This window comes from Ipomoea nil, unplaced genomic scaffold (assembly GCF_001879475.1).
Source record: "Ipomoea nil cultivar Tokyo-kokei standard unplaced genomic scaffold, Asagao_1.1 scaffold2014, whole genome shotgun sequence".
NCBI classification, from domain to species: Eukaryota; Viridiplantae; Streptophyta; class Magnoliopsida; order Solanales; family Convolvulaceae; genus Ipomoea; species Ipomoea nil.
Genome location: NW_017618442.1, coordinates 1,142,629 through 1,286,807, shown reverse-complemented (window position 1 = coordinate 1,286,807; position 144,179 = coordinate 1,142,629). Strand labels below are relative to the sequence as shown.

The window sequence follows — 144,179 nt, the reverse complement described above, 5'->3', positions numbered from 1 at the left end:
AGCACACTTTGTTGGCGCCACAGGACCAATCGCATGCCCATACATGAGGGTCAGCGCATATAGCTCTGACACGGCCCCGCAGCACCCTGCCCCGTATCGCAGCACGGAGGGGTCGATCGCAACCGACCGATGAACCGCAGCTCATAAGAATGTGTAATCTGACTGTAGCCAGGAATTCCCATCTGACTACAGCCAGCCTCCGAACCGCAGCTCGGGAAAATGTCATCTGATTGCAGCCAGGAATTCCCATCTGACTACAACCAGCTTCTGGACCGCAGCCCAGGATACCGTCATCCGACTGCAGCCAGGAATTCCCATCTGACTGTAGCCGGCTTCTGAACCGCAGCTCAGGAATAACCAATCCGATCGCAACCGAATTGGGGCAACACGCACACATAACACATAGCAAGCACATACAACCCACATTACACGTTGGGAAGGGGAATAAACGTATAAATAAACCTATGCGTGAACCATCACCAACTAAGAATAGTCCTAAGGGGTTCATACTTCTTCCACCTAGGTCAACGGGATACCAATTCAACTAGCATGCAATATAATCGACTCATAAACCTACGAACGGTACCCGAAATACCAAACTAGACATAGGCACGACAAACGGGGTCCGTTGGGACACCACGGGGATCGGGGAAACATCAAACGGGGAAGCCGGGGTCCCGAGGGGGGGAGAAAATCCCAGCGGGTAGCCGGTGGGTGGGGGTCCACCCGCCGGCTGCCCGCCGGACACTACTGTTCCGGGCAGCGGGTCGCCGGCGGGCAGCTGCCCGCTGCCGGAACAGTGTTCTCGGCCGTGGGTAGGTGGCGGGTCCCCTACCCCCCACTGACTCTTTTCATCCACTTTTCGCCCCGGGAACCGTTGTGGAACCCGAAACCATGCTTAGACACTTTACAACGCAATTAACGACAACACGTAAACAATTAACGGATCAAATACGAGGAACGAACGGCACCTAACCCATCATGCTTTTCTAAACATAATCAACACCCAAACATGCGATTTCCCCACCCGATAATCCAAGAATAATATCATACGATACAACCTAGGGTTCTAATCACTTTTATATCAACAAGGATACAATTCGTCTTCTAATTGCAAGATTCGGTAGGAACAACACATAATCATCAAGGATACCAATTAATCATCAAAAACATCATAATCATCAAGAACGACACATAATCATCAAAACCCCAATTAATCATCAAGAACATCATAATTATCAAGAAACTCCCAATATCAAGATGATCAAGATTCCTCATGGAATCATTATATCGACATCAATAATAATCATCATCAATCGCCATTTACAACAATATGGGGGAAACCCTATGGGGAAATCATAGCTATGAAAATAGGTTTTGTTGAGACATGGGTTACCTCTTAGCCTTAATTAATTCCTTGGCTATGAAGGATCTTTCTTTAAGCTTTCTTGATTTCTTGATTTCTCCTAGGGGAATTCTTGGAACTCTTTGGGTGGTGAGAGATTAATGTGGTGGGGATTCTAGGTGCCTCCTAAGTTCCCTATTTATATTTTTAAGACTCCTAGTTAGGGCCTGAATGGTATGGGTTTACTAATTCTATTCCTTATAGGGCTAGGGCTTGTTTTAGGGATAAGGGTCCATGGTCCATAGTGGGCCATATTAATTAAAGAGAATCCTAATCCTAATCTGAATAGTAAAAGGCCTACTTCCTTTATTCCTAATAGGCTTAAGACTCTTATTCGGGCAAGGGTCCACGGTTCATGGTGGACCTCACTAATTAATTAAAGGTAACCCTAACATAATTAAATCATATTTAATTATTATTAACGGGATTAATTAAATAATTAATCCGGGATTGAAGGCCGTAACACGGGGTGTTACACATGCAGATTAACAACAAAACACTAGCACAGCGGAAGATAAAAAGATAACTGGATAAAAGGAATCCAAAATGGGGTGTTATGCCACCTATACCACACTTGGTATACGCTAAGGCGACAATCTGCAGTGTATCAGTATCCCAAAAACAACAAACTAGAACAATCTAAAGACATGGGTGTAAACAAAGAAAATTGAATAATATATTTAGAAATTCAAAATTCTGGTTTACATATCAAGTATCAAGGGGGTGTGGGTACAAGTCTCTGGATGGTCCTCTGATTCTTCAATTTGATGCCTTGAACACTCCACCATTGAAGGGCCTCCGCGTTTCAAGTGGCTTGATCTTCAAAGAAGGGCTTGTATATATAGCTTGTTCTTCTTGAAGGGCCTCCGGATTCAAATGGCTTGATCTTCAATGGAGGTTTGGATCAATAGGCATAGGCATGATCATTGAGGAGGAGGGACTTCTACTTTCAGTATCACATTTTTATGTGATCCTGAATAATATTTTTCTAGATGTTTACATCACTTTTCCTAGGATGTGTGTGATTACATAGAAATGAAAGACTCTATTTATAGTTGTAGGATAGAGAGTTTTGATAAGCTCAAACTCTTTTGATATTATCTAATTAACAAATTAGATAATATCAATATTATCCAAAATATATTCAAATATATTCAAATATTCTAATATTGATAAATAATCAATATTTATCAAAATTTAAGTGTCTACAAATGCCCCCTCGAGACTTGCTTGTACACCATTTGAGAGCATATAACACACGAAAGTATATAGTGCAAGAAAGTCTCGACACTACAACTTAAAGATATAAGGCCGTTTCAACTCGTGCCAAGGAGCCTTGAAAGATATGAGCCCGTTTTTACTCGTGAGCCCGTTTTTACTCGTGCCAAGGAGTATTGTCTAGCTTCCTCCATTTCAAATTTCATACAGGGTTTGCCCCCATATCAATTGAAAGTGCCTATGAAGAGATGAGAGGCAGAGCTGTCCTACTAGGTGTGCCAATTTGTAAACAAAGAAAATTGAATAATATATTTAGAAATTCAAAGTTCTGGTTTACATATCAAGTATCAATGCGGTGAGGGTACATGTCTCTGGATATCCCCTGATTCTTCAATTGGTGCCTTGAACACTCCACCATTGAAGGGCCTCCGGGTTTCAAGTGGCTTGATCTTCAAAGAAGGGCTTGTATATATAGCTTGTTTTTCTTGAGGGGCCTCCGGGTTCAAATGGCTTGATCTTCAATGGAGGTTTGGATCAATAGGCATAGGCATGATCATTATGGAGGAGAGACTTCTACTTTCAGTATCACATTTTTATTGTGATCCTGAATAATATTTTTCTAGATGTTTACATCACTTTTCCTAGGATGTGTGTGATTACATAGAAATGAGAGCTCATATTTATAGCTGTAGGATAGAGAGTTTTGATAAGCTCAAACTCTTTTGATATTATCTAATTAACAAATTAGATAATATCAATATTATCCAAAATATTTCAAATATATTCAAATATACTAATATTGATAAATAATCAATATTTATCAAAATTTAGGTGTCTACAATGGGCACACAGGCCTCAACAACACTGTCTAAAGATACATGTGCTAAGCTACCGGCTCTAGACATCGCCCTCGACTACGCATCACCTGAAAGATACAGAGATAAACATCGGGGCGACGCCCGGTCAGCGAAAGATGCTGGTAACCCACCAATACTGTTAAGTATCATAAATAGGTAGATATATAATATGAAAACCATTTTCGAAACGGAATACATATATATAAGTCAAAAGACAACACAAGACTCACCACTCACAAGGATAAAACCGGGAAACACATCCCAACCACAAAGGTTAACCACACACAAAGATAAAGACTCACACAACGCCAACACATGCCAAAACACCACAAGCCTCCGTGACTACACACGTCACGAGAGAAGAGAACTCACCACAACACCAGCTTCACAAGCCCTCGTGACATCACACATCACGAGTTGATATGCCTTCCTTATGCCCTGTTCCAACCTTATGGCTACCCCCAACCTTGTACATTCGGTGCCAACCATTACCCCCAGAAAACCCCTGTACAGCCAAGTCCAACCTTATTCCGCCGGGACCGTCGTCCCCCACCTACAGACCACCAATGAAAACCCACCAATTCACGGCAACACATGCCCGGATAACACAATGTTATCCCCCAATCACGTGGACTCAGCCACAACTCCATAAAATCACGTCACGGCCACCACGAGGACCGCTGCAATACCTTGGTGACTAGTGTCCCATACCACTAATCGTGCAATCCAGGTAGAGCCACACACGCACCACCACTCACACGAAACGAACAACGGATTGCAAGAGAAGGTATGAAACACACTCAATAAAGAGACGGGTCACCACCCAACAACAACAACGACGCTAGCATTAAGATAATAACTAGCAAGCTCAACAATGGGGAAACTCAAGATAGTTCCGAGGAACACACAAGACACCACACGGTTCAACGAAACACAATGTTGAACACTTAGCACGATCCACAACACCAAAGATCCTACATGGATACCTACCATAAAGCTCTAGACCTACGAAATATCAAGAAGACGCTCAAATAGTTCCACAAAAGAACAACGGGAGGCCAAAAGATCAAAGACCGAGACAAACGAAACACGGGGAACAAATCCCACTCCAACTTCACTGTGTTCCCCACGGGTGGACCCACGGGTAGGCCCCTACCCGTGGTTCTGCCCGCGGGTACAACACCCACGTTCATGCGTACCGGCGGGTGGGCGGCGGGTAGGGCTCTCCCCGCCGTTCCGCCCGCGGGTACACGCTCCTGTGTCAAACAATCCCTTCGGGGATTTTCTCCTTCAAACACAAATTCAAGTCCAAAACATGCCAAATCTCACCAAACACAACAAAATGACTTGAACCAAGGAAAATGCCAAGCAATGGCACAAAGGAATCCTAAACACAAGCTCTAGATATGCAATATCACAAGATAAATGCATAAACTCTCACATTTCATATCAAAGAACAAGTAGAAGCCAAGAAATCATATATAGGTAAGCAAAATAGGTTTTGTAGAGCATGGGTTACCTCTTGAAGACCAAAAGACTCTTCTTACACCACAACAAGCTCTCCACTAAGCTCACTAGCCAAACCCACTTCAAGATCAAACCAAAAGATCATAAAGATCCAACCTTTAAGAAAAAGACAACCAAGATGGAACCAAAAAGACTAGACAAGCTTAGATCTTACCCTTCTAGATGCCAAAATAGAGGAAAGATTGAATCTTGGAAGCAAAACTTGGAATCTTGACAAAGGCTTCTTTTGGCTTGAAGAACAAGCTACTCTTGTTTTCTAGAGAGAAGGTAGAGATATTTTCTAGGAAATGTAAGGGAATGAAATGAAGAAGTCTTCTAGGTTTAGGTTACAAAACTAACTCTTGGTGAAAAGACAAGGATACCCTTACTAACTCTTAGAAAGTGTAAAGAACAAGGGAACTCTTCTCAAAGCACAAGGTACAACACAACTTAAAGATTGACTAGTCAAATACTAGTCCTTGAGTATCAAAAATCGGGATTTTAGGAATCAATTCCTCAAAAGAAATAGAATTAATTACTCAATTAATTCATGGTTTGGAGTATGGATTTTTGGGGTGTCACATCCTCTCCCCCTTCAAAGAAGTTTCGTCCCCGAAACTTGGGTACAACGAATTAAAACGAAAGGTAACAAGGAAACAAAATTGTGACAAGAAGTTTCAAGAATATCCCTTTTGGTCAAAAACTCCAAAAGTTCTCACAAGGGTTCCAAAACAAAGAAAAAGGCATTACGAATCCAAGGATAGGCAAGAGATCAACAAACGGATAGATTGGCATCAAGAACTCTAACCTCAACACAACAACCAACTTCTAGACAACAACCAAGAACTCAACAACTAACCCAAACACCAACCAACAAACTAGCTAAACAACAAGGCAACAAACAAAGCAAGCAAGCACACAAAGCACACAACAACCTAAGAAGACGAGATACCTTCCACAAACAACTCAGGGTACCGCTCCCGCATCGATGCCTCCAGCTCCCAAGTAGCTTCTTCAACCCCATGATGAGACCACCAAACCTTTACCACTTGGTTGACATAGGCTTGAGCCAACTGTGTCATCGTCCAGGTCTCCTTCATTGCACTGAGGCGAGCAGTCTTGGTCAAACGATCAACTATTACCCAGATTTTGTCCTTACCCGAACGGGTCGTCGGTAATCCTCCCACGAAATCCATAGATATAGAATCTCATTTCCCTTGTGGAACTTCTAACGGCTGTACCAACCCTTTTACCTTGCAAAGCTCAGCTTTTACCTTCTGACAGTTAAGGCATTTCCCAACAAACTCTGCAACTTCCTTCTTCATGTTAGGCCACCAAAAGAAGCCCTTCACATCCTTGTATAACTTGTCTCCTCCGGGGTGAACCGAATAGGGTGTATTATGGCCTTCCTCCAAAATCCGTTGCTTCCACTGATCACATGACACGGGTATGCACACACGGTTTTTGTACCTCAACACTCCATCCGCGGATAACTCAAACGGTCCTCCTTTTCCTCTAGCTAGGTCATCCCTTACCTTGGTCAAGAACACATCCTTTTGCTGCTCTTCCTTGATCTCTCCCAGAAACGTAGGTACAATCCTTAAGTTATAACAACGAACTTCTGCCTCCACATCTCCTTGTTCCACCACTTCCAAACTCATCCGTTGAAGCTCCTTGCAAAGCTCATCCGCCACCACCCAAATAGAACTAGCGGTGTGCTTCGATTTCCGACTTAGGGCGTCCGCCACTACATTAGCTTTTCCTTCATGATACTGAATATCTAACTCATAGTCCTTCATGAGTTCTAACCACCTTCGTTGCCGCATATTGAGATCCTTTTGGGTAAAGATATATTTGAGACTCTTGTGATCCGTGAAGATCTTGCAGCGCACCCCATATAGATAATGCCTCCAAATTTTCAAAGCAAACACCATGGCAGCCAATTCCAAGTCGTGTGTAGGGTAGTTATCTTCGTGAACCTTAAGCTGACGTGAGGCGTAAGCAATCACTCTCCCGTTTTGCATCAACACACAACCTAGTCCCTCTTGGACGTGTCACTGTATACCTCAAAACCTTCCGTCCCTGACGGCAAAATTAAGACTGGTGCAGACGTGAGTCTCTCCTTCAAATCTCGAAATGCTAACTCACAAGCTTGATCCCAAACGAAAGGCACTTCTTTCCTTAGTAACTTAGTCAACGGTTGAGCCACCTTGGCAAAATCCAAAATAAACCTTCGATAATAACCTGCTAACCCAAGAAAACTTCTTACTTCCAACACTGTTGAAGGTGCAGTCCATTCCTTTACTGCCCGTATCTTGTCCGGGTCCACAGAAATCCCTCTTCTATCAATCACATGGCCTAGAAACATCACACTGTCTTTCCAAAACTCGCACTTAGAAAACTTGGCATACAACTGCTTTTCCCGCAAGATTTGAAGTACCGTCCGAAGGTGTCCAACATGTTCCTCCTTATCTTTTGAATAAACCAAGATATCGTCGATGAATACAATCACAAAATCATCGAGGTGAGATTTGAATACTCTGTTCATCAGGTCCATGAAAACTGCAGGGGCATTAGTCAAACCGAAGGGCATAACCGTAAACTCGTAGTGACCGTACCGAGTCCGAAACGCAGTCTTAGGGATATCCTTGTCTGCTACTCTTATCTGATGGTATCCTGACCTCAAGTCAACTTTGGAGAACACTCCTGCGCCACGAAGTTGATCAAACAAATCATCAATTCTTGGAAGGGGGTATTTGTTCTTAATGGTAACTTGATTCAGCTCCCGGTAGTCGATACACAACCTCATACTTCCGTCCTTCTTCTTTACAAACAACACCGGAGCTCCCCAAGGCGATGCACTTGGCCGGATATAACCCTTGTCAAGGAGTTCTTGCAACTGAGCCTTCAATTCTTGCATTTCAGGCGGAGCCAAACGATATGGGGCTTTAGAGATGGGTGCAGTGCCCGGCATGAGATCCACTAAAAACTCCACTTTCCTAGCAGGCGGCATACCCAGTATTTCTTCAGGAAAAACGTCAAGAAACTCACGGGCTACAGGTATCGTGTGAGCCACTTCCTCCCTTGCCTCCAAGTTCTCGACGGAACACAAGTACACATCATTGCCCTTGTTCATATACCTCTTCATCTTTACCATGGACACTAGCTTAATTCCGGGTTCTTCCATCTTCCCACGGTATGACACTCTCTTCCCGCTGGGTCCTCGTAGCACTACCTTCTGATCTTTACACAAGATTTAGGCTCTAAACCTCCCCAACCAGTCCATACCTAGGACCACATCCATCCCGTCCAAGTCGTACTGGATTAGATCACTCGAAAACTCTTCACCTTTGATGCAAATCTTGATGCCCTCAAAAAGACGGTCACACACCCTAACTTCTCCTGACGCTACCTTCACATTAAACCTCACTCCAGCGCCCCCAGATAAGCCAACTTCTTCACAAGGCCGGGTGATATAAACGATTTAGATGCCCTTGAATCAAACAAGACTGTTGCTGGCACGGATTGCACGAGGAAGGTTCCCACTACTACGTCACTGTCACTTGTTCGGACTTCGTTTAAGGTGAGCACCTTCTCTTGAGATGACCCTACCGTCGGATGATGAACCTCTATCCTTCCATACTCTCTTACATCACAGAGTACCGGCACAGAAGCTGCACTAGAACTTACTCTTGTGGACGTACCACTCCGGATCCACCGTTCAACTACCCCAGAAGCACTGCTAGATTCGGCCAACCGAGATCTCTTAACCACTTCACTCACATCTTCAAACACTGCGGTTCGCTGGCGAGGAGGCATCACAGACTTATGCTACAACAACGAGGTTACAAAAAGAGCAAGCAAGCAAGCAAGACAGAAAACAACACACATCTCACCGCGCAACCTAGGGTCCTAAGCCTAACACTTAGCTCCTTAAGGTCGCTTAGAGGTCTCAAAACACACTTAAACACTTAGAAAGTCTAGACTCAACTCTTCCTAGGCTCTAAACCTAGGCTCTGATACCAACTGTAACACCCCCCAAAAACGCGACTTAAAACAAGTCTTAACACATGCAGATTAACAACAAAACACTAGCACCGCGGAAGATAAAAAGATAACTGGATAAAAGGAATCCAAAACGGGGTGTTATGCCACATATACCACACTTGGTATACGCTAATGTAACACCCCGTGTTACGATCCCTAAAATCAATTAAATCATTTAACCAATTACCCAAAAGAAAGAATTAAATCACAATAATTAATTAGGAAAGGCCCACCATAGTCCACGGGCCCTTATCCCTAAACCCAATCCTTAGTCCCAAAAGAAATAGAATTAGCAAGCCTATAATATTAGTTCCAAATTAGGACTCTTAAATATATATATAGGGGACTTAAGAGGCACCTAGAACCCCCACCCCCCCCACCACAAGAACGTCTCACCACCCAAAGAGCTCCAAGAACCCCCTTAGAAGAAATCAAGAAAGCAAGAAAGCTTAAAGAAAGACCCTTCATAGCCAAGGAATTAATTAAGGATAAAAGGTAACCCATGTCTCAACAAAACCTATTTTCATAGCTATGATTCCCCCTTAGGATCCCCCATATTATTGTGTGTTGATAATTCGTTATATTGATAATTGGTGTTATGATTCCATTAATGTTCTTGATGATCTTGACGATGATGGGTTCTTGATAGTTATGGTGTTCTTGATGAATATGTGGCGTTCCTGATGATTACATGATATTCTTGTTAATGGCATGATGTTCTTGATGTTAATGAGATATTCCTACCGAATCTTGATATTAGGAGAAGAATTGTGTTCTTGTCGATTTAAAAGTAATTAGAACCCTAGGTTGTATCGTGAAACTCGTATGATGGTATTCTTGATGTATTGGGCGGGAACTCGCATGATTGGGTGTTAATTGTGTTTAGAAAAGCATGTTAGGATATGTGCCGTATGTTTCTTGATTTCGATCCGTTAATTGTCTACGTGTTGTTGTCAATTGCGTTTGAAAGTGTCTAAGCATGGTTCCGGGTTCCACAAAGGTTCCCGGGGCGTTCTTGGTGAAAAAGAGTCAGTGGGGGTAGGTGGGGGTAGGGGACCCGCCACCTACCCGCGGCCAAAAAGAGCAGCTCCGGCAGCGGGCAGCTGGCCGCCGGGCACCCGCTACCCGGAACAATAACGCCGGCGGGTGAACCCTCACCCACCGGCTACCCGCTAGAAAGTATCCCAACCCGGGATTCTGGCTTCCCCGTTTGATGTTTCCCCGACCCCCGTGGTGTCCCAACGGACCCCTCCTATCGTGCCTATGTCTAGTTTGATGTTCGGGTACCGTTCGTAGGTCGAATGAGTCTTGTATATTGCATACTAGTTGAATTGGTATCCCGTTGACCTAAGTATAAGGAGTATGAACCCCTTAGGAGTATTCTTAGTTGTGGATGACCACGCATAGGTTTCGTTATACGTTTCCCACCCCCCCCCCCCCCTTCCCAATGTGTTAATATGGGTTGCATGTGCTTGCTACGTGTTATGTGTGCATGTTACCCCGATTTGGTTGAGATCAATCGGGCTATACGGGCAGTCGGGTGGGCTGAGAACCATACCGCTGTTAACCAGGCTGGTAAAGACTGGTCAGGTATATAAATATTATATAGGACAAAGGTCCACTATACGGGCAGTCGAATGGGCTGAGAACCATACCGGCTGTTAACCAGGCTGGTAAAGACCGGTCATGTATATAAATATTATATAGGACAAAGGTCCACTATACGGGCAGTTGAATGGGTTGAGAACCATCCCAACTGTTAACCAGGCTGGTAAAGACCGGTCAGTTATATAAATATCATATAGAGCTGCGGTTCATCAGTCGGTTGCGATCGATTCCTCCGTATTGTGAGACGGGGCAGGGTGCTGCGGGGCCGTGTCAGAGCTATATGCACTGACCCTCATGTATGGGCATGCGATTGGTCCTGTGGCGCCAACAAAGTGTGCTATGTTATGAGATGAGAAGAATTGACGATATGGCTGTTATGGAAACGTGACCATACGGCTCTTACTAGTAATGCTTAATTGTGATTATTGGTTGTGCTTTCTATAACTGTTCCCTATGTGAGAATTGTATATGCTCGATTATGACTGTTGATTGTGTGTACCCCTATTTGTCGAGTCGGTTCCCTGATTTGAAAGCTATAGTCTCTTAGGATATATCTTCATGCTTCGAAATGACTTTTCATATATCTATGTATATATATATATATATATATATATATATATATATATATATATATATATATATATATATATATATATATATATATATATATATATATATATATATATATATATATATATATATATATATATGTATGTATTGTATTTCAACGCATTGAAGTGGGTTACCAGCATCTCTCGCTGAACAGATATATATGGCTTTCAGGCACAGAAGAATAAGTCACTGGAGCGCGCTAGAACATGGAACGTAGAAGTAGATAGTTTCCCTCTCGGCCTGCGTGACATGTTTATGCATTTACATTATTGAGGATATTAGTTAGTTAGCCTGTGCACCTGAGTTCTCTAGCTCAGGTATGGCATAGCACCCCGTACTCTTGTATTATGTTTTGGGATTTAATGTGATTTCACCTTTATTTTATAAGCTTTAAATATCTTGAAAATCTGGGGTGTTACAGTTAAGGCGACAATCTGCAGTGTATCCACTATCCCAAAAACAACAAACTAGAACAATCTAAAGACATGGGCACACAGGCCTCAACAACACTGTCTAAAGATACAGGTACTAAGCTACCGGCTCTAGACATCGCGCTCGACTACGCATCACCTGAAAGATACAAAGATAAACATCGGGGCGACGCCCGGTCAGCGAATGATGCTGGTAACCCACCAATACCGTTAAGTATCATAAATAGGTAGATATATAATATGAAAACCATTTTCGAAACGAAATACATATATATAAGTCAAAAGCCAAGATCAAAAGACAACACAAGACTCACCACTCACAAGGATAAAACCGGGAAACACATCCCAACCACAAAGGTTAAAAACACACAAGGATAAAGACTCACACAACGGTAACACATGCCAAAACACCACAAGCCTTCGTGACTACACACGTCACGAGAGAAGAGAACTCACCACAACACCGGCTTCACAAACCCTCGTGACATCACACATCACGTGTTGATATGCCTTCCTTATGCCCTGTTCCAACCTTATGGCTACCCCCAACCTTGTACCTTCGGTTCCAACGATTACCTCCAGAAAACCCCTGTACAGCCAAGTCCAACCTTATTCCGCCGGGACCGTCGTCCCCCACCTACAGACCACCAACGAAAACCCACCAATTCACGGCAACACATGCCCGGATAAAACAATGTTATCCCCCAATCACATGGACTCAGCCACAACTCCATAAAATCACGTCACGGCCACCACGAGGACCGCTGCAATACCTTGGTGACTAGTGTCCCATACCACTAATCGTGTAATCCAGGTAGAGCCACACACGCACCACCACTCACACGAAACGAACAACGGATTGCAAGAGAAGGTATGAAACACACTCAATCAAGAGACGGGTCACCACCCAACAACAACAACGACGCTAGCATTAAGATAATAACTAGCAAGCTCAACAACGGGGAAACTCAAGATAGTTCCGAGGAACACACAAGACACCACACGGTTCAACGAAACACAATGTTGAACACTTAGCACGATTCACAACACCAAAGATCCTACATGGATACCTACCATAAAGCTCTAGACCTACGAAACATCAAGAAGACGCTCAAATAGTTCCACAAAAGAACAACGGGAGGCCAAAAGATCAAACACCGAGACAAACGAAACACGGGGAACAAATCCCACTCCAACTTCACTGTGTTCCCCACGGGTGGACCCACGGGTAGGCCCCTACCCATGGTTCTGCCCGCGGGTACAACACCCACGTTCACGCGTACCGGCGGGTGGGCGGCGGGTAGGGCTCTCCCCACCGTTCCGCCCGCGAGTACATGCTCCTGTGTCAAACAATCCCTTCGGGGATTTTCTCCTTCAAACACAAATTCAAGTCCAAAACATGCCAAATCTCACCAAACACAACAAAATGACTTGAACCAAGGAAAATGCCAAGCAATGGCACAAAGGAATCCTAAACACAAGCTCTAGATATGCAATATCACAAGATAAATGCATAAACTCTCACATTTCATATCAAAGAACAAGTAGAAGCCAAGAAATCATATATAGGTAAGCAAAATAGGTTTTGTAGAGCATGGGTTACCTCTTGAAGACCAAAAGACTCTTCTTACACCACAACAAGCTCTCCACTAAGCTCACTAGCTAAACTCACTTTAAGATCAAACCAAAAGATCATAAAGATCCAACCTTTAAGAAAAAGACAACCAAGATGGAACCAAAAAAACTAGACAAGCTTAGATCTTACCCTTCTAGATGCCAAAATAGAGGAATGATTGAATCTTGGAAGCAAAACTTGGAATCTTGACAAAGGCTTCTTTTGGCTTGAAGAACAAGTTACTCTTGTTTTCTAGAGAGAAGGTAGAGATATTTTCTAGGAAATGTAAGGGAATGAAATGAAGAAGTCTTCTAGGTTTAGGTTACAAAACTAACTCTTGGTGAAAAGACAAGGATACCCTTGCTAACTCTTAGAAAGTGTAAGGAACAAGGGAACTCCTCTCAAAGCACAAGGTACAACACAACTTAAAGATTGACTAGTCAAATACTAGTCCTTGAGTATCAAAAATCAGGATTTTAGGAATCAATTCCTCAAAAGAAATAGAATTAATTACTCAATTAATTCATGGTTTTGGAGTATGATTTATGTTGGGTCTTGGTATGTTTAGGAATCGTGTTAGAACGTACTTGGTGTGATTCTTGGTTTAATTCCATTAATTGAATACGTGGTGTTATCATTATGTGTTTAAATGTGTTTGGGCATGGTTTCGGGTTCCACGAGAGATCCCGGGACCGAAATTTGCCAGTGTATCAGTGGGGGGTAGGTGGGGGGACTGACCACCCGCCACCTACCCACTGCCCGTGTCACTGTTCCAGCGGGCAGCCAGCGGGCGGTGGTCTGCCCGCCGGCCACCCGCTGGAATGGCGAGTGACCGCCGGTGGGTGGTTGGCGGGTGGTCACCCAGCCGCCACCCCCCCGCTGGAAACCGGTTGAGGTTCGTGATATTTTCCCCCGTTTATTGTTTCCCTATTTCCCGTTGTACCCCGTTTGTCATGTATGGGTCTCGTTTGGCGTTTTAGGTATCGTTCTAGGAATTTATGTGCATTATGTGTCGTCATTGTTGTGTCTTGATTGTTATTTGATTATGTGCTAATTGATTGAATGGTGATGAGTATCGTGGTCATTGCGCAATGGCCGGTGTGATTAATAATGATGATGATGATGATGATGATGATGAGATTATGATTGGTGGAAAAGAATTGTTGGCGGTTGGCACCACTTGTGGCCGGTCATTGTACTAAAGGTACAGGCCATAGCGGTGACTGTGCTAAAGGCACACACCCACCTTAGACTAGCTTGCCGTTGAGCATGGGTCAGGTTATAAGTGTTGCGGTGTCATGTTAGAGCTATATGCGCTAACCCCTTGATAGTGGCACTAGAGGTGCGGATCATTGAATGGCACTGCGGCACCATCTTGATATGTTGGTGGTTGATAGGTGGTTTGTCGATGGGGGCATGTAGTTTCCCGGAGGCATAAGGGGTGGTGATATAAGGGTGGCCTGGAGGTATAGGTTGGAACTGGTATAAAGACGGAGGGGAGCTACAAGGTTGGAATTTGGTATAAGGTTGGAGGATGAATTGTGTGCTTTGATGACTACTTGCTAATTGAGTGTATTGAATGCCTTCGTTGCCTCTACTTGTTATTTGTATGATTATCTACCTTTCGTGTCTTGTATTGCGTACTTAGGATGCATGTTAGTTCTTATGATTATTGTATGATGTGGAGTCTGTTATTATGTCTTGAGTCTTGATCTTGGATTTAAACTAGAGTCTCGTAAGTATATATGTATTCTAGTTTCAAAATGAGTTTCTTATATCTACCTATATTGTACTTAATGCATTGGAGTGGGTTACCAGCATTATTCGCTGACGGTTGTTGTACCGAATGTTTTTCAGGTGATGATCATTAGCTTCGGAGCGCGCTAGTCAGAGCCTTGGATTTAGTTTAATTACCCTTAGCTCAGTAGTTGGCCTGCGTGCCTTGGGATTGCATTTGAATTTGAATTAAGGTTTTATTATGCTTAGTTAACTTAGCCTGTGCACCTAGGTTCTCAAACCTAGGTGTGGCATAGCACCCTGACACTTATGATTAGCTATATGCTCTGTTTGGGATTCAATCAATGGATTTGCCTTTATTTTACAAGTTTTAAATATCTCGAAATTTAGGGGTGTTACAAGGTACTTCAACCACCACAGACAACCATCACAAAAATACTCCCCCTGAGTATAGTATTCCCCTTTTTGCAAATGATAGGCAAAGGCGTCGTTAAGCATTAGAGGGACCTCCACTTTCAAACTTTAAGGCTTCACCAGCAGCAGGCTCAGAAAGACTCATCCGGAGTAAGACAATCGCCAGCTCTGTGCGAGCATGATGGACAATTTTAATAGTCCTCGCAAGTGCACGAGTCAGTGTAGTAATAAGGTGCAAAGCAAGGGTCGATCCGACAAGGAATTGATACAATGCAAATTAATTACTTAAAAAATGGAAAGAGAAAATAAAAATTTGAATTGCAGTAAAATTAAATCGAAAGAGAACACTTAAAGAAAATATAATAATCTGAAGTCAAGGAAACTGAATTGATAATCAGAATGCAAAATGAGTAAAATTCGATAAGCTAGACAAATGAATAATTGAATCAAAACTTAAAAGGTGAACAAGTAAATTACCAGAAACCAAACTATCAATTTATTCATTGGCTAATTAAACATAACTCAATGCAAGAATTCCATGGCAATTTCTATCATATTCCTAAAATAAAAATTTAGCAATATATAATAACCATATTTGAGATCGGCATATTCGACTTCATTCTAATTACACTCTTAATCCAACTATTGTAACAAATACGCAGCAGATTACAACCAAGATTCATATCATGTGATTTGTAATCTAAACCATTTAACGAATGAATAGTTTGAGAAGCAAAATCAAAATCAAAGATATAATAATAACTAAAACGAAGCAATGTAATTAGCAAATTGTTCAAACCTTAATCATTTCGACACAATTCGAGGTTTTGCAATTAAAAGAAATTCAATCAAATAAAATGCAGAGAAAGAGAAAAATAATAAAAAGGAACCAGAGAGTATGCTGCTAATCGCAGTACTTAGCATTATAATTAAAGAATTGCAATACAGTGCTCAAATCTAAATTGATATTGAAGGAACATATATGGATAGCTACGCAAATTAAGAAAGGGAAAAACGAGAATGTTCTGATCTGTTCTTGAACCCAAGAGCTGCCACCGCCAGGAAGAAATTGATGCGCTCAGCTGCCAGAAAATCGTACAGCGGAACACTGGAAAATCACCTCCGGCCGGAATTGATCCGGAGTGAACTGATCCATCCTCCCTTCGACTCTTGCCCTCCATTTATACTTCTCAACATCAACCTTTCTTCAGACAGAACCTTTCTTCCGCTCTTCGCTATTCAACAGGATCACCCATTCACCCATCGCCGCTCGCTTCAATTGGATCGTTGACAGAGTTTATTAAACAATGTCGTCCGGACGTCTGGTTCACGATCCCCTTATGTCTTAATAATAATAATAATAATAATAATAATAATAATAATAATAATAATAATCTTATTAGAGACCACTAGTATTTGCGTCCGTGCGTTGCACGGATTGGATTTGTTATAATATTTTAAAAATATTTAGATCGATATACAATTGTATAAATTATAACATCGAATATTATATAATATAATTAAAGAGTTGAGTTGCAATGATTATGTTTTCTGATGTTATCAATGCTTGAATTCGAGTAAATAATTGCTCAATTAATAGCTAACGTGTAGATATACGCATTCGATATTGCAACTTTAGAGATTTTATATATCAGTGTTTAGAATTTGTATTAATTGAGCTAATTAGCTCGTTGTCTAGCAACTCAGTTATAGAAATTATTTATACGGAATATATGTTTTCTATGTAGATATATAGCAATTTTGTCATCTTTGTATAGATAAATAAAAAATAAAAAATAAAAATAAAAATAAAAATAACATAATATCAATGGCTTGAATAATACATTATTGAAAATCTCTTTGTAGATGCCATTGGTAGTAGTAACGTAATTTTATCCTTCCTCGTCTAGAGTTAAAACCATCAGACCATCAGGATGGGTGACTCGGGAAAAAGTCACATATAATTAACCGTGATTAAAGACTGGGTTTTTCAGTAATAACTCAACATGAGTTAGTGTTTGACCATGACTTTTGTTGATAGTCATGGCATATGCGAGCATCAACGTGAATTGTTTTCGTTAGAACTTGAAAGGAAATCTTGTATCAGAAGGGTGAAAGACATTTTAATTGAAGATTTTACTTTTATTAATAGTATAGATATAGATTGGTGTAAATAATAATTAATAAATTATTATTTTCTCATAGAATTTCAAATGAATTTTCTCATTTATTAAGCAGAATTTGTTTCCGTTATTCTCACAATTATAATGGTTTAATTATTCTCAAAATTTGATAACTATTTTCCATTTTTAAGTACATATTAACTTTAATTTGTGATAAAAATTCATTAGATATTAGTTAACTTTCATATAAAAAAATTTTACCAATTAAGCTTTATTAATTTTTTTTACCAATTGATATATATTCATATTACTTTGGGTAGGAATGTGAAAGATGAGGATTTTACGTTTATTAATACTTTGCGTAGGAATGTGAAAGATGAGGATTTTACGTTTATTAATAGTATAAATTAGTGTAAATAATAATTAATAAATTATTATTTCTTTATAAAATTACGCAGAATTTCAAACGAATTTGCTCATTTGTTATGCAGAATTTGTATCCATTATTTTCACAACTATAATAATTTAATTGTTCACAGAATTTGGTAACCATTTTCTATTTTTATGTATATATTGACTTTAATCTGTGGTAACAATTCATTAGATATTAGTTAATTTTCATATAAAATTTTATTACCAATTAAACTTTATTAATTTTTACTTATTATTTAATATTCATATTAATTTGGGTTGGAATGTTGTAAAGGAGGATTTTAATTTTATTAAAGTCATTTTACTAAGAAAATTAAAACTAATTAAAGTAAATCTAATCATGTTATATTTATTTGTAACTGTATATTAATTTGATTTTGAAAGCATTGGTTCACATATTTGAATTATTTATTTTTTCTTTAATTATCCTCATTGTAAACATAAATGATATTGCAATAATTAATTTATGATATGTATCAAATTGTATTTTTTAAATATAAAATTTTCATATGTTTAGAGATTAAAAAGTATTTTAAAATAATTTTTTATTAGTAAGTCTTTTTTATTTTTAAAATATTTTTCAGCAACCCAAACACTCGCTTAGTTTCTAATAAAAACTGAAAAATAAAAGTCATTTCATTCAGAAAATTAAAACTAATTAAAGTAAATATAATCATGCTATATTTATTTGTAACTGTATATTAATATCATAAACAGAAATTATGATATTTATCAAATTGTATTTTTAAAAAATATAACATTTACACATGTTATGAGGGGTTAAAAAATATTTTAAAATTATTTTTATTAGTATGTATTTTTATTTTAAAATATTTTCCAGCAATACAAACACTCGCTTAGCCTCCCATAAAAAAAAATAAAAATAAAATAAAAATAAAAAACTGATAAAGAAAAGTCATTTCATTAAGGAAATTAAAATTAATTAAAGTAAATCTAATTATGCTATATTTATTTTAACTGTATATTGATTCATTTTGAAATCATTTGTTCACATATTTGAATTTTTTTTAATTATTATAATTTATAAACAGAAATAATATTTTACTAATTAATTTATGATATTTATCGAATTGTATTTTTTAAAAAATGTAAGATTTACACATGTTATGTGGGGTTAAAAAATATTTTAAAATTATTTTTTATTAGTAAGTATTAAAAAAATTCCAACAACTCAATAATAATTTCATTAATTATATTAATTATATTAATTATAACATTTGTTCTCTTCCAATATTCAAATACATTACCATAAAATTACCATAATAATTACACAAAAGAAGGAAACAAAAATTATGAGAATAATTACCTTTAATAAAAATTAGGAAATTATATTTAAAAATAATCTATATATTAAGGTAAGTATAACTTATTTTGTGCCAATAATATTATACATTAAGTATAAAAATATATATTTATATAAATTACAATAATAATTACACCAAAAAAATGTGACAATACATAATTATTAGGAAATAATATTAATAATTAATTATTAGGGCAAGTATAATTAATTTTGTACTAATAGTATTATACATTAAGTGTGTGTGTGTGTTTGTGTGTGTGTGTGTGTGTGTGTGTGTGTGTGTGTGTATATACACTTTTAATTATATATTGATAAGCATAGTTCGTGTATATACTTTAAGAAAATATTCATTATTAAAAAGGGATATAATTTAAAAAGTAAATTATTAATTAGATTACCAATTGTCATACTAATTGATTCCATGCTACTATGTATAATTCATATATTTGAAATTTTTTTAAAACTAAATATCTATTAATTGCCTTAATAATTGAGATAATTTTTAGTCAATCAATATTCAATAGTACTAAAAGTATTATTTCAAATTTTTATAAATAAGATATAATATTATTAAACTGAAATAATTAAAAATAATGTGTACATATTACCAAATATTATATAATAGTAATTTTTATTGCCTAATAGAATTTGTCAATTATTAAACATCATTTATGGTAATTATTGTATGACATTTAATACTAAAATCATTATGTAGAATTTTTATAATTAAGGTATAATATTATTAAATCAAATTTATTAATAAAAATAATGTGTCTTCAATATAAATAAATTATATTTGTCTTAATAATTATTTATTAATATAAATATTCAATTATAAATTTGTATAAGAAAAACATAGAAACTTCTGGTTAAAAAAAAAAAAAAAAAAAAAACTCTCTCTAGAAAAAGGCAAAGTAGGATTAGAAAAGGTCTTCATCTACAACGTCCTCACCCCTCAATTCGATTTAACTTTTGTTTAATTGTTGTTTTGACTGGTGAACCATGTAAACCCTTAAAGCTACTTGTTTAAAAAAAAAAACATAAAAACTTGAATGTCATGTACAAATCTCGAAGTCAACATACTAACTCTAAGTTTCAGAAAATTTTACAAAATTATCAAAATTACTGTCGTTATTATTCTCGATCGCATCTCTACAATCTTCCAAACTAAACGATTAGGCATAGAAACTTGAATGGCATGTAACACCCCCATTTTTCATAACCAAATTTTATTACAATATTTTTCTTTCTCAATTGAAATTTAACTAAAATCATAGCGAAAACATTAACTAACGAAAAGAAAATGGGTGTTACCGCCACACTTAGGCAACCAACAACCTAAGTGCTAAGGCTAAATTTTACAACTAACATCAAATAATATATCAAAATCAACTTAATACATAAAACTGAAATCACTATACAACAATATTTTCCTCAAAATAGCAAATTATTCCATCTCAACTTGAATCCATCCCGATTTACTATCCATGTTCACCTGTATAAATAATTTGACACAAACAAAGTGTAGACAAAAATTAGCATAAGCATAAGTAAGTTTCACTTCACCCCGTAAAATAATGGCCTGGATTTTTATATTTTCAAAACTCATATAATTTTATACTATTCCAAAATACATGTGGAGTTACACTTTTGCTTCTATGGAGAATAAATATTTATTTATGGAGAAGTAACCATCTTTTTGAAATTCACTTAGAAACTGGACTAAAACATATGTGCACACCCCAGGAATTCCAAGCCCAATGAGTAGTAATCAGCTCAAGTGAACAGTACTCACCTTACCAAACACCACACAATATATTGTTTTCTCAAAATTTCATTATTTACCACAAATAAATACTCTCTCCACAAAAATACAATTTTCTCCCGAATATATAATTTTCTCCAAATACATTTTTCTCAAAAATACAATTTTCTCCACATGATTTGTCCAAAATATAATTATAATCCATAATCCAGTAGTAATACAAATTTCACCATACATCACACCAAAAATTTACCAAGCCAAGTTTTCACACACACAGGGCTCGACACGTCGAATCTCGATAGCTCGAGAATCACTACTCACAACATTACCATTTATTGATAAATGTACTTGTGTTCACATGAATAACATATATCACATATAATATCAATACATATAATATCCATACATACAATACTCAAAGAAAAATAATAGTTTTGATGAACATGAAATCTTGCCATTGAAGCCAAAACTTTATCAATACTTGATAGCATCTTAGTCACCATAAAAGAGATCCTGTTAATCAAACAATTCTAATATAATTAAAAATGTTATTATAATTATTCAATAATTTGGAATCATTATCATCTACTAATCACCTCCTGACCATCCAAAATTACCTCTGCCTCAACATAATCATAATATATATTATCATCGCTTCAACAACATCCAGCAACACCATTTCGCCATTTTCATCATCAACTCATTATTGTTATAAAATTATCAATAACACTTGCTACCAATTTACGAAGAACATCATCATCAGTTATTAAACTTCTTCATCATAGTCCATAATTAACCCAATAATAATTCAGCATCATAATCACTATAAGCTCATAATTATCACCAACTAACCAACAGACTTAATCATCAATCCAACAATCCATAATCCATAATAATCATCATCATCAGTAAGCCATTATGATCATGCTAACCCACATATTATATTATTAACCATTATCCTAAGCTTACCATAATCATCTTCAATTTTCAGTCAGCAACCCCATCTCTACACCAATTCCTTCTTCATTCTTACACTAAAACCAACAACACCGCCGGCCACCAATCACTACCGGAAAAGCTCGCCCGCGAGAGAGAAGTTCTGGAAGTTTTATATATAAAGGTACGTATAATAACAATAGAGAGAGGTGAAAATTGGTGGTGGTGGCGGGTTTCGTCTTGTATTTATAGCTATAAAGAGAGAGACGTGAGTGGTGGTATGAGGGTATTATAGAATTAGGTAATTAGAAATATGGAAATAAATATAGATGTATATGAGCGTATGGTGATTAGAAAAACGTAACAAAATATTAACGGATACCTAAAATATAAAAATAAAATCGTGTAGAGATATTAGGATTAATGTTATGCATTTTTTTTTTTTTTTGAAGGTGGATTATTGTTATGCATGTAATACATATATTTGATTTGGAATTGTGTGCACCAAGGCTCAATATAATAAAATGGGTTAGGAAGATATCATGTCAAACTTGTAGCTTAAATAATATAATATAAATTAGGCAAAATAATTTATTTAAATTAGGAAAAATAATATAATATAAATTAAGCAAAATAATTTATTTATTTAAGGTAGAAAATACTAATTTGTATTTATAGGTAGAAAATATTAATTCAAAAGGAAAGAATAATAATTTATTTATTTAAGGTAATAACATTATTATTATTATTATTATTATTATTATTATTATTATTATTATTATTATTATTATTATTATATTTATACTATATATAATAACAAAATCCTAGAATTTTAACTTCCCGTCCAATTCCTAAAAAATCTCTCTTCCCAATAAAATATATTGATTTCTACTTCCTATTCGTACAATAATTCTGGGTAAAAATTCTATTCTAACATTTTAAAATAGTGTAATACAATTCCATTTGTACATCTATCTATATCTATACTATATATAATTGTAGACACAGAAAATTTGAACCCAACAAATGGACCGATAAATGGTTATTGGACCGACATCGGAATTGATTATTGGGCCAATTTAATTAATTGGATCATATAAATTAATTAATTTAATTTGATTAGTCCAATTGAATTTGATTTGGGCTATTGAATTAGTTAATTAATTGGTCCAAGCCCATGTCATATTTGAATTTAAATTATAATTATAATTTAAATATAATATTAATTTTATTATATTTGAATTAGATAATTATAATTTAATTTGAATTTGAATTAGATTATACAATAATGAACCTGGACTTGATCTTGGGCAAGGTTCATTTTCATAATTAGTTAATTAATTAATTAGTTAACTAAAAAGGGGATTTGGTTGAGGAATTTTGGTTAAGCTTTTAGTATAAATAGGGCCTTCATTTTCGTTCCAAAACACACTTGAAAGTTTGAAGAACTTGAATGCTTAGAGCTTGAAGGCATTGAACAACTTGAAGACTTAAGGAGTTGAGAGCATTTGAAGAACGCTTGAAGGCTTGGAGGCATCTTTTGAATATTTTGCAGGCAATTTGAATCCATTGCAGGTACTTTGGAGCTTTGCAGAATTGATTGTCTCGAAGATCTTGAAGTCTTTTGAAGGCATTTGAGGACCTTAAGGCGGCTTGAATCCATTGCATGTGTTTTTGAAATTTTGCAGGATTGATTACTTCTAAATCCTTGACGCTCGTTGTTGGGAGTCACGCCAATTAAATCCCGAAAGCTACGCCAATTGAATCCCGGAGGCACACGCCACTTAAATCCCGGAGGCTACGCTACTTGAATCCCGGAGGCACTTCCATAGATAACGTCAGTGAAGAATCAGAGGACTAGACAGAGATTTTGTACCTGCATTGAATTATACACGCTGTACACGGAATTTTGTGAATATATACAAAGTTTACTTTTTTGTGTTTACAGATTTTGGCACGCCCAGTGGGACCACTCTGCCTCTCATCTCTTCGCTGTTGATTCGCGAGCTCTACAAGGAAGGAATCTAAATGGCGTCAAGAAATCCCTCCTCCAAGATGACATATGCTCAGGCTACCCGCTCCAGGGCACCATCAGCGGCCGGTTCCGGTGATAGCCAAGACGCGGGAGGAGCAATGACTCGAAGCCGAGTGAGGAACCTAGGGGTGCAACTCCACGAGGCCCAGGACATTGCCCGCCACATCGTCCGAATGATTGACAGAAACTCCACTATGTCACGGAGAGCTGCACATGACAAAGGATCATCCTCTACAAAAGAAACTGTTGCTGACTAGAATCCTACAAGTGAGGGAGCTCCAAGTAACAAGAGTCCTGCGAGCCCTATTCCCTTGAATAAAACTCCAAGCAGTGGAAGTTCATCACAGTCATCACTTCTGCAGAGAACCTCACCAGAATGGAATCACATATACACGATCATGCCCGCTATGACAACGAACGCGGCTTCGGTGGAGGAACAACTCGCAAACATCACTAAATCTCTCGAGGGGATAGCTGCACTCATGCATAACCAAGAAAGGCGGATCAATGAGCTCAGCGAAAAGGTTGAAAGCAGAAGGAACGGCGAAACAAGTCGGGCTTCCGGGAAGTAGCCTCAAACCCAAGGAGATGAGATTGATGTCGAGTCCCCGCGCCATCAAAGTAGGCCAGGAATGGAAGAGACAATCTCCCGTCCACCACCCGCCGAGAAGAGTATCCCAATTTCTGAGGGCATGATACCCGTTGAGCAGTTGAATGAGTACATCATGGGAGCGATCAAGGGGAAGCTCGAGGGAGGACAATCTTCATATACTTACACTAAGCCATATACTCAGAGAATTGAAGAAATGAAAATGCCGCTGGGCTATCAACCTCCCAAGTTCCAGCAGTTTGATGGAAAAGGCAACCCGAGGCAGCACATCGCCCACTTCGTTGAAACCTGTAATGATGCAGGAACATACGGAGATCTCCTCGTCAAGCAGTTCGTCCGCTCTCTGAAGGGCACTGCCTTTGATTGGTACACTGACCTGGAGCATGGTTGCATTGATAGCTGGAATGATATGGAGCGCGAGTTTTTGACCCGCTTCTACAGCACCAGGAGAACTGTCAGCTTCTTGGAACTCACCACTACCCACCAATGGAAGGGTGAGCGTGCGGGCACTTACATCGAGAGATGGAGGGAGTTGTGCCTTAACTGTAAAGAGAGGATATCACAAAGCTCCACAATTGAAATGTGCATCCAAGGGATGCACTTCGAGCTCTCTTATATCTTGCAGGGAATCAAGCCTAGAACATTTGAAGAACTATCCAGTCGTGCTCACGACATGGAATTGAGTATTGAAGCCAATGGAGGGCTCGGCATGTCAAGTATCCCTAGCTCATCCAAGGCGCCTGTAAAACAAGAATTCAAGAAAGGGGGCAAACCCTTCCCGAAACAAGAAAAGAAGGAGGCCATGAACGTAAAAACAGCACCAATGCGGGTTTTTGCCAAAGTAACTGAAAATCCCAGGCTAAGGTCATTTTCCCGCCCATCTCGGGGTACTAGAATCATTGAAGAGATGCAGCAAAAACAGTATCCGTTCTTGGACTCCGATGTGTCACCCATGTTTGATGAATTGTTAAAGCTTAAGTTGATTGAATTACCGGAGATGAAGCGTCCCGAAGAAGCTTCTAAGGTAGACGACCCCAACTATTGCAAGTATCATCGTCTCCTCGGACACTCGATTGAAAAATGTTTCGTCTTTAAAGATAAGGTGATGAGACTTTCTCGTGATGGAAAGATTGAGCTGGCCGATGCAACTGCCAGCACCAATCAAATTTCATGCGGAAGGTTCGCTCCGTTAGTTGAGGAGAGTGATGAAGAGGATGGGGGCAAGCAATACAAACGCCCGCTTCCATTTATTGTGAAACATGCTACTAGGCAACAGCCGGAATTACCACAGGTCAATCCGGTATGCGAGAAGGATTGGGTAATTGTTACCCGCAAAAAACAAAGGAACAATGCTGAACATGTTAGATCTTTGAAGAGAATAACGAAGCAATGGGTTGAGAGAAAGCCAGAAAGAGACCTCGCCTATGGCACAAAGATGAGAGGACGTCCCGGCACGTCTCGAACACCAGTTGCCCTGGTTCAATACATGCCGAAGATGCTTCCTCCGCATGGGACAAATATTCCTGGAACTCGCTTGAGTATTAAAGAGAGACATGTTGAAGAGGAGGAATGTTCATTCCCCGTGATTGAGGGAGGTGACGAGGTTCAAGTCCACAAAGTCGCGTCTTATATCGCCGAGATAACTTTTAGGGATGAGGATCTATTGCTTGGTGGTACACCACATAATCGTCCGTTGTTTGTTGAAGGTTATGCTCGTGAGCAAAAGATTAAAAGGATTTTGATTGATCAAGGGTCGGCTGTGAACATTCTGTCACTCCGAGCTATGAAAGAACTTGGTATCTCCACCGATGAGCTCTCTCAAAGCCGCTTAATGATCCAAGGATTTAATCAAGGCGGACAAAGAGCACTGGGTACCATCAGACTCGACCTCAGGATCGGAACACTAAACTCAAGTACACTATGTTATGTGATAGATGCAAGGACGTCGTACAACTTGCTGCTGGGCCGGCCTTGGATACATGAGAATGGAGTAGTTCCCTCATCCTGACACCAATGCCTCATGTTTGAAAAAGGCGGGGTGATAGAAAAGGTAGTCGCTGATCAAACTCCCTTCATTGAAGCAGAATCATACTTTGCAGATGCAAAGTTTTACTTGAAGAAACAAGTTGTAGAGGAAGCCGAGCGAAGCAATGTTGACACACCTCTTGATCCAAAGTGGAAAGGCAAGAAAGTTGTAGACCAAGCTCATTGCGACAAGGAACTTGTTTTCCCACTCGCAAGGATTGAGACATTAAAAACAGCAGCTCCAGTTAAATCGCTTGAAGATGAAGCTCAAGTTGGGGCAAGTCAAACAGTGCCCGCTAAGCGCACTGGCGGCTTCGACCCTAATGCATATAAACTTCTATTCAAAGCTGGATATGATCCCAAAGAGCCACAAAAGCTGGGGAAACTCATCCCAGAAGCTGGTGGTAAAGGCAAGTCCAATCAGCAGGAGCCACATGAACGGAAAGGATTGGGTTACGTTCCCCCTAAGCCCGTGCGAATATTCATAAACAGAGCCACAAGTAATTGCATCACTTCTACAGATGAAGAGGAAGGTGACAAGAAACAGTCTGTTTTTGATAGAATCGGAGATGTAGAATCACGACAATCAGTCTTCCGCAGACTTGGGCCGAATCCCAAACCGGCTAAGAGAAAATCAGTACATGACAGAATTGGGCCTACTCAGAGTTCGAAAGAGCAGACCAACCCTCCTACTGAAATGGAACCCTCAAAAAGGCTCAGGAGTGCCGTTCCATCTCGCATGAGAAGGGAAGTTAATATCCATGTCTCGTGTGGTGAAGTTTTGAAGGTCCAACCAAGAACCATTGTACACACCCAAGTGCAAGAAAGAAGTCAAGAAAATATTGATTCAAGTTGTGAGGCAACACCAAGTCAAGATGAGATGGCATCGTCATTTCATATAACATTATACGATGAGATTCCAACCGAGGGTGAAGATGCAGAGGATGCACCTCAAGAGCTAGAAGAAGGGGTACAAGCCGCAGTGGACGAACTAAAAGAGGTGGATCTAGGAACTCCTGAAAGTCCTCGACCTATCTTCATTAGTTCACTCCTTTCCAACGAAGATGAAGAAATATATGTCACACTTTTGAAAGAATATATCGATGTATTTGCATGGACATATAAGGAGATGCCAGGGTTGGACTCAAAGGTAGCCGTGCACCGCTTGGCAGTGAAAAAGGGGTGTCGCCCGGTTAAGCAAGCTCAACGACGCTTCCGCCCCGAGCTCATTCCCTCAATCGAAGCAGAAGTCAACAAGCTTATAGAGGCTGGTTTCATTCGCGAAGTTAAATACCCAACTTGGATATCCAGCATTGTGCCTGTGCGCAAGAAGAATGGCCAGATCCGCGTGTGCGTAGACTTTCGAGATCTTAATGTTGCATGCCCGAAAGATGACTTCCCGCTCCCTATCACAGAGTTAAAGATAGATGCTGTAACTGGACACGAGATCATGTCATTCATGGATGGCTCATCCGGTTACAATCAAATCCGCATGGCGCCAGAAGATGAGAAGTTTACAGCGTTTCGTACGCCAAAAGGTATGTACTGCTACAAAGTGATGCCCTTTGGTCTGAAAAATGCAGGTGCTACATACCAAAGGGCCATGCAGACTATATTTGACGACATGCTGCATAAAATGGTGGAATGTTACGTAGACGACTTGGTTGTGAAGTCGAAACTTCGCACAGATCACATGATGCATCTAAGACAAGTATTTGACCGCTTGCGGAAGTTTCAACTCAAAATGAACCCCCTGAAATGTGCTTTTGGGGTTGCTGCTGGCAAATTCCTTGGGTTTACTGTTCGACATAGGGGCATTGAGATCGAACAAGCAAAGATCGACGCTATAATGAAGATGCCTGAGCCAAAGAACCTTCATGAGCTTAAAAGCTTGCAAGGGAAGTTGGCTTATATAAGAAGATTCATATCAAACCTAGCAGGAAGAGTCAGCCCTTTAGCCGATTAATGAAGAAGGGTGTCTCGTTTGTATGGGATGAGGCCTGCAAGAATGCATTCCAAAGCATCAAGTCCTATTTAATGAAGCCTCCTGTGCTGACCGCTCCAATTCCAGGACGCTCGTTGATCCTTTACATCTCTGCCCAAGAAAGCTCAGTGGGTGCTTTACTTGCACAAGAGAATGATAACGGGAAAGAAAATGCCCTTTATTATTTAAGTAGAATGATGATGCCAAATGAGCTCAAATATCTGCCAATTGAGAAGTTGTGTCTGGCCCTTGTATTCGCCATCAGGAAGCTCAAGCATTATTTCGAAGCGCATACAATTTGACTAGTTTCCAGGGCAAACCCAGTGAAGTATGTCATGTCAAAGGTTGTTCTTTCCGATCGACTTGCTAGGTGGTACTTATTATTTCAACAGTTTGAGATCACTTATGTACCACAGAAGTCTATCAAGGGGCAAGCCTTAGCAGATTTCCTAGCTGATCATCCAATTCCTGCCGAATGGGAGTTGTCCAGTGACCTACCTGATGAGGATGTGCTTGTGGTTGAAGTTTTACCTCCATGGAAGATGTACTTTGATGGTGCGGCACACAAAGAGGGGGCAGGCGCTGGAGTTTTCTTTGTTACGCCTGAAGGGGAAGTGCTTCCTTATTCATTTACCTTGACGGAACGCTGCTCGAACAATGTTGCCGAGTATCAGGCACTCATTTTGGGACTTGAAATTGCAGCCGATATGAAGCAACTAAGGGTTAACATATACGGGGACTCCAAACTAATTATCAACCAAGTACTTGGGGTTTACGAAGTAAAAAAACCTGAGTTGATCCCATACAACAGTTATGCAAAGACACTCCTGCATTGGCTAGGGGATGCTACGATGGAGCATATTCCAAGGAAACATAATAAGCAAGCCGATGCCTTAGCTGCTTTGGCTTCAACTATATCACATCCTATAGATGAGGCTCGGCTACGAGTATGCCAAAAATGGGTCATCCCTCCAATCTTCGAGGACGATGGCTCTCTTGACGACATTGTTGAACTCCCGACTGCTTCTGTCTATGAGGTAGATAAAGAGGATTGGAGGCAATCATTGATTGACTACCTTGTTGATGGGAAGTTACCCCAAGACCCTCGTAAGAGGGTAGATGTAAGACGTCGAGCTCCTCGCTTCATATATTTCAAGGATGCGCTATACCGGCGCTCGTTTGATGGTGTGTTTCTTCGATGTTTAGGCGAAGAGGAAGCTTTAAAAGCGATGGAGGAGGCTCACTCTGGAGTGTGCGGTGCTCATCAGTCTGGTCCTAAGTTACATTTTCACATCAAAAGAATGGGTTACTACTGGCCTACGATGGTGAAGGATTGCATAGACTATGCACGGAGATGTCAAGCATGTCAATTTCATGCGAACTTTATCCATCAACCTCCTGAACCGCTACATCCGACGGTAGCATCGTGGCCATTTGATGCATGGGGGCTCGATGTGGTTGGTCCTATTACACCCAAGTCATCAGCAGGGCATTCGTATATATTAGCAGCCACCGATTATTTCTCAAAGTGGGCTGAAGCAGTGGCTTTAAAGGAAGTGAAGAAGGAAAATGTTGCAGATTTCATCCGAGTTCACATTATCTATCGTTTTGGCATCCCTCGGTATATCCTAACCGACAACGGGAAACCATTCGATAATAAATTGATGGATAAAATCTGCAAACTTTTTGAGTTCGAGCAAAGAAATTCATCAACTTATTATGCAGCTGCAAATGGACTTGCCGAGGCTTTTAACAAAACTCTATGCAATCTACTAAAAAAGGTGGTGTCGAAGTCAAAACGTGATTGGCAAGAAAAGATGGTAGAAGCACTGTGGGCATACAGAACTACATACCGTACACCAACACAAAGCACTCCATACTCACTGGTTTACGGGGTTGAAGCAGTCTTGCCTCTTGAACGCCAAATACCTTCTCTAAGGTTAGCTATCCAAGAAGGCCTTACAGACGAGGATAATGTAAAGTTGCGGTTGGCAGAGTTAGAAGCTCTCGATGAGAAGAGATTGCAGGCCCAACAAAGTTTAGAATGCTATCAAGCTCGAATTTCTAGAGCTTTCAACAAGAGGGTAAGGATTCGCTCATTTCAGGTTGGTGACAAGGTGTTGGCGGTTCGTAGACCTATCATTATTACAAGGAAAACTGGGCACAAGTTTACTCCAAAATGGGATGGACCTTACGTGGTACAAGAAGCATACTCAGGAAGCGCTTACAAGCTAATTGATGAAGATGGTGTGCGAGTTGGCCCTATTAACGGGAAATTCTTAAAGATCTATCATCCCTAAGCACACGGACTACGTAATGAATGATATCCACCAAAAATGCAACACGTGGTTAAACTGCTAATGCATCTCACTTGTCTATGGGTGGGCCCAAGTCATAGACGCTCCTGACCTGCACGAGCTTAAACTGTGTACGGTAAACTCCTGGCCCGCATGAGTTTAAACTGTGAACGGCCCTACCTATTCAAATGGTCCTTTGAACTACGTTTGACTTGATCTCCTTCGCAGGAGTACGTAGGCAGCTTAGAAACACCTCCTCTTCTAAGTTCAGTCATAACTAAAATAAACCCCTTTGTGTCCCTTTTATGTCACGTTTGTTCGAATAATGTAGATGTATTGGAGATGGGTCATCTCTGTTCACGTTGTAATTACGGGTGAATTCTTTTGTCAGATTTCTATTAGAGTGACTCGTTTGGGTTTAGACTTAGTTGCTTCTGTTCATGCTGAAGTTCAATTGTTCGCAAGTATTGTTGAAAAGATAAGAGAAATCAAGTCGTATTCAAGTCTTGTTTCCAAGTATAAAACTCATGCGTTATACAAAAAAAAAAAAAAAAAAAAAAAAAAAAAAAAAAAAACTCTAAGCAAAAAAAAATATATAAATAAATCTAAAGTATTCTAAAGCTCATGAGATCTTCCTTATACGCTTCCAGCTCTCTTTTGATTGAAGTAAGCTTTTCTTCATCTTCATCTGTCAACGTGGGGCAGTCTCGAATACGTTTAACTTCATCCTCAGCGGTGGTCACGGCATTTTGCGATGCGTTATGTTGTTCTTGAGCCTTCATCACACGGTCTTGGAGTTCCGGGTTCTTGGCTTCAATCTCCTTCAACTCTTCCTGTGCATCCTTTATCGTTTTCTCCAGGAGGGCTTTTCGATCGGCGGCGTCTTCGAGGGTTTTCTGTTCGTCAAGAAGAAGCGTTTCGGTTTGAAAACACTTCCGTTGAGCTTCTACAAGGATACCTTGCGTTAGAACTAGCTTCGCGGCTTGGGTTTCAACGGGCAGTGCATTCGAGAGCTGCGACCGCACCCGATCGTAATCTTTAGCTTTGTTAAAGAACTCGGCCACTCGTCGCTTCAATATTAATAGGTCCACCCCGTCCCGTCCCATTTCTTGGAGTTGTCTTTCAACGCTTCCTTGGAAGGAAGAAATTCTTTCAGCTGGAATCTCATTAAGCTTCCTGCAGATACTACTCCAAACTCCCGCAATGAAAGCCATGTATTGTGATATAAACGACTCCTCGCCGGGGAAGATAGAGGCTTGGGACGGCTCTGGCTGCGTCTCCTGAGGAGTTGTGTTTAAGGGCAACGTCGACTGGTGGGATTCTACCTCAAGGTCAAGGGTATTAGAGCGTCCGCCACTTTGTCCCATTGAAGACTGGTGATTTGATGACTGGACATCGTTGCTAACATGTGGCTCGGCAGGATCCTGTAAGAAGTAATGCATGTACATTAACAAAGGCCAAAGTCCAACGATATACGAAACGGAAGAATTTGGGGAAGTATCTTAACCTGGTTCAATGGTCTCCCTCTAGGCCGTTTCCAACAGCGGTCTTGGTCGTCATCACTACCAGCGTCTTCGTCCGAGCTTCGCTGCCTCGCTCGCTCCTCCCTGCTCCTTCGAACGGCATGTCCTGAGGCCCTATCCCGAGATGACATGTCCTCTTGTGCAGGTGTTTTTTTGTTCCTTGAGGTGGTCAATCGGTCTCTTTGTTCTTGAGTTCCTTCCTCGCCAACAGGTACGTTTGGGTTTCCGTTAACGGCTATGTCTGTGAAATGATTCTCGAGAAGGTTTGCACTCAAATCGATCAACCAGGCCTTGTACTCATTCGAAAAATGCTTCTTTGGAGCAGCCGGGCTCATGGGAAATGTCGCCCTGGATTGGGAGTTGATATTATCATATTGGCGATGAAGCCGGAATCCTTCGGTGAGTGAAGCATAACGGACATCCTTCGCCAACAGGCCGGGGGCATATGCTTGATAGAATCCAAATTGACGACTGAAGCGATGCGGTATGTAAGGCTCAGCTTTGCATTGAGACCCTTGGCGCAAAACGAGGAAGCTGGGGCGCAAACATATGAAGTACTCAAAGTCTTCCCTACTCCCTCTACGATCGTCGTAAAAGATAAAATCTCTACTATCCTTGCGGGAGTTGCAGAGCCAAGAAACGTCCGCTTTGAATATCTTCTTGCGGGCATCCATCTCGGTGTAATACCTTGCACCACCTTCTCCAGAATTAGTGACCATCTTTGGGTTTGCTAACGTGAGGCTGGGGGTCTTAAAGTGGGTTTGGTAGTAAGTTGCTAGCCAGCTGTACACGTAATGGATTGGAAAAGGATCTCCTATTTGACCAGGAGAGCGGGATTCCGAGATTGAGTTTAAACCAGAATAAATACTAGCAAGTACTGGAGCCGCAAGACATATCTTATCCCCTTTAGCCATCATACATGCTATCTTGAAAGTCTCTGGGCGAATGGTTCTTGTTGGTGTACCTGGCAGGACAAACACGCAAAGCCAACAAGATAAAAACGCGGCCAAGTAAGCTTCCTTTTCGAAACGCTGAGAGATGCCTAGTTCAAGAAAGGGCGTCCTGCTCACATCTAACCACCTGAGGGATTTGTTAAGTTCTCCGCTTGGGTTGTGGGTATTCTTTGGCCGTGATTTCCTGTCCTTTTGAGATGGAGGTGGAGGAGCTGGATGTGTTCGCGATTTTCTGCACCAGAAGTCAATCCATCGCGATGCTTGAACAAAGGGGGTGCCACCCTCTTGCTGGTTTAAAAGATAAAAAGCCTCGAATAAGCTTGCACAACACCTGGTTGGGCCCCTTTTTAGGTCCAGGGCACTCGGGATGTGTTCGTCGTAAATACCGTCGGACAGTGGTAGTCCTCCAAGAACGTGCAAATCCCGAGGCGATATGCTCACCTCACCAGACGAGGTGATCAGGGTGTTGGTTCTTGGCCACCATGCTTCGCAGAAGGCTTTGACAATGTTGATGTTACGGTCATATGTAAATAATGACGCAAACACAGCATCATATATCTTCCCCTCCGTTAAGGTGTCGTGGGAGAAGTGAAGCGTTTCTTCAACCCACTCCCAATATCCTTTTAGAAAAGTGAATTCGCCCTCGAAGTCTATGTCTTGGCCCCACGAGACCTCAGCATTAAGTATACGAGTTTCCTAGCCTGTGCATCTAGCTGTTAGTTAGATGTGGCGTGACATTCCCAATTCTTAGTCAATCCTTTGACTTTTAAATTCCTTCTGGGAATTGCCTGTCCCAACTTAAATTAGATCCTTGTCCAATTCTTTTCTCGTCATTTCTTTCTCTTTCTCGTTCTTACTTCTACTTCGGGAACTAACTCTTCTAGTTAAACTTTAATCACTTCATAGAGATTTTACTCTTATTTACACCTACTTTTATTCTTGTGAACTCTTGCTCGTATATTCTTGACATTCTTGCCGATACTTTCTCTAAAGCACTCCTAATCAACTCTCTTAAATTCTTAAAATCTTAGACAAAGCACAACTTGTAACAAATTTTCTCAAGCATATACACCCAATTAAGCATTCATGCAAGAAATCAACACACTCATTCCAAGTTAGAGCGTTACCTTTCTCAAGACTGTGGCCACCGGCCTGTGTCGATCCTCCCTTTGGTCCAGCTCCTCCCGGACGTCCCTGCTGAGCTCCACCTTGCCCATGATTCCCATTCCTGTGTGGACCTCCTCTCGGTGGATACCCACGACCCATCGCTTGATTTGGTGCCTGACTGTTCGGATCTCTGGGTGGTTGGTTCGGGGTTGTGCCATGAGGTATCTCTGTCCCCGGGTACCGACAGACTGCAGCTCTATGGCCCGGCTTCCCACACCGGAAACAAATCACTGATACCCCTCCACATGTGGTCCTAGGGTGGTCCCTGCCGCATCTCGGGCACACCATACCCCTCTCACTAGATGGTCCTCCAGTCCCAACTCCCTGTCTCATCACCAGATTTTTCCTTTCCCCGCTTCGGTTGTCATATCTGCCCGTCGGGTTGAACCTATGCCCCTTATTTAACTGTGAATCCACACCCTCATTCTTTTTCTTTAATCCCTGCATGGCATCTCGATGCAACTGTTGAATCCTAGAGTAACCAGCAGCTGCGTCGTAGGTTTCGGTCAACGTAGTAAACCTTGTCGCGGATAACGACTTCTGTGCATCATAACGCAGTCCTCGGATGAACTTACGAGCTCTACTAGCCTCATCGGGTGCTAAGGTAGGAGCAAACCGAGATAGATAGCTCCACAAAGCGGGCATGATACTATTGGACAGTTGAGCTTCCTTACTCGAGATGCAAGAACTCCTCATACTTGGCGGCTTTAACATGTTCGGGATAGAACCTCTCCCTCAGTACCGTCTTGAACATCTCCCAATCAAACCCCTCTCTCGCCTGAGCAGTCGGTCCCTCCATCACCCACCAATGGTCGGCCTCTCCCTGAAGGTAGTACACAGCAGCATCCACTCGCTGGTCCATCGGGCAACCTACCACGTCGAACAGCTTATCAAACGTACGAATCCAACTCTCGAGAATCTCTGAATCCTCCTGGCCTAGGTAACTCAGTGGATTGCGTCCCGTGATCTTCCTAGACATATCTCCGCCACCATTGTTCCCATTGAGTACGGTGGCTCCGATAGTCTGAGTCAACTGGGTGAGCTAGCGCAGGCTCTCTGTCAAGTCAGTAGATGATGACGCTCCAGGTCCTAAGGAGTGAGGAGATTCCTCTCTAACTCTTCGCGGTGGCATTGCGATGTCCTTTTAACATGACCAGAACATATTGTAACACCCCAGATTTTCAAGACATTTTAAGCTTATATAATAAAGGTAATATCTCATTACATCCCAAAGTAAATCATAAGTGTACGGGGTGCTATGCCACACCTGGGCTAGAGAACCCAGGTGCATAGGCTGTCTAACTAATATCCATTGAAACATAATGCCTAATATGGCATGCAGGCCGAAAGGGAAACTACTCTACTTCTACGCTCCAGTTCTAGCGCGCTCCAGTGCTCTAGTCCTCTGTGCCTGAAAGCCAAATATATCTGTTCAGCGAGAGATGCTGGTAACCCACTCCAACGCGTTGAAATACAATACATATAGAGATATATATATAGATATACGAAAACCATTTTGAACATGAAGATATATCCTACGAACTCTAGCTTTTAAAACCGGGAATGACTCGACAGATAAGGCCAGACACGAGCAACAGTTATAACAAACATATGCAGTTCACGACAGATAAGGCAGGTAAGGCAAAGCATAAACAATAGTCACAACCCAACATAAACAATCCCCAACATAAATCCCATAGTCACATCCCCCAAGACACTCATGATCACCACTCATCCATATCACAACACATAGCACACTTTGTTGGCGCCACAGGACCAATCGCATGCCCATACATGAGGGTCAGCGCATATAGCTCTGACACAGCCCCGCAACACCCTGCCCCGTATCGCAACACGGAGGGGTCGATCGCAACCGACCGATGAACCGCAGCTCATCATAGTGTTTGATCGCAACCAAACAGTGGACCGCAGCCCAAGAGAATGTCATCTGACCGCAGCCAGGAAAAAGGACGAACCGCAGCTCGTATAGAAACGTTTGATCGCAACCAAACGGTGGACCGCAGCCCAAGAGTATCAATCTGACCGCAGCCAACTTCTGAACCGCAGCTCAGGATAACCAATCCGATCGCAACCGAATTGGGGTAACACACACATAACACATAGCAAGCACATGCAACCCACATTACACATTAGGAAGGGGGTGAAAACGTATAACAAAACCTATGCGTGATCCATCACTTACTAAGAATAGTCCTAAGGGGTTCATACTTCTTCCACCTAGGTCAACGGGATACCAATTCAACTAGCATGCAGTATAATAGACTCATAAACCTACGAACGGTACCCGAAACATCAAACTAGACATAGGCACGATAAACGGAGTCCGTTGGGACACCACGGGGGACGGGGAACATCAAACGGGGAAGCCGGGATCCCAAGTTGGGGAAATTTCCAGCGGGTAGCCGGTGGGTGGGGGGGCCACCCGCCGGCTGCCCGCCGGACTCACTGTTCCGGGCAGCGGGTCGCCGGCGGGCAGCTGCCCACCCGCCGGCTGCCCGCTGCCGGATGTACTGTTTCCGGCCGTGGGTAGGTGGCGGGTCCCCACCCCCCCCCCACCTACCCCCCACTGACTCTTATCACATAATTTCGCCCCGGGAACCGTTGTGGAACCCGAAACCATGCTTAGACGCTTTACAACGCAATTAACGACAACACGTAGACAATTAACGGATCAAATACGAGAAACGGACGGCACATAACCTATCATGCTTTTCTAAACATAATCAACACCCAAACATGCGATTTCCCCACCCGATAAGCCAAGAATAATATCATACGATACAACCTAGGGTTCTAATCACTTTTATATCAACAAGAATACGGTTCGTCTTCTAATTGCAAGATTCGGTAAGAATAACGCATAAACATCAAGAGTATCACATAATTATCTAGAACAACACATAGTCATCAAGAACTCCATATAATTACCAAGAACACCATAATTATCAAGAATCTCCCAATATCAAGATTATCAAGATTCCTCATGGAATCATTATATCAATCATTAATAATAATCATCACCAATCATTAATGCACAATAATATGGGGAAACCCTAAGGGGGAATCATAACTATGAAAATAGGTTTTGTTGAGACATGGGTTACCTCTTAGCCTTAATTAATTCCTTGGCTATGAAGGATCTTTCTTTAAGCTTCCTTGCTTTCTTGATTTCTCCTAAGGGGATTCTTGGAGCTCTTTTGGGGTGGTGGGGCGTTATTTTTGTGGGAAGTTCTAGGTGTCTCCTAAGTCCCCTATTTATATATTTAGGAGTCCTAATTAGGAACTAATATTGTAGGCTCGCTAATTCTATTCCTTTTGGAACTAAGGATTGGGTTTAGGGGTTGGGTTTATATATGAGGGCCCGTGGACTATGGTGGGCCTTTTTCCCTAATTAATCATTATGATTTATTCTTTCTCTTGGGCTATTGATTAATTAATTAAATGGTTTTAGGGGCCGTAACACGGGGTGTTACACATATCATTCTTGTTAGCACAACTAAGGGTTAGCTGATTCGAACTTTTCTATTCTTAAGACAAAGTTCACAGCAAGGAAGGCACACAAAACAAACAAAGGCACTTCTTCTTAATTACTTTAACAACTTTTCAAAGAGAAATTTCTCTTCTATGCTTTAACTTTAAAAAGGTTCATGGTTACAAGCCTTCCTAGCTTTTCACTTCTACGTTTAACTTTCAAACTCTTGGTTTTTCTCTTTCAACTTCTCACCTTTAACTTCTCTACTTTACTCAAAAGATAACAAAAGAACCTTAAACACATTGATAAAGAACATAAGCAATTACAACAAAGCAAGGAACTCACAACCTCACTGCATTTCTAATCGTTACCTAGAGTTTCTCTTAACATTGAATCTCATACTTAACCACTGAACTTTGAGTCTTTCTCATCTTAATTTTCATAACTTAGGGTTCTTTCCCTAATCTTATCCTTTCTAGGATTTCCTTTAAGTTCATCTTCTTAACTTATCTCACTTAGGATTTCAACTTAGAGGTCATTTCCTAACCAGTCCTTCCTAGGATTTCCCTAATCCCGCGGTTCGTACCGCTCTGATACCAACTTGTAACACCCCACTTTTCTTAAACTTAATTACAGTTCTAAAACCAAAATCAAGATAAACTAAGCAGCGGATAGACAACTTAAATAATAAACTAGTGGGAATGTCACTGCCACAACCACCTCTCCACGGTGATTGCACAGGCTAAGGATGGAACTAAAACATTAAGTCAAACCAACATTTAAATTACTTAATTTAAAGTCATAAGGGGAAAAAAAACACCCAAGTAGGAAAACACCCGTTAGCACGAAGCTAAGTATAACAACATTCAACCCTGTAAAGTACTACAATATATACTTTGGAAAAACATTTGTTCACAATCTCGAATCAAGCAATCTCAACACTTAGACAACTTTAAGATACATCACAGACTTTCTATATGCTTGCAACCTATAATATCATCAGGCATGCTTCAAATATATATAACCCATCAACATAAACACCCCAACACATATTTCTCATAATAAAACTCATCATAACGAACTCATGCTATCAATCAATTGCATACTATCAATCAATACGAAATTATCTTCATGCTTTCAAGTTCTCATCATGCAAACTAGATATATAAGACATCAAAATGCAACTAAAGCAATCATACTCGATATACAATCTCGGTTAATCATTCCCAAATGCAATCTAGTGCAATACTATACTCAAATGCAATCTCGTGCAAGATTCTCATTATGCAATCTCGTGCAACATTCTCATTATGCAATCTCGTGCAATACTATAAGTATATTTATACACTCGTTTGTAGAATAGATTACTTTTCTGTGGAGGTCTCTTTGAGCCACAAGGACTCGCTTGCTTTCTTTTCTTAGAGTCGCAATGACTCGCTTTCTTTCTTTCTTTTCTTAGAGTCGCAATGACTCGCTTTCTTTACTAATGGATGAGGTAGGAACTTCACCGTAGCATGAACGAACCTATCCCAGTATGGCTTCTAGCTGACCTATACTCCCGCTCATCCACTGAACCACTCTCTTGGTTTTAAACTCATCTCTGTGGAATCAGGTATCAAACTTTTAGCGTGCACACCCCCTAACCAGGATTCCAAGCCTGGCGGGCGGTTTCTAACCTCGTAACGTGGGAATACGCCGTGTTACATATACTTGGACCGCAATGTCCATTTCTTTCTTCCGAGATGACGTAGTCCAAACGGGGTCCTCCAAAATAAGGTTTTCCTCACCATAGATATATATAGATATATCGCTCATGCATATCATATATGCAACATTTAACTTATGCAAAAAAGACATGCACATACTTCTCAACTCATTCTCAAAATGCAAGGTAAAGATACTCTATATGGAAATGAGATTTTTGGAAAATAATACTTAGGCTCAAGTTGGCCACTTATGCACCTTTTAAAACATGAGATACTTGGAATGCAATTTACTGTGCAACATGCTTCAAATCTATCTATCACCGTGAACTCTCAAGAACACACAATCATGCTTGGTTTGCAACATATCATACCCTGAATATTTCTATCATAAAAATAGACTTCAAATTTCATTGAACATACAACACAATCTAGTCATGCTTTTCTAACAAATCTTGATCATAAAGTGTTCATGCTTCTCTATTCAATACACAATTAGCATCATGAGGATAACACAAAGCAATTCCAAAAGGCAGTGAACTCAAATAATATTACTGTGAAGAAATTTCATCACAAATTCCATCATAACATGCTCATTTCTAATCCAAATTCAACGAAATGAGTAAATACCACATATGGTCCCTCGAGTTTGGTGGCATCGCCATCAATGGTCCCTAACTTTCGTAATTACCATCTGTCATCCTCCGAGTTGTGAAAAGTTACCTTCTAGCGTCCTTCTGTTACTTCCTCCCGTCTCAGCCGTCAAAATGGAGGGTAATATTATCATTTGACTTATACGAAAAGAGTTAATACCAGCCAAGGTCCCTTGAGTTTGGTGGTTTGGCCATCTTTAGTCCCAAGTTTGGGTGCTCAAGGATGGAATTGGATATCTTAGCAAGATTCTGTTGTCAAACTATGGCAGACATTTTGATGTCCATCCAAAAAGTTGGAGGTTGTTTGATGACCTCTTGGAGAATGCTACTTATGGACTGGAGATACTGACTCCAGCATTTCCCCATCTGTTTGTACATATTGGTGCGGTTGCTGGAGTAGGGAGATCAACTGCTGCACTAATACATGTAAATTTTTCAACCCAAGTGTATTTCTCTACACATATATTCCACCAAATGGGTATTGTCACTGGAGAAATGCAAGTTTTGTTCAATAATGCACTCTGATATCTTTCTTGTGATAGGCTGCTACGAGGAGCTGTTTTTATGCTGGCTTTGCTGCTCAAAGGAATTTTGCTGAGGTGAATCCTCTGCTTAGTTACTATCTTTTGATTTTTAAAGCATTTGTCTGTTCCACAATACCTTTCTAAATATTTTATTTCAGTTGATTATTTCCCCAGTGATCATGGAGGAAACTCTACAGAACCTGTGGGAAGAAGTTCGGGATCTAAGCCTAGGCACGACCTCTCAAATCGACCGCCTCCTCTGTCCACCTACGCCTCTTCATTTCCTCCGCGACTATGTTTCCCCCAACAAGCCATGCCTCATCTCCTCCGCCATCAACCACTGGCCGGCCGCCACTCTCTGGCACTCTACCCAGTACCTCCTCGACGCCCTCTCCTCCTCCACCGTTTCCCTCCACCTTACCTCAACCGGCCGAGCTGACTCCGTTACCTCCATTCCTACCTCCCCTTCTTCCCTCTGCTTCGCCTTAGCACATGTCGAGCAGCTCCCTTTCCTTGACACTCTGTCAAAGGTTCTCCATCCGACAACAGTTCCATCATCGCTTACCTGCAGCAACAGAATGATTGCTTCCGTTTGGAGTATGAGGCTCTCGGTTCGGACTGTGAGCCCCATTTTTCCTGGGCATCCGAGGCCCTAGGATGCCTTCCTGATGCCGTGAACCTCTGGATTGGGAATGGTTTGTCGGAGACATCATTCCATAAAGACCATTATGAAAATCTATACGCCATGATCACTGGGGAGAAGCATTTTCTGCTTCTTCCTCCCACGGATTTCCACAGGATGTATATTAGAGAGTATCCGGCTGCTTAATACCACTATTTTCAGGTTTATGTTTCTTCTCTCATTATCATATCATAAAAATTTTTTGTGTGAATATATATGAATTCTGCTAATATGTAGGTAATGGCGTTGAGAGAAATTGAAGAAGAGAATACTATACATTTGTAAATTTACTTTAATATTGTATATGAGAAGAGGGAGTTCGAGTTGGAAGTTGAGAAACCACCAACTTTCTTTAATAGTGTTCGGCCAAGTTTGGGACTAAAGATGGCCAAACCACCAAACTCGAGGGACCTTGGATGGTATTAACTCTTTTCGTATAAGTCAAATGACAATATTACCCTCCATTTTGACGGCTAAGACGGGAGGAAGTAACGGAAGGACGCTAGAAGGTAACTTTTCACAACTCGGAGGATGACGGATGGTAATTATGGAAGTTAGGGACCATTGATGGCGATGCCACCAAACTCGAGGGACCATAGGTGGTATTTACTCTCAACGAAATCAAAACCAAAACGTGCGTCAAGACGGCCCCGAGGTACCGAGCCACAAGGACCCATGACACCTGGTCTGAAACGACATGTAGCTGAGCCACAAGGGCCCAGCCACTGCACAGGAGCAACTCACGGACCATGAGGAGGGGCTCAGCAAGCCCCCCCCCCCCCCCCCCCCCCTCCTTAGGCTGCAAGCTTGCCGGCCCTAGGCAACAACCCTCTCCTAGGCCCGGCTGGCCACGTCTCTAGCCAACGGTCCCCTTGTTGGGTCGTTGGCTGGGGCCGTTGCCTTATCTGGTGTACACTGCCTGTGCACCAGATGATCTTTTCTCATCTGCAATTCAACCTCAGAAAAATCCAACACATTCATAACATTAACAACACATCTTAGACAAGTAATAAAACACTTCATAGCTCAAACACTTCAAAAATCTAACATTTCCACTCATTTATACCTAGTGCAAAGCTCCGATTCACACACTTGCACTACAAGAATTAAGACATTTAGTGACAAATTTTTTGTGACACTTCGTAATTTAGTCACAAATAATACCTTTTTTGTGACTAAAAAATAGTTCAACACTATTTCTTATGATAAGTGTGACAACTATTTTTTTGGTCACAGATAGTATAGTAATTGTGACAACTAAGTATTTGTTACAAATAAGTTGTCACTATTACTAGAATGATAGTGTCGTAACCTAAGTTGTCACTATTTGTTGTCACTAAATGTATGTGTGTTTTGGCGGCATTATAATTATAGTGGGAACAGAAGTAATTGTGACAAAATATAGTGTGGCACACAAATTTTGGTACTTTTTGTGACAAATAGTTGTTGGTCACTCTGTTTTATATATTTGTGACAACTTTTTTTGTCAATAATAATACAATTAGAAATGAGATACGATTGTGAGAAATATTTAATTTGTGACTCTCTATTATTTCTTAACAAAAATTACTAAATTGTAACATTAATTGTGTTGAATTCAAGTTTTGTTACTAATGTTATAATAATTGTGACGAGTAGTTATTTGTTACAATGATTTTATCACTATAATTAAATAGAATAATATTTTTGTGAAGTTATGTTGTAATTAATATTTGCCACTAAAATTGCATTCAAGTTGGTGCCAAAGTAATTTGTTGTGAACTAAATATTAAATACTATGATCAATTAAAATGCAACTAGTTAGTGATTCTTAAAACAAATGTAATTGTGAAAATTAAATACATTTTATTTTTTTTAGAATAATTTTCTTTTTGTGACATATAAGTTCATTATCATTTATGGAAGCTATCTAACAAACAATTCTACAAGTCAAATTGTTTCCATTCATTCTAATACAAATGTTAAAAAGCCCATATTTATCACTAATTAGCTTTAATAAGGATATGACAACAGATAACCAAAGAACTCAAAGGTTAAGCGTGCTTGACTAACAAGATGGGTGACCTACTGGGAAGTAAGAATAGTTCAACGCTAAAATCTATCAATTGGTATTAGAGTTAAGGTCACAGGTCCGAATCGATCCAAATAGGCTATGGTAGGTCGAGTCACGTCTAGTCCCCGGGCAGGGTGGGGGTCGACCGAGTTGGCCTCGAGTTCAGCCTAATTTATTGAAAAATAAGTACAATTATTCTAACTAAAGTGTTGTCACTATATCAATTTTTTGTAATAACATATTTGGTCTCAAATTATACATTTATTGTGACAACTATCGTTATCACTCAAATATTACTTTTAGTGTAAGTAAATATTGTCACAAAAGTAGTGAGTAATTGTGACAACTTTTCAAAAGTGTCGTCACTACTACAATAGTGACGGAGGATATAGTGACGACAGGTGACGACTTCAAAAATTGGTCACTAATTTCAATAGTGACCAAAATTGATAGTTTCGGTGACAACTTCTGTTGTCACTAAATGTAAAATTTCTTGTAGTGTTGGAAGCGAATGCTCAGCGTTAGGAATGAGGTAGAGGCAGTCTTAGGTTGGCGCCTGACTCACGGGGATGTTAATCTCTGGTGGGATAACTGGTCCGGCCTCGGCACGCTAGGGCGCCTTTAGCCCTTCCCGGGGGTGGAGTACTCTGGTGATCTACTGTCTGATTTCATTCAGAACGGGGAGTTGGACCTTTCACCGTATGATGATCTTCTGCCGCCTGGACTGGAGGCTGACATGTCCCGGTTTGGTCAAAGAGTAGCTGACATCCCTATTTGGCGGGTGGCTACGGACGGTTTGTTTTCTTTTTCCTCTGCAAAGTCTTTACTGAGACCTGAACCGGTGCACTCAGATCCCCTTTTGAGTGCATGTTGGCATAAGCATTTGCCCTTTAAGGTCTCATTTCTTGCTTGGCGTGTGCTAAGGGGTCGCTTGCCCACTGATGATGCCATGGCTAGATTTGGGCACCTTATTGTTTCCAGATGCTGGTGCTGCAATAATCCTGTTAGGGAAACTATTGATCACATCTTTTATGCGGGGGACACTGCTAGGGCTGTATGGGGATTTTTTATGGGATCACTCGGCTTGCAGTTCAGTCATCGGGGTCTACGGACGCTCTTGACTGGGTGGAAGCGAGTGGTTTCGCATAACCGTCTTGTTGCTTTTGTTATTTGCAGGTTGCCTTATCTTATCCTTTGGGAGTTATGGAAGCACAGGAACACATGCTTGCATGGCAGAGGGTCGCCCAGTGTATCTCACGTGTTGTATGGCGTTGCCAAAGGAGTGGCAGAATGCCTCTTTAAGCGATGGCCGCAGGAACACATCTTGCCACCAAATTGGTCGGTGATTCTGTCCTACATAGATTCCACTGTACCGCGGCGCGTGGTTCGCGCTGTTAGATGGGATCCCCCTCCCGATGGTTCTATAAAGCTCAATTTTTCATTTTCTGAGGCGTTGGGTGGGTCTGCTGCCTTGGTACGTAATCGGGGGGCGGTCTCTGCTACGGCCTAGCCATTTCGGCAGACGACGGGTTTCGGGACTTTTTCCAGGTTATGCACCGCTCTCTTGAATGGTGTTTGGCCGAGGGTTTTAGATCCCTGGTCCTAGAGTCTGTTTTGCCTGAGCTTAAGGGTTATGTAGACCCCACTACACCTAGTCCATGGGTCTTTGACTCTGATGTGTCACGACTCCGGTTTCTTTGTTCCTGTGCATCTGTTTCTGTTCTTCACTGTCTGCCGCAGGGTAATCTCCCGGTGGCTGCATTGGCAGATTGGGTTGGGGACAAGGATGGGGAGTTTATTTTCTGTAATTTGTCAGATTTACCACCGAGGGTGCGTGCGTTGCTGGTTCATGAAGATATCCCATCGGTGGTTTTTGATGATTACGACCCGCCTTGAGCTACGGTTTGCTTTGATGAATTGTATCACTTTTTGTAATGAAAAAAGAGAAAAGAAAATTTTATTAGAAAAAAAGAAAGAAATGAAAAGAAAAAGAGAAAAAAGAGAAATGAGGAATGAAAGAAATGAGGGGAAAAGAAGATGAGAGAAAGAAAGAGTGGTAAAATGAGGGAATACAGAAAGGAAAAGAAAGAGTTGAGGTGAGCTAAAAACAGAGAGTGTGTGAGGTGTTCTTGGAGGCTATGAAGTCTTGCTTGTCGGGACCGAGTCTCAACGTAAGGTGTTGGCGGTACAACATGGCACCCTAGTCTGGGCTGAACGGTGCACCAGGCAGGACTAATCAAATCCGTTGACCTGGTCAGGCTTGCTGCTGGCCAATAGTAGCCGAGTCCCTTCCAGGCCCCGGGGGGACGGGACTTGGAGGCGATGAGGGTCTGCTGGTCGGGACTAAGCTTCAACGTAAGGTGTTGGCGGTATAACATGGCACCCTAGTCTGGGCTGAACGGTGCACCAGGCAGGACTAATCAAATCCGTTGACCTGATCAGGCTTGTTGCTGGCCAATAGTAGCCGAGTTCCTTCTGGACTCCGGGGGGGACGGGTCTTATATGGGGGGTTGCTGTTTGTTCGCGTCGGCCTGTTAATATCTTATACACTCGCCTTATGTAAAATTTATTGGAAATAGCTGGGGTCAAGGGAGCAGGATGTTTTTGTTCTATCATGTTCCTATCTTCTGCAGGTTGCTTCTTTGGCCTCCGAGGCACTTGACTGGTCTATAGGCTTCTTTGGTTTCGCCTTTGCAGGCATCTTTTGAGATAGACCAGGCCTCAACGTTGGTGCAAGCGGTAAGAAATTGCACCCTGGCCCGGGCTGAACGGTGGCCGGGTAGGGGTTTTTCAAATCCGTTGGCGGTTGTCCAGGCTTGCTGCTGGCCCATAGTAGCTAATCCCGTTAGGGTTGGTTCTGGTTCGTTGCTGGTGCTGATCGGGGGTTGATGCTATTGGCTGCCTTTTATGTTGCATTAGCCTGTGTGCCGGAGTTTAGGCCTGTGCCGATATTTCTGTATAAAAATATATATATATATATATATATATATATATAATATATATATATATATATATATATATATATATATATATATATATATATATATATATATATATATATATAATATATATATATATATATATATATATATATACTTTATATTTAGCCGGGAACATGTGTATTGTTGCTTTTAACAGGGCAGTCAATAGCACCCCAGGAGATGTTGTGGTTGTGGTTGCAGCCATCCATCTACACGGTTATATGGTGGGCTGTGGCGCTGATATCCTTTCGAGCAGCTGTGCAGTCTACCTTTTACTTAGTAGCTTTTATTAGTATTTTATCCTAGCCTATGGTCTAGTGTTAGCTATATGACTAGCATAGGACTTGGGGCCACGCATGTTATAGCCCCGGGGGCCTTCGTTTGTAATTTTATTTATTTGTTGCTTTTTAGGGGTTTAGGCCATGTAGGGCCTAACTCCCCTGGACCTTGTAATGGCTTTACGCCTTTTTGATTATTAATAAAGTTATATTTGCTTTAAAAAAAAAACAAAAAAAAAAAAAAAAAAAAAAAAAAAAAAAAAAAAAAACAAGGTTTCACATAGCCAAAACTTAAAGCGAGAGTCCATGGGGTTATACCTTTGTTGCTTCTTCTTCTTGTTTGGATTCCTCCTTCTTCCCAAGTCAGCCACTACCTCCGAGACTCCACAAACAAACCACACAACTCTTAAGAACTAGAACCTCAGAGATAGAAGGATAAGGAATGGAAGCTAGATGGAAAATGAATGAATGGGTGAGATCAAACCTAAGAAACTTACTGTGTTTTCTTTTGGTTCTCTTGCAAAGCTTTGGGGAAGACAAGGTTGGGAATCAAGAGGCAAAAGTCTGCTAGCTATTCATTTTACATAGGCTCAAAACCCTAGGTGAATCAACAATGATTGGAGGAGTGCAAAATGGTAAAAGCTTGGCTAGAAAGTGTCTCAGGCAAATGCATTAGAAGCTTGTGGTTCACCATGCAACATGGACCCAAGTTTAGAAGAATAGTTTTAAATAGTTTGGGGGTCAAAATAGATTTTCCAAAAATAATTTATAAACTAACACTTGGTTCAGATTCCTCCCGGTCTCACTCAGATAGGTTTCTTAGTTTAAAAAAAAAAAAAAAAAAAAACTTGGTACGCGAAGTACCCGAAAATTTAGGATTTTGGAATTAAAATAAGTTCCGGTGTTGAATTAATTTAAAATGTATCTCAAAATAATTTATTCAAACACCAATTTATCTCCAAAAAAAAAAATTAATGGAGTGAAAATGGCTATTTTAGAATTTCTTAAAATTGGATTTATAAAATTAAATTTTGGTTTGTCACATACCCGGTGCCTAAACTAAAAGAGTTAAAGCTTAAACAAGGAACAAGTATTGGAAAACTTAACAGAAAGCGATAAATAAACTCACAATCTCACCGCGTGCCCTAAAATTCTCTTAAGTACTTAAACGCCTTGAGTTCAAGCTTAACTTCTTGAAGTCTTATCCTAAAGGCATTAACCTAGGGTCGAACTTAGGCTCTGATACCAACTGTAACACCCCCGATTTTCAGTATATTTTAAAACCATTAAAGCTTACGAAATAAGAACAAGTCTATTATTAATACCCAAATAAGCGAAAGTCAAACATAATAGTGTAGGGGTGCTATGCCACATCTAAGCTTGGGAACCTAGATGCACAGGCTACTAACTAACTAAACATAATCCATGAGCAATATCTGAATACAAAAGCGGCTCACATGCCATCAACTAAAGCTAACTACTATCTAACTAGGAACCGCAGCTCCAACTAGCGCGCTCACTAGTCAACTAATCAGTACCTGAAAAACATGCGGTGTAGCAACTGTTAGCGAATAATGCTAAGTAACCCACTCTCACCCGTTGAGTACAATAAGTATAGATATAGGAAAACCATTTTGAGACTTGGGAATACATATATATAGTCCTAAACAACTCTAGCTTGAAACTCAAGGTAATGACTCAACAAGGACACGCGCGCAATAATATAATCAGACTCAAGACATAACAGTAATATTGACACCACAAGATCAATAAGACACGAGCATGCAAATCAAGACCACAAGACAAGACAACAATAACAGGCAACAAACAGACCACAAGACACGTCCATGTTCCAACCTTATACCAAGTTCTAACCTTTACGCCTCTCCAACCTTATATAAGTTCCAACCTGTACCTCCAGACCACCCTATACTCCCACGACCTTATTCCTCCGGAGCAATGCTCCCCTCCAACATGACCTCCAACATACCACCGATCTCTCAGCACCGTAGTGCCATTATATAGGTAACGCAGCACCGTAACATAACCACGCACAGTGCAATATCATCAGCACACGCAGTGCAACTTGATCATACCGCAGTACGATAATCTAAGCATACACAGTGCATCAACCACCAACATATCTTTACCACCAATCTCATATCTTTTCCTCACTCATGGACATCGATACCACATACAAGACTCCACGACAACTCCATCAAGGGGTAACTAGGGGATGGGAAGAGCATGCAAATAGACTCGTAACGACCTGCGACATCAACATAATCATACGACCCACGGGGAATAACATAGACCATACTTTGGAACAACACAACACAAGTTTAGACCACATCCATAAACACGACTTACACATCTCATTTACGGTACTTAGGACGTCATTCTAAACTCACAAACATCAAAGAAGGCACATCGGGGCACGGGGATCGACCAACGGAGGCCAACCGAACACCGCACCGTACCAGCGGGTGGTGCGGCCGGTGGACAACCACCCGTCGACGGTGCACACTGTTCCATCGGGTGGTTCGGCGGGTGGACAGCCACCCGCCACCCGCCGGCTAGAACATCCTCGCCTTTCCGGCGGGTGGTCAAGTGGGGGTTCGTCCCCCCACCGACTACCCGCTGGAACACTCATCCAAGCAATTTTTCCACTTCGGGGGTTCACCAATTATGCCTAAATTCAAGTCCAAACCCACCCAAAACACACATCAATAATAATAGGGACTTGAATACATATAACGACTCGACGAACAACATTATTAAACTCAAAGCACAACCCCTAAACCTTGAATAACACCAGAACATGCATATACCCACCCAAGAATATCAAGAACATCAAGAATGTCAAGAATCACAATATAAACCCTAAGGACAAGCTCTAAATACGCATAAACACAAGAATATGCCAATAACCACACAAGATCATCAAGAACATCAAGAATAACAAGAATCTGCATTATAAACCCCTAAGACAAGCTCTATCAAGGCAAGATCACAAGATAACACATACCATCATTCAAGGAGGCCAATAAATCATAACATAGCAAGGAAAATAGATTTTGTAAGACATGGGTTACCTTTTTAGCTTAATCCAACTTCTCACGATTCCTAAGGTCTTTCCTCAAGGTCCTCTTCCTATCGGTCCTTCCAACGCTTGGAGACAGTGAATTCTTTTTCTGGGTTTTGGGAGGGGATTTTTGAGTGGTAGAGAGGGATGGGAGAAAGAGGGTTCTAAAGGCTTTCTAATTCCATTTATATAGGTTCAGGATTCCCAATTAGAATCTGATTAATAATGGGCCATCTTTCTTTATTTCTAACAGGCTTAAGGCTTTATTATAGACAAGGATCCACGGTCCACCATGCACCATACCAATTAAATCATTTTCAACTACTCCTAACGGAATTAATTAAATAATTAATTCGGATTTAAAGGGTAAAAAATGGGGTGTTACACATGTACCTAGACGGGTGGTTAGAGTTGTCAAGTGGTCCCCTCCCTCTACGGGGGCTCTCAAGATTAACCTTTCACTTTCGACTGCTGTGGGTGGGGTTGCTGTCTTAGTCCGTAATCAGGGGGTGGGCTTTGCTACGAGGTGGCTTCGTTTGGGCTTGGGGAAACTATCTGGGGTCTTTTCCGGGTTCTCTTCTCGAGACTAGAGTGGTGCCTTATGGGGGGTTTTAGGGATATTCTTGTGGAGTCTATTGTGGCGAATTTGGGGGTTATTTTGATGTAACTATTAGTCCACCCCGGTATTTGGATGATGTTGTGTCCAGACTACTTTTTTCGTGCTCTTGTGGGTCTATTTCTGCCAAATTGTCCCCATCCAAGGCCAATCTCCCTACCTCAACAATTGCTGATTGGGTAGTTAATAAGAGGGAAGAGTTTGTCTTCTTGAGTTTAGCTGATTTACCTCCTAGGGTGCGCACTCTTCTTGTTTATGATGACGTGTTATTTAATGTTGAGGATCCACCATGAGTTTTCTTTTGTTTTTTGTTTCATGTTTATTTTCTTTTTGCTTCGAAATATTAGAAAAAGCCAAAAACAATCGAAAATTGAAAAACACAAGGGAAAAGCAAAAATCGGGAAAAAAAGGTAGAAAAAGAGTGAAAAAGTGTAGAATTGAAAATGGAAAAGGTTTTGGAAGGTTGTTGGCTTGTTTGGAGGCAATGATGATTTGGTTTTGGCCGGGTCAAGTCTCAACGCAGGTGTCAGTGGTACAAGAGGCACCCTAGTCCGGGCTGAATGGTGGCCGAGCAGGATTTATCAAATCCGTTGACCTAGTCAGGCTTGATGCTGGCCAATAGTAACTGAATTCCTTCTGGATTCTGGATGGGGTTAGTTATATGTGATGGGGGTTGTCCTTTTGTTTGTGTCTTTCTTTTGCTTTTCTTTCTTTCTTTCTCCTTTTGTTTTCTTCCTTTATTTCTGCTTTGGTCTCATGTACTCGTTTTAAGCTGGAGGCGTGGTGTTTATTGTCTTCCATGCCTCCTTTTTGTTGTTGCTTTGGCTTTCTGGGGAGTATATGATATGCTGCTTCGTTTGGTTTGGCCCTTGTGGGTATTTTTATAATAGATCATCCCTCAACGTTGGTGCTTGCGGTAAAAAAAATTGCACCCTTACCCGGGCTGAACGATGACCGGGTAAGAATTAATCAAATCCGTTGGCGGTCTGTCTAGGCTTGCTGCTGGCCAATAATAGCCAATCCCGTTAGAATTCAAGTTGCTGAGTTGGTGCTGTTGTGTTCTGATTTTTGGACTGTTATGACTTTTCTGCTATTAATTGGTTTGTGTGCCACTTTATTTTTGGCTTGCGTGCCTTTGGTTTTGGCTTTTGTGCCATCTTTTGTTTTGTTTTTTTTTTTTTTTTTTTTGAGTACTACTAACTCTGTTACTGTGCCATCTTATTTTATTTCACTATTGTTTGTTTTTGGGTATCTTGTGTGCCATTGACTTGTTTGGCATTGTTTGGTGATTGTTTCGTGTTTCTGTCTGTTTTGGATAGTACTAAATACAGTTGTTATGATGCCGAATTTCTACGAGATTAGTGCATGGTGTTGATGAGTTGCAAGATGGGCATGAGTTCAACCAGCTAATAGCTTTACCTTTTGGGTGGCTTTTTCTCTTTAGCCTTTGAATCTTTGATTAATCTCTGGAGCGTTATGCCATGGAACCGTGTTCACCATTCATGGTGAACACGGTTCTAACGGTGTTAGTACACCGTTATCTTCTTCTTCTTTTTGTTTCCTTAATTAATTGCGTGACTTTTCTTCTTCATTTTCACATTTTACGGTTTCACTTTATTTTGAGGTGAACAATGATTTCGGACATTCATAAATTATGAATTCATGCCTGCACATTCACTTTGGAACCATGCCTACACATTCCCGTCCGAAATCACAGACATTCATAAATTATGAATCCATGCCTCCACATTCACTTTGGAACCATGCCTACACATTCACTTTGGAACCATGAGATTATGAATTTTCTGTTATAAGATTATGAATTTTCAGTTATGAGATTATGAATTTTCAGTTATGAGATTATGAATTTTCTGTTATACGATTATGAATTTTCTGTTATGAGATTATGAATTTTCATAAAATTCATAATCTCATAACAGAAAATTCATAATTTGATCAACGCGCGCCGTTAACTCCACATCCGCAATTTTATTTTTTTTGACCTAAAAACGACGTCGTTTGGCCTTGTGTTCACCATTCACGGTGAACACGTTTCCAGGGCATAATTTGCCCTAATCTCTCTAGTGGGCCATTTTGTTTTAGTTTATAGTTGGGCCTTTTAGCCTTCTGTCTAGTTGGACAGTTGTGCTTGTTCACTAGCTAGGCCTTTTTGTTTTATTTTTTAAGGCTTAGTGTTAGGTTTTTTGGTTCAATCGTTATACTTGCACTACTGTGCGTCCCGCGCCTCCCAAAACGACATCGTTTTGAGAGGCGTAGTGGGAAGTTGACATGATTATGTATATTTGTTCATATAATTATGTATATTTTTTAGGGAAAATGGCATATTTAGTCCCTAAGTTATTATCACGACTCGGTCCCTAAGTTATAACCGTATCTATTTTTAGTCCCTCAGTTATGAGTTAAGTGGCGTTTTTGATCCCTACCGTTAATGTTTTGTTAACAGTGTTAATTTAAGGGGTAAAAAAGTAAATTAATAATTAAATATAACTTATTATTACCCATTTTTACTTATTATAACCCATTCCCCATTTCCCCCCAAAATAAAGCATACGGAGTATTTTTCAATTCGACAACAGATAATCAGCGCCCTTCCCCTTCCCCTTCCCCCAAATTTTGAAACCTAATTGCAGTGTAAGAAAGAAGAATTCGAAGCTTAAGCAGGGGATGAAAGCGCACTTCGCAAGTTAGAAGGAGAACAAATCCTACACTACAATGACTTCTACAACTTTGTTGGGCACAAATCTACCACCCACTTGTAAGTGTTTTTGTGAAATTAGAGTTTAATAACTTTTAAGTTTTTGTGTTTTTTGATGTGCGAATGTGCTGGGTCCATGTTTCAGTTTTTGTATTTATGTGAATTTGTGGTCCATGTGAGGGGGAATGACTATTCTTTTACTACTAAAGTGGTTTTTGTCCGTAAAGCCATGTATGTATGTCTCGTCGTTACTGCAGCTTCTCTCTATAGCAACATTTTTCGGGGCAGTATTTTGCTTTGCTGTTTTTTGCTTTAAAAGCTTATATGTGTATATAGCTCTGTTCGCAATTGGAAATGCTCGTGTTTGCCGTTCAGGTAAAAAAAAAAAACAAAAAAATGGGCCAAAATTAGTGGTATTATACTATTATCTGTTGTTTTATATGTATTGTTCAACGACCCTTTGGTCTATCTTATGCTCTTCACGTGAAGAGGTTCAGTCCTGAATATGCCTTTGGTATGATATAAATTTTCCCAATTTCAGGCTCCTGTAAATTATGTTTGTCTACATTGTGTCAAGCCGAGTTTGAGACCGTTATCCATGGCGATGTCCACTGTCGATTCACATATTCCTAAAACTTTTTTTTTATTATTGTTGTGCGAATGTGCTAGGGTCCATGTCTGAGTTAAATTAGCATACCACATAGCTCTTCTATACAATAAAATTGCCATTAAAGATGGAGAAGTTAGCCTAATCTGTCAAACATAATAGATAGATTTCAAGATCTTTCCCAAATTCTGTCAATGTAGCATCCTTTCACTCTTTGTCTCATCTATGGTTAAGATGTCTAGTTGGCTATGTTATCTAGAAAAATTTATGAGTTAAAGAATCTTAGCAGTTGGTATGAATCTCAAGTGACAAGGATGTGTACCCAAATCCTAGAATAACTGTACTCAACATGCAAAATGTTTGCTGCTATTTTCTACGTAGGGATAAATTGCAGCTTTAATTTGTATGTATCACTATTGGAATTGATTAAAAATGCAGATGAACTAGTGAAAGGGAGTGAAACTGAGATATCAGCTTCTGTGGGGGAAGAGTGTTCAGAGTCTATGGATGATGGTAGTGATGATGAGCAAAATCTTGATGTTGGCAATTCATCCACACCTAATATCCTTACTGTTGGATTAAATCAAAATCTTAATGTTGGCAATTCATCCACACCTAATATTCTTACTGTTGGATTAAATCAAATTGATCTAGAAGGGGAGAAAGATTGGGTGGAATCAGAAGATGAGCTTAGAAGCATTGGTTCAAGCTCAGATATTGAAGGTGAAAATAACTTGTTGGTTTATAGTGAAGGAGATGAGAAAAAGCATGATTTTAACTACAAAGTTGGCATGATTTTCAGTAGCATGATTTTAACTACAAAGTTGGCATGATTTTCATAGTAACCCTTATGGCTGGACATTCATATCTGACAAGCAAAAAGGATTGGTTAAAGCTGTTGAAGAGGTATTACCTAATGTTGCACATAGGAATTGTGTAAGACATCTTCACCAAAATTTCACCAAAGATGGATTTGGGGGTCAGGTATTTAAGAGAGTATTATGGGCAGCTTGCAAAGTGTTGGTACCGTTGGTAGAAAACACAAATAATAATCAAAATAAGATTATTATTTTTCTGGAAATAAGGGAAGAAAAGATGAAGAAATTTGGCTAGTGTTTGGTGTTGGGTTTTTGCAAGAGTCAAGTGAGCACTCTCTCCTTAAACCCTTATTTGCCACCTCCCAAAGATGCTAGGAGCGTTGTGGCCTAGGCTTCCCAGGATAAAACTTGCTAATGATTCAATGTTTGAGCACTCAAACAAGGAATCCGGCGAGCAAGACAATGGCTATGAACACAGTAGGCCAAGAAAGAGTAGAAGCAGAGAGGTTTTGAAGCTGAAAAAAAAAAAACCGAACTTTCGTGTTCTATGTTTCTGTGTGTAAAACTCTACTGCCTCTACCCTCTCTTATATAGGGTTGAAGGAGCCAATAGCCTTTATTATGGCAATTAAAAATGACATTAAAGCTGCCTTCCAACAGCTATAACAGCAGGCCACTACCTGGGAATTGAATTCAGAATTCAAAATTAGAATTAATAGACAATTAATTCCGTAACAGATGAATTCAATCCCCTCAACAGTCAGAACTTTCGGGTTCCTGACCGTTAGCGTACAGGGTTCGGTCTCAACTTTCGACCTCATCCAGTTTCGGCACTTGCACCTCTCGTGGACTCTGTTGCACGAGAGTTGTGCTCTCGGTGCACCACTACACGAGAGTAGGTGGCTGGTGCACCGAGAGCACGGTTCGGTTCTGGCCGAACCAAGTGGCTATACCAGTTGGAAAATGATACCGAAGTTTGGCATAACTTAGCCCGCAAGGCCAGCCAATTTTCGGACGACATTCGTGCCCCCAGGTGCCGGCGCACACGAGCTCGGGCTTGAATCAAGCCTTTTCCAAGCTCTGCTAGTTGGAATTTGATTTTCACCCCCCCCCCCCTCCCCCGCGCGAGAGAGCCTCTATGCTATACAATTCTACAAGCTTCAAAAGAGCTCTTGTATATAAGGGGGGAAAATCTTCATTCCAAAGCAATGTGGGACAAAAAGCTCACTTTTTTCCCTTCATTTTCCAAATCAAATGGGTCTACTTTGAGAATCAATATCTCATTCACCCATTATCCGTTTTGAGCGTACAATATATCGATCTCTTCGTCTCACTACGAAGAATCCGAATCCACTTTAACCCGACCCAAATCGGAAGTGGACCCCACTGATAATTGTACCACAAAATAGCCACTTAACATGCCATTTTATGCCATTTTAAGCTATTTTTTCCAACAATCCCCCACATGAATGAAAAATTGATTTTCGGGGTATTTTGAAATCGGAAACAACTGTGTTCAAACGGTCGATCCCTGCATAGGATAGGTAGGGAGTCACTATACCCTTTGAACCTTCCCTCGTGAAGACATGTTTACTCTACTGGCTGTACGGTAGAACGCGATGTCTTTGAACCGACTGCCGTTTGTGTAGACGATGACATATCTCACACATGAATCTCCCAACCATACTCTTGCTCTCATGAGTGTGCCCGTTTTGGTCGTGGGTCACCGTTCCTGGTTCTGCGAGAGTTTCTAAAGAATTGTGCCCAACAATTCTCCTTTGAAGCGACCATCACTTCTCTCTAACATAGGTGATTCTTTCTCGAGTATCCCGCATACTCAAGAATCATTAAAGCATTAACATGCTAGCCTCTTGCGGGAGTCACTGTTTTAACGAGGAGTGGTAGGGAGTCCGAGACCCCCACAGTGACGCGCTCCGTTCCATAATTTAGTTGTCCCATTGAACCTAGGTGCCAGCTAGGTTGGGTATCCACTATAGAACTTTTTAGTCCAAGGGCATTAAACCCATTCCTCGTGTCAACTTCTCCACAACTTCTCTTCCTAACCCTTTGGTCAGCGGATCCGCTATATTGTCTTTTGACTTTACGTAGTCAATCGAGACAACACCAGTTGTGAGTAGTTGTCTAATGGTATTATGTCTACGACGCACGTGTCTAGACTTACCATTATACATATGACTCTGTACTCTCCCAATTGTGGCCTGACTATCGCAATGCACACATATTGGAGGTACCGGTCTTTCCCAATTAGGAATATCCTCTATAAAATGGCGTAGCCATTCAGCCTCTTCACAACCTTTTTCCAAGGCTATCAGCTCAGATTCCATCGTGGATCTAGCTATCACAGTTTGCTTAGAGGATTTCCATGCAACGGCTGCACCGGCTAGTGTAAACACGTAGCCACTCGTGGACTTAGAGTCCTTAATATCAGATATCCAATTCGCGTCGCTATACCCTTCAAGTACAGCGGGATATCTCCCGTAGTGCAGTCCAAGATCACGAGTATACCTCAAGTATCTCATAACCTTTACTATTGCCTTCCAGTGCATAGCACCAGGGTTACTCATATATCTACTGAGCTTACTAACCGCATAGGCAATATCCGGCCTAGTACAGCTCATAAGATACATCAAACTACCAATAACCTGAGCATATTCCACTTGTGAAATACCTTCTCCGTGGTTCTTGGTTAGATGAATGTTTGTATCAAATGGTGTCCTAGCCACTTGACTATCATCCTTGTTAAATTTCTCAAGGATTTTGTCAATATAATGTGATTGGCTCAACACGAGACCATCAGGTCTTCTAATGATTCTAATCCCGAGGATTAAATCGGCCAAACCCATATCCTTCATGTCAAATCTTGCATTTAACATGTTTTTGGTAGACTTGATCATCCGATCATTACTACCAACGATGAGATTATCATCGACATATAAACAAAGGATGACATAGCCGTCTATCGTTTCCTTAACGTAGACGCATTTGTCACTTTCGTTTATTTTAAACCCGTTAGTTAACATCGCGTGGTCAAACTTCTCGTGCCACTGCTTGGGCGCTTGTTTCAAACCATATAGCGATTTAACCAACTTGCACACTTTCCTTTCTTGGCCCGGAACCATGAACCCTTCGGGTTGTTCCATATAGATTTCCTCATCTAATTCGCCGTTTAGGAAAGCGGTTTTCACATCCATTTGATGAACTTCCAAGTTCCACAACGCGGCTATGGCAAGTATCATCCTAATGGAGTTTATTCTCGTCACGGGAGAATACGTGTCGAAGTAATCGAGGCCCTCGCGTTGCCTGTAACCCTTGATCACAAGCCTAGCCTTATACTTCTCGATGGAACCGTCCGGTTTCATCTTCCTTTTAAAGACCCACTTGGATCCTAAGGGTTTACTACCCGAAGGAAGATCAACCAGTTCCCAAGTGTGATTCTGTAGAATAGAATCCACTTCACTTTTTATAGCCTCTTTCCACATTAGTCCTTCCGTAGAAGTCACGGCTTCTACATACGTTCGAGGCTCGTTCTCTATCAAACAAGATAGAAGATCGGGTTCATTTTCTAATAAACAAGTTAGAGTACCCGAATCGTACTCTAACAAGTAAGTTAGAAAATCAGGACCGAATGATTTTCCAACTCTCGCCCGCTTACTGCGTCTCGGCTCGAGCTCAGGTTCTCTCTCGGATTCCCCACTATCATTATCCATAGTTTCGTCAAACGTTCGTTTTGACGTACTTGGTCCCTCGTTGGACCTACAAGGAAATATATTCTCGAAAAAATATGCATTCCTTGATTCTATTATCGTGTTCTCGTGTACGTCCGGATTATTGGACTCGTGTACTAAGAACCGATAAGCACTACTATTATGTGCATAGCCAATAAAGATACAGTCCACCGTCTTAGGACCTATCTTTACTTTCTTAGGTGTTGGCACCAAAACTTTGGCAAGACACCCCCACACTTTCAGGTACTGGTAGGAAGGTTTCCTACCGTTCCACAGCTCATAAGAAGTCTTATCGAGCTTCTTTCGGGGCACCTTATTCAAAAGGTAGTTACTTGTCAAAATCGCCTCACCCCAAGCATCTTGAGGTAGGCCCGAACTTATAAGCATTGCATTCATCATATCTTTCAATGTACGATTCTTTCGTTCGGCAACACCGTTCGATTGAGGTGAGTAAGGTGCAGTACGCTCATGTATTATTCCTACACTTGCACAGAAGTCACCAATAGGTGATTCGTACTCACCACCTCTATCGCTTCTAACCTTCTTAATTCTCCGATTAAGTTGGTTTTCCACTTCATTCTTATAAAGAACGAATTTATCAACGGCTTCGTCTTTGCTCTTAAGCAAATACACATAGCAGTATCATGTGCTATCGTCGATAAATGTGATAAAATACTTATTACCACCTCTCGTTTGTATCGATCTAAAATCGCACAAATCACTATGGATTAATTCTAGTGGTTCAGTTTCCCTTTCAACCGACTTGAAAGGTACTTTCGTTAGTTTTGCCTCAACACAAATTTCACACTTATTATTTGTGTCAATTTGAAAGTTAGGAATATGGTCCATGCTAATTAATCTACGCATAGAATTAAAATTAACATGACCTAGTCTACCATGCCACAAACTGGAAGACTCAAGCAAGTAAACAGAATTAACTTTGCTTTTATTGATAACAGGAATTACATTGAGCTTAAAGAGCCCATCAGTTACATATCCTTTACCAACAAACATCCCTAACTTGGACAAAACTACTTTGTCTGACTCGAACACCATGCGAAAGCCATGCTTGTTCAACAGAGAGCCAGACACAAGATTCTTCCTCAGCTCAGGAACATACAGCACGTTGTTCAACGTTAGTTCCTTCCCGGAAGTCATCTTCAGAACCACCTTGCCCATGCCTTCCACAGCAGACTGAGCAGAGTTTCCCATCCACACCTTTTCACCCTCAACGGTCTCAAAGGTGTTGAACATCTCTCGGTTGCAACACAAGTGCCTGGTAGCACCGGTATCAATGAACCACTCACGAGGGTTTGAGCCCACGAGGTTCACCTCGGTCACCATAGCCGAAAGGCTAATCTCGACCTCTTTCTGATTGCTATCTCCAACAACATTGGCTTCAGAACTCTTGTTCTTCTTCCTTGGAGCCTTGCATTCAGATGCTCTGTGGCCATGCTTGCCACAATTGTAGCATTCACCAGGAAACTTGTTCTTGGTAACGCCACCTTTCGGACCTAGCTTTCGCTTGTCCTTCTTGTTCCTCTTGGAGCTCTTACCGTGCTCCACAACGTTGGCCTTAGCGCCAACAACGATAGGAGCCTTCCTATCATTCGTCCTGTTCCCTTCCTCAATCCTGAGTCGCTGGATCAGGTCCTCCAGATTCATCTCCTTTCGCTTATGCTTAAGGTAGTTCTTGAAGTCCTTCCAACCTGGAGGTAACAAATGGATCACAGATCCCACTTGGAAGGCTTCACTTAGCACCATGCCCTCGTCACGGATCTCATCAAAGATTAATTGCAAATCTTCTACCTGACTTAGCACGGTCTTTGAATCAACCATTTTGAAGTCGAGGAATCGGCCAACTACAAATTTCTTTGAGCCGGCATCCTCACTTCGGTATTTATGATCCAAAGCTTCCCACAACGCTTTTGATGTGCTTATCTTTCGATATACATCATATAGCGTGTCACACAATCCATTCAGGATGTAGTTTCGGCAAAGGAAGTCCGAATCCTTCCAATAGCCAACCGCCATCACGGATTGTGCTCTCGGTGCACCACAACCTCTCGTGCTCTCTTGTAGCACGAGAGTAGGTGCTCTCGGTTCGAACCAAGTGGCTATACCAGTTGGAAAATGATACCGAAGTTTGGCATAACTTAGCCCGCAAGGCCAGCCAATTTTCGGACGACATTCGTGCCCCCAGGTGCCGGCGCACACGAGCTCGGGCTTGAATCAAGCCTTTTCCAAGCTCTGCTAGTTGGAATTTGATTTGCACCCCCCCCCCCCCCCCCCCCCCCCCGCGCGAGAGAGCCTCTATGCTATACAATTCTACAAGCTTCAAAAGAGCTCTTGTATATAAGGGGGGAAAATCTTCATTCCAAAGCAATGTGGGACAAAAAGCTCACTTTTTTCCCTTCATTTTCCAACTCAAATGGGTCTACTTTGAGAATCAATATCTTATTCACCCATTATCCGTTTTGAGCGTACAATATATCGATCTCTTCGTCTCACTACGAAGAATCCGAATCCACTTTAACCCGACCCAAATCGGAAGTGGACCCCACTGATAATTGTACCACAAAATAGCCACTTAACATGCCATTTTAAGCTATTTTTTCCAACACAAAGCCACTACACAACCAGAATTTAAGCAGCACATTGAGGCAATGCATGTGTTAAATCCAAAGGCAGCTGAGTGGGTTAGTGAAAGGTCTCCACACCATTTCTGTCGAGCTTTCTTTGACACATCTACTAAGTCTGACATGTTGTTGAACAATTTGTGTGAGTCCTTCAATTCTTCAATCTTGAATGCTATAGACAAACACATTATAACCATGGTGGAGTGTTTAAGAATATATCTTATGAAAAGAATGCAACGTAATAGGGATAAGATGAGGAACAATCCTATGAAGATTTGTCCAACGATTGTAAAAAGCATTGAACAAAACAAGGAGAAAATAGGTGGTTACATTTCTTATAAGTCAAATGATGAATGGTGGCAGGTTGAGGATGATGATTTGAAGTTGTTTTGGGTGCACTTAACCACTTGTTCTTGTTCATGTAGAAGATGGGACTTGACAGGCATTCCTTGTGTACATGCAATTTCTGCAATTTCAGAAAATGGTCAAGATCCTATAGAGTATACAAATTGGTTTTATTCAGTGGAGGCTTATTTGAAGAGTTATGAACCAGCTATTCTGCCCATCTCATCTTCAGATCAATGGATAAAAACAGGAGCACCACCACCCTTGCCTCCCAAATATAAGCCCCAGCCTGGAAGACCTAAAAAGTTAAGAAGGAAATATCCTATTGAGAAGGAACCTATGCCAACTAAACTTGGAAGGATAGGAGAAAAGAAAAAGTGTGGACTTTGTGGCCAACATGGACACAACAAGAGAAGATGCAAGGCATCCAAAGAGGTAGTATAAGAATTCACTTTGTTTTTTTCAATATACTGCTAATATTTTTTTCTAACAATTATTATGTATATTTATTATAGAATACAACTATATCTACTGTTGAAGGGTTTAACCAGCATCAGCAACAAGAACAGGTACATTTTTAATACATAATAAGTTTCAAATTGTTTAAGTCGTACACTCGTACTAATTCATCAAGTGTGAAAACAGCCTGTAGATATGAACTCCAGTGTGCATCCTTTGAATGTACAAAAAAATATGAATGTGGATTCCGGTGTGCAACAGCCAGTAGAAATGGTTAGTTGAGATATGAATAGTACATTAAATACATTAAATATGTCATCTAATATGTCTACTTGATTAAATAGGCTATAAGGACATCTCAAGCTGCCCCACTTGATACTCAGAGCACAGAAAAAGCAAGTACATCAACTACAAAGAAAAGTAGGAAACAACTCCACCCCAAGCAAAAACTGAGAAAGAAGTAGGATGGATTTGTCAGGAATCTGTGATGATCCTCGTTTTGTGGTGTTTTGTGTATCAAACTAAATGGTTGACAGTGATGAACTTCTTTTTGTGGTCTTTTGTATATCAAACTAGGGTGTTGTCATTGCTTTTCTTTGAAATGTCAGTATAACATGTCAAATATAGTCTAGTGTAGGTATAACATGTGCTGACCATGTTTTGTTGGAAAGGTAAGTTGAACATGTAAAAGATTGACCAGTGTAGCTATAACTTGTGCTAAACATCTATTAATATAACTATTTTTGGTATAAATTGAAATTGTCATACTTCATTTAGCAGTATACATATGTATTATATGTACTTCTTTATCTTTATTCATTTCTACTTTCAATTGAGAGTATACTTTAATTCAACTCGAAAAAAAAAATTTAATTTAAATCGAACATAACTTGGGGAAGAAGAATTTCAGATTTCAAAATTTAGGGAAGAAAAACACCTTAGATTGTAGAAGAAAGAAGAAATGAATGAGGTTGTGTAAGGGTTTAGATATAAGAAATGATTATAATTTGAAATTCCAATTTTACCCTTCAATTATTAATTTACTTGTAAGTTTTCGGTTAAGTATTGACAGAATTTTAACACCGGGGACTAAACACGCCACTTCGTAAATAACTGAGGGACTAAACTCGGATACGTTCATATCTTAGGGACCAAACTGGAACTTGGTTAAAACTTAGGGACTAAAAATGCAATTTTCCCTATTTTTTATTATGTATGTTTTTTATTATGTACATTTTTTTATACAATTATGTACATTTTTTTATACAATTATGTACATTCGAATCAGGAATTTTTTGTGTATTATGTTAAAAGTTTATGTTTATTATGTATTATGTGAGATTATGTGTATTATCTTTTAAAAAAGAGTGTATTTTGTTATATAATTATGTACATTCATGTATACAATTATGTGTATTCTAGTATAACATTATGACATTTTTGAACATGAGATTTTTTTTTAAGGAAAATTAACTGTCAAATACTGGGTAGCGAAAATTTAAAAAAAATAATAAAAATTGAAACGAAGTCGTTTTGCATATGGGCGCACAATGCAACGCGCGCCGTGGTGCAGGATATAAATTGCCTTTTTGGTTTAGCCTTTGCACTTCTTTATGTAATTCTTTTGTTTTTTTGGCTTGGGCTGTGTTTCTTCAATAGTGATGCCGTGGAACCGTGTTCACCATGCGCATGGTAAACACGGGACAGATCCATAATTTCTAAGCTGTAGATTCATAATTTTTATACTATAGATTCATAACATCTATACTATACATTCATAATTTCTATACTGTAGATTCATAATTTCTATACTGTAGATTCATAATATCTGTACTGTGAAGACGAAATAATGCGATTGCGAAGAGAAAAACGTCGTTAACAACAAATGAAAAATAAAATTATGGATCTACAAGATAGAAATTATAAATCTACTCGTGTTCACCATGCGCATGGTGAACACGTTTCCACAGCATAATTTGCGGTGTTTCTTTTGTATGAGCTTTACCCTTATTTTGATATCAATAAATATTTCTTTTCTTAAAAAAAAAAAAAAAAAAAAAAAAAAAAAAAATCCATCCCATTTCTTCTGTTTCTCTAGAAAATGCTCTCACCTCTTTCTAGAATGTTCATCTCGGCTTAGTTTTGTTCATTTCGATTTAATTGGCTGAAATTCATAGAATTCTTGGAAAATTTGCAATTTAATTAGGAGGTTTTGATTCTGCTGGCTTAAGGCCGGTGTTTTGTTCATAGAATTGCGATCACAATGTGCAGAAATTCCAGCAGTGGATTGCTCTAATCAACAAAAGAAAATGAATAATCGGAATCAAGAAGCTGAAGAGAGATGGGATGAAAATGCGAATAAGGATCCGATCAATTCTGGAAACGAAGATAGCTGGGACAACAAATAAATAAAAATTCCAATGTTCAATCCGATCCGATATTTAAAAATATTTTATTTTTCCACCTCACCTTGCAAATTGCAATTTAGCCTAAGGCTGGCTGATATTTCAAAGAGTAAGCAGAATTAAATTACAAGAATACCCTTAATTAGCCAACCAATCCTTGTCTTTCATTATTTGTTTGTGCAGACTGATTTATTTTCATCATAAATTACATTAGAAATAAATAAACAGTCATACCAACCACAGCCACAGGACCTCACCCTAAGGCCTAATCAGGTAAATAGGAGGTTCTTTTATTTTTAGAATACAAGGGGAAAGACACATTAATCAGTTGGAAACCATACTCTCAGTTTCTTGAACAAAACCATCTCCTGTCCAGTCTTTGTCGGACTGCAATCCTTTCTTAATAGCTTTCCTTTCCCGTATTGCTTCTTGCTGTCTTTTGACCAAATCCATATGAGTTGTGAAGTATGGAAGTGAAACTCTGAAGTTGATGATGACAAGCAAAAGGGTAAGTATAGAGTATGAGTATACACAACATCAAATCCTAGACTTCATTTTGTACATCTCAGTGGAAGAGATCAAGAGACTGAAATTGATACATTTTACATAAAATTTTAGACTAATGCAACTACACTACAAGGGGAAAATTATACTATGAACCATGGATAAATATTAATTTTTAGTATACTAAAAGTTCATTTTAGTATTAAAAAAAATGAAGGTTCAAATATTTTATATATATATATATATATATATATATATATATATATATATATATATATATATATATATATATATATATATATATATATATATATATTGTGGCTTCATAGATATTGGACACTTTAGCAATTTTTTTTTTTACAGTACTGCTGCCTGCTGGCAGTGATTTTTTTTAAATATATATTTTTTACCTTATTAATTCTTTGTGTAGGTTGATTATATCTAAACATGGTGAATCATTCAAAGAAAAGTACTACTCCTAGTGATCCAGGAGATCTTGTGGTGTATTTTATGAACAACGTTTATAGGTTATTAATATATTTTTTATAAAAATTGAGGCTTATGCCTCGCCTCAGCATTTCAAAACGCTTCTCAAGACACGCCTCCGCCTCTTTAAACCTTTGGTGGACCAATGGTCCACGATATAAAGATTGCACTACAAGGTGTTTATTATTTTATTTTTTTTCTCAGTGGATGTGGCCTTGTATTATTTGTGTATTTGAGAGAGAGAGAGAGAGAGAGAGAGAGAGAGAGAGAATACCCTTTAAACTCTTCTATCGATGAAAAATTATGCTTTTTCATGAAATCTCTGAGCTCAGAACATAGCTTCTTAACTAGTCCATATCCATGCATCATAACGCCTGTGCAAACCTAAAATGAGACACCAGTTAAGAATCATAAAATACTGTGTCCAAAACTTAGAGAGGGGGATAAGATATTCGTTCATGCAACTATTATCTGGAAGAATATACAAAACTTTTGCACATATAAGCAAAAGGAGAAATAACTACTAATTCAGCCGGTTTTATACCATACCTTTAGATTAGATGTCAGTATATTTTAATTTCTTAATCCCAACTTACACTTGTCATGTACCAAAGCATGAAAATGGCTATGCTATTGTATAAAGTATAAACTAACCATTCTTTTATGTAAAGGTGGTCTGATTACAAACTACAAACATGTCAACTTTTCTTCAATATGAAATGAATTTCACAATTGCATGAACTCAAAATAAATCCTACCTGCACAGTATCTGCTCCAAGAAGTATAAACTCAGCAGCATCGCCACCTGTTTCAACTCCTCCAATACCAGAGAGGGAATAGCCTTGATCCCCAAATTCAGATTTCATCATCTGTGCAATGTTCATCACTTTTGCAAGAGCAATTGGATGCACTGCCTTTGAAGAATAGCCTCCAGGAGTTGAATATCTAGATAAAATAATAGAGAAAGAAAGATAAATAATAATAATAATAATAATAATAATAATAATAATAATAATAATAATAATAATAATAATCCAATTTGAATACATGCATCCCCCGGCCCTGGAAATACTAACCCTTCAACACAAGGCTCAGGACGTAAAGTATTCAGATTTATCCCCATGACACTCATGATTGTATTTATGGCAGCCACCCCCTCACATCCTGATTTAAGAGACACCCTAGCTGGCTGTGACACCCCAAGGAATAAAAGTGAAAATTTTATTTCCGCTTTGGGATATGGAAGTTAGTAACAGGAAATATTTAAGGAAAGTTAAAACATATATGAAGCATACCTTTGTAATGTCAGTAACGTTTGGTGTCATCTTTGCCCAAACAGGGACAGTAGCAATGGCATTAATCCATCCACATACCTCCTCCAACAGTTCACAATCTTGTCCAACAGCAGCACCCATCTTACGTTCTGGCATACCATGAGGACATGAAAAATTGATTTCAATGGCATCCTACAAAACATACAGTTTCAAGGTAAAGATTATCAAAGCAGCACCATGCAAGCAAGCCTATTGAGTTATAAGGAATGAGGACCCAGTTCGCTTACTATTCCAGTCTCCTCCACCCGATAAATAAGTTCCTCCCAGGCAGCTTTGTTATACTCTTCCATGATTGAAGCAATAAGTATCCTATCTGGATATTCTTCTTTCAATTGTTTAAACTCTTTCAACATTGTTTCCAATGGTCGATCACTTATTAGTTCAATATTTTGCCAACCAATAATTTCTCCTCTTGCAGACCCATTTGATCCTGCTCGAAGTTTGGCATATCGGGGAGTGACATTCACAACTTTTGAAGCATCCAAGGAAACCTGTACAGTGTATTACAGCATATTATCAGACTCAATTCTATTGTTCAAAACCACATTAAAAGAGACAATAGTATCAACAATAGCTGAACGAGCTTCAGCTTAAATCTAGATTTCAATATGAACAAGTTATGGAGTATTCAGCGCAACAGAATTATTCAGAATGCATTAAAGAGCTATGGAGAAATTTGTATTTCAATTTTAAATACCAACTTTTAGTCCCGAGTCTGTCACCCTATCAAATCTATAAGAATTTCCACCGCTTATGGTGGAGTATCTGAGTTAGTACTGTAACTTCCTATCTAATCATCTAATCTATAAAATGGGCCACCACCCACCCTTGTGGTCAACTAGTATCTGAGTTGGTTTGTGAGGGGTATATTTTCTTGATGCTTCATGCTTACTCCATTTTAATAGCGAATACAAGGACTATTGGCAAGAATAACTATCTACGAGACGGAATATTCAGTGATGCAATACAATACACCGAGTAGTATAATTTTTATAGAGAGAGAGTGAGAGAAAACAAAAAACAATAAATAGATCAGCAAGATACCGTTTTGGCGATCACAGCGCCCCAACCTTCATCGAAGGCCTTCTTCATAACGGTGTAGTTGGTGCCGGGAGGGCCCGATCCGATTACAAAGGGGTTGGGCATTTTCAGCCCGTTTACAGTGACACTGAGATCGGGCTCTGGTGCCTGCCTTTCCGAAGCCAACACTCTGAATCGAACACTGTTTTTGCCAAAATGGCAAACCCGTGGTTGAGCCTTCGTCGGAAAATCCACACTACAGTTCTTGTTGAATCGCATTTGGAATTGCTGAGTCAAACCCAAAGACACCATCTTTGCTAACTAAAATCAGTAAGTTCAAACTCGGAGATAGAGATGAATATTCTGAAATCTGAGTGCACGCCCAAGGAATTTGATTATTCTTTTTTGTCTGATGGAGACAAAACCGAAAGACAAGGCAGGAGGAAACGTCTACGTTACAAATAGTTGGATGTATGGAAATGACTACGCTGTCGTCTGCCGGAAACGTCCACCTGGGAATGGGAAATTTGGAATGCTTAAGACCCCCGCTGATGGATATATTATACTCACGACCCGACCCGGGGTAGCAGTACGGACCCGGAGCACCTTGGTGGAGCCCAAGAGCAGCACGGACCCGGGGGACCACGGAGGTGTCCAAGAGTAACACGGACCCGGGGGACCACGGACAGTGGCGGATCCAGAAATTTTGTTCAGTAGGGGCAAAACATTCAAACAAAAGGGATAGCTTTAAAATATGAAATAGTTAAGAAGTTAGTCATAAATATTGTTAGATATCAGCGAAAAATAAAAAAAAATATTTATAATAAAATATAAAACATAATTAATTTGATAAAATAAGTCTAATAAAAAAGACATTATAAATTACATATTTGAAGTTAGTCATAAATATTGTTATATATGAGTGAAAAATATAGCGAAAAATAAAAAAAAAATATTTATAACAAAATTTAAAACATAATCAATTTGATAAAATAATTATAATAAAAATCACATTATAAATTACACATTTTATTATTATTTTTTTTGAAAGGATACACATTTTATTATTAATATAAAAGTAATTACATATATTTTGAAAGCCTAATTCTGTTGAAGCCACTGTTATTCAAAGAGTAATAAAATATGACTTTAAGCCGAGATTCAAACCCCGGCCATCCCATAAAAATGCACGCCTACTCTTCCATCTCGCCTAACTCATTCCTTGTTCACATTAGCTGTTTTGTTTATACTTATACTAAACCTTATACTATATATACATACATATATACATACAAGGGTTATATATGGGGTGGGGGTGGGGTGAGTGGGGGCAGCTGCCCCCACTGCCCCCATTGTAGGTCCGCCCTTGACCACGGAGGTGCCCAAGAGCAACACGAACCCGGGGGTCCACGAAGGTGCCCAAGAGCAACACGGACCCGGGGGACCACGGAGGTGCCCCGACCCGAGCCGACCTACGTGGAGCTCGGGTCGGGGAGCTCGGTCCTACCCGAGCTCGGCACCACCCGGGCTCGGGACCCGACCCGACCCGGTCCGCCAGGGCCCGGTCAAACTTGAGATCTAACCAACCCCGATTTAAGGGGAGGCGGTTGGGGGGTTTGCTTGTATAAAAAACCCCCTCCTTGTCCTTACAAGGGGCGATTCATTACATATTCTACACTTATTACACACTTTGTCCTATCGGATCTTTGTAATAGCCAAATACTACGGCAATTAATATAATATACGGTCCCCAGCGACCTTTACGACATCGTTCTATATTATTCGCTTATTATTCTTATTATATTACGTTCTTATCCGGATTTATTGATTCGGGCACACCCCCGGGTTAATTAAATCCATCATTGGTGCTCTTATTGAGAGCTGCTGTACAAGCTTAAGCGATCTCCCCACTATTGTTCATCGACAGCGATGGCACGATTGAGATCCAGTTCTCGTCATACCAACAGTTCCCGCGGCACCCAGCTCGTCGCGAACGGGAACGGCCCCAACGGGGCCCCGCCCCCAGCATCCAACCGGCCGCCGCCACCAGGTCGGGCGGAGATCTGAGGGCCCAGCTCACCAACCCCCGCAGTGGTGGAGCTCCTGAATCCGCCCCCCTGTTCAGGACCTGGACCTCATCCGGGAGGGGGTGGCGGTCTTCGAGCAAGCCTCCACAGGGTTGGCCCAAGTCGTGGCGGACCTCCGGGCACGTATACCTGCCGACCCAGGCGTCAACCGAAGGTTACCTGCATCTCCTCAACCTCCCCCCACCCGGGGGCGCAGCGTTCCAAGCACCCGACCACCCCAGGCACCTTCACCCAGGGGGAGGTAAATTCACCCCACCGGACGAACACACAGGGAGGAGGGGACTCACGACGCGACCGACGTCAGGAGGACGACAGAAGGAGGTCAAACCAGACCAGGCCCGCCACGGAGAGGCTAGGCAGCCGGGTGCCAGCCCGAGAGAGGTTGGGCCCAAGGCCTGCCACTAATGAGCCTCCACCAGCAGAATCCTGCTCCCGCAGGCAGGCACGACGACAGTCGGTCACCCGGAGGTCGCCGAGCCACTGACCCCGGGCCCCGCCGCGACAAGAGGCAGGCCCGCGGGGATCACCGGGACGGGGGACCCGAGTCCCACCTCGGCGTGCACAGGCCTCCCGGGTCGAACGATCAGGGGAAACAAATGGTAGAGCTCCGAGCTCCCATCGGGCAGAGGTCGAGCAGCTGCGTAGGAGGATGGATGAGCTCCAGAAGAAGGTCGACGAGAGGGACGGATCTCCAGAGCCCCAGGATGTGTTGTCCTCCCCGTTCGCAAACGCCATCAAGGAGGAGCCCTTACCTCGAGATTTTCGTTTTCCCACCATTAAAGCGTACTCGGGGACCACGGACCCACGGGCACACCTGACCAGGTACAGAGCCGCCATGATGATCACCGAGGCAACGGACGCCATCCTGTGTAGGGGATTCTTCGCCACCTTGGACGGGCAGGCGCAAGATTGGTTCGGATCCCTCCCAGCGGGGTCCATCTCCACCTTTGCGGACCTCACCCGGCAGTTCCTATCCCATTTCGCCACCAGTATACAACGGAAGAAGCAAATTGCCGACCTGTGTGATTTGAAGCAGGGGAGCTCGGAATCACTAGCCGAGTACCTCAGCAAGTGGAAGAAAGAGGTCATGGGGGTCGCCGACTTTGATGCGAAATCGGCCATGGTAATTTTCCGGAACAACTTGAGGTCGGGCGCTTTTCACCAGGACCTCATCAGGTACCCCCTCAGGACCTACACCGACCTGATGGACAAGGCAGCAAGGTACGCTGACGCCGAGGCTGCCGAGAAGAGGAAGAAAGAGCAGGAAGAAGGAAGAGGTCGAAAAGACAAGGCACCCCAGGAGGAGCGCAAGGCGCCCCGATCACACCGACGTGAGTACGCTGAGGGGCCCAGGATGAACCCCACACGCTATCTCACCCCGCTGACACAACCCGTGGGTACTATCTTGGCGCACGCGGAGGACCAGGGAATCGTGGTATTCCCGAAGGAGGAGTGCATGAAGATATCGGCGAGGGGGGACCCCAACAAGTACTGCAGGTTCCACCGGCAGAAAGGACACGATACAGACGAATGCATCCTCCTAAAAAGACAAATCGAGCAGCTCATCCAAATGGGCTACCTCGGCCAATTCATTAAGAAGCCCGGCCAGGTGCAGGAACAAGCCCAGGGCCAGAAGCAGAGCAATGTATGGCGGAAGGGGGGTGGCCAGGCGCCATCCACCTCGGCTCTTCCCCGCAAGAGGGACCACCACGACCACAGTTCCGAGGAGGAGGAGAAGACAACGGAGGACTCCCAGCCCCCGAAGAAACGGGCCATCTACGTCATCTTTGGGGGGCCCGAGGGACGGGACTCGCCAGCCGAGCGGAAGAGGTGGGCGAGGAGCTTGTACGTAGGGGAGGTCACACGTACCCCCCACGAGAAGAAACCAAAGAGGGAGCCCATCACGTTCACCGACGCCGACCTGCCAGATGGGCCCCACCCCCACCGAGACGCCCTGGTGGTCAAGCTGGACATCAACAACGTGGTGGTGCACCGGGTACTCGTAGACACGGGTAGCTCGGTGAACGTCATGTACTACGACACGTTCACCCAGCTGGGACTCTCAAAAGGATAGCTGGAGCCGGTACGGACCCCCCTATCCGGGTTCACGGGGGACTCAATTGAAACGGAGGGGTCGATCAATTTGGAGGTGGAGATAGGCACCCCACCTCACACCAGGAGGTGGGAAGTCGAGTTCGTAGTCGTGAAAATCAGCTGCGCCCACAACATCATACTCGGTCGACCCGCCCTAGAAGACCTCAGGTGCGTAATTTCCATGGAGCACCTGTGCCTCAAGTTCCCGACACCAGCTTGGGTCGGGGTCGCCCGGGGGGACCAAAAGGTAAGCCGCAGCTGCTACGTGAAGGTGTGCCGCCAGATTGGTCAAAAGGACCTCCAGGTACATACCATCGCCGAGAAGGCATTTCGGGAGGAGGTAGGTCGACCTCGGGCAGACAGAGGAGGTCATCCTCGACCCCTGCCGACCCGACCGGGTTGTGAAGGTAGGGGTCGGCCTTTCGGCCGAGCTCCGAGCACGGATAATCAACACCATCAGGAGCTACAAGGAGGTCTTTGCATGGGGTCCCGAGGATATGTCGGGCCTCAGCCGAGACATGATCACACACAAGTTGGCCGTCGACCCCGCGGTCAGGCCAATCCAGCAGCGCAAAAGGTACCTCTCCGCCGAGAGGAGGGAGTTCGTTAAAAAGGAGGTCGACACACTGCTGGAGATTGGTCATGTTAGGGAGGTCATATACCCCACCTGGCTGGCCAACGTAGTCATCGCCCCAAAGCCGCCCACCTCGAGGATGTGCGTGGACTACACCGACCTCAACAAGGCCTGCCCTATGGACCCCTTTCCCCTCCCCAACATCGATCAGCTGGTGGACGAGACTGCAGGTTGTGCCCTTATAAGCTTCCTAGATGCGTTCAGGGGGTACCACCAAATTTTCATGGAGGAGGCTGACGAGGAGAAGACAGCCTTCACCACGCCAGAGGGGGTCTATTGCTACAAGGTTATAGCTTTCGGACTGAAAAATTCAGGTGCCACCTACACCCGGATGGTGGCCAAGGTGTTCAAGCAGGTCCTCGGTCGCAACCTCCAGGCCTACGTCGACGACATGATCGTCAAGAGCACCGACGCCGACCTCCACACGAATGACCTTACCGAGGTATTTTCAATTATGCAACGCTTCAATTTACGGTTGAACCCCAAAAAGTGCACCTTCGGGGTGCACGGGGGGAAATTTTTGGGGTACATGGTCTCGAAGAGGGGCATTGAGCCCAACCCCGACAAGGTCAAGGACATCCTGGACATGGAACCTCCGAGGTCCCTCCGGGAGGTCCAGCACCTCAACGGACGGTTGGCAGCCCTGGGTCGTTTCCTTTCGAGGTCGGCCGAGAAGTCCTTGCCGTTCTTTGGAGTCCTCAAAAAGACTAAGGGCTTCGAATGGTCCGAGGAGTGCCAGAAGGCGTTCGAAGACCTCAAGACGTACCTGATGTCGCTCCCCCCTGGCCAAACCCGTTAAGGGGGAGGTGCTATATCTGTACTTGGGCATCTCGCAGGCCGCGGTCAGCTCCGTGCTGGTCCGGGACGACGAGGGGGTCCAGCGGCTCGTATACTACACGAGCCGAGCTCTACGGGGAGCAGAGATCAGGTACACACCCGTGGAAAAGGCCATTTTTGCAGTAGATGCGACGGCAAAGAAGCTGAACCACTACTTCCAGGCCCACCCCGTGCAGGTCCTCACCAACCAGCCGCTAGACGCAGTACTGAGGGCCTCGGGGTCGGCAAGCAGGCTGGTCAGGTGGGCCATGCGGCTGAGCCAGTTCGACATCCAGTTCAAGCCCCGACCCGCCATCAAGGGGCAGGCGCTGGCTGACTTTATAGTCGAGTGCACTGCCCGGGAGGCAACGGAGCGTGTCAGGGACGAAGACGAGGAGTGGTGGACCCTTTCAACGGACAGGTCCTCTAGCACCAAAAGCTGCGGGGGTGGAGTCGTCCTCATAACACCGGAGGGGTTTCGGGCCTACTACGCCCTCCGCTTCGCGTTCAAATTATCCAACAACGAGGTCGAGTATGAAGCACTCCTAGGAGGGCTCCGCCTCGCACTAAATATGAGGGTGGAAAAGCTCAAAATTCGATGTGACTCTAGACTCGTGGTGGGACAGGTCACAGGTGAATTTGAAGCAAGTGATGAAAGAATGAGGAGGTACCGGGACGTGGTGCTCCAGCTACTGGGGCAGCTGATCAATTATGAAGTCCTACAGGTACCCCGAGACCAGAACACAGATGCTGACATGTTATCCAAGCTCGCCCAAGGGGCCCCGGAATATATCTCAAAAATAGCCCGAATTGAAGATTTCAAGAGGTCGAGCCTGGACACCTATCCGGTCCTACCCGTGCAAATCCGACCTCCCTGCTGGTTGGACCACCTCAAGGAGTACAAGAAGACAGGCACGCTACCTCCCGACGAGGTCGACGCCAAGCTGGTGAAACGGCGAGCCCCCACGTACGTGGTCATGGGGGACACACTCTACAAGAGGTCCTATAACGGCGCCTTGCTGCGCTGCTTGTACCCAGACGAAGCCAGGCCAGTCATGGAAGAAATCCACGAAGGGACCTGTTCAGCCCACCAGGGGGCCTTCGCCATGTCCCGGAGGGCCATCTTACAGGGGTACTTTTGGCCCAAAATGACCAAGGAGTGCGCCGACTATGCCCGGGGTTGCGAGACCTGCCAACACTTCCAAGTCACCCCCAGCCGGCCAGCCACGAGCTACACCCTCATCAGCTCGATCATCCCCTTCTCAAGGTGGGGAGTGGACCTAGTGGGAGCTCTGCCCATGGGGTCGGGAAAAAGGAAATACCTCATAGTAGCAGTGGACTACTTCACCAAGTGGGTAGAGGCGGAACCGCTGGCAACCATAACTAGTGCCCGTTGCAAGCACTTTGTGTACAAAAATATTTTGTGTCGTTTTGGGGTCCCGATGCAACTCATCACCGACAACGGACGCCAATTCGAGGGGCAAGAGTTCGAGGGGTTCTGTGCATAATGGCACATTACTCACAGCCGGGTAGCAGTATGCTACCCCCAAGCAAATGGCCAGGTGGAAAATGCCAACCGCACCATTGTGGGCGGCCTGAAAAAAAAACTGGAATCCGCGGGGGGAGTGTGGGTGGAGGAGCTCGACGCCATTCTTTGGGCCTACCGCACCACCCCCCGGAGGGCTACTGGGGAGACACCTTTTTCCTTAGCCTACGGTTTCGAAGCCCGAGCTCCAGCGGAGGTAGTCATACCTTCCCGGCGGGAGGAGGATTACGACCCTGAAACGAACGAGGAGCACCATAGAATTGACCTCCACATGATTGATGACAGGCGCGAAGCAGCCGCGATTCGAGCTGAAAACTACCAGAGGCAGACCAAGGCATACCACGATAAGCGGGTCCGACCCCGCTATTTCCAAGTAGGTGACTATGTGCTCAGGAGAAGGGAGGCGAGCCAGCCCCAAGCCGGAGGAAAGTTTGCCCCTAATTGGAAAGCCCGTACATTATAGCAGCCGTGGTGGGTCTGGAACTCAGAGCACCTGCTGAAATTTTACCAGTAGACCTACCACGTGAGAGGTGGGTCTTGGCGTTGCTATTCTAGGAGGAGGACGATTCCCCTCCCCTAATAATATCTTAGTGAGCGGCAATAGTCGGAATAAAATCACATATTACAGAACACATTGTGCGCAGGACCCTTTTGTTACAAAGTTGGTTCTCATGCATTTTATCTCCCTTTAAAAAAAAAAGGGAAAAAATCGTGAAACAGGGGGGAACGAGTGCTCACTCATGTCTTCCCCCCCCCCCCCCCCTTCCCCCCCGCGAACCCTAAGGGGGCACGAGGTCCGGCCTCGCGTACTAACCCCGACGGAGGACGCACCCTAAGGGGGCACGAGGGACGACCTCGCGTACCAACCCCGACGGAAGAGCCCGGTGGCACAGTCCCGTCGGACTGTGCCCGAGCAGCTAACGCGCACCCTAAGGAGACACGAGGTCTAACCTCGCGTACAAACCCCGACGGAGGAGCCCGGTGGTTTGGTCCGGCAGGACTGGGCCCAAACGGTTTGGCGCACCTTAAGGGGGCACGAGGTCCGACCTCGCGTACAAACCCCGACGGAAGAGCCCGGTGGCGTAGTCCGGAAGGACTTAGCCCAAGAGGCTAACGTACCCTAAGGGGGCACGAGGTCCGGCCTCGCGTACCAACCCCGACGGGAGAGCCCGATGACATGGTCTCATAGGACTTTGTTGAAAAGGCTAACACATGGCAAAAAAAATAAAAAATAAAAAAAAATAAAAAAAAAATAGGCCTAAGCTCCCAGCTCGGCACACTGCCGAGGTCGACCTCGGCAAGCTGCCGAGGCCCGCCTCGGCGAGCTGCCGAGGCCCACCTCGGCTGGTGCCGGGGTGGCAAAAAAAAAAAACACAAGTATACCGGCTCGGGACACCTCGGCCCAAGACACCTCGGCACAAGGCACCACGCCCTCGGTTCTTGACACCTCGGCCCAAGACACCTTGGCATAAGGCACCTCGGCTAAAATTTGGAGCTCGGAATTTTCCACCTAGGGGGCTCGGGTCGGCGCACGGATACTCTCATTCGTTGACTCCTACTCGCAACGAAGAGAGTAGGGGACTCATGATGGATATATTATACCCACGACCCGACCCGGGGTAGCAGCATGGACCCGGAGCACCTTGGTGGAGTCCAAGAGCAGCACGGACCCGGAGCACCTTGGTGGAGCCCAAGAGCAGCACGGACCCGGGGGACCACGGAGGTGCCCAAGAGCAACACGGACCCAGGGGACCACGGAGGTGCCCAAGAGCAACACAGACCCGGGGGACCACGGAGGTGCCCCGACCCGAGCCGACCTACGTGGAGCTCGGGTCGGGGAGCTCGGTCCTACCCGGGCTCGGGACCCGACCCGACCCGGTCCGCCAGGGCCCGGTCAAACTTGAGATCTAACCAACCCCCTTTTAAGGGGAGGCGGTTGGGGGGTTTGATTGTATAAAAACCCCCCTCCTTGTCCTAACAAGGGGCAATTCATTACATATTCTACACTTATTACACACTTTGTCCTATCGGATCTTTGTAATAGCCAAATACTACGGCAATTAATATAATATACGGTACCCAGCGACCTTTACGACATCGTTCTATATTATTCGCTTATTATTCTTATTATATTACGTTCTTATCCGGATTTATTGATTCAGGCACACCCCCGGGTTAATTAAATCCATCACCCGCTGTCCTACAAATCTTCGCTGTCAAACACCTTCAGCCTACACCATCAAAGAGAAGTGGAGAGGAGAGGACAGGATCCGTATGAGTCACGTATATGCACTAATTTTACAAATTTACAATCTACATCTACCTCTACATTCTACATTCTATCCACATCTCCATCTTTTTTTATGGGAAAAGGGTCAAATAGGCCTTCGAACTTTATCTTAAAAGTCAATTAGGTTTCTAAACTTTTTAAAGGTGCAATTACATCCATCAACAATTCATTTAGGTGCAATAAAGCCCAAAAACAAGTTAATAACCTGCTATCACATGTCATTAGAGTTCAGACCACCTTCCGGCGAATTTTCCGACAAAAAAAATGTGACCAGAAATCGACCCAGATTTGCCGAAAATTTCGCCGGTCACTTCTTTTGTCGAAAATTTTGCCGGTCACTTTTTTTTTTTTTGCTGGAAAATTCGCCGGAAGGTGGCCTAAACCCTAATGACCTGTGATAACATGTCATTAATTTATTTTGGGCTTCATTGCACTTAAATGAATTGTTGATGGGTGTAATTGCACTTTTAAAAAGTTTAGGGGCTTAATTAACTTTTAAGCTAAAATTCGAGGGCCTATTTGACATTTTTTCCTTTTTTTGTTTACCCTCTATTATACATAATATTATTATTTACTTCCCTGAATAACCTGTATTTTTTTTTATTTACCCTCTATTATTTATAGTATTGTTATTTACTTCCCTTAAATAACTTGCATTCCGTTAATATAAACTTTATTAACGAAATATTACATTCACTATTTAATATTCTTAATTTACTTATTAATTTCTATTTCTATTAAAAAAATCTAAGGTTCGAACCCCTTCTTAATCAGTTACATAATTATTAAACATATACTATAAATATGTTAAAATATATTTAAAAATAGTATTATAAAAATTTAACATGTAGGAGGATGTAGGAATCCCAATTGAGCTAAAATCTCTTTATGGCCAAGCAATGATCTTTACAATTTCTATGAAGAATGATCATCTTAAAAATCTTGCTAAACCAATCCATGTTCAAGGATAATCAATGATGATGATTTAGTTTCAACCTATTATCCCTCATGGACTGATGGCCAGCTTGAAAAGCTTAGTTTAGTTTCAATCTCACTCCAAAAAGTTGGAGACCTTTTGTATAGTGGATTGCTGATTTTGGTGATTGAAATTTTAGTTTCAATAATAACGGTGATCGAGTGCATGATTAGTATTCCATCTGAGTTTTTATTGGAAACATAAGGCGATCCGATTCAAGAGATTGAGGATAGCACATTTTCTTTGTATCGTAGTTGTAAAATGGACCATACACATCTTGAGAATTGAGCCATTTTTGGCACCGGCATTAGATGTTGTGGACTTTGTAAATGAATACATGAACGATATGAACGATGCGTTGTCTAAGATTTACTTGAGTTGTGATTCTATGTGCAAGTCGAATATAGATGCTGATATGTTATCTGAAGTACACACTCCTGAATTTTTAAGGCCCTGTTTGGTAAAATAGTTATCATATAGGTCAATTTTTACTTATTTGACCACTATTAGTTGTTTGACTTGGTTTAAAAATCAATATAAATGTTTGGTTAATTAGCTTTTTGTACTCCAAAATGCTAAAATTCAAAAAGTTACTCAAAGTAATTTTTTCAATTAGTTTTTTAAGAAAATAAATTATACCAAACAGCTGTCAGCTAACATCTAATTTACCAAACACTTTTCTACAATCAGCTAATGTTATCAGTTTATATCCTCTAATTAACTCAATCAGCCAACAACAAACAACTACCAAACAGGGCCTAAATAGTTTGAGATGTTTAGGTATACCAAACCATTCGTTGACATTGAAGGTTGGCCCTCCAGTTATGCTTTTAAGGAACATAGATCACTCATTGGGGTTTTGTAATGGAACAATATTGATTATCTCAAAATTGGGAAACATGGATGGCAATGGGGCGGGGTGGGTGCGGGGGATATATCCCCCGCCCCCCGCACCCGCACTCGCACAAGTAATGAAATTCCGGCCCCATACCCGCCCTCGCGGGAATTTTGCGGGTGCGGGTAATACACAACCCGCAATTCTAATTATTAATATTACACTTACATCTAATAAAAATTTTATACTATAATTCTAATTATCACATGGATTTTTTATAATTCTAAAATTTAATAAGAGCGAATGAAGTTAATCCTTAATTGGAACTAAAATTGTGTTCGTATTATAAATTGAATTAAGTGTTTACTCATTATATTATTTGTGTTGTTCTTATTCAATTTTAATTACAAAAAATTAAGAAGTTTAATTCATTATGCATTTTAATTATAAAATATACATAAAATTATATAATAAATAAATGAATACTAATAACAAAATATATAAGTGCGGGTGGGGTGTGGGGCGGGGATACCTCCCCCCATACCCGCGCGGATATACAAAATTCTCCGCATACCCGCACCCATTACCCAAATTGTGTGGGTATTTTAAAACCCGTAGGGACGGGAATGCGGGGAACCCATTGAATGCGGGTAGAATTGTCATCACTATTAGGAAACCATGTCCTTGAAGCGCAAATTATGAACATAAAAAATGCAGGGTGCAATGTGTTGATCCCACGGATGGTATTGACTTTGTCAAACCCAAAACTTCCATTTAAATTTCAAAGGAAGTAATTTCCTATTATTTGTCATACGTTATGTCAATAAAATAAATGTCAAAGACAAATTTTAATTTATGTGAGTTTGTTAGTAAGAAAGCCGATTTTTAATCCTGAGCAATTGTATGTAACAGTTTCAAGAGTTGGTAATTCAATGGATCTTAAGTTCTAATTTGTAGGGAATCTAGAGTTTTTTTTTTTTTTAATACTGTGATTTACAAAGAAATGTTTAATAATTTGTAATTGTATTTCTGTTTAATGTGATTTTTTTAAATATTATTTTGTATGTTTTAAGCATGATTTAATATTTTCAAATTATCTCGTATCTATCTACTATATTAATAAGAGCCAAAGAGAGTTAGGTTTATAATGGATAGAAAAAATAATGGTCAAAATTTTTAATAATAATAATTTAATACTCCGTAAAAGAAATAAATTTAAAAAAAAAAAACATATGAGGAGTCGAACGTTCGACTCCCCTTAGTTTTGTCACTTTTCCCACATCGATGGAAAAGAGGCATGTGAGCCTTGAGACTCCTATAAAAGGAGCCTTGAGGCTCTAATTTAAAAATTAAGCTTGCACATCCGTTGATGGGCAAGCAGTGAGTCAGCGAAACTAGCTCTTGTTATTCAAGGAGTCGAAATGACTCTACAGACAATTTTTCTTTTTTCTTTTTAATATAGTGGTGTTTTGAGGAAATCATTTAAAAAAACGCTAAGTGAAAATATTGTATTTTCAGTTGTTTGGAACAAATTGTTGCTTCAAACTGTTGAATAATCAAACACTTTCTTTAGCATTTTGATCTTTGGATTACATCATATTTACCAATCGTCCAATATCTTTGGATTACATTATAATTAAAAAAATTAAATTTTTTTACTACATCTAAATTCTTTAAATTAGGAATTTCTTTATTCATAATAATTTATTCAACAATAATGGTTGAACTAAATGAACACTGAGCAAAACATCTATAGGATTGGTATCGTTGATAAAAAATACTATTCATATACTAGTATTTTATTATGCGCGCTACGTAAAAAATAAGTGTCCAATATTAATATTTTATATTAAAATGTTAAATTTATTTAGATTTTATATATTTACATTATTGTAAATATAATAATAATGATAATAATAATATAAAATATTTTTATAAATTTGATATTATATTTTAAAAATAACTAACATATATAATGTGTATATATTATTATTATTGAAGGAGATAAGGAAATATATTGTGGATGCATGTGCATGGTAACAATAGTGGAAAAGATAACGGAAGTTATAACGGTAGGGGTATGTTTGTCCAAAATATTGTAAAGTACAATTTTTATAGCATAATGTAAAAAAAAAAAAAAAAACTTAACGAAAAAAACGGACATAAATGAAAGGTATAACTCACACTCACACTTATTATGTTTTTAGATTAGACTATGAGTTATATATTTAAACTAGTAATTCACCCCCGCGATGCACGGAAAAAAATTATGCTATTATAAATATAAATAAAAAATAGAAAAACTAAAATATTTTAAATTATTTAATATAATAATATTTTTGAGCTTTCATTGGTCAAGCATTTATTATTTTTATAGAATACAAAATTACAATTAAAATTAAAATTAAAATTTTGTATGGTTAATATAATCTCTAATTATGTTCATATTCAGATAAACTTATAGAGATAATTTACATTATTACATTGATTTATTCTTAATTGTATTTCATCTATATTATAATTTTCACAATACAAATAATAAATAAGATAATTACATTTGGAAAGCAAATTTTAAATTTTGTATGTGTAAATTTAAACTCTAATTGAACACATTTTTTATATGATTATACAATATATAGCTATTTTATTTTTCAAAAGTATATTTTTTATATGATTATATAATATATAGCTATTTTATTTTTTAATGTTGTGCTTTTTTTTTTATATAATAAAAGATGTTGTGACATTAATTATAACACTAATTATTTCTCAAACCATATAACTTTATTATATAAAGGATAAACAAATTCGACATTAAATTTTATTTATGTATGAACTTCTCATATATAATCATATATACTTTAAAATGTTTATTTAATTATAAATATTGGACATTAACAGACGTGTAAAAAAAACAAAAAAGTTTAACACAATGGCTGTATTACGGATTCAATCTCGTCTTTTATGCGAATATAATCCAACCACCCAAAACCGAAGATAAGATTGTGTTTATCTCTTTGTTTGCAAGAAATGGAACAGCATACAGGGTGCTCTTGAGTCTTGACCACTAGTCCACTAGCCCAAACTCCAAAGCAGGGTTAACAGAAAGAAATAGTCCGTAAAATAAAAGAAAACAGAGATGAGGTTTGAGCAAAGCAAGTAGCAGAAACATGGCAATATATGGAGTGGGTGAAGGTATCCTTGGCCTCAGCCTCAGCCTTGGTAATCCTTGTACAAAGAGAAAATACCAGTGCTATAGTCGTGTGAATCGCTGTGATTGCCGGAGTAGAGAGCGCAAACGGAATGCAGCATCGGAAAAACTGGTAGCACTAGTAGCAGTTGCTGTCACTCTGCAGGCAGCAGCCGCCTCTCCACTGCCGTGTTCCGCCATCCCTAACCTCCAAGATTCTCTTTACCCTCCCGCCGCTACCCCTTTCTCCCAATCCAAAAACTTGACTACCGGACTCCTAAACGGGTAATTTTTTTTTACAACTTTTCTTTTCATCCACACTCGCATCGCATGCTGTCCGTCTTCTATGAATTGAATAGTTACAATAAATGGAATTAACTCTATTTCTTATTCATCTATGCAGAAAAATAAGGCCTTGCCCGTCGGTTAATCCAGGTTGTGTGTCAACAAATCCCAAGTCCTCATCTTTCGCATTTCCTTGGAGGATTCCTCAATCATCTTCTTCTTCTTCTTCTTCTTTGGATGTCAATGATGTTGTTAGGGTATATTATATATTATTATAATTTATACATACTATTTAATTTAATTACACGTATGTATATATTACTGTTTCTTATGTACTTTTGTTCCAGCAATTGCAGGATGCAATCCTAAAGACACAGAGGAATGCAAAGATTCAAGTTGTGGAAGATACCCCATATGGTAAACGGAATTAAACCAAACTTAGCTTTACATGCATATTATTGGTGCTTTAAACTATCTAACTAGCTATCTATCTATCTAGTTATGAAATAAATTGTATGTTTTTCCTTGGAAATTGGAATTTAATTAAACTAAACTAACTGTGAACGAATTGGCCTTAGCAGCTTACTAATTAATTAGGAGATCGAACCGTTGCTCATATATACTCCATTGGTTTGCACTTTACAGGCAAGTATTTGAAAGCCGAGGTAGATGGAGGATTGGGGCGTGACGTGTTAGAATTTTTGATAAAAGGGGACGTTGTTGCATATAGAGTTATGGCCACCCAAGTTACCTATGTTTACCCTTTCACCACCGCCTTTGGGGATTCCAAGGGACAGGAAGAAAGAATGAAAAAGATTGTGGAAGAGTTAGGATGGTATTCCCCTAGTTTTGACTCCATGGACTAGCTAGGTGTTTAATTTGTAGGCATGTACGTTTCCTTTTTGCCTTAATTTGTGTACTGTAAAACCTTTTTCCCATTTCTTTAATGCAATAATGCTAATACTCGACTAACAAAATGTGGTGGTATTATTATTATTATTATTTGACTTATACGCCTGTATTCTAAAATTCCAGAATCTGCCTTTGGAAGCCACCAAGTTGTTGGCACACAAGAACTCCCACGAAAACCATTTCTCAATCATCCTATCAACATCGTGCACAACTACATCTACCGCCTGCATCTTCTCATCATCACTTGTTGTCCTTATTTTTCTTGCTAGCACAGCAGCCGCATAGATAGTGGCCATTCTGCCGGGGGACTCAGCCTGATGTCCTGAAGGACCGTCCACCACCACCACATCCCAATCTGTCTCGTGAACCTCTTGTGAAAGCCTTGCTAACAATGCGTTTGCCACTTTGCACGACCTTCCACTTCTTCTTCTTCTGTTGCTACTTGTATTACTTCTAATAAAGCTACCCAATGGTGAGCAGACTTGTGGGTGTTTCCTTGCATCTTTCAGAAGCTTATATGCATCTTCAGCACGTGTCTCATACTCCACCTTCTCAACTCGACTCTTATTCATCATCGTTTCTGTTTTCATCTTATCATCATTTTCCTCAACAAAGAGAGTGAATCCACCCACATTCAACATTGAAATGAGAGATGAGTACTGGCTTTCGAGCCCAAAAACCAGGATATTGCAGGGGGCTCTTTCGGATATAAGATCTGAGAGAAACCTCATTTCCTTCTTGCTGAGATGCTGATGCTGATCATCGCCACTTACTAGAGTGAGCCGACTTGGTGACCATGGGTAGTAGTAGAATGAAGAGAAGGAAGCAGTAATCACACTAATTTTGAAGAGTCTAATAAGGGAAGCTACTGATAATACCAAGACAAGAACTGGGATCACATTCTTTCTCGTAATTTTCATGGATGAATAACACTTACTGCACAGAGGATCAGAAACAGCCTGTTTGAATGAATGCGATTTTGGGAGATCAGATATGAATGATGAGCTTACAAGTAGTGGAGTAGTTTTGGATTGATCTTCTTCTGGGGGCATTGTTTTGTTCTAGATCAGATTTGGAACCTGCATTTCGCTTGATGTTTTCTTGTTCGCACTCAGGGTATTTTATTGATGTTAATAGGGGTGGGATTAGACATTGAAATGCTTATTGACTCTTGAGTCTTGAGTGAAATCCAAGGGAAAGGAGTTCCTTTGACACGAAGCATTTCACTTTTTTTTTTTTTTTTTTCCTCTGATTTTTCTAACTGGGTTATTGCATTACTGCTTAGGGATACAATTTATGCAATAATTTTTCTGACAACTACAATCTAAACACATTCGTAATATTTGCTCAACAACATAATATGCCAATATCTTTTATTGAAATGAGACTAGAACATGTGAATTTTCATTTAGAAGAGTCATTGTCATCAGACCATAACTATCCGTAGTTGGAGATTAACGGGCAGCAAAAGCTGTTGGTGAGTAAAATCATTGTGGCAACTGGCAATGATGTTTGTTTACTTTTTGGTTTCAGAGATTCGAAACACGTGCACACAACACACAAATAATAATAGTTACAATAATAGAGTGAAGTTGAAGAAAAGTTAGAGCTAAGTTGGTTCGCCTCCCCTGGGTGTTTTGCTTAGTTTTAACTCCAACCTTTAAACTTATAATAATAATAATAATAATAATAATAATAATAATAATATTAATAATAATAATAATAATATTATTATTATTATTATTATTATTATTATTATTATCTCGAGAATAAGATCAGGGAATGAACAATTGAAACGTTAATAATGTTGTAAATAATTAGAGGTGTATATTACTGGAGTTATCACACAAAAAAATAAATAAATAAGAAATAGTTAATTTAACCAATGAATAGTGAATAAAAAAGATCGTCTTTTATCTTCAACCAAATATTAGAAAAATAGAAAATTAATATTAAATTATCATCTTGTCTTCTGGATCTTGGTTGAGCCATACCCAACAAGATTCAAACTTGCACCTTATTATGGATTAATAATATAAACACCAACCACTCAAGCCAATAAAGACATATGTATTAAAATGTAGGATAATTTATTTACTCATGTGAAGATCATTGGCATCCCGGTAATAGAGGACATGTGTATGGCCAAGAATGAAGGCAAACTACAGTCGTATATTTGTCGAGCATCTAGAAAGCCATCTACATTATAAATATATATATCTTTATTTCCTTGTAAGACATCATTTCTTAGTCCTTACAATCTTTTCTAGTCAAGTGGTATGAGTTTCTAACTTCCAATGGGATTATAGGAATACTAGGGTTCGACATCAATTATAATATTCATTATTTAGACTGCCAGTTTGGATCGTTATCTCAGGTTTTGTATGTACTCTTCTGGACCTAGAGCCCCAAACAATAATACTACAATGGAGTATTTTCTTTCTTACCCTTCGTCTTCAAGTTAATTATAACTTTATAAGTACATAATATATTAACTGCAGATACATAATATGTTAATATAGATACATAAATTTTTTTTTCATAAATAAAAAACAAACTTTTTCATTGAGAGTATACAAAGAAGTGTGACATAATTTGAATGTCATTTTGAATCATAATTCACAATGCAAGATATACCTTGATCCATGATATAATTTGCCAGTTTCGTGCAATCGTTATACCGTGCACCAGGGCACACATAGCAATGTGCACCCGCGCCTTCCAAAACGACGTCGTTTTGTTAATTTCAGGTATAAAATTATGTGCATTCTATTATATAATTCTGTGCATTCTAAACATGGGAATTTTCAATTATAAAATTCTGTGTTTCCAGGTAGGGCTGGGCACTTCGGGTTTCGGTTCGGTTTTTTCGGTTTCGGTTTCGGTTTTAAAAAAATTAAACCATTCGGTTTAAAATAGAGTTCGGTTTCGGTTTCGGTTTGAAAAGTTCGGCTCGGTTTCGGTTCGGTTTTGGTAGAAGTCCACTAAATAAACGTTTCCTTTTTTACTTGCCCGATTGTTCAGTTGGCTCACTTGGAGTGCCACTTGAAGTGTTTTGTTGATGACAATATAAAGAATCATCCATCTATAGTTAATATTTGAAAAATAAGAATTATTAAAATGCCAAATGTTGAGACTTACGACTTAGAGTTGAGATCTGAGGACTTGAGGAGTTAAAATTATTAATTATTATAATATGTATATATAATACTAGCATTTTGTACGAGTGATGCGCGAAAATTTATGCCCAGCATTAAAAAATTGATAAATACAAATAATTACAAATTATAGTTCAAATTATATTTCACAAAATCCTTAAATTAGTAAATTTTAATCATCGTATTTGAAAACTATAGAGATGAACAAAATTGATATTTTGTTTATTAATAATGTAAACAATTTTGATATAATTTATACTTTGTTTTTACAATAAATAAATAAAATATATATAATACTAACTAGTAACCGGTCACATATATTGGTGCGTGTGCGTGCCTATATATATTTACACACATATATGATTTACTATTCATAGAAATTTAATTAAAATATAATCAACAATTAAACTAATTATATAATGATTTTAATAAAATGATAATTAAAGAATAGGAAAAAGATATCATAGATAATTATATATAGGTGTATGATAATAATGATAGAATTATGAAAGTTTTAGAATTAAATAATAACCGTGTTATAACGGTATAAGGGTATTTTAGTCTAACAATAATGTAGTAGGGATAATTTTGTCTATTACAATTGAAGTTTACAACATTTAATAAAACAATATATACCTTTATTAAGATCCAAATGTAAATATTAACACAAATGTGCCTTTAGCTTAATGTGTAAACCTCTTAACTTCAAACTTGGTGGTTAAGGGTTCAAACCTCACTTAAGACATTTAAGTATATTGTATATATTTATTATATATAAAAAAATCTAAAAACATAATATGTGCCAATGCAAGTTATGTCTTTGATTTTTGTCCCTTTTTTATATGCTAATAAATATATACATTTTGCTTTAATTGTTGTACATTTCATTTGTATTGGACAAAATCACCCTTACACCGTTATAACACCGTTAATATTTAATATGTCCACCAATCTTACCATACACCTACATCTATCATATCTTTTTCCTATTTTTAATTATCATTTTATTAAAATTATTATATAACAATTAATTTAATTAGAACATATGGCCATATGGCTATGAAATTATAAGTTTTTCCTAGATCATCTTAGGTATTTTATTTTAATATTGGGCATAAGTTTTCGCGCATCGCGCGTACAAAATGTTAGTATAAAAAAATAAAATAAAAAACTGATCGGTTCTTCGGTTCGGTTCGGATCGGTTCGGTTCGGGTTTTAACCGAACCGAACCGATCGGGTTACCCAAACCGAGTACCGATCGGTACTTCAGTTTGGGCCGAACCGAACCGAAATGCCCAGCCCTATTTCCAGGTATAAAATTCTGTGTTTTCAGGTATAAGATTCTGTGCATTTTATTATATAATTATGTACATTCAAAACATTGATTTTTTTTAAAGAGTTAAGAGTTTATGTGTATTATGTTAAGAGTTTATGTATTAGGTTAGATTATGTGTATTATCCTTTCAAAAAAAATTATGTGTATTCAATTATAAAATTCTGTATTTTCAAGTATAAAATTTTGTGTATTCTATTATACAATTTTGTACATACGGAAAGATACAAAACGACATCATTTTAGACCAGAGCGCACAATGTAATTTGCCGGTTTCGTGAAGCTGGGCTATAATATGTTAACTATCCCACTAACTCTGGGCCTCTCGCTTGATCAATTACTGAAGCCCACACTTAATAAGTCGGCAAATTATATCATGCACCGCGCGTCTTTTTTTTAAATGAAAATAAACAGTGTTTGTTTTTCGCCGTTTCGCACCCTTTTGTAAAAAGTAATCCTGTTCTTCAGTGTCATTTTGTACACACTGAAGTTTCAGTTCAACACAACTACAATTTCATTTCGATATAACTATAGTTTCATTCGATATTTATAGACTCAAATATGTGAAAAATGTTATTTAATTTTATTTTATATACACTATAGTTTCATTAAAACACAACTACATGATCATTTTGATATAATTACAGCTTCATTGTACAATATACACTCAAATATGTGAAATGTTATTCAGTTTCATTTTATATACACTGCAGTTTCATTTCACTATAACTACAGTATCATTTTGATATAACTGCAATGTCTGTTTAGATATACTATAGTGTCAGTTGGTGTTTAATACACAAAACAAGCGGACTCCGTTAACTATAACGGCGGGCCGTTTCTTTACTTAAAGAAACGGCGCAGTTTTTTACTGCGGTGCATGTGCACCGCGGTCTATGATATAACGACTGTAATAAGTCAGAGCATTATTGGTGGACCATGGTCCATACAACGACAAATTATAATGTGGACCATGGTCCAAAATGTTGGAAAAATAGCAGTGTTGCAAAACTCTCGCTTAGGCGCTAGGCGTCGCACGGTCGTAGTGAGGAAGGGCTGAATCGGCCTCCTCCGTGGTCGGGCGGCTAGGCGGCCGCCTAGCCGGTCGAATCGTCAATTTTTTTTAATTTTTTTTTTAGGGTTTAGGTTAAAAACTTTGCGAAGGCATAACTTTTGACTCGATTGTCCGTTTTGGATAAAAAAAAATTTTAATCGTGTATTTTTTCGAGATCTATGTTGCTCTTAATTTTAGTTTTTTATGTATTTAGATGGTTTTAACAATATTTTGAACAATTTTATATCCACTTAAATAAATAGTTTGTAAGAAAAAACGATGGAAACCTTATGTTTTATTAGTGAATTTTGATATTTTTAATTTTTAATTTTTTTACATTTAAAAAAAAACAAATAAAAAAAATTAAAAAACCGGCGCCTAGCCTAACGTGTTTTGCAACCTTAAAAATAGAATAAAAATGGCATTTTAAGTTGCTATTTTGTGGTACAAATATTAGTGTGGTCCATTTCTAATTTGGATCGGGTCAAAGTGGATTCAAGTTTTTCGTAGTTAGACGAAGAGATTGATATATTGTACGCTCAAAACGGATAATGGGTGAATGAGAAATGGAAAAATAGCACTTTTTCCCCTGAGTTATATACATATAGCATTTTTTCCCCTTGAATTATTCAAGTGACAGTTTTCCCCGCTTAAATGTTAAAGGGATATATTTACCCTTAAAATAAATATTGCATTTATTTTTCTTCTCCAACAAATTATGACCACGATTTGGTTCAAACTGGATAGACACTATAGCAACTAAACCAAAATATTCCGATTACAATTTAGAATCGAAACCCGATATTTATAGTTTATTAAAATTGCGTACCGGAACGGCCGATTCAAGTTCCGAAATGAAAAAATAAAATACATTTATTGTTGAATTTAGACTATTTTAAAAATAAAAAATAAAATTTTAAAATAAAGTTTGAACTGGCAGTTCAAACTGGATCCGGAACCGTGAATTGGCGGTTCAAAATTAAAACCAAATCACGGTCATATATACTTATATGTGAGAATAAGAATAAATGTAAAAAAGAACATACACTATTTGTAAATATTATAATTATAATTTTAAGCTAATGCTAGTAGTTGTTCCAATTCGACCCGCCGGTTTACGGATCAGGATCTAGTTTTTTCGATTCATGATTTTAATAAATTGAAATTCAAATATTGGGTTCTGGATCTGAATCATAACCATAAACTTTCAGTTTGAACCGAACCGTGGTCAGATATAAACAATAATTTGTTAGAGAAGAAAAATAAATTAAATGTTTACTTTAAGGGTTGAAATGTCAATTTAATATATCATGGGGAAAATAACCACTTTTAAAATAATTGAGGGGGCTAATGTGCTTACATGAATAATTCGAGAGGGGTGGGGTGGGGGGGGGGGGGGGGGGGGGAATTGCTATAAGTATATAACTCATGGGGAAAAAAGTGTCATTTTTCCATGAGAAATTGATTCTCAAAGTATATCCATTTGAGTTGGAAAAATAAAACGGAAAAATAAGGAGCTTTTGTCCCACATTGATTTGGGAAGTGGGTTTGCACCACTATTTATACAAGAGTCTTTCTAAGGCTCAATGTTGCAAAAATCCCGCCTAGGCACCGATTAATCGGCAATCGGCGCCTAGGCGTTGGCCGCCTAGCGATTCACCATAATTGGTGATCTAGGCGCCTAGTCTTGTTAAAATAACGACATCGTTTTGAGCTCTAGATGTTTTTTAGGTTAATATTTAATATTTTAGAATTAACTATTAAAGTATTAAATAGTATATAATTATCAAGTCCTAAAAAATTTAAAAAAAATTTAAAAAATAAAAAATAAATGGGCGCCTAGGTGCCGATTAATCCCCGCCTAGGCGCCCTAGGTGCTAGGCGCTTAGCGATTTTTTCAAGTAATATTTTAGAATTAACTATTAAAGTATTAAATAGTTTATAATTATCAAGTCTTAAAAAATTTTAAAAAATTTTTAAAAAATAAAAAATAAACGGGCGCCTAGGTGCCGATTAATCCCCGCCTAGGCGCCCTAAGCGCTAGGCGCTTAGCGATTTTTTCAACCATGTTAAGGCTTATTGAATTGTATAGCATAAAGGCTCTATCTCACGCATAGGGGTGCAAATCAAATTCCAAAATGAGCCTGAAAAGGCTTGACCAGTGTTGCATATCATTTTGTTAATACATTGTAGTTTTATTTCAGCACTACAGTTTCATTTTATTACAACTACATTTTCATTCGACATTATACATACAATAGTATTATTACAATGAGACATGTTATTGAATTTCAATTTATACACACTGTAGTCTTATTACGACACCATTAAATTATAATTGTAACTGAACTACGGTTTCATTGGACAATATGTCAATATACACTCAAATATGTGAAATTGTTATTTAGTTTCACTTTATATACACTGTACTTTCGTCACAACACAACTACAGTATCATTTTGATATAACTACAATTTCATTGGACAACATACACTCAAATATATGAAATTGTTATTCAGTTTCATTTTTATATACAATGTAGTCTCATTACAACACAATTACAATATCATTTCGATATAACTATAACTTCATTGAACAATATACATTCAAATATGTGAACATGTTATTCAGTTTCATTTTATATACAATGTAGTTTAATTTACAACACAATTACATTATCATTTCTATTCAACTATAGTTCTATTTGACAATATACACTCAATACGTGAGACATATTATTTGTTTTCATTTCAACATAACTAAAGTATCATTTCAATTCAATTACAGTTTCATTTGATAATATAAACACAATATGCGAGACAATTTCATTTTGTTATGAACAGATAAAAAATACGAGAACTGTTAAAATATAACGGCTGTCATTTCTTTACTTAAAGAAACGACGCTGTTTTCGAACCATGGTCCACAGTATAACAACCGCCATACTGCTGTGTAGATCATTAAAAAAAACATTATTTGTATGTATAAAGTACATTATTTAAAAGTATATTATTTGAATACTATAAGGGGGCGTTTGGTTCAGGTTATATTACATAACCAAGGGAATGTGACATTCTTGAGCTTACATTCCTATGTTTGGTTCATATTCTCTGAGGGAATATAACATTCCCAGGGAATACAACATTCCCTCCACATAAGATTTTGAAGGGAATGTGATTCCCTTCATTTTGTTAGGTAATGTAAGATAACCTTGGATATTTATAAATTTTGTCATTTTAATTCTAATTATTTAAAGATATATATTTTATGTTAGCTTATTATTATTATTATTATTATTATTAGAGTTAATGCCATTTTTGGTCCTAGACTTATGGGGGCATTGCCACTTTTCATCCTCCATAATAAAAATTGCCAATTAGTAGCCACTGTTATTAGTCGTTGGACACTTTTGGTCCTCCGTCACTGAATCCATCTCTTCACCGTCTAATTGAAGGGCAAAGCTGTCTTTTTATCTGGTGCTCAAAAGATTTCATTGACTTGAGTGTGATTTTGAACCCCCGAGCTCCTCTCATGGCAACCTTCAGCTATGTTCATAGGTTGCGTAGACTCCCCCCATTCCTCTGCACAATCAATGTTTCTATCTTTTCACCAATCAAACATTCAAGCTAAAGCAAGGAAAATTCGTTCATTTCCTTAACGCCTAGAGAAACATTCGCCACGGCCGCGGCGCCGGTCGATTACGTCGCTGAAAAACCAAAATTTGGCAGAAATAATCGCAAGGGAGCATCCAGAAGCTCAGACTGATGATCTATTGGGAGATCTACCAACAGATTGCATGCGATTTCCAGAAGTCTATTTTAGAGGTGAGAGGAAGCAGATTCTCGTGCGTATGCCAGATCGGGGAGTCCGAAGCAAGTTCGAGCAGATTGGTTAGCCAGAACTGGTAATCCGAATGAAATCTCAAAGGATTATCGGCCTATTGTGCGAATTTCAGCATCAGAATGGGCGAATTTGGTGGAGACAGAGGAGAGGTTATCATGTCTCTTCTCCGATATTGGTTTACTACTGTGGGTTGGTCTCTTGGCTTACTTTAGTTCTTATTGCCTAGACCTGAGGATAATAGTGGGCAAGAGAATGGAAATGGTGACCAAGGCAGGCAGAACAGGGTGCATGGGCAGTTTGGTGGACAAGATCGGGCACTTGTGGGACTTGCTCCTGATGATTTGAACAGAATTCGACATGCGACAACAATTAATGGCAATTCTGTTGATGAGGATGATAGTGTTGAACAAACTGATTCAGACAGGTATGGCTTTGTGCTTCGAATTGTGTTGAATTGTGTTGCTGCTGGTTGTAGCTTGGATGACTTTGCCTATATTCAATTTTGCCTTGATAATTGATGAGAATGATAGTGTTGAAACAACAGGGACTCGCCATTAGCTTTGGTATGAATTCAATTGCCTAATCTACCAATTCACTTGTTCAATTTTGAGATGATTTCTCGCATCTGTTCGAAAACCCCATTTTGGCAAACCGTCGAACACCCAACAGACACATTTCTGTCCGGTTCTAAGTTCGGATACAACAAGTGCACCAAACCCAAACAACTCCTCACGTCCTCAAAAACTCCTGACGATCCATCACCATGCTCTATTCTATCGACAACGACAGCAACACGTCGTTCCAATTGTGGAACAGCACAGAGGAATACTGGAATGACGGGCCCAAATTCGGATCTGGAATTTTACGCACGTCGAAACAAAGTCTCGCTTTCAATTTCAACATCGTCGACAACGAGAATAAGAGCTACTTCACTTACTCTGTAATTGAATCATTTTTTTTTTGGAAAATCTGTAATTGAAACATCGAAGCAAAGGCCTGGTGACCGGGTTGGGTTTGCCATCATTTCTTTCAAGCAGTTGAGAGGAGGGAGAGCTCTAATTAAAGGCTGAGAAGAATATAATATGGAATGACAGAAATACTCCTCATTTAGACGGTCAACTGACGGAAAATTAGACGGAGGACCAAAAGTGGCATTATCACAATAAGAGTGGCTACTAATTGGCAATTTTTATTATGGAGGATGAAAAATGTCAATACCCTAATAAGTCTAGGACCAAAAATGGAATTAACTCTTATTATTATTTTGTAATTATATTATATTTTTTTATTACGTTATGTTAGCATATAAAATAATTTTGTTTATCAAGTTTAAGATTTTAGTTAATATTTTTAAATCATGTAATTATATATGATACCGTTATCTAATTTATATTTAATTTTTAAATTTATTAAAATATATGAAAATATGTTAAGGATACTATATATATATATATATATATATATATATATATATATATATATACACACTAGTATTTGTCCCGTGCGATGCACGGAAAATATGTTATAAAAATATACACTATATGAGGTTTATTCACATATAAAATTTTTGTTATTTAATAATTATTATGTGTGAATTCCTATGATAAAATTATGAACATAAATATATTTACAATTAAAATAATATTTAAGGTGGGTGATTACTACAAATCTTAAACTATATTAAAACTTTAGTACATAGTATTTAATATTATAAATTTTTAAGAACTTAGTAAACTACAATAGTAATTGAATTACAATTTTAGAGTCACCACGGATCAAAATTTTTAGACCTTTGAGATTTCTAACTCTAGATGTAGCAACATACAATTGACCTTTAAAGACCAAAATCACAATCTTAGTTAGAACATTGATTTTTTTCTTCCAAATACTATCGAATTAAGTGTGTAATCAATAGATGAGAACTAATAATTCGAGAATATAATATTAATGTTACTAAGCCTACTTCACGTCAATTAAGTTGGAGAGTGTTGTTGGATAGTATCCGATGAATCCACGAATAACGCATCTTTGTCTCCATAATCCTCAATATGCACATCAACAATCTTAAATATTAAGCCACATAGCTATGCTATATATTAATTTCAAACTTATGGACTTTGGGGCTGCATGCATGCTTCTTAAAGTCATATGGCTTTAAGATGTGAAAATTAAATGTTGCATTTAATTTTCACATCTTAAAGCCCATTTAATCTTAAAGTCATATGGTCTTGTGAAAATTAAATGCAACATTCAATTTTCACAAGACCATATAGCTTTATTATATATATATATATATATATATATATATATATATATATATATATATATATATATATATATATATATATATATATATATATATATAATTAGGTTCTGGTGCGGTTAGAGTGCCCAGGTGCGGTTGTGCGATTTAATCTGGGCTATTCATCTCGCTTAAATCAACGTTCAGGATTACCAAAATTAAAAAAAAAACGGTGGTAATTTTGTAATTTTTGCATCTAGGTCAAACTTAAGTTGAGCGGATCTGTGATTAATGTGCGTGATTTTGTATATAAGATGCGTGAGTTTTGTGCTTAAGGTGCATGAGGTTTGTGCTTGATGTGCGTGGGGTTGTGCTTAACGTGGTTAGTTGTTAAAACTTAAAGAGTAAATACCCAAAATGGTCACTCGACTATAGCTAAATTCACAAATTGGTCCTCGACTTTCAATTTCAACCAATTAAGTCCTTAACTTTGTAATTTTAACACAATTTAGTCATCTGTCTATTTGACCATTTGTTGACTGTGATTTTTGAGGATATATATGTAATTTCATGGTCCATCGTCGATTTTTTAAGGTTCTAGTTGCATTTCCAGACCGCACTGTTACATTTGAATCCACTGTTGAAAGCAATCTACTAAATCTGGTTGCCTTTCTTCATCCTCCCTTTGGATTCAATGTAGTTGAGTTCGTACCAGAGCGAAGAAGACGACGTGTTTCCGAACTAGTGCAACGTCATCCTAGAGGCCTCCACGTGCTCCGACGAGAGCTGCAGGTTCTTCTGAGATCGTCCATCACGGTCAACAAACGGTCAAATAGATGGAGGACCAAATCGTGTCAAAATTACAAAGTTAAAGACTTAATTGGTTGAAATTGAAAGTCGAGGACCAATTTGTGAATTTAGCTATAGTCGAGGGACCATTTTGGGTATTTACTCAAACTTAAAGTCTGTGAGTTAATACTTAAAATGCGTGGGTTTTGTGCTTAATGTGCGTGAGGTTGTGCTTAATGTGCGTGAGTTTTGTACTTAATGTGCGTGAGTTTGTACTTAATGTCAGTAGTTGTTGAAACTTAAAGTCTGTGAGTTAATATTTAAAGTGCGTGGGTTTTGTGCTTAATGTGCGTGAGGTTGTGCTTAATGTGTGGGGGTTTTGTACTTAATGTGCGTGAGTTTGTGCTTAAGATCTAAACCTTAAGGTGCGTGTTTCTATCACTTAAGGTGCGCCATTTTTAGCTTATGCTTCTTTCTATCAGATGCGGTTTTTTTTTTTTTTTTTTTTTTTTTTTTTTTTTTTTTTTTTTTTAATTTTCATTGATTTGAGCCGTTGATCTAAATTTGATCAACGGCTCAGATCTAACCGCACAATCGCACGGGAAGCTATACCCGCACCTGAACCCTTCCTTATATATATATATATATATATATATATATATATATATATATATATATATATATATATATATATATATATATATATATATATATATATATATATATATATATATATATATAAAAGATAACCCTAAACCAAACATGATTATATTACATACCTCAATTTTAACCAAACACATGAATCTAACATTCCCAGGAATCTAACATTCTCAGGAATCTAACATTCCCTAAGGTAATCTAACATTTCATGAACCAAACGGCCTAAATACATTATTTTATATACTATCAAATATTGTACGTTCAATACACAAATAATGTACTTTTAATATATTAAAAATGTACCTTATATTCAAAGAAAGTATATTATTTGAGTAAGGGTCACACTTGTGTGAGACCGTCTCATGAATCATTATTCGTGAGACGAGTCGGATCGGCTTTGCTCAACATGAAATTATCATACTTATATATGCTTATATGTGCAAACGTCATAATTATATGTTTAAATACAATACTAATCATGAATAAAATGTTTGTTACTTATAAAGAGAAAATGTAATATTTTTGAAAAAAAAATGTAATACTTTTACATTTTAATGTAAAAGTATTATATATATATATATATATATATATATATATATATATATTAAAAATATTACATTTTCTCTATTAAGGAATGTTGACAAAATGACAAATATTTTTACTTGTAAAGGAAAATATAATACTTATAAAAAAAAATTGATACTTTTAAATATAAATATAAAAGTATTACATTTTTCCATATAAGTAATAAACTCTTTTGTCATAATTATTACTCCGTATTTACATTTGTACATATATAACATTTGCACATATTTATATGATATTAGCATGTCGATCCGGGCACATTATATCTTGCATTAGGATGCACAATGCATTGTGCACTCTGTCCAAAACGACGTCGTTTTGTAGTTTTTTTTTTTTTTTTTGTTAAAAATTTCGTTTTCCGTTTATACAATTAACTTCTTAATTTTTTTTTAATGTTTCGGATGTACATAATTATATGATAGAGTGTATATAATTGTATAATAAAATACATATAATCTTTTTTTGAAAGGATAATACACATAATTTAATATACTCCGTAATACATAATACATATAAACTCTTTAACTCTAAAAAAGTTATTTATTTCGAATGTACATAATTGTATAATAGAATTCATATAATTGTATAACAGAATACACATAAATTTCATAACAACAACTTCTCATACAACTCAACAACACAACTACATTATCATTTCGATATAAGTATGTTGGATCCGAGTCTCACATAATAATTTGCCTAGCAAGCCCAATTGATATCGTATTCAAGCTTCAGCAACGCCGCCTTGAGCCCCTAGTTGCGGTGGTCGCAAGTGAGAATGGGGAAGAAAACAAAGAAGCCAGGGAAGGGCAAAGAGAAGACTGAGAGGAAAACTGCAAAAGCCGAAGAAAAGAAATCGAGAAGGGCATCTAAGAAACTCTCTCCTGAAGACGACATTGATGCTATCCTGGTACTCGAACATAAACCGGAATTAATCATTGTCATTTTCGTAATACCGATGAAATACTTCTCGAACCAGATTTTGCATATTCTTTGGATTCTGGGAAATTGTTAAGTTAATTAAGTGTATTCTTTTTCGAGTAGTTGAGCATACAAAAAGAGGAGGCTAAGAAGAAGGAAGTCCATGTTGAAGAGAACGTTCCTGCACCTTCTCCTCGTTCTAATTGTTCGGTACATACATATATACATATATCGATTCTGAATTTAATATTAGTCTTTTGTGAAGTCCAAGTTCATAATTTATTTATTTTTTGTTAATTTCTTTTTTGTAGTTGAATGTTAATCCGTTAAAGGAGACGGAACTAATACTCTATGGAGGCGAATTTTATAATGGCAGCAAGGTCGGACTTCTGTTATGAGTTCTGTGTATGGTCCTGAGTATTTGTTTAAAAGTTGTACTGCCATCAAAAGCTCATGGCACGGTGCTTATCACTTATCATTAAAAAAAGGGAGAAAAAAAAAGAAAATAAGATTATGGGATTGTGTTATATTGACATAAGCTTGAGAATTATGGTTTGATTTACCAAGATTATGTGTCTCGGTGTCTGTTTATCTTGATATCTATAGTTGGAACTTGGAAGTAGCATTGAAATTTCTGGGAATTGGTAACTGCAGACATTTGTATATGGTAATCTCTATCGCTACGATGTGGAAAAGCAGGAGTGGAAGTTGGTCTCAAGCCCTAATAGTCCACCACCTCGCAGTGCACACCAAACAGTTGCTTGGAAGAATTATCTCTACATTTTTGGTAAAAATACACTTCCACACGAATAAAGTTTGGACTTGCATTTTAACATTTGCAATTTTGCATGTGCTAGAGCTCATTTAAGGCTTCTTGTACATTGGATTCTATGATGATGATTGTTTCTCTGTACACTTAGGTGGTGAGTTTACTTCACCCAATCAAGAGCGATTCCATCACTACAAGGTAATCCTCCGCTTTCATGCTTTGAAGTATGTGATACTATGCATTATTGATGTTATGGTTACAATTTTGCCTTATAAATTTTTGCACAGGACTTTTGGGTGTTGGACTTAAAAACAAATCAATGGGAACAACTAAATTATAAAGGGTGTCCTAGTCCTCGCTCAGGCCATCGAATGGTAAGTTCCTCCTTTCAAGATGATGTTTTTGCATTTGAATATCATGCTTCTCACCTCTTCTTGTGGTCCTAACTTGCATCATATGCAATAGCATGTGGACATCTAAGTAGCTGACTGGACTTTATTAACATGAAATAGAAATCTTAATATATCTCTCTAATTACCTTTTTGTCTATGAACAAACTTATTCCTCAGTTCAGTCAATTGTGTAGAATATCTTTGTTAATGTTCTTAATTCTTGTTTATAAGCATTTGGAGCTCTAATGGTCCACCACTTTTCCAAAGATTGGGAGAAAAACAAAGAATATTTGATGGTATAATGGCAAGTGATTGAGTGATATATTATGTGCTTAACCACAGCCCTGTAACTGTTTTTCAAATTCTTTATGTATTTTCTATGTTATCTCTTTAACAACCTGAGCTTGATTGCCACATTCAAGAAAGCATGGTTAATTAGATAATGGATGAACTATGGGTGGTGCACCCTTGTTACCCTTTTTATGAACTCTTAAAGGAAAATTTACGAGATTAGTCTGACAAGTTGAAATCTTTCTTTCTCATGTCTTTTCCCATCTGGAGGACTCCAATATATATTCAAACTACATGCATCAACTAACTAACAGGTAAACTCTACTAGCTAGGAAATAACCTCCCACACAGCCATGTAACTGCATGATCACTTACATGGTAACAAACTAACACCATGCACTAAGTCAATTACCATGCTCCCATAGCCAGTTAGCCACTATCCCATTATTTATTATTATGCACATCTCTAAAATAATTATGCAAGATCATTCTTTAAAGAGTCTAATTCAAATTCCTCCACACTAGGCTTGTAACAAATGCTCACAGTTATTTCATATGCAATCTAGAGTTATTAACAATGTTATTTGTTTTTATACTCTGAAGTGTGGTTCTTTACTGGGATTTGCCTCTAGCTATTTCTGATTATTTGTTTGCATCTTGACTGTTCTAGACTTATATGGTGAGCTATTATGGTCCTATTTGGAGTGTTTCAGGTTTTATATAAGCACAAGATTATAGTTTTTGGAGGTTTCTATGACACGCTTAGGGAAGTGAGGTGGTTTCCTCAGCCCTTTTATCTAACAATTTTAATGTTGCTTGTAAAAATAACTATGCATCAAAGTTTGCAAGTGATCCAATTATTTAATTGTGAATAATTTATCTTTGTAGACTATGATCTGAAGAAGTTATCAATTTTTTCTTACTTTAAAAACTTCCTATAATTTGCAGGTATTACAATGATCTACATGTCTTTGATTTGGATCAGTTTAAGGTGCAGTGTTGATTTTCATTGGAATTTACATATTTTGATTTAAAATAATTTTTAGGCTAATCATACAATCTTTCACTCTGCAGTGGCAAGAAATAAAGGGTACTCCTGGATGCATGTGGCCGAGTGCTCGAAGTGGCTTCCAGTTTTTTGTTCATCAAGATGAGGTGTTTTATAAGCAATATATCATAATAGCACATGCAATTTTTTAACCACAAAATCCTTAATATGCAAGCATGATATGTTGTAGTTTTCTGGCTGCATTATAATGAGAAACTATTTTTGTTGCTATAAAATTCTGTTTTTCTTTCTACTTTATTTAGATACTTATCTTCAGACTTGAGCATCACGTTTCCCTATTTTTTGGAAATGGTATATTCCATGGTTGTGCCAAACACAACATTGGTTTCAATGGTATATAGTGTACTGTAGCAATTTATAATTTTATGTGTCTTTGTATATATGCTTTTTAATTGTGAAAATATATGTTTAATATATATGTAGTTATGAGTGAGGGTGTGTATGTGTGTGTGTATGAGTATATTAATTCAAACACAATAACTATTTAATGTATACTTTGTGCAAATAACCAAAACTACAGTGGTGGCTTAGTGAGGAAAGAAAATATGTGACAGCTTTGTCATAGGTTCAAGTTCAAGCATAGTAGCAACACATGATTCTTATTTATGATAGAAACATGAGTACACGACACCTAGATCTGTGCAAAAACATCCTAGTTCTCATGGATTTTACTGGGTTAATTGCCAGTTACCATTTATCAAGTTTGACAAATTCCAGTGAAATATTTCAGAAGTTAACACTAGTGAATTTACACTTAAATTTGGATAAGATGTGGTTGGTTGAACTTTTCCCATTTAAATTTCCTTATCTTCCTGCTTCTTAATAATTCAATTTTAATCCCTTGCTTTTTAAATATCAGATATATTTGTATGGCGGTTATTCCAAAGAAATCTCACCTGACAAGAGTGGCTCAGAAAAAGGGGTTGTTCATTCAGATATGTGGTCCCTTGATCCTAGGACTTGGCAATGGAATAAGGTTTGTAGTCTTGCTCAATGGAGCTCGGTAGCTCTCCCTTTTTTTCATTATCCATTATATATGTGTGACTGTGTGTGAAGAGAAAGAAGGGTTGCATGTCCTTTGGCTGTTTACCTTTGGCCAAATTCACAATTAGACTGTTTTATGTTGGTGTAGTGTGATGCTCATGACATTCTTATTTGTGTAGACCATTGAATGTACCCCTTTTCTGTAGCTCTGTTAACAAGTACTGAACTATATATTTTGCTGAGTTATTTTGCTGAGTTATATATTTTGCTCTGTTAACAAGTACTGAACTATATATTTTGCTGAGTTATTTCTACAGAGCTTCTATTGCGTGTGGATGATTGCTTATTTGCATTTACTACTAAGATATGTGTTGAACTCCAAAGTGAAGTGTGTATATTATACTGAGATAGATGAATACTGTGCAGAGAACAGAGAAGGCCTCTGCTTATATACAAGCCAATGGAAACTCCTAACCACTCATTTCAAATTTCAAATGGGTAGTTAGGAGAATCCCTCTAACAACCTACTAACACTCCCCCTCAAGTTGGAGCATAAATATCAAACATGCCCAACTTGTTACATATATATGAAACCCGATTCTTACACAACCCTTTTGTGAATATGTCAGCCAGTTGATCACCGCTCCGAACATGTGTAAGTGATATTAGCCCTTGCTCCACTTTTTCCCGTATAAAATGGCAGTCCACTTCAATATGCTTCATCCGCTCGTGAAAGACCGGATTATTTGCGATGTGTATAGCAGTACAGTTATCACACCACAAATCTACCGGTAACTTCACTTCAACACCCACTTCTTTTAGAATGTTACGCACCCAGACTATTTCGCTTGCCACATGAGCCATAGCCCGGTATTCTGATTCAGCACTCGAGCGCGACACCACATTCTGCTTCTTACTCTTCCACGAGACCAAGTTGCCTCCTACAAACACACAATAACCTGTCATAGACTTCATGTCACCTGGTGAACCAGCCCAGTCTGCATCGGAGAACGCCTCAACACGCATGTACCCGTGGTCAGCATAAAGAATCCCTTTTCCAGGAGCACCTTTCAAATATTTCACAATCCAAACCGCCGCTTCCCAGTGAGTCTGGGTCGGTGCACTCATGAACTGACTAACCACACTCACTGGAAACGCAATATCTGGACGGGTGATTGTGAGATAATTCAGTTTTCCCACTAACCTCCTGTACCTCTCCGGATCTTCAAACGGCTCCCCTTCTCCTGCCAATAACTTCACACCTTGATCCATGGGCGTATCACACGGTTTTGACCCAAGCAGCCTCGTGTCCCCGAGCAAGTCCAACACATATTTCCTCTGTGAGAGGAATATGCCCTTCTTAGAGCGTGCAACTTCAATTCCCAGAAAGTACTTCAACACTCCCAGATCTTTAGTATGAAATTCAGAGCCGAGAAAGGACTTGAGTGCCTCGATCCCACTTGTATCACTGCCTGTAATTACAATATCATCTACGTATACTATCAACAAAACACACCCACAGTTAGTATGTTTGTAAAAGACAGTATGATCATATGCACTTCTCTGCATTCCAAACTCAACAACCGCCTTGCTAAACCGCCCAAACCACGCACGCGGAGACTGCTTCAGCCCATATAACGACTTCTTCAGCTTGCACACCTTCCCAGACTCCCCCTGAGCAACAAACCCTGGTGGTTGCTCCATATAAACTTCCTCACGCAAGTAGCCATGTAAGAAAGCATTCTTCACATCAAGCTGATGCAAGGGCCAATGACTCGAGGCTGCCAAAGAGATAAATATCCGCACAGATGTTAACTTGGCCACTGGAGAGAACGTCTCGGTATAATCTATACCATACGTCTGGGCGTACCCCTTGGCTACCAAGCGTGCTTTGAGCCTAGCTACAGACCCATCCGGGTTCATCTTCACCACATACACCCATTTACACCCAATAGCAACCTTACCAGGGGGAAGCTGCACCAGATCCCAGGTCTGGTTCTCCTCAAGGGCGTCTATCTCCTCTACCATCGCACGCCTCCAACCGTCATGGGACATAGCCTGACTCAAAGATTTGGGAACAGGAACAGACTCTAACTGGGACACAAAAGCACGTGAAGACGCCGATAAATTGGTATATGACACAAAGGACGGAATGGGACGAACACAACGACGCGTACCTTTCCGAACGGCGATAGGAACATCTTGGTCTGTCGACGAAGATTCTGGTAAGGGAGGATTTACTGGTGGAACCGGTGGGGCTGCAAGCGCATCAACTTCTCTGGGCCGCCTGTGATAAACCTGCGTAACTGGAGGCCTAGACTCCACTCCTACGGAGTCCAGGATAGTAACAACATATGTCAGAAACTCATCTGTCTCGGAACTACAACCAGACGAACTAGGGGGCTCCTCACTGAACAAAGTGTTCTCAAAGAACGAGACGTCTGCAGAAACCAAGTATCGCCCCAAATCCGGGGAGTAACATTGATACCCTTTTTGAGTACTCGAATATCCCAGGAAGATACATTTTAACGACTTAGGATCGAGTTTCCCTCTTTGATGACGAACATCTTGGACAAAACACGTACACCCAAACACTTTAGGAGGAAGGGAGAACAACGGTTTGGACGGATAGATGAAATGACAAGGACTCTGACCCCCAAGGACCCTTGTAGGTAGGCGGTTTATTAAGAAACACGCCGTATGAACAGCATCTGCCCAGTAAACTCTAGGGACTTTCATTTGAAACAACAAGGCCCTAGCAACCTCCAACAGATGACGGTTCTTACGTTCTGCCACACCGTTCTGTTGGGGAGTGCTGACACAAGACGACTGATGTACCATCCCATTTTGACTCATATAACTCGAGAAGGAACGAGAAAAATACTCAGTCCCATTATCACTCCGCAAAACCTGTATCGTTTTATTGAACTGAGTTTTGACCATCACACAGAAATTACAAAAGATCCCAAACAACTCATCTCTAAATTTCATGAGATATAGCCAAGTGTGTCTAGAGAAATCATCTACAAACGTTACAAAATATTTAAACCCAGACTTCGACACTACTCGACACGGCCCCCATATATCTGAGTGAACTAATTGAAATAAAGACTCGACTCTATTATTGACTCTAGGAGGGTATGGTACCCGACAATGCTTAGCAAGCTCGCATGACTCACATTGCAAGCCAGACAGAGATTCTAACCCCGGACACAACTTCTTTAAGACAGACAAAGGCGTGTGACCATACCGGGATTGCAACTGCAGCGGAGACATATTTCCCAACAAACCAACCGGAACACTTCCAGAATCTTTGGACAGCTGTTCTAACACGTAGAGCCCACCGACTTCCTTCCCTTTACCAATAATCGTCTTCGTCAACAGATCCTGAAACAGACAATATCCAGGGAAGAACATGACACAACAATTTAGGTCCCGGGTAATTTGACTAATTGACAATAAATTGAATGGGAACTTTGGGAGATATAACACAGAAGTGAGAGGAAATGACGAACTAACATTCACACTACCTTTACCTAAAACAGAGGTGGATGAACCATCTGCCAAGGTAACCGTAGGGCCATATTTAAAGGAACAATATTCGGAAAACATACTTAGATTACCTGACATGTGGTCACTGGCTCCAGAACCAATGACCCACTGTCGAGACGAGGAGGAAACACAAGCAATAGGATTACCTGTTTGAACAAAGGTAGCTGACGGAGACGGCAATGACCCTGGACTGGCTGGAGACTGCGAGGAAGACAGCTTTAACTGATTAAACAAAGCCATTTCTTCTTTAGTTATCACAACCGTCCCTTCCGGTCTCGACGCAGAATTAGCAAACCTCCTATGGTCGGAGAGCTGTGGGCATTGATTACGCAGATGGCCGGGATCACCACAATTATAGCAAGCCCTTTGCCCTCGACCTCCTCCGCGCCCTCTACCTCGTCCCCTGGACCGACCTCCTCGACTATTGGCACCATCAGTCCCACCTCGACTATTGGCCCTTTGCCCTCGACCTCCTCCGCGCCCTCTACCTCGTCCCCTGGACCGACCTCCTCGACTATTGGCACCATCAGTCCCACTATCTCCCTGTGAGAAGAAGACTTGTTTCTCCAACGTACTATCAGTACCAAGGTTCACTGACGCATTTTGAACCATAGAAAACACTTGGTCGAGCGAGTCTAATTCCTTATTCCCCAATAATTGTGATTTCAAAACATCATACTCCTTATCCAACCCAGAAATCCAACTAAAAATATGCAACTGATCACGTTGTTTTTTCATTTGATCCACTTTATCAGTAATCGGCATAGCAGCACATAATGCCTCACTCACATTCTTGAAGTCATAATAGTAATCCCTGATGTCCCGCCCTTTTTGAGACGGTCGATGAACATCCTGGGATAACTGATATAACTTCCTCAAATTATTCGCCCCGCTAAACCACTTATTCACTAAATCCCACACGTCTTTTGCACTCTTACAATGCTGTAAAAATAGGATTATCTTCCTATCAATACAATTTATTATACGTGAAAACAGGGCGTCATCATCTTTCTGCCACGCTTGGGCTTCGGTAGGGTCTGCCGGACATGTTCCAGTTAAATGTTCTAGCTTTACCCATACCCTTCAAGTTCACTTCAACTAAGAACTTCCATTCTCCAAAATTAGACCCATCAGGTGCCAACATCAAATCAACCAATTTAGATTGTGTTGACACCACGGTAACGGTCCTATTTTCTACCATAATAAACACACAAAAAGACCAACCTGGAGACACAGCTTCACTCCTACGCAGATTACAAACCCAGCCCAGGCAGCAGACTCACGCAGCAGAGGTGGCAGATCTGGGAAACAGCCCACGCGAAATCCCCTCAATACCAGACGGAGATATCACCACAGGAGCGTCGGGCGCACGGAGACGAACCCAGCCGCGTCGGCGGCGACCGGAGGCGAGGTCGGAGGACGGCGCACGCGGCGGCGCGTGGCGTCGGAGGCCCTGGAGTGCGGTGGCACGTGGCGGCGCGTGAACCTTCCGGTGACTGGTCCGTTCCTCCCGGCGGCGGAGCCTCCTTGTTCCGACCAAAGCCCACCACCCACAGGCCACATCTATGGCTTTGATACCATGTTGAACTCCAAAGTGAAGTGTGTATATTATACTGAGATAGATGAATACTGTGCAGAGAACAGAGAAGGCCTCTGCTTATATACAAGCCAATGGAAACTCCTAACCACTCATTTCAAATTTCAAATGGGTAGTTAGGAGAATCCCTCTAACAACCTACTAACAATATGCATGTGCTCTGCGTATTTAGAATGAGATGAAAGCAAGTGTATAAAATGTATGTATAAAGAGTTGAGTATGATGTTACATGATAGGATTTGCATTCAAAAGAATGACACAGTAAGGGTCCGTTTGGAAACTTGGAAAATATTTTCCGGAAAATGATTTTAAAAAAATGACTCATTTTTTGGAAAATATTTTAATTTTCTGGTGTTTGGTTAAATGTCTGAAAACTATCATTTTCTGTATTTGGTTGGAAGTTAAGAAATTGCATTTTTTCTGTTTGGTTCATTTTCCTGAAAATTAACATATAATAATAATATGTGGTGGTGTTGTGGTGTAGGTGTAGGTGGTGGTGGTAGTTGTTGGTGGTGTGATATTGTTGGTGTTGCTGGCGGTGGTGGTGTTGTGGAGTGGTGTTGGTGATTTGGTGGTCGTAATAATAATAATCCGGAAATTAACTTAAAAAAAGAAGAGAGTGAAGAGAGAGATGGGAAAATAAGGAGTCCGAAAAATTTCTTCCAAGACTAAAAAACTAGGAAGACATTTTCGGCCAAGTTGAGTTTTTTTTTTTTTTTTTTGACCAAAATGAATATTTTCTTTTGACTTCATTTTTCTTAACCCAAACACTGGAAAATTTAGAAAATAACTTCCATAAGTTATTTTCTGGGTCCAAACGGACCCCAAGTATACTAATGGATGTCTTTGAAAAATGAATATACAATTTCATAGGCTTAATGTAGTTTAGGAATATGAATTGTATTGTTGGCATTGTATACCTAGACTTTAAGAAGAAATATTATTCCCAAATATTTGATAATTAATTAATAATATCAAAGGTAACACAAAATTGAATGGTATATCAGTCTTCATAAGAAAAGAAACATACAGTGTTACTTTGATACACACCATAGAAACATAAATATATTATATGTGTGCATCAACACAGCAATTTATTATGATATTTGCATTAATATAGGCATGGTCCTGAGTAAACAAAATCCCTATTATCTGATATATATTTGCTTCATTCATTATGGAGGACTATCTGGTATTGATATTATTCCATGTTGAGTTGCAGTATTCTTCTGGATTTAGAATGAACTCTTTTGAGAGTGTTTCAGGAATTGCAATTTGAGAAAATTTCAATAAATTCATAGTTGATTCTTTGGCATGATTACATATTCATAATTCTATGCATCTATCTTTCATATTGATGTAGTATTGTGTAAATACACACTACATTACTCTAGCAAAGAGTTTTTCACCAGTTGGATTTTTTCCTTTTTTCTATTACTTGATGTTTAAAATTTTCTACATATTAGGTGAAAAAGAGTGGAATGCCACCTGGACCTCGAGCTGGTTTCTCTATGTGTATCCATAAAAAGCGGGCTATACTTTTTGGAGGTGTGGTTGATATGGAAATAGAAGGTAAATTTTGTTTCTAGAAAATTTTTCTCAATGATTTTTGCTAGTTTCTATTTTGGTTAAATGGTTAATTACCTAATAATGTGATACATTACAGATCTTGTTGCCCAACTAGTTCACACCACCTAAAGATCAAATTAGTTATATTGTTTCCTTTACTAGTTTAGTTATATGGTTTCCTTTACTAGTTTAGTTATATTGTTTCCTTTACTAGTTTAGTTATATTTCCTTCATATTTAGTTTAGCAGTTTTAGAATATTATTTCCTTATATCTTTGGTTGTAACTCCTATATATATGGGAGAATATTAATTTGTCAAGTTAAGTTGGAATTTGAATAAAGTCAAAAGGAAGTTTCTTCCTCCAACTTCTCCCCAACTCTCTCCTCTCTCTTACTATCATCAGCCCCCATAGGTAAACCATCTTCTTCTTCTTCTATTAGCCATAGACCCGTGACGTGTAGTCAAACTACTAAAACATAACATTTGGTTCCCGTTGCCGGCGTCATGGGTACTGAATTGAACGTCGAATCCGCCATCAAAGCTTTACAGAAATTTGTCAAAGCCTTGGAATTACATCACGAAAAAATCGACAATTTGTCTGCTACTGTTGCTTCCTTATCCACCTCCTCTCACGCCCAGGCCGCTGCTCTGGCGAGATTGGAGAAACTGGTCAACCAACTGCTCACCAGCCAAGGTAAACAACCTGTCCAGGGGGAGGACTCCGTTACTGCTGCTCAAATCGAAGGGGTCTCCACTGCAACAGACATGGGGGATAGCCAACCCCGTTTTTCTCCGTATCCTAAGGTGGATTTCCCTCTGTTTTCTGGCGAGGAAGATCCTATGGTATGGCTTCTTCGTTGTGAATCTTCGTTTCGCCATGCAGGCACACTTGACCAGGACCGTGTTCCGCTAGCTGCACACCACATGATTGGTGAGGCACAACTATGGTACCACTCTGACACTGCAGTTTCTCCGTTTACTTCCTGGGCCTCGTTTAAGGAAGAGTGTTGCTTAAGTATTGGACCTCCCCGTAGCCTTAATCCGCTGGGCGAATTAAAGTTGCTCTTTCAAACCGGCAGACACATTGATGACTATATCAAGGACTTTCGGGCTCAACTTGCTCGTGCTGGCACAGTGCTCCCTGCCCAACGTATCGATCTTTTTACTGGAGGTCTAGACGAAGTGCTTCGTATCGATGTCGAACGGACCAAACCAGGTTCTCTTAATGAAGCTATGAATACTGCCCGGGATTTCTATCGTAAATGCCACCTCTTGGGCCTCTTAACAGCCGAACCACCCAACAAATTACCTGTCCAGGCTTCACGCCCTCCAACAGCCCGTTTTTCCCCACCCCCTAAATCGTCTCCAAGCCACACCAACTCCTCTCGCCCTCCGTTTAAGTTTCTATCTCCAGCAAAAAAAGCAGACAGAGATGCCAAAAAGTTATGTTATAATTGTGATGAGCGATTTTTTCCAGGTCATAAATGCCGCCACCTTTTTATGTTGTGGACATTAGAGGATGGTGAAGAACCCCCTGCTTGGCTTGCATCCACGGAGATGAACGCACGCGATGGAATCACCTGAATTCAACTTGAACGTTGTCACCTGCTTCAAGCTTGAGGACAAGCTTGATCTCCAGGAGGGGTGTAATGATACATTACAGATCTTGTTGCCCAACTAGTTCACACCACCTAAAGATCAAATTAGTTATATTGTTTCCTTTACTAGTTTAGTTATATGGTTTCCTTTACTAGTTTAGTTATATTGTTTCCTTTACTAGTTTAGTTATATTTCCTTCATATTTAGTTTAGCAGTTTTAGAATATTATTTCCTTATATCTTTGGTTGTAACTCCTATATATATGGGAGAATATTAATTTGTCAAGTTAAGTTGGAAATTGAATAAAGTCAAAAGGAAGTTTCTTCCTCCAACTTCTCCCCAACTCTCTCCTCTCTCTTACTATCATCAGCCCCCATAGGTAAACCATCTTCTTCTTCTATTAGCCATAGACCCGTGACGTGTAGTCAAACTACTAAAACATATCATAATGCATCAAAATATGCCGAGTTCATATTCAAAGCATGGTGACATTTAAATAATTACCAATCAACACACAAAATGTAACACTAACTATTATAGCATCTATAAAACACTCTTAACTTGTCCATTACTGATGCGGGCCCACACAATGCTAGTTGTGAGAACCCATACGGTCCTAAACCCTTGATAAAGATGAATATATTAATTGCGCAAAGTTTCACAATAGAACAAATAACTTGGATGTCGATTGTCTAGGGTTGGCTGTACAGATTCTATTTCTTTATTCAACTCTGGTTATTGCTTATATAGCCATAAGCTCTAGGGCTGAATAATATAATTAGATATTCCAACAAATAAGCCTTTTTTAATATGTAGTTCTATACTCTGCCTCTATTTACCTACCGAGTTGGAATGGTTTCTTTCTCATTTAAACAAAATTGCTTCACTTTAGTAATGTTCTTAGCCTGTAATATTTGATAAATTAAATCATAGGTGTACTGTGTAGTTAATACTTCATCGACTTAAGAAGAGTGTAGTCAAGTGTACTAGTTGCCAAAATCCAGATATCAAATACTAATCTCAAATATTCACTGGAATATGAGCTTACTCTTATATGAGCTTACTCTTTACCAAACATATTGTCAATACTAATCAGCTTTTTAGTTCCTAAACAAATGTAAAATATGAATCCCAGCTTTCACTACTAATCTGAAATATGGATTAACATGGGTGATTTCTAGATTCCATCTTGATCTGTTGTAGAAAGGCAAATAATTTTTGGAGAAATTATTTGAGCAATTGTCTTTATTTCATCTTCTAGAAGCAAACTAGTGAAGTTCTCATAAGAATTCAGCTTGATGAACTTTGACAAATATGGTGACAGACTGACAGTACATCAGTTGCAGTAGTATTTGCAACTTGCAGTAGCTGTAGCAGATAGCATAAACAAACTTTTCTAATCCTTAAGGAAATACAAATGGTTTCCAAATTCCAAAAGAGCATTGCTATTATTCCTGCTTTCTGTTATGTGCTCCCGTCATGGACAATAAAACATAAAAGAAAAAGAAAGAACGAATAATAGTTGGAACAGGAAAAGAAGATAACACTGGGTTTGCTTGAGACCCAAAAGCCCCTTAGACCCTTTTTGGGATTGAATTTCTGCATGTTCTATTATTCCAAATAAGTGAAATAACACTACCTTTTATAGGGTTGATTACAAAGGTTCCTAAACTAAGAATAATTATTTGGTAGTTTCTAAATAATTAATCTACCTAAACTAATTCGAAGACTAAGAGTAATAAGTTAAATAACTATTTAGTAATTTCTAAATAATTATTTAGTAGTTTCTTAATATCTAAACTATGTAATGTAATAGTAATAAAATAAGACTTCCTCAGTATGTATCACTTTCATACTGAACTGTGTATAATATAATGCCACTTATGCCTGTGAAGATAAATATATAAAATGTCATTCCAGTTTTAATTTAAGTGATTTGTTAGGTAAGATTAATATAATATTGTAATTGGAGACATCAAATTGTATTCTACATTCTTTCCTTTTCATGCTTTATCATGTTGTGATGGGCTCATTCATGTTGTAGTGTTCTGGTTGGGTAGTGAAATTCTGGTTTACTCTGCAGGTGATGTGATGATGAGCTTGTTCTTGAATGAACTCTATGGCTTCCAAGTAGATAGTCATCGCTGGTAAATTCTCATTTGATGATCCTTTGCATTCCACCTTTAAAGACGATTAATTTACATTCATTCAGTCATCCCAAGTTGCTAATGCACTTTGTGTATTGATCTCTGCTTTTAAATGCTCCTTGTTTGTAACTTGTAAGGTATACTGCAAGTCAATGTATTTGCAGTTTACCTATGCATTAGAATGGTTTGAGCTATGCTAACTTTTTTCTGTCCTACCCAAAAGGAATGTAGTGCTGATATTTTTCCAGCCAAATTTGAACTTTAAATTTATTATTTTGTATTGCAACATATAGGTATCCGTTGGAGCTGAGGAAAGAGAAGTCTTCAAAGGACAAGGTATGCTTCGGTGACACTTTCACAATTTCTGCTAAAAACAAGTTATGCTTTGCAGTTTGCACCAGGACTTTACTTGGTTGACTTCATTTCTCTTCATCTCTTACTAATTTTATTTTAAAGGCATGTACAATGGCTTTTATACTTTTTGGAATTCAGTGTTTGGATTGTGATTTAATGTCTGCTGCATTATGTAGTTAAAAAGAACAGTGAATGAGAAACCTGAAACTATGGAGCTAGACAGTAAGCCAACTACCACGAATGTGGAAAATCTTGTTTTCGATGATGAATATGTGGACTTTGCTGATGATGAAAAAGCTGGCATGGAAGGGAATCTAAATAATATCTCTTCAAATATGAAAAGAAATTTGTCTATTGATGAGTGTAAGGTGGAAACTCGATCCCAGGAAAAAGCTCTTGCATCTGTCTCCAAATCAGTTGTGCAAAGCTCAGTTTCACCAGAGGTTTGCTATTCTAGGTGATTTGATTTCTCTATAATGTATGGTTGTCAGTTTGGCCGGCCATATGAGTTGTGTAAATTTCAGGTTGTAAAGCCTTGTGGGCGTATAAATTCATGTGTAGCTGTAGCAAGAGATACCCTGTATGTCTACGGAGGCATGATGGAAGTTAGGGATCAAGAAGTTACACTTGATGATTTGTATACACTTAACTTGAGCAAACTTGATGAATGGAAGTGCATCATACCGGTTTGTTATGCTCTTATATTTTTGTGCGCTTTCCTCGACTTGTTTAATCAACCTCTATCTCAGCATTCTTACAATCAAATAAACAGTATCCAGTACTCAGTAGTTAGTGAAGGATGGTTTCCAGTTGTTTAAAATCTATGATTTTGATATAATATTTTCCATTTATAAATACAATATTCTATAAAACATTGAGTGGTTGATTTTTTTCCTCTGTCCACTTAAATTTTCAATATATAGTATAATCTGGTTTTGATCTTTTAGGATTTTAGTTCTCCTTTTGGCTGATAATGGACTTAAACAGGTGAAAGACATGTGACTTGTAGGGGCACTTATACTTGCATTTTTCTCCTTTTTTTGCTAAATGATTTTTATATTTTCACAGGCATCTGAGTCAGAGTGGATTGAAGCATCAGATGATGAAGATGATGAAGAAGAAGATGAAGATGGCAGCGACAGTGAAGGCGATAATGGAGATGATAGTGATGATGACTCCAGTGAAGATGATAGTGCAGAGGTGTCTTTCTTTGTCATAATCATGATTCATGAAACTAACTACTCCACTTTGTTTAGTATGCTTCTACTTTTTTCTTCTAATTGACTGATTCCAGCATGGAGATATGTCTGCTGTTTGACGTGTATATGTATATGCATAGGGTGGTAATACTGGTTCAACATCAGTCAAAATTGGAGATGCTGTTGCTATAATGAGGGGTGAAGGAAAAATTCTTCGAAGGAAGGAGAAACGAGCCAGAATTGAGCAAATCAGGGCCCATCTTGGCCTCTCTGACTCTCATAGAACACCAGCGGTACTCCAAATTGCTGTCTTTTTTCTCATGTTATTGAACCAGTTTGTAGTGGATATTATTTTTTTCTCGTTTAATACAAAATCTTATTTTTTATATGCTGAAGCCTGGAGAATCTTTAAGAGACTTCTATAAACGCACAAACACCTACTGGCAAATGGCAGCATATGAACACACTCAACATACAGGAAAGGTCTGTTCTCCAACTTCCTTTGAAATTTGTATCACTGGATTAAACCAGTTTGTTATGAATATACTTTAGTTTGATATGAAGTTGATGCCTGCATACAGATTTTAAAATGATAATGGAATTAGCTAATTCTGTTTGGTTGATATGCAAAAGCAAGACACTATTAATTTGGTTCTATATTCTTATAAGATCAAAGCTCTAGCCATTCAACTAAACCTAATGTCCTAACTATGTCACAAGTAGGAGAGTATGCACAGAAAAAGTTCCTTAATTTTGAAGGGACATTTGAAGGATGTTCTGTTTCTTCTACTCAGTGGGTAACAAGAAAAATTTATTGATACTCCAAAACTGTAAATCAGTAATGACCTGAAGAGAGGTCTTTACTTGGGCTTTAGGGACATTCTTCTTACAAGTTACAACCATTCTGACACAGCTGTTGTATTGTGTAAGTCAAAACCCTGGGAAACATAAACCTTAATTTATGTCCTTGAACAAAAAATAAAAACAGAAGGAAAGCCTTAATTTGCATCCTCCAAAGTCTAACTAAAAGCTGAAGATATATGCTAGATTAGATACTCTAGAAAATTGAAGATGCATGTTTGCAATGTATCTGTGTGGTTACATGATAGGATTTCATCAAAGTACCAATCATTCCAAGTATTTATTACTATATATGCTAATAATGCAGGAGCTACGTAAGGATGGCTTTGATCTTGCTGAATCCCGGTACAAGGAGCTCAAACCAATTCTTGATGAGGTAAAATTTAAATGGTACTCGTGTTCAGCTGCCTGCTAAAGAAATAATAAATTAACTATATTTGCTGCAGCTGGCCATCCTTGAGGCAGAACAGAAGGCTGAAGAAGAAGAAGGGCCCGAAACTATTTCTAAAAAGAGAGGTGGGAACAAGAAAAGCAAACATCTGGCATCTTAAATCTTAATACTCTAGACAGTAAGTAGTCAGCTATACACATGTTGTATTGGGACTTGGGAGAATCATGTTTGACTTGTGTGGATTTGCTGATTTGGGCACCAAATGGGACTCTGGTAGCCTCAACACATTCCCAGACCCGCAAGGTGCAATGAGGCTGATTGGATGACTGCGTGTGCTGCTCACCTGCTTTAATATATTCACTATTCAGAAGCTTTCAAAATGCGAATACTATACACCTGTAGCCTGTAGGAAATACTACAAGGATTGCTTATGCTATCCAATCTAATGTTTAATGCCTGAGAAAACCTTGATCTATTATTATATTGGTATATTTATTACCTGAACTCTCTAGTTTCAGGCAGGAAACAATTTCTTATGCGAACATAGACTAGAAAAGAAAAGATATACATTTCAATTGGTTTGGCTTGGATTTAAAGAGATTCCATCTAGGTACCTTATATATATACTATTTTTTTGCGCGGGATAATGCCCAATGTTTTTTTTTTTTTTTTTTTTAAGTAAGTACTTTAAGGTATATCAAGGTAAGATTATATTGAAATTGTTCATGCATGAATAATTGAATGTTAAATTTGCATATTTAAATAGGTAATTTTAAATTTACAAATGCAAGATAATATAGTCAAGATTGATTATAATTGTCAATAAAATAATTGTAAGGCATAAAATATTAAATATATACTAATATTGAAGAGTTAACTGTTGTTAATTATATTTTTTAAAAACAATTATTATTATTTTTTAAAAACAATTATTATTATTATTAAATATATGTATACCCTAGGTCATTTTACATGTTAATCTAAACAACTAATTTTTTTCAAATATTTTTTTACCAACCATATCCGCTAACGTTAACCACTAATCAAATAATTAATTGTTTCAAATATTTTTTTACCAATCGTTGATGTAATTTACTGGTCAAATCCGCTAACGTTAACCGCTAATTGTTGATTGTCAAACAAAGACATTAAACTTGTTTGATTAATGGCGGATCCGCCAAGACTTTGACAGATCCACCAATTTTAACATTTTGACTTGATCAAAACGCTAAAATTTTTGTTCGGTTAGACAACAGTTCAGAACAGTGTTTTTGCTCCGAATTGCTGAAACCCAACCACTACAAATAGCAGTGTTTGGGTTTGGCATTTTGGGGAAAGACCTACCTTTCCCCAAAACACCCCTTAATAAGTAAAAAAAAAAAAAAATAACAACTGTGGTTTGTCTCAAGTCTCCTTAATAATATCTGGACTTGAGGTTGGTTTATTCTTCGATGTGGGACAACCTCGAATGTGAAGAATAAATTAAGGCTCCTTTTATAGAGGGGCCTCAGGGCCCCTCAGTGTTATCCCAACGATGTGGGATAACACTGAAATACAAAGGGGAGCTAATTTGGCTCCCCTTTGTATTGTATTTTTTTTCAACAATAAAACTAAAACTAATAATTATATAATAATAATAATAATGATAATATATAATTATAATTATAATTATAATTTCGTATTATTATTGTAGTTATTGTAGCAATGTCTTTATATGTCTTTTTATACCTCAACCGCTAATCTAAACAGATAATTACTAAACATTTTTTTTTTTACAAATCGCTAATACAATCCGCTATCTGGTAATCGCTAACACAATATGCTACCGCTAACCGCTAACCGCTGAAAACCAAACAAGCCCATTGCGAAATAGTTTTCACTTCAATTTGTTGTGTGATTTGAATACTCTCTTTGTCAACAAATCCCTCAAGTAGTTAATATGATTGGCTTCATTAATTATATTTTTTAATTTTTTCATATTATCAATAAAATACTTGGTAAATAAATATATAGCATTATTTTGTATTATAACTTTGATATTTAATTAAAAAATAGTGCATAAAAAAGATAATAGACAATGTATATAATCAATTGATGAATTTGAATGTAAAGAATTTTTACATTCGAGAAAAATAAAGACAATATAACTAATAAAATTATTTCTCTTAATTAATTTATTGATAATGAATATTTTTTTTTAATAAAGACATTGTAGGGACAATGTAGCGAATATAATCAATTGATGAATTTAAATGTAAAGAATTTTTATATTGGAGAAAAATAAAGACAATATAACTAATGAAATTATTTCTCATATTTAATTTATTGATAATGAATATTTTTTTTTTGAATAAAGACATTGTAGACACATAATTCTAAATTAAAGAAATACATACGTATTATTTTTTGTTGTAGCTACTAAATTATTTTTTCTACTATACTAATAAGAGCCCAAGAGGGTTAATGGATAGAAAAAATGATGGTCAAATTTTTTAATCAAATTTTTTAATCAAACGAATGACTCAGATTGATCAAATTTTAATTTTTCTTTAAGATTTTCTAATTTATCCTTAATGAATATGATTATCCGTTAACTTTTCTGTCAAATTTTATCTTTTTCGTTAATTTCTGTTAGTTCACCGTTAACTTACTCATTGATTTCAATAAGAAAGGTCTTAGGTTCGAACCTCATCCCAATCAAAGTTGGCATAAGTAATACTCTATTTTACTCTTATTAAATTAAATAATAATTTAGTAGTTACAATAAAAAATAATACATATACATTTCTTTAATTTAGAATTATGTGTCTACAATGTCTTTATTAAAAAAAAATATATATTTATTATCAATAAATTAAATAAGAGAAATAATTTCATTAATTATATTGTCTTTATTTATTTTTAACTGTTAGATCTACTAGATCAATGATTTGGATTTGTTCAACAGGTTTTCATAGGTCATGGTTCTCACCTGATTATGGACCTCTCATATTATTAGGATTATATATATATATATATATATTGATAGTATTAATACCCACGTGTAAGCGGTCTACGTACTAAATGAGATCAGATAATAACAATAAAGGGGTATTTTATATATAAGAAGGTGACCTAATACAATTTAAATGGCTATTCCGAGGGCCGATGGACTGCGGTCGGGCAGCTCTGTAAATAGCTTATTGATCGTTCCAAAAGTCCGCCTCACTGTAGCCGCCGCGGATATTTATAGCCTTTAGCCAGGAACAACTCTCCGGGCTATCGGCATGTAATCCACGTAGCCTCCATGTGCCCAAACCTGTTGAACACTCCCTGTCAACACCTATCAACGCCACGTGCCCCTCTCCCAAGAGATGGGCCTTTCCGTAGAACAAAGGTACGGCGATCGGGCAAAACACCGGTCGGGTCCGACCGTCTTCAAGCAGAGAAGCAACATAACGTACTCGGATGACCGGTACCGACTAGAATCCAGTAACGACGCTCGGGTCAAGAAGCTTACACGTAATCAACACGGAGAACACTTTAGGGCGGTCGGGATATATCCTACCATATATATATATATATATATATATATATATATATATATATATATATATATATATATATATATATATATATATGTTATCATCCTAAGGAAGCTGGCAATTTATATCGTGCACGCATTGTGCGTCCCGGTGCAAAACGATGTCGTTTCAGATTTTTTTTTATTTGAAAATTTTGCTTTCCTGTGTCGACGGTTAATTTTCTTTTAAAAAAAATCTCATATTTCAAAAATGTACATAATTGTATACTAGAATGTACATAATATAAAATAATGTACATAATTGTATAACAAAATACACACATTTTTTTTTTGAAAAGATAATACCATAATTTAACATAATACATAATACACATAAACTCTTAACATAATACACATAAATTTCGTGTTTCGAATGTACATAATTGTATAAAAAATATATATAATTTTATAAAAAAATTGTACATAATTGTATATCATAATGTAAATAATCGCATCAATTTCCTACCTAATTTATCAAAACGATCATTTTGTGAGGTGTGGAGCGCGCCGTGATGCAGGGTATAACGATCGAAGGAAGCAACTCTGGGCTGGTTTCAAGTGAGTGACCCAATAACATCCAACCCAGATTTTACTATTTTAGTACGTAGAATTCATTTAATGGGTCCAAATCTATTATTATTATTATTATTATTTTTATTTTGAGAACTCCAAATCTATTAAAATGACTTGGCCCATTCAAGAGCTAATGTCCTCATGATCATTTCTCTTTTGAAGCTCTGAACCCTTGTAGAAGAAATCCTTTTCAAAACCAATCTCTTTCAACTGTTTCTCCACCGCCGATGGTCATCTCGCCGCAGTTCTCCTGGTGCTCAACTTCACCGGAAACCTTGTTAGTATCATCATCACCGCCTTCATGTTAGTTTTTCCTTGCTGTCAAACCTTCTCGCTTGTCTTCCTTGCCTTGAAATTCCCCAGAGAAATTCGCCATGCACGGATTGAAATTCACTGTTTCAAGTTAAGTCACAGCCTCAAATTCTTCCTATGGTGAATAACTCCTTCTACTTTATCTTGTAATTTTGGATTTTATTTAAATCAAGTTGAAAAATTAGCTATAATTGTCAGAATATTAAGTTTTGGTATTAAATTACCAACTTTAAAACTTTGGTCATATTTTCTCAACTAGCAAATGTTAGGATTTTTTACCAATCAACCTTTTATGTATTGTTGTACACACGTATATTTTGCTTTATTCACATTAACATTTTCTTAATGCTACCAAATTCTCTATCCCTTAAATTTCTAGTGTACTTGATTTGCTGGAACCAACACCTTATAAATGATTTAATTGGAACTAGAAAATATGAACAACTTATCTGGGATTCTGATAAGGCAATAAGTCAAGATGCAAATGAAAAAGTAAAGTAACCTATATCAATCAAGCTATTTACTTATTGTAGCACACAATCAGATTTGCAGCATAATTCATGGGATTAGAGCAGAACATTAGGGGAAGACAAATCACCTAAATTATGCTATTCACTTATTTATTCATTGTATTAGATTATAAATAAGAAGCCTTCCCTAGGGGGAAGGAATCACGGTTAGCTATTGTAGCTGGGTAAGAGTCTGAAACTCTTGCCGGAGGTGTCTTAGTATAGCCTTGTTTTTTTTTTTTTTTTTTTTTTTTTTTTTTTTTCATATTTAATACAAGTATTTCCTCATCTTTGCCCCACTTCCTGCTTCTTAACTCTTAGCATATTCCAATGCAATGAAGTAGGAAATGAAACTTTCCTGTTCTAACATTTTCCAATACTACCCCTATCATGAAGTTGGTGAAGTTTTTTGTAGTCCGAACATTCAGTTTTGGACTTCTGGCCATTAGAGTGCAATTTGTAATTTCCTCATTAGAATAAGTGCCTTCTGGTTTTCCTTTCTATTATTTTGTGCCATTTTTGACTTTTTGTTGACAAATTCTATTTCATTTTTTGAATTGGTGTGCATCCTCTATGATTCTTGCCCCCCCTAGGCTTCAAAAATTCAAGTACCAACCTTCTTTTGGGGCTGTAACTTTTTTAAAAGTATAAGATTTTAATGTCATATTGTCATTTAGTAAGTTGCATATTGTTTATTAGGTGAAACTTTGGAAGCAGTAAACCAGACGTGTATGTGATTAGAATTCGGGAGACAGAGAAATGAATAGCAGCAATAGCCATCAAAGAACTATTGGGGGAGGGGTTCAACATGTACTTGACTACCTGAAGCGGATGCACTCCGAAAGTCCTGCTTTCTTTTATGCTATTCAAGGAGATACTGAACACTCTAATGGAAATATATTCTGGGCTGATGGAAATGCTCGGATGAACTATAACTATTTTGGGGATACTGTTAAGTTGGATACATCCTATCGAAAAAATGGATTTAGGGTGCCTTTTGTTACATTTACTGGCTTAAATCATCATGGTCAACCTATCCTCTTTGGCTGTGCATTACTTTTTGATGAGTCTGAAACATCATTTATCTGGCTTCTCCAGACTTGGCTTCAAGCAATGTCTGCTCGCCACCCTCTCTCAATCACTACTGATGCCGATCGGCATATACAGATGGCTGTCTCACAAGTTCTTCCAGAAACACGTCATCGCCTCTGTAAATGGAGCATAATTAGAGAAACCAAAGAGAAATTGTCTCATATATACCAGATACATCCTACTTTCGAAATTGAATTTAACAAGTGCATCAATGAAGCAGACACGGTTGAGGAGTTTGAATCACAATGGGGATCACTTGTATTGAGATATTACCTCATGGACAATGACTGGCTTCAGTCCATGTATAATGCTCGCCATCACTGGGTTCCTATCTACTTGCGTGATACATTTTTTGGGGAATCCTTTTATGGTGAAGACAGTGATGCTATGAACTCTTTCTTTGATGGAATTTTGAGTGCTTCCACTACCATCCAGCTTTTGACTAAACTGTATGAGAAAGGTATTACAAGCTGGCATGAAAAGGAACTGAAGGCAGATTTTGACACTAATAATAGTACTCCGATTCTAAAGACACCCTCACCCATGGAAAAACAAGCAGCTAACCTTTATACAAGGAGAATCTTCATGAAATTCCAAGCAGAATTGGTTGAGACTCTTGCTAATCCTGCTACTAAAATTGCTGAGTCTGGAACAACCACAACATATCGTGTCTCCAAATTTGGAGAAGAGCACAAAGCACATACAGTAAGGTTTAATGACTTAGAGATGAAAGCTAATTGTAGCTGTCTAATGTTTGAATTTTCAGGCATTATTTGTAGGCATGTATTATCAGTGTTCAGAGCAAAAAATGTTTTAACACTTCCTTCCCAATACATTTTGAAACGTTGGACACGGGATGCCAAGATTAGTGGTGGAGTTACCCCAGATGAAAGTGCTTTGGAATTGCCAAACAGTGCTCAAGAATCTTTAACAGTTCGTTATAATAATTTACGGCGGGAAGCTATAAAATTTGTCGAAGAAGGTGCAAAATCTATTCATGTTTATAATGTTGCAATGAATGCTTTAAAAGAGGCTGAAAAAAAAGTTTCTACTGCAAAAACGAAAAAATTTGGGGAAACTCATTTGACCAATCTAGCAAATGGGAATCTAGATATGCATGCAGGGGATGAAAATCAAGTAGCACCAACGGATTCCTTGGTGAGATTTCTTGCAGCCCAGGTTCATTTCTTCTTTATTTGTTTTTAATATCTCAATTAGGGATGACAATTGCACCCTGACCCACATGTATCCACCTTATTCCAACTCGCTTGGATTGAGGTTTTTGGATGATAGCAGGTGGTGGATCAGGGGTGGGTTTTAAAAATTTAAGCCTGCAGTGGGTTGGGTTGAACCTGCATAGAACTCCACTGGGCTCACTATGTTGTGTGTGTGTATATATATAAAAGATGTGTGTGTATAAATACTTATTTCTAAAAGTCTACAAGAATTAGAACACATGCTAAATTTTACTCCCTTCTTTTTTAGTTTTAAATAGGTATGTTTATTTGGAAAAAAAAATAGTTTAACTATTACATTTGAATTTAAATATTTTTATTATTTTATGTTTTAATGTAACTAGTGAATGTGTAAATAATTCATATACTTTATTACTTTTTTTAAAAAAAAATTAATACGACATAAAAAATGGTGCGTATCCGCATCAAGTGGAGCGGGGTGAATTTTTAGGGGTGGGGTGGGTGGAGAAAGCATAAAGGTGGGTTGGGTGATGATTGATGAATGTAGTCACTCTACCGATTGCCTTACCTAATCTCAAACTCTTCATTTTTCTATTAAAAAAAACAAGCTTGCATTCATTTGGAAATTGTTTTCCTTTTATATTTAAATGGTTCCTTAACCTAGTACTTTACTTTTGAAAGTGAAACCCTTATATTCTGCTTAGGGTGACTCTCTTGGGAGATCAACTCATGGATCCTTTTTTGTGAGACTAATCGGGTCTAGAACTCTAGATGGAAATGTGATACTTATGATGAAAAGTCTAATACTAAACAAGGACAAATCGGTTGTTACTTATGAAGATAAATGTAATACTTATAAGGAAAGATATGATGCTTTTGAGGAAAAATGTAATATTTAGGTATTGAAGAGTTACTTATGAGAAAAGTTGTAATACTAATCAGGGACAAATTGATTGGTTATTACTAATGAGAGAAAGTGTAATAGTAATAATGGATAAATTGATTCTTATAAGAGAAAATGTAATGCGATACTTTTGAAGAAAAAATGTAATACTTTTTAAATCAAAATATAATATTTAGGAGTTAAAAAATTATTTATGAGGGAAACTGAAGGAAAGTGTAATATTTATGAAGAACCCGACCCATCTCACAGATAAGGATTCATAAGACGGTTTCATAGGAGTTTTTGCCTTGTGGGAATTATTGGTAGGCTGAAGCTGATGGGAAGTGCCATTAAACTTTTAATCATTGGTGTAATGAACTTGAGTACTTGAGAGAAATTACTGGTGACTTCTTAAACTATAATGATATCAGCTTCATTTTCTAAAAATATCAGTCTTGAAGTTAGGGACTTGGTTTAGGAAAGAGTTGGTAAATCCATGAAACTAATCCCTACCAAATTTACATAGTTTAAGGGCTAATGTATTCATTTTTGAACGGTTAGTTTTGTTTCTTTATTCTACGAAAACATGCACCATCTTTTGATTAAAGTATTTGATTTATGTTTTTGCTGCTTCCTACCCATACATGGCTAGTCATTATAGCTTTGTTGACTGGATGTGCTGCATTATTTATCTACCTCATGAATATATAGACATGGTTTAATGCAGATACAAGTATCTAAATTTACAAAACATATGTTTCACATATTGAATCACATTTTTTCTTGATAGAAAAATGAGAAGGAAAAAAGAATCCATGAATTGACTGCTGAGTTAGACAGCATAAATCAACGATGTGAAGTATACCGCTCAAATCTGCTTGCTGTGCTGAAAGATATGGAGGAGCAGAAGTTAAAGTTGTCAGTTAAAGTCCAAAATGCACGGCTGAGCTTAAAAGAGTGAGTATAATGTATTGCTTTACTTTGTTAAGCACAGGAAGGAGTATTAGAAGAATATTCTAAGGTTTATTGCGTGCTGGATCTTTATTTCTGTTTCTGTACATACCTTTGTGTAATTACTTTTTTGGTTTACTTCAATTAGGGGGTTGGGGATGTGAATAGAAAATCTGATGAGACTGGTCATTGCTGGAAATCTTTAAATTTACGACCACTCAAAAGTGGTCAGAAATTGCCTAAATCCGGTCGGAAACTGTTGTTCCGACTTCCGACCACTTGAGGTTCCCGCAAAAACCTCCGTCGACCACCACAAAGACTTGGCACTCTTTTCCAATGGCATTTCAGAGTAGCTAACAGGTGATGCATTTTGCAGCCTAATACTAAAAAGGCTCTGTTTAGTAAAATAGTTAACATATTAGCCAATTTTGATTTATTTGACCACTATTAATTGTTTAACTTGGTTAAGAAAACAAATAAGTGTTTAGTTAATTAACTTTTTATAACTCTAAAATGATAAAATTTAAAAAGTTGTTCAAATTAATTTTTTCAATTAACTTTTTGAGAAAAGAAATTATACCAAACAGTTATCAGCTAACTACTAATTTACCGAACACCTTTCTACAATCATCTAATGTTATTAATTAGGTATACCCTCTAATTAACCTAAACAGCTAACAACTATTGGTTAACCGTTGTTTACCCAACAGGGCCAAAATGTCTTAAATAATTACAAGAATTTAAGCTTCTAATCAAATTCATCTTCAACTTTGTGTAAATAATCTCAAAGATGTCATCACTTTACCTTGTAGCTAGAAACAAGAATAGTACATATGAATCAACGAAGTTAAAGATTTTTATATGAAACAAATTCAAACAAATGACCCAAATGGAAATAGCAAACTGTAAATACAGCAAAAGTCACAAAATCAAGATAGGAAGGTATATAGATACAAGGATCATTCAAAAACCACTTAGGTTTTTAGGAATGCTTAATGGATGTGAATCTTCAAAATCAAAGCTTAATCATATTTCCGGGACATTTGGTTCAAGTTATATAAGATAATCAAGGCCCACAGAGCATGGAGCATACTTCAAGGCCCATAGGGCATATTACCAAAGGGGCTAGCGAGCATACTTCTGTAACTTTTGGGCGTATTGATGAAGCTGCTTTAGGTGGAGAGGAGGGTATGGTAATAGTCTATTGTTGGAAGTACAATGGACGTGACCATATTTTTGTTGTAAATAATTTTGATGTTTAAATATATTTTCAATTTGAAATTTAGTGTGTACATTAATTTGTTAATGACATACGGAGTATAATTTATTAACAATAGTCAACAGGTAGAAATACAATTATGGTAATATATATAATAAAAACATCCCATATGATTTAAAATTTTCCTATCAACAGTTAAAAGGAAGCTCACAACATTCAGTACTTGATATCATGGTTGCAGTAGGCGCTAGGCGCTAGTCGGGCGCTCGGACAGCGCCTAGCGCCTAGGCGGTCTAGGCGGCGCCTAGGCGGAATCTAGGCGGGCGCTAACAATCAGTGGTAGACTTGCAGTTTGACAATTTTAATGAGGTTGTTTTTAACATTTAATCAAATAACACATCCAAATAAATGAATTAATGATAATTCATAAGTCATAACATCAAAACAATAGTTTTCAAAAAAAAAAATACTAAAACAATATTAAAAATTAAAAATACTCAAATATGAAATACTCAAATACTTCAATCATCCAAAGATTCAAAGTATCAAACTAGTCTACGAGTGTATATATGTCATATTATATATATGTATGCGCGCGCACACACACACACACATATATATATAAATATATATATATATATATATATATAATAAAAAAATAGGCCGAGCCAATCGGGTTAACTCAACCGAAATGGACGAGTTAACTCGACTAACTTAGACACTAGGCGGCCGGTAACCTAGGCGGGCGCCTAGGGGGGAAATCGCCACGGTCTATAAGCGCCTAGCGCCTAGGCGGGGCCTAGGCGGACGCCTAGACCGATTTTTACAACCCTGCTTGATATTTCCCTCCAACTGTTCGTCAGAATTTTCGTCCAACAATTGAAAAGTAAATCACAAAATATAATATGAGAATTTTTCGTACGTCCAAGGTTGGTTGAAATTTCAACACACGTAGTTGGACGAAAATTTTCATGTTTTAAGAATGACGGGTTACTTTATGAAATTTCCAACCAATTTTTGTTCGTTGGACATTATTTTTGGTTAAAAGTTAGAATTGGATGAAATTTCAAATGAAGATTATTTTGAATTTTTTTATTTGGTCAGAAACCTTTTTCTATTGAATATTTTATTTTCTGTCCAAGAAACGTTAGATGGAAAGAACGAACGAGATTTTCAACACTGAGAGCTCCCAAAAAAGGAGAGAATGAGAGAGATCATGCCTTAAAACTTTGAATGGCGGTAAGAGGTAAACAAATAAGGGAGATTTTATAAAAACTAACTCATTTAAAATTCGTCCAAAACTCATCTTAAACAAAATCAATGATTTTATATATATATATATATATATATATATTTTGGGTTTTAAAAGTGAAAATTATACTCTTTTATGTTTCGTTAATGAGTGCGAAAGATTTGGATTCCTCATTTTGCGGTGCGCGTTAATATTTTGGGAGAAGAAATTAATTAAAGAGAGAATTATTGCATGTAGATGTAGTGCGTGGGAGTGTGACACCTGGGTGCGCGAGGTCGGCGCCGGCCTTGCACACCCCCGGAATATTCAAGTGTTTCCCCCGAAGAAAGAAACATGTCTATTAGTGCTATTATATTCCTTTGCCGGCGCTAGGTGGTAGGATGGAGTCCAAAAAGTCAAATGCAAGAGAGAGATCCCTAGCTTCACAAAATTAATTAATCCTTAAATAAAGGTGGTTGACTTAATTGGGAACTCGACCGACCAGTACGTTCAGTGGCTATATATATATATATATATATTGATTTTGCATTGTGCATAATTATGCTCTGATCTCTACCTAGCTCGTCTCATTTGTATTTCATATTTCTCCCTCAAAACTAGCTAGGTAGCTAGGAATTGAAGAAGAGCCTATCCGATCGAGGCAAGCTAAGGCAATATAAATATATAATGATGATTTGCGGGCTAATGCAGAGCCACTCACCCATCTCCACTGCTACTATTATCTTGTACACTTGCATATGGATCCCGTTCCTTGAAATAAAGCAGGTTATGGTTAAGATGATGAGGCTGGTGTGGTGTCAGTACCAATACCAATACCATTACCATTACCATTACCATGAAGCAGGAGACGATGACCGGGTAGTAGTGCTTGAGCTTGACGCCATCATTTTCGGGGATATTAAGAAATGCAGCCTAGGAGAAGAATGTTGTTCCATTTGCTTGGGCGAGTATGCGAAAGAGGATTGGGTGAACCAACTCCGCAGATGCGGCCACCTCTTTCACGTCGACTGCATCCACAGATGGATAGACAGAAACCACTTCACATGTCCCCTTTGTCGATCTTTAATTATCTCCTCCCAACCTGCATCGCGATTCATTCATTGATTATTCAATATCTTCACTCTTCATTGACTGTTGTTATCCAGTAACACTTTTCTGGGCGTCTCATCTGTATGTCTTATTTGCCCCATATATTGTAATCCTAATATAATGGGCTGTAAATTCATAAATCTTGCCCTTCTTATACTAACTACTTACCACCCAATTCTTGTTTATATTAAGTTGTTAACAATCTCTACGGTTTATCATATTTAATCACATTCATCATATACTATATGCATAATATATATACAGAAAATTGCATTTTAATAGTCCCTAACTTATGGTCGTATCCGAGTTTAGTTCATCAGTTATGAGCGAGTCCAACTTCATGTTTAAGAGACGAGCTGAGTTACTGAACAACCACGCCAATCCACGCTAAAAATGGGCTCAATAGACCTGTTGAGTAATACCGTTAATTGAACCTGTTGACGGATTTGACATCTCATTGAGTGGTGCAATACTAAGTGTATTACAGGTCAAGTGCACCACGTATCACTCAAAGTGCACCACACATTAGAACATAGTGCACTGTCGAAATATACCTTATGTAGGAAATTACGAAATTGTCCACCACTTATCTCTTCTTCATTGATTTCCATCCGTTTAAGCTCAACTCATCCAACAATTCTGATATGTTCGCACGACCGCATGGGAGAGCAGCATCGCACCAGAGCATGGACTTATATATATATATATATATATATAATTCTCACATAATTAAAATTCTTATCCAACATCTAATATTATATATTATCATTTATATATACTCTACAACTCCAAATAATCACATAAATGTCATATACATATAAATCATCAACATTATTTATCTATAAATTTCCAACAACTTGTTCATTTCCTCCTTGCTTCCTTAGACTGTTAGACATTTGTGTGCCCTTGGCTTTCTCCCATTCTTGTGGCCTTGAGGCTCCCATAACCTTAAAACAATATATGCTTTTATGTCTTTGCTTGATGATGAAGCCAAAAATTAATCATTGATAATGACAAAGAGATAAAGGAGGTTGATGACCACAAGCTCGTTCTTGTTGGTAAGTTCCAAATAATGAGACATACATATGCCTCAGTGTGCACTCGGGGAAAGGTATGCATGTAATGGAGCTAAACACCAATTCTTTGGGGAAATTGATTTGAAGAGAATCTTGGAAGATGGTCCACTCTATCTCCTAGACAGAATTGTATTCATCTAGAACTATTTGACCCTGTTTTAATAACATAATAACTAGAATAATGATTGAGAAAACAAAAAGCAACCCCCTGTAGCCTGTAGGACATTTTATAAAGAGTAAATTACAACTCACCCTAAAAATAAAGACAACCGAAGAAGAAATTAAGTCATTGTACACTACTACTACTACTACCAAACAAATTAAACTAGTTTGCCTGCTTTGCACCAAGGGCGAAGAACTCAGTGATCACCTCAAGAGGCATCCCCTTGGTTTCAGGCACCTTCAAGAAAGCAAAACCCCATGATACGACACACACAACAGCATATATACCAAAAACACCAGCAAGGCCGATGGAGGAGAGCATGAGAGGCAATGAATAGGTAATAATAATATCAGCGATCCAAAATGCGAGGGCACATATGGCAATGCAGATACCACGAACCCTAGTCGGAAATATCTCAGAGCATAGGATATTCGGCACAGGCCCAAACCCCATCACAAACGAGCACAAGTAAAGAACAACACAAACTGTTGAGATGGCTGCCTTCGCAACAGATCCCATATGCACCACATTTCCAATAACTAGGATTACAAGAGTGGTGATTAAGATAGGAATTGTGCCTAGCACCAAACTCCTGCAAAATGTCAATGAATAATGTAAAAGTTTCAAAGCCAATGTCACAAACAACATATATGCAACAAATACTCAGCTAATAACAAGTTTTGGTTACCGGCAGGCATGGACTCTACTGCCGTTCAAGCATGAATCTTTCTTAACAACTTTGACACCACTTTCTTGTGTTGTGTTCCCCAGACCATTTTGTATTGACATCATTTTACTTCAAATAAACTCACACTCATCATATCCTTGCTATCTTTTCAGTTTGGATATCCAGCTTGAAACCCAAAAAAGTTGGTTATTGGATCTAAAAAACACACACTACACCATGTGGAAACAAACATGGTCCTCTGCTTTTATCTTGAAGAAATTACTTGCGAGTATTTCGTGGTTAATGGAACAGGAACACAACTACAAAATATGAACCGCCATATGCAAGAAAATAAATGAAGAGGAAAACAGATCACCTTCTGCCAGAAAGATCCATAAGCCTCATGGCAACTGCTATGCAAGGCAGCATCAACAAGTTTATGATAGCACTAATTAGAAGAGATGCAGATGCTGAACTGATGCCCATATTTGATAAAAGAACTTCGACACCCGCATGCTCAAGTATTTGAGGAGTGTAATACATAACTCCATTTATCCCAGAAAACTGCCAAACAAAAAGCTTACAAGTGTTCTAAACCCAAAGTGAAAGCGAGAGTAACAAATTTGGTAAGCTGGCTCCCTACCATCCCAAAGTTATGGAAGTGGTATGTGCATCTAATCGGGAAAAATGGTTAGTGTTGAGATAAATATAAACAATAAAAGGTCCTGGATTTGAATCCGTCATCAAAACATTTTCATTTGAATACCCCATCAAAAAATATATTTGGCAATATGTGAGGGGGCAATTTAAAATTATGCATTTTCTCAATAATAGCTTAAACTTTTAGTAGAGTTAGAACACATCATTCAATCATTAGATTTCTAAATAGACATTGAAAATTCAAGAGTAAATACTTTGAATGTAATCCAGAGTGCCAAGGCCTTGATTGGTTATGTTTATACAACAAAGACTCAAAAGATCAAATACAAAGGAGAGGGGGGCTAAGCCTTCATTAATTTGGGTAGCAGATAAAATAATATCTATTCTCATAGTATGATCCTAATTGGCTAGTTTCAAGTAATAAAACATATCTAATAAAACACTTTTGTTCATTTGAAGGCAAAAGAGGCTAAACTCTAAAGTGCAATAAATACAATCAAACTTGCATTAACTGATTGATATGGTTCTGTCTGTCATTCTTCTGATATCTTTGTGATATATGGAGGTCTTTGAGCCTAAGAAATGTATCTTTCTCAAATAAATTTAGTTAATTAATGAATTGTAGTTGTTAGAGAGAGTCAAGGGAGGTTGGGCTTGTTACATCATTCATATCCCTTCAATTCATGTGTGTGGATGTGATGCCTTGTAAATATGTATATATACATGTTCCCAGCCAATGAATAAATAGAGACATAATAAGTAGAAAGCTTCTTCCTCAATATTTAACATTTGTTGAACTCATTTCTACAAATGCTGTCATATTTTTTTTGGGTAGAAACTTAATGAAAGCCGAGAAGAGATTTTATGACTTTATTACTGTCTGAACTCTAACCATTGAAGGTGTACAAAGTGATTTAAATCATATTATAATTGATTTTATGGCTTCATTACTGATCAGTACCAGCCTGGAAGACTGGAAATGATGGGCATTTAAATAACGAAGAACATAGATCAAATAACAGAAGTTGTAAAATTTTTCAAGGATTACCTGCTGAAGTATCTGAATCCCCACCCCTACAATCAATGCATGCTTGACTCCTGGTTCAAATAAATCACTCCAGCTAGGCCCCTTTGTAGCAGCTTCAGCTGGATGAATCATAGCTGGTCCAATAGGGTGCTCATCTATGAGATCCTTCGAATATAAAGCTCGTTGACTCACTAAAGCTGTGGCATGAAAATATTCACCAGCAGCAGGCATATCATCCCCAGCAACAGAAACTAGGGATCCCCTCCACTTTCCAGCAATGCCACCTTCATGCAAATATATTCTTTTAAAGCCTGCTTCTCTATTTCCCACTGGACCTTCTCTCTCTATCCACTTCCAAGCAAGTTGCCATCCACCACCAATGCCTGCACTACCTACCAGCTCGCTATTAGCACCTTGGGTAAGACTACCTTGTCTCATGCTAAAAACACTTCCTTGGAATGGAGGCGGAACCATGTCCTTATCCATGCTGGTTGTTTGTCGTGATATAAGTGGACTTTGCAGATTGTCATCTGATTCAGCTGCAGCAATTTCAGATGTATAGTCCTCACCCTCTCTGGTCAGGCTTTCTTCATCCCATTCATCATTTTTGGGCTGATTTCCAGCTACACTGAACATGCTGCCAAGATGAGGAAAAAGCATGCTTCCCTTGCTTCCCGTATCTGGAATCTTCTCATGGACACTGCCAAAAAGAGTGACAACAGGGTCCATAAGGGGGACCTTCTTGGTCACTATGCTCCCAGGGCGAGATGCAAGACTGAGAAAACTCTGTCGTGTGACAGGTCGAGCAACCAAAGAGATCCCTTCTTCAGGTCCATATAATCTTATTAGCTCTTTATGGATGCCAGGTTCCTGATCCTCAGTAAGTTCTTGGGCAGGTCCTATTGCATATTCTTCTACAGAAGTTTCTCCCCCAATTCCAAGACCTTCAACTAGCAAAGCCATCTCCCCTGTTCAAATAAGGAATATTAAAATCATAAACTTACTTAATCATGGAAACTGAGTCACTGAGTACATCATCGTTAGTAAATTTACCTACCATACACTACTCTAATTGCAATGTGGCAACTCTGGTACATTAAAAAAATAACATGTACGAAATGCAACAAAGATCTCACCAGACACATCTTCTCTGCCACGAAGTCTCTGCAAAACCTTCTTCGCCTCAAGCATGCGCCCTTTACTGACAAGCCATCTTGGGGACTCGGGCAAGTAAAAAATAGTCAATGCAAAGTAAACAACAGAAGGGATGAAAAGGACACCAAGCATCAGCCTCCAACTTGGGGAACTTGTCAATGACATCCCAAAAACCATGCAGTATGAAGAGAACATTCCAACAGAACCAGTGAACTGAGGCAAAGTGTTCAATAAACCCCTTATCTCAGGAGGTGCTGTCTCTGATATATAAATTGGAACAAGAGTAACTGCCAAACCAATTCCAAACCCATCCAAAAGCCTTGCCAAGAGGAGTACATAAACATTAGGAGACCACAGCATCACAAGACCACTGATAAAATATAAAACAGATGAAACTATAAGCAAGGGACGGCGTCCAAGCGAGTCAGAAATTGCACCAGAGCATGTTGTGATAAAAACCGCTCCAACAAGAGACATGGCCACAATAAGACCTTCTATAGTAGGTTCATCTTCCAGCTTGAATTCCTTCTTTATGTACAGTATAGCACCTGTAATTCAATGTTTAGAATTTGTGTAGATGGACTGTTAATTAAAGTAGAAAGAAGCACAGGTAGGTGTCTAGGATACAAGATTAGAACCCAAAAAAAAAAAAAAAAAAAAAAAGGATTTTGGGAAGAGGGATGATGAGAACATAATTAAGTGAACGAATATGGAAAAACCAGACCAGCTATGGTGGCGTTGTCCCATCCTTGCAATAAGTTGCCAATAGCCGCAGCAATTGCAACAGCCACAGCTCCACTCATATTTATTCAACACTGATCAAAATAAACGAAGAAAAAATCAGCAAAAATTTAGTGAAACATTAAAACGGAAAGATAATAACTTGGCAAGGGTACAGGTGCACGGGCAACAACCCAATCAGCAAATGCATCAAATAAAAAAAGCAATTAGGATGGAATCAATGAAAGAGATAGTGTTACCAGAGAGCCGAGGGGGTTGCTGACTGTTGAGTTGAAAAATTCCGACTTGGTCACCACTGGTCTAGCGGCACCAACATGCAGAAACCAGAATGGCTTCCTTTCCTTCTCGCGATCGTCAAATCTAGAACTAGAACCGCTACTGTGAACACATCACAAGTATTCACTACAAACCAAAAAATTTTCCCACCTTCACATCATTCAACAACAGTATATTTCTTTTCCTTTTTTTTTTTTTGTTTTTTTTTTTTTTTTTTTTTTTTTTGTTTTTAAAGAAAGGAATCAAGGTGGAGAAGACACATCACACAAGCGCTACAAGTGCTTACTAGGAATAAAGAAAGAGAGATTGAAAAAGAAAGGCATAATAAATAAATAAATAAATCGCTTTTTAAAAAAAAAAAAAAAAATTAATGAAAACCTGTGGCACCGCAACACCTGCCACCACGTCACTAATTTTTGGTTGCTGCCGCCTGCCGCTGATTCGCACTCGCTGCAGGCACATTGCTAGAACTAGTAGAACACAAACACATCAGGCATGAGGCATCTAGCCTTACACAGTTGCACCTACACCCACCATGGCCCGCGCATCAACCATTTCTAATCATTGCAACACACCTTTTTACCAATCGTTATGATGTAGAACCGGACTCATAATTACTGAATTATATGTTAATTAATAATTATAAAGTTATATATTTATAATTTTTAAATTTCATATTTACAATTATATGATTTTATGTTCATAATTACTAAATTATATATTCATAATTATTGAACTATATGCTCATAATTATAAACTTATATATTCATAATTTTTACTTCATATTCATAATTATTATTTTTTTTTAAGAGAAAAAACATTAGATTAAGTTGAAGACAAAGCATTACAAATGATAAAGTGAGGGTTGGAAGACCACTCCGAGCAACCAGGCACAAAAATAGATTGCTTAGCTAACAAATAAGCAACCTGATTCGCTGGTCGTTTTACAAAAGTGATAAGCACATGAGCTAGATCATTCAAAAGATGTTTAATATCTCTAAGAATTAAACTAAAAGAAGAGTCCCCACAAGTGTGTTCAAGAGATTGGACAACTAGAAGAGAGTCGGATTCAACATGGATATTGCTGAGATTTCTTTCCTTAAGCCAGCTCAAAGCTTCTCTAATTGCCGCTGCTTCAGCTTCTCTTGGAAGATAAGTCCCTGACATTCGTGAACTTTTAGCTGCAACAAATTTGCCGATATCATCTCTAAGAACATAGCCGAAACCCATCTTTGCCCGATTACTATCCAGAGCAGCATCAACATTGAGCTTCAGAAAACCCGGCTGAGGAGGTGACCATCTGGTGATATTTTGTTCGTCTCTGGAAGTAATGTTTCTGTTTGCAACTCCAGCTTCCCTCCAGCTAGTGAGAAAAGAATTGGCATTACGGATAATCATGGCGGCTGGTTGTGGTAATTTATTATGCCAAATCTTATTATTTCTCTGGTTCACACCTCCCAACAACACATAATAAACCTGCAGATATGTTCGGAGCTGAGAGAAGAATATAATCTGTCCATCCATTCCCATAATGTTTCATTGTGAATATGAGTCAGATTGATGGTTAAAGCCCTCCAGCAATCAGAAGCTAAGGAGCAATCCATGCATAAGTACGTGTTCAATAGATTCCTGCCCATTGCTGCATATACTACAAATATCATCACACTCCACTTTCCTCATCCTTAGTAAGTCCATGGTGGGTAGACACTTGGAGCAGAGTTGCCAATAGAATAGTCTCACCTTTGGAGGTAATTTTAGATTCCAGAACTTAGACCAAATCAGTTTGTCCCCATCTCTAAGATCACCCCCTAGAACCTTATAACAACTTTTCACAGAGAATCCCCCATTAATCTCAGGCTCCCATATCAGTTTGTCTTCTACTTGATTTCTGGATAGAGGTATATTCATGATTTCTGGATAGAGGTATATTCATGATTAAATCTATATTCATAATTACAGAACTATATATTCATAATTATGTTCACAACTCTATGTTCATAATTATAAAATTATATGTTTATAATTTTTGAACTATATATTTATAATTATGAACAATTTTGAACACGATTTCACAGCATAATTTGCCCCTTTTTACATGCTATTTACCAACTTTGCAGCCTTTGAGAAAACAACTCTTTTAATATCCATATTAATTTTGTTAGCCTAAGATACTTGTCTCTCTCTCTCTCTCTCTCTCTCTCTCTCTATATATATATATATATATATATATATATATATATATATATATATATATGGTATCACTCTTTTAGGTGTTTTGCTCAGTGTTCATTTAGTTCAACCATATATATTGTTGAATAAATTATTATGGATAAAGAAATTCCTAATTTAAGGAATTTAGATGAAGTAGTAAAAATTTAAATTTTTAATTATAATGTAACCCAAAGATATTGGACGATTGGTAAATATGATGTAACCCAAATATCAAAATACTAAAGAAAGTGTTTGGTTATTCAATAGTTTGAAGCAACAATTTGTTCCAAATCATTGAAATACAAACATTGCAATTTACAATGTTTTTTCACTTAGCGTTTTTGAGAATGATTTCCCAAAAACACCTCTATATTAAAAAAAAAAAGAAAAAAAAGAAGAAGTTAAAACTGTAGAGCCATTCCCCAAAACACCTGTCATTGCTTGCCCATCAACGGATGAGCAAGCTTATTCTTAAATTGAAGCCTTAAGGCTCCTTTTATAGGAGTCTCAAGGCTCCCATGCCACTTTTTCTACCGATGTGAGAAAAGTGGCAAAATTAAGGGGAGCCGAACATTCGGCTCCCCATATATTTTATTTTTTTAAATTTTATTTCTTTTATTAAATTTTAAAACAATTATTATGATTATGATTATGATTATGATGATGATGATGATGATGATGATGATTATTATTATTATTATTATTATTATTATTATTATTATTATTATTATTATTATTATTATTATTATTATTATTATTATTATTATGATGTGTATACCCTTAGGTCATTTTACATGTTAATCTAAACAGTTAATTTTTTTCAAATATCTTTTTACCAACCGTTGATATAATTCGCTGGTCAAATTCGCTAACGCTAACCGCTAGCTGCTGATTGCCAAACAAGGACATTGCGAGATAGTTTCTCACTTCAATTTGTTGTGTGATTTGAATACACTCTTTGTCAACAAATCCCTCAAGTAGTTAATATGATTGACTTAATTATATTTTTTAATTTTTTCATGGTATTAGTAAAATACTTGGTAAATAAATATATAGCATTATTTTTTATTATAACTTTGATACTCCGTATTTAATTAGAAAAATAGTGCACAAAAAAAATAATAGACAATGTAGTGAATATAATCAATTGATGAATTTGAATGTAAAAAAATTTTTATATTGGAGAAAATAAAGACAGTATAACTAATGAAATTATTTATGTTATTTAATTTATTGAAAATAAAGACAATATAACTAATGAAAATACTACATTGTAATAGAGTCAGTAACATTCAAAACAATTTTTTTTATAATAAATGCAATGTAGACCCATAATTCTAAATTAAAGAAATGCATATTTATTATTTTTTGTTGTAGCTACTAAATTATTATTTCTATCTCTACTATACTAATAAGAGTGCAAGAGAGTTAGGCCTATAATGGGTAGAAAAAATGGCGGTCAAAATTTTTAATCAAATGAATGACTTAGATTGATCAGATTTTTTTTTTTAAAGATTTTCTAATTTATCCTTAATGAATATGATTATCCGTTAACTTTTCCGTTAAATATTATCTTTTCCGTTAATTTCTGTTAGTTCACCGTTAACTTACTCATTGATTTCAATAAGAAAGGTCTTAAATTCGAACCCCATCCCAATCAAAGTTGGCATAATTAGTACTCTATTTTACTCTCATTAAATTAAATAATAATTTAGTAGCTACAACAAAAAATAATACATATGCATTTCTTTAATTTAGAATTATATTCGCTACATTATCCCTACAATGTCTTTATTAAAAAAAAAATTATTCATTATCAATAAATTAATTAAGAGAATTAATTCTATTAACTATATTGTCTTTATTTTTCGCCAATGTAAAAATTCTTTACATTCAAATTCATCAATTGATTATATTCACTATTATCCTTTTTTTTTGTGCACTATTTTTTTAATTAAATATCAACGTTATAATACAAAATAATGATATATATTTATTTACCAAGTATTTTATTAATACCATGAAAAAAATTTAAACAATATAATTAATAAAGTCAATCATATAACTACTTGAGGGATTTGTTGACAAAGAAAGTATTCAAATCACACAAGAAATTGAAGTAAGAACTATCTCGCAAAGTTCTTATTTGACAATCAGCAGTTAGCGGTTAACGTTAGCGGATTATATTAGCGGATTTGACCAGCGAATTATATCAACGGTTGGTAAAAAGATATTTGAAAAAATTAACTGTTTAGATTAACACGTAAAATGACCTAGGGTATACATATATTTAATAATAATAATAATAATAATAATAATAATAATAATAATAATAATAATAATAATAATAATAATAATAATAATAATAATTGTTTAAAAAAAATAAAAAAATATAATTAAGCCAATCATATTAACTACTTGGAGAATTTATTGATAAAAAGAGTATTCAAATCACACAACAAATTGAACTGAGAAACTACCTCGCAATGTCCTTGCTTAGCAATCAGCAGTTAATTAGCTCTTTAATATTAGTATATATATTTAATATTTTATGTCTTAATTTTAATTTGCTCTCCTTTATGTCCCGTATTTGGTTTCAAACATACCTATACAATTATTTTATGACAATTATAATTAATCTTGACTATATTATCTTGCATTTGTAAACTTAGAATTACATATTTAAAGAGTTAATTACCGATTTGGTCCCTCGACTATGAGGATTTCACCAATTTGGTCCTCGACTACCAAAATTCCTCAATTTTGTCCCTGACTATGGCATTTTTACCCGATTTGGTCCTAAGTGTGATTTGCTGGTCAAACCTAAAGGGCAATTTGGGAATTATTAAAAAGAATTATTATTACCTTATCATCTTCAATCCAAATTATTATTATCATCTCCAATTCCCAGCCAACATCATCATCATCAATGCCAACATGCTATTTCTTCACAAGACTTCACCCTTCATTCTCAATATCAACTCAACACCATATCCGATCACCTCTCAACTACACCGTCGGACACCACCACCATCCACAACTTTGCGGTTGTTGCCGGAACGTTTCGTCGTCGCTGCATACCAGTCAACGCTGCCCTCAACTGCTACTGCTAGGTTAGCCGAGAGAGGGGAATGAAGGTAGAAGGTAGGAGCTGCTACTGCCAGAGCTCCTCCAAGATTGCTGCTGCGACAGGAAGCGAGAGATGGAGACCGTTGCTCGCCACTGACCTGCTCTGCTTCTCCAGAAAATGACATCGCTAGAGTTGCTTTCGAGATGAGAGGGATAGGCGAGGGAGAGATAGACGGAGGTCCACCATCGTGCCTTGCTGCTGCAACTGGTCAACACTTTGACGAGTGAGGAGCGAGGGTGAGAGGTCGTTGGGAAGGAGCTAGCTGAAACCAGAAGTCACCATAGATTCGCACGTGCCGGTGCTCTGCTCGCCCACTGATGTAGGGTTATAGTTGTTGCTTGAAAGACAAATGATTTCTCAACTCATTGCTCAAATTTTCGACAGGAGTTGTGCAATTAGGGTTTCGTATTTGGGAATTTAACAATTAGAAAGTTTTGTTTGTCTGAAATAAGGCAAAGTGTGAAATTAACTTACACAGCTGAGAAAGGAAACAATGTGCAATTAGAAAAATGTCCTCAAGTTTATTGCCTTAAACAAGCTAGTTTGACTTTAGGACCAAATCGGGTAAAAATTCCATAGTCGGGGACCAAATTGAAGAATTTTGATAGTCGAGGACCAAATTGGTGAAATTATCATAGTCGAGGGACCAAATCGGTAATTAACTCCATATTTAAATATGCAAATTCAACATTCAATTATCTATGCATGAACAATTCTAATATAATCTTGCCTTGATGTATACTTTAAAATACTTATTTAAAAAAAAACATTAGGCAATATCCCAATCGCGCAATGAGCGTAAAAAACTAGTAATTTAATAAGAGTAAAATAGAGTACTAATTATGCCAACTTTGATTGGGATGAGGTTCGAACCTAATACCTTTCTTATTGAAATCAATGAGTAAGTTAACGGTGAACTAACAGAAATTAACGGAGAAGATAATATTTAACGGAAAAGTTAACGGATAATCATATAATTAAGGATAAATTAGAAATCTCAAGGAAAAATTAAAATCTGATCAATCTGAGCCATTCATTTGATTAAAAAATTTGTCCAGTCATTTTTTATACCAATTATATGCCTAATCATATAATTAAGGATCAATTAGAAATCTCAAAGAAAAATTAAAATCTGATCAATCTGAGCCATTCATTTGATTAAAAAATTTGTCCAGTCTGTCAACTTTGATTGGGATGCGGTTCAAACCTAAGACCTTTCTTATTGAGATCAATGAGTAAGTTAACGGTGAACTAACATAAATTAACAGAGAAAAGTTAACGAATAATCATATAATTAAGGATAAATTAGAAAATCTCAAGGAAAAATTAAAATATGATCAATCTGAGCTGTTCATTTGATTAAAAAATTTGTCCAGTCATTTTTTCTACCCATTATAGGCGTAACTCTCTTTGGCTCTTATTAGTATAGTAGAAATAAATTGGTTGCTACAACAAAAAATAATACATATGCATTTAATTAATTTATAATTAGATGTCTATAATGTCATTATTCAAAAAAAAAAAAAATTCATTATAAAGAATTTAAAAAGAGATATAATTTCATTAGTTATATTATATTTATTTTCGACAACCTTCAAAAAAATTATTTATTTTTCTACAATTCAAAGATTTCTTACCTTCAATTCAAATTCATTAATTAATTATATTCACTACATTGCCCATTGTCTTCTTTTTTACATTATCTTGTAATTAAATATCAAAGTTATAGCCGACGTATGTTTGATTATTGTTTAGTTAGTTATATATCTAGATCGCTTAATTTACTAGCTCATACTTTAGCTTCTATGACTTTTAGTCAGCCTTCTGTTATGTACTGGGGGACCACTCCTCCTGACTCTATTTTGACTTATCTCTAATATATGTGCCTACATTGGTTGCTTTCAAAAAAAAAAAAAATATCAAAGTTATAATACAAAATATGTTATATATTTATTTACTAAGTATTTTATAGAAATATAATAAATTTTAATATTTTGTTCAATACTTTCACATGATAATTTATGACACACAGCTCACAACACATGAAACATATGTAGGAAAAACTAACACTACCAAATATCAATACGCACCTGTAAGATAAAGAGTTCATAGTTCAACTAAGATCTTAGTTATATACACAGCAAGGAAAATCTAAAACTTCCAACACCATAATCTCATTGCATGATGATGCCCTCTATGCTACCACCAGTAACCCAATTGCACATGACATACTACCAATAAAAAAAGAGAAGACATGACATGTACTTAAGATGAATACAATGATAATGCTACCTAAAAGTGAATTAAGAAGACTTAGAGAAATTTAAACCAAAAGTAGTATTTATTTAGACTATCGCTTTTAGACTAAGTATTTAGACTAGCGTTATTACAAAGTTGCAAACATTTATTGTAGTGACAATTATAATCATTCTTTCATATATTATCTTGCATTTATATACGGTAAACAAATCCAACATTCAATTACCTATACAAGAACATCTATATAATATTGAAATGATATACTTTGAAATACTTATTTAAAAATAATTATTGGGCATTATCCCATTCACGCAATGCGCATAAAAAAACTAGTACAATTTTAATAAGAGCCAATAATATTCGGCCCCTGACAAGAAAAAAAATGTTGGTGTAATTATTTATTCAAATGAATGGATGATATTATTTCTAAATAAATATTTTACAATGATTTCCTTATTTTACCCTTAATTATTAATAAATTCTTTCTGATAAAGTATATACGGATGACTCTACGGTACCGTACGAGTGTTTAAGGCTTGAGTTTGGGATCAGTCAACAGTGGGTCGAGCAGCTCCGGTCAAGCTAAGTGTCAAAAGTCCCTCTCTCCGTCATAAATGCGGGTATTTATAGAGGGCAAGGGGATAAGGTCCGGGGTCCCGGCATGCTCGCCGCGTGGCCACCATGCACTCGCGGGCACAATCTTCAAGGAACTGCAGCATGTGGCGCGGATTACTAGCGAACGCTTCCCGAGGCCCCTGCCCGACCACTGGGGCGGGAAGGTTTTGTAACACCCCGTGTTACGGCCTCTAAACCAATTAATTATTTAATCATTTACCCAAAAAAAAGAATTAAATTTCATTAATTAATTAGGAAGAGTCCACCATAAGCCCATGAACCCTTATCCCTAAAACCAATCCCTTAGTCCTATAGGAAATAGAATTAGCAAACCCATACCATTTAGACCCTAATTAGGACTCTTAGATATATAAATAGGGACATAGGAGGCACCTAGAACTCACATCACAATAACTTTCACCACACAAGAATTTCCAAGAATTCCCATAAGAGAAATCAAGAAAGAAGAAATCTTAAAGAAAGATCCTTCATAGCCAAGGAATTTAATTAAGGCTAAAAGGTAACCCATGTCTCAACAAAACCTATTTTCCTTGCTATAATCTTCTTCTTTGGCTCCCTATTCTATACTCGTGTCTTGATGAAATCTTCTATGATAATTGTGATATGATCTTGATAATTGTTGAGATGATTTTATGTGTGATCTTGATGATGATAAGAGGATTTTGATAATTGTGTGTTAATTCTTGATAAATCTTGATTTTAAAGATAAAGTATGATTTTGTGATTTAAATCTGATTAGAGCCCTAGGTTGAATTGAGAATTTGTATTGTGATGTTCTTGATATATATTTGGGTGGAAATTCGCATGCTCGGGTGATAATTGCCTACGTGGTGTCGTTATTTGCGTTTAAAAGTGTCTAAGCATGGTCTCGGATTCCACAAAGGATCCCGGGACGTTTATTTTGATAAAGAGTCAGTGGGGGGGGTGGGTGGGGGTAGGGGGAGCCGCCACCTACCCGCTGCCCAAAGAATCACCGCCGGCAGCGGGTAGCCGGCGGGTAGGCGACTGCCCGCCGGGCACCCGCTGCCCGGAACTCTGTCACCGGCGGGTGGCCATCCACCCACCGGCTACCCGCTGGTCGTCGCCCACTCCGGGACTTTGGCTTCCCCGTTTGATGTTCCCCAATCCCTGTGGTGTCCCAACGGACCCCGTTTGTCGTGCATGAGTCTAGTTTGATGTTTCGGGTGCCATTCGTAGGATAGAAGAGTCTTAGGTATTGTGTAACACCTCGTGTTACGGCCTTCAATCCCGGATTAATTATTTAATTAATTCCGTTAATAATAATTAAAAAGGATTTAATTTGGCTAGGTTTCCCTTTAATTAATTAATGTGGTCCACCATGGATCATGGACCCTTGCCTAAACTAGAGTCTTAAGCCTATTAGGAATAAAAAGAGTAAACCTTTTACTAATAAGATTCTAATTAGGAGTCCTAGACCTAATTATCTATTAGGAATGTAGAAAGTAGGTCTTTACTATTCAGATTATGATTAGGATTCCTGATACTATAAATAGGGGATTAGAAAGCATTAGAACCCTTACCACCATAGTTATATTACACAAAAGTATTCCCAAGGGGTTCCCCCACCACCAAGCCTATGGAGATCAATCGGATGGAAATTTTAGGGAAGAACCTTAATAGCCAAGGGAGGATTAATTAAGGCTAAGAGGTAACCCATGTCTCAACAAAACCTATTTTCTTTGCTATAATCTTCTCCTTTGGCTCCTTCTATATGCTTGTGTCTTGATGAAATCTTCTATGATAAATATGATATGATCTTGATAATTGATGAGATGATTTTATGTGTGATCTTGATGATGATAAGAGGATCTTGGTGATTGTGTGATGTTCTTGATAAATCTTGATGTTTCTTGATATTAAAAGATGAACTATGATCTTGATGATTTAAATATGATTAGAGCCCTAGGTTGAAACGTGAATTTCGTATTGGGATATTCTTGGTATATTTGGGGTGGGAATTCACATGTTCGGGTGTTGATTATGTTTAGAAGTCAGGATAGGTTGTGTTCTATGTGATTCTTGCTTTTGATCCGTTAATTGTCTACGTGATGTCGTCATTTGCGTTTAAAAGTGTCTATGCATGGTTTCGGGTTCCACGGAGGATCCCGGGACTTATATTTTGGAAAAGGAGTCAGTCCACGGAGGATCCCGCCACCTACCCGCTGCCCGAAGTAACGCTGCCTGCAGCGGGCAGACGACTGCCCGCCGGGCACCCGCTGTCCGGAGGATCTTTGCCGGCGGGCAGCTGGCGGGTGGCCCTCCACCCGCTGGATTTTTCCCACTTTGGGACTTTGGCTTTCCCGTTTGATGTTCCCCAACCCCTGTGGTGTCCCAACGGACTTCGTTTGTCGTGTATGAGTCTAGTTTGATGTTTCGGGTACCGTTCGTAGGATAAAAGAGTCTTGTGTATTGCATGCTAGTTGAATCGGTAACTCGTTGGCCTAGGAGGAAGATGTATGAACCCCTTAGGACTATTCTTAGTATGTGGATAATTACGCATAAGTTTTATTTATACGTTCTCCCCTTTCCCAATGTGTTAATGTGAGTTGCATGTGTTTACTATGTGTTATGTGTGCATGATACCCCAATTTAGTTATTCATGAGCTGCGGTTCATTATCTTGGCTGCGATCAAACTGGTTACTCATGAGCTGCGGTTCATTATCCTGGCTGCGGTCAGTAACTCACTTCTAGGGCTGCGGTCCACCCCATGGGCCTCGTGTGCTG

At 38.6% G+C, this 144,179-nt stretch overlaps 7 protein-coding genes and 2 pseudogenes across 16 annotated transcripts; 6 read left to right on the top strand and 3 right to left on the bottom strand.

Moving 5' to 3' along the window:
- Positions 1-40,886: 40,886 nt before the first annotated feature.
- LOC109147606 lies at positions 40,887-41,836 on the top strand (annotated as a pseudogene).
- Positions 41,837-44,468: 2,632 nt separating this feature from the next.
- LOC109147559 lies at positions 44,469-45,628 on the top strand (annotated as a pseudogene).
- An 18,913-nt stretch (positions 45,629-64,541) lies between these two features.
- LOC109147604 (dihydropyrimidine dehydrogenase (NADP(+)), chloroplastic-like) lies at positions 64,542-68,272 on the bottom strand. Its single transcript, XM_019295220.1, has 7 exons — positions 67,795-68,272; positions 66,978-67,241; positions 66,712-66,882; positions 66,493-66,605; positions 66,175-66,361; positions 65,691-65,800; positions 64,542-64,907 (listed from the first exon to the last, which is right to left on the bottom strand). The coding sequence occupies exons 1-7, from the start codon at positions 68,080-68,082 to the stop codon at positions 64,751-64,753; spliced, it is 1,290 nt and encodes a 429-aa protein (XP_019150765.1). The 5' UTR covers positions 68,083-68,272; the 3' UTR covers positions 64,542-64,750.
- Positions 68,273-70,506: 2,234 nt separating this feature from the next.
- On the top strand, positions 70,507-71,931 carry LOC109147558. Its single transcript, XM_019295156.1, has 2 exons — positions 70,507-71,292; positions 71,419-71,931. Exons 1-2 carry the CDS (start codon positions 70,507-70,509, stop codon positions 71,929-71,931), a joined length of 1,299 nt encoding a protein of 432 aa, XP_019150701.1.
- A 10,140-nt stretch (positions 71,932-82,071) lies between these two features.
- LOC109147605 (thylakoid lumenal 17.9 kDa protein, chloroplastic) lies at positions 82,072-83,423 on the top strand. 2 transcript variants are annotated; one of them, XM_019295222.1, is made up of 4 exons: positions 82,072-82,523; positions 82,642-82,780; positions 82,880-82,940; positions 83,169-83,423. In XM_019295222.1, the coding sequence occupies exons 1-4, from the start codon at positions 82,219-82,221 to the stop codon at positions 83,387-83,389; spliced, it is 726 nt and encodes a 241-aa protein (XP_019150767.1). In that variant the 5' UTR covers positions 82,072-82,218; the 3' UTR covers positions 83,390-83,423. The 2 variants fall into 2 exon arrangements, with proteins under 2 accessions (XP_019150767.1, XP_019150766.1); XM_019295221.1 differs by having other exon boundaries at positions 82,075-82,523; positions 82,871-82,940.
- Positions 83,424-83,491: 68 nt separating this feature from the next.
- LOC109147557 (probable methyltransferase At1g27930) lies at positions 83,492-84,487 on the bottom strand. Its single transcript, XM_019295155.1, has one exon. The coding sequence runs from the start codon at positions 84,485-84,487 to the stop codon at positions 83,492-83,494; it is 996 nt and encodes a 331-aa protein (XP_019150700.1).
- A 13,307-nt stretch (positions 84,488-97,794) lies between these two features.
- LOC109147575 (kelch domain-containing protein 4) lies at positions 97,795-115,390 on the top strand. Of its 2 annotated transcripts, XM_019295179.1 has the most exons (20): positions 97,878-98,009; positions 98,144-98,230; positions 98,332-98,400; positions 98,675-98,807; positions 98,941-98,987; positions 99,077-99,163; positions 100,186-100,247; positions 100,421-100,463; positions 100,547-100,627; positions 101,401-101,517; positions 108,141-108,246; positions 111,926-111,989; positions 112,283-112,325; positions 112,520-112,786; positions 112,868-113,029; positions 113,412-113,543; positions 113,683-113,835; positions 113,939-114,025; positions 114,711-114,779; positions 114,850-115,390. In XM_019295179.1, the coding sequence occupies exons 1-20, from the start codon at positions 97,878-97,880 to the stop codon at positions 114,952-114,954; spliced, it is 2,046 nt and encodes a 681-aa protein (XP_019150724.1). In that variant the 3' UTR covers positions 114,955-115,390. The 2 variants fall into 2 exon arrangements, with proteins under 2 accessions (XP_019150725.1, XP_019150724.1); XM_019295180.1 differs by lacking the exon at positions 113,939-114,025 and having other exon boundaries at positions 97,795-98,009.
- A 3,653-nt stretch (positions 115,391-119,043) lies between these two features.
- LOC109147576 (protein FAR1-RELATED SEQUENCE 9) lies at positions 119,044-124,116 on the top strand. Of its 6 annotated transcripts, none has more exons than XM_019295184.1 (4): positions 119,044-119,361; positions 120,450-121,824; positions 121,954-122,021; positions 123,712-124,116. In XM_019295184.1, the coding sequence occupies exons 2-4, from the start codon at positions 120,510-120,512 to the stop codon at positions 123,880-123,882; spliced, it is 1,554 nt and encodes a 517-aa protein (XP_019150729.1). In that variant the 5' UTR covers positions 119,044-119,361; positions 120,450-120,509; the 3' UTR covers positions 123,883-124,116. The 6 variants fall into 6 exon arrangements, 5 of the variants coding, with proteins under 5 accessions (XP_019150729.1, XP_019150730.1, XP_019150727.1 ...); XR_002048684.1 differs by having other exon boundaries at positions 119,045-119,361; positions 120,450-122,021; positions 123,712-123,992; positions 124,038-124,103; XM_019295185.1 differs by having other exon boundaries at positions 119,045-119,361; positions 121,954-122,000.
- Positions 124,117-128,693: 4,577 nt separating this feature from the next.
- On the bottom strand, positions 128,694-133,391 carry LOC109147574 (monosaccharide-sensing protein 2-like). 3 transcript variants are annotated; one of them, XM_019295177.1, is made up of 6 exons: positions 133,161-133,391; positions 132,905-132,995; positions 132,162-132,728; positions 131,047-131,993; positions 129,715-129,902; positions 128,694-129,263 (listed from the first exon to the last, which is right to left on the bottom strand). In XM_019295177.1, exons 2-6 carry the CDS (start codon positions 132,981-132,983, stop codon positions 128,834-128,836), a joined length of 2,211 nt encoding a protein of 736 aa, XP_019150722.1. In that variant the 5' UTR covers positions 132,984-132,995; positions 133,161-133,391; the 3' UTR covers positions 128,694-128,833. The 3 variants fall into 3 exon arrangements, with proteins under 3 accessions (XP_019150722.1, XP_019150723.1, XP_019150721.1); XM_019295178.1 differs by lacking the exon at positions 133,161-133,391 and having other exon boundaries at positions 128,694-128,793; positions 128,833-129,263; positions 132,905-132,983; XM_019295176.1 differs by lacking the exon at positions 133,161-133,391 and having other exon boundaries at positions 132,905-133,032.
- Positions 133,392-144,179: the final 10,788 nt, after the last annotated feature.

What these genes read in the sequence shown, in the direction of transcription:
- LOC109147557 (XM_019295155.1), bottom strand. Translation starts at nt 84,487, where the DNA reads ATGCCCCCAGAAGAAGATCAATCCAAAACTACTCCACTACTTGTAAGC.
- LOC109147574 (XM_019295177.1), bottom strand. Translation starts at nt 132,983, where the DNA reads ATGAGTGGAGCTGTGGCTGTTGCAATTGCTGCGGCTATTGGCAACTTA. An exon ending in GGACAACGCCACCATAGCTG is followed by an intron (nt 132,729 to 132,904) that starts GTCTGGTTTTTC and finishes ATTGAATTACAG; the next exon opens with GTGCTATACTGTACATAAAG. An exon ending in ATGGATCTTTCTGGCAGAAG is followed by an intron (nt 129,264 to 129,714) that starts GTGATCTGTTTT and finishes GACATTTTGCAG; the next exon opens with GAGTTTGGTGCTAGGCACAA.
- LOC109147575 (XM_019295179.1), top strand. Translation starts at nt 97,878, where the DNA reads ATGGGGAAGAAAACAAAGAAGCCAGGGAAGGGCAAAGAGAAGACTGAG. An exon ending in TTGATTTGGATCAGTTTAAG is followed by an intron (nt 100,464 to 100,546) that starts GTGCAGTGTTGA and finishes TTCACTCTGCAG; the next exon opens with TGGCAAGAAATAAAGGGTAC. An exon ending in AGAAGTCTTCAAAGGACAAG is followed by an intron (nt 112,326 to 112,519) that starts GTATGCTTCGGT and finishes TGCATTATGTAG; the next exon opens with TTAAAAAGAACAGTGAATGA.
- LOC109147604 (XM_019295220.1), bottom strand. Translation starts at nt 68,082, where the DNA reads ATGGTGTCTTTGGGTTTGACTCAGCAATTCCAAATGCGATTCAACAAG. An exon ending in GCGCTGTGATCGCCAAAACG is followed by an intron (nt 67,242 to 67,794) that starts GTATCTTGCTGA and finishes TACACTGTACAG; the next exon opens with GTTTCCTTGGATGCTTCAAA. An exon ending in CCTGAGCCTTGTGTTGAAGG is followed by an intron (nt 66,362 to 66,492) that starts GTTAGTATTTCC and finishes TATTTTATCTAG; the next exon opens with ATATTCAACTCCTGGAGGCT.
- LOC109147576 (XM_019295182.1), top strand. Translation starts at nt 120,510, where the DNA reads ATGAATAGCAGCAATAGCCATCAAAGAACTATTGGGGGAGGGGTTCAA. An exon ending in TGAGATTTCTTGCAGCCCAG is followed by an intron (nt 122,022 to 123,711) that starts GTTCATTTCTTC and finishes TTTTCTTGATAG; the next exon opens with AAAAATGAGAAGGAAAAAAG.
- LOC109147558 (XM_019295156.1), top strand. Translation starts at nt 70,507, where the DNA reads ATGGATGAGCTCCAGAAGAAGGTCGACGAGAGGGACGGATCTCCAGAG. An exon ending in CGGAGGACCAGGGAATCGTG is followed by an intron (nt 71,293 to 71,418) that starts GTATTCCCGAAG and finishes CAAATCGAGCAG; the next exon opens with CTCATCCAAATGGGCTACCT.
- LOC109147605 (XM_019295221.1), top strand. Translation starts at nt 82,219, where the DNA reads ATGGCAATATATGGAGTGGGTGAAGGTATCCTTGGCCTCAGCCTCAGC. An exon ending in ATGTCAATGATGTTGTTAGG is followed by an intron (nt 82,781 to 82,870) that starts GTATATTATATA and finishes CTTTTGTTCCAG; the next exon opens with CAATTGCAGGATGCAATCCT. An exon ending in TGTGGAAGATACCCCATATG is followed by an intron (nt 82,941 to 83,168) that starts GTAAACGGAATT and finishes TGCACTTTACAG; the next exon opens with GCAAGTATTTGAAAGCCGAG.